The following is a 144,179-nucleotide window of genomic DNA, read 5'->3' on the forward strand; positions in this document are numbered from 1 at the left end:
TTGCCCCTAGCCCCTGATGCTCTGGAAACAAAGAGGGATAGCAAGAGTGAAAAGCACAAGTCCTCATAGCATTAACTAACTGCAGCCACTGAGCAGTGCTTCCTAAATCACACGGATAAGGAGCCCCGCGTCACACACAAACAAGTAAACTCTACCCTCAGTTCATCCATACAGACAGCATTTGACCTCCTGGCCATCTCTGAAATGCCTGCATGCTCATGTTGCTGCAATTGCAGATGGTGAGGTAACACCCTCTTGATGCAGGCTGGCTGGGGGGTTTGTTTGTCTAAGTCTTCTCCAGACACAGTTCCTCTTCTGATGCTCCCATAGAGCACCTGAGGAGGTCAAACTCTTCCCGTTGCACAGAAAGCTCTGCTTCCTCCCGACTGCAGAAGCCTTCTATCTAAAATTATAATGTTTCTGAGACATAAGTGAGAAAATCAGACAAAAAAGTTCCTTATATCTTTGATATTTATTTGGGAATAATTACAGTTTTTCACTAGTAGAGACAGTTTGGGGAAAACAAATGTTTATAAAATAGTGGAAAATACTTATGAAATGAGCTGTGGAATCCTTGGTAAAAATCACAGCCAGTCAGACAAAGACACAGTTACTGAAGAACAACAAATCACTTTGTATACCACAGCACATTTTTTTTTAATGTATCTTTAAACATAGCAGTCCCATAAATACATAACCCCTGCAAAAATTCTTTCCAGGAAACTGGTGTCTCTTTATCTCCCTGACATGTGTGATTGCTTCAGTTCGCAGAAGTTCTTAAATAATCTGTCATCCTAACATAAGTCAATAATCTTTAAGGAGGATATCTTCAGGAAATTTTCCTTTAAGGGAGTAATACAGTAGCTTGTGATTAAATATAGCAAATTATTAATGTGTTTGCTTGTTCCTTTTCCTATTCTGAATTGCCTAAGCACATTTTTTCCCCCCCTGTATCTACTTTGTAGGCATTCTTTCCACTTCAAAATAGCTGTGTTAGTCATAAAGCATAAAAGAGCTATAAAAGCTGACTTTAAGTGGTGTCCTGAAATCCCTCAGGGACCATCCAGCATTCAGCAGATTAAAGTAGTAGTTCTTCAAGACTGAAATGACATCTAAGTGTGGAAACTCATTTTGTGGAAAAAAAACCCAAAACCTGTTGGATACTATAGTAGACAAACAAGTCTTTTAAAAAAGACAGCTCTTGCAGAGCATAGCCACTACCTGGGTATTAATAAATGTCTCAAGTCATTTTTTGTACATTCTAAATGGAAGTGCCTGGGATAAGAAAAGGCTGATCACGCTCCCTCATCGTTTACACTACACACACTGAACTTGGCTACTGCTTAGTCATCTCCCAACTGTACCGGTTGATGTGTAAACGTTGCTCTTACAGAAAACAAGCCGTTCCCACTTAAACTTCATTGCAAAGTTACCAGCTGAGCTTTAAACACAGCATCTTGAAGATGACAGGGTGACTGGGTATTGTGTAGCATCTCTAACATCCTGACAAAACTCTAGCTGTTTACAGACAATGAGCTACAGCAATATTTTGCCAATAAACATAAAATGCTCATGCCAACGAAAACACAATTAAAATGCAAGCAAGTTATGCAGGTAAATTTACTAGTAATAGAAATCCATAACAGAACTGAGGAATGACATTTTGTGAGACGTTACCTCAACAACAACTTTTCTGGGGCTGAAGTGCAAGCAGCAGGGCACTGCCTATGGGCAGAGTCCCAGGAGCTTTATAGTGTTGGAGGGAGGAGCCTCATGGGTTAGCAAAAGCCTCATAAACTTCGGAATCAAATTTAAGAAGAGATACCTGAGAGAACAAGATTTTGAAGATAACCTTTCTTTGCTGTTATTTCTTGAGGAGGAAATGACGGGATCATTTCACTCTTCCTGCCCAGGAAAAAAAAAGGAAGTACAGATGGGTGCTTTGTGCCTGCAGAGTGTGAAGAATTCTTGTGAGGCAAGTTAAAGGGCAAGCAAAATAAAATTAATTTTCATGCAATTCAGACTAACTGAATTGGGAATGGAAACGCTGAAGGAAAGGAAATTGTAAAAGTCTGAGATGTATTTTATCAAAAGCTACAATGTGATCTGCTTTAAGTGAATTCCCTGGAGATCAATCCAAGGCATTCAAGTGCAAGGATTAATATACTTTCTCACTCTATATTTCAGAAATAATTTGAGACACCAGGCAAGTTGGAGAAGGTAGAAAATACCTTAAATAAACTTAAGTTAAATATCCCTTGTCAGAATATTGTGAGTTTTATGAGCCAAGAAGCTCCTTTAGGGCTATTTAATACTTGTTACAATTTCTAATTGTCTCCCACATTATTCCAATACTTAAACAATTACAGTTGCTTCTAAATGAAAAAAATATAGCAAGCTGCTTTGCCAAAATACATCAAGTAAAATGATTGCTAACATCTGATGCACGTAGGGGGAATTTTATTCTCAAAGGCACTTCTAAGGCACCTACTATCTTGCTTTCAGAACAAATGTACTTGATCATTTTTATTATAGAGTACTAACATGGGATTTACTGGAAATTACTAAGGGTTTGAATCATCCTAGGCCTCACTTTCCTTTCTGGGCAAATTTTGATTTCTGTAGAAAAAAAACATCTAATGATATGAATCCTCTAACTGACTAAAATACACGTTCTCTTTTACGTCTTGGTAAGTTGCTAGAGCACTCAGACATACACAAGTCTATGAGGCTGGATGGGATCCACCCAAGGGTACTGAGGGAGCTGGCAGAAGTGCTCACCGAGCCACTTTCCATCATTTATCAGCAGTTCTGGCTAACCAGGGGGGTTCTAGAAGGCTGGCAGCTAGCAAATGTGACCATCGTCCAAAAGAAGGGCTGGAAGGAGGATCCAGGGAGCTACAGGCCTGTCAGTCTGACCTCAGTGCCTGGGAAGGTTATGGAGCAGATCATCCTGAGTGCCATTATGCAGCACATAAAGGCGATCAGGCCCAGTCAGCATGGGTTCATGAAAGGCGGGTCCTGCTTGACAAATCTGATCTCCTCCTATGGCCCGCTTAATGGATGAGGGAAAGGCTGGGGGTGTTGTTTACCTGGACTTCAGTAAAGCCTTCCACACTGTTTCCCACAGCATTCTGTTGGAGAAACTGTCTGCTCATGGCTTGGATGGGTGTATGCTTTGCCGAGTGAAAAACTGTCTGGAGGGCTAGGCTCAAAGAGTTGTGGTGAATGGATTTAAACCAGTTGGCAGCTGGTCACAAGTGTGGGGCCGGATGGAGTGCACCCTCAGTAAGTTCACAGACACCAAGTTGGGTGGGAGTGTCGACCTGCTTGAGGGTAGAAAGGCTTTGCAGAGGGATCTGGACAGGCTGGATTGATGGGCTGAGGCCAATAGTATGAGGTTCAACAAGGCCAAGTGACGGGTCTTGCACTTGGGTCACAACAACCCCACGCAGCGCTACAGGCTTGGGGCAGAGTGGCTGGAGAGCTGCCTCGCAGAAAAGGACCTGGGGGTGGTGGTCAACAGACAGCTGAATATGAGCCAGCAGTGTGCCCAGGTGGCCAAGAAGGCCAGGAGCATCCTGGTCTGTATCAGGAATAGTGTGGTGATGGGGACTTCGGCAGTAATTGTACTCAGCACTGGTGAGGCCCCACCTTGAGTGCGGTGTCCAGTTTGGGGCCCCTCACCACAAGAAAGACACTGAGGTGCTGGAGCGAGTCCAGAGAAGGACAACGAAGCTGGTGAGGGGTCTGGAGCACAAGCCTTATGAGGAGCAGCTGAGGGGGCTGGGGGTGTTCAGCCTGGAGAAAAGGAGGCTGAGGGGAGACCTTATCGCTCTCTACAGCTCCCTGAAAGGAGGGTGTAGCCAGGTGGGGGTCGATCTCTTCTCCCAAGTAACAGGCGATAGGACAAGAGGAAATGGCCTCAGGTTGTGCCAGGAGAGGTTTAGATTGGATATTAGGAAAAATTTCTTCACCAAAATTGTCAAACGTTGGAACAGGCTGCCCAGGGAAGTGGTTGAGTCACCATCCCTGGAGGTATTTAAAAGATGGGTAGACGTGATGCTTAGGGACGTGGTTTAGTGATGGTTTTGGCAGTGTTAGGTTCGTGGTTGGACTCAATGATCTGAAAGGTCCCTTCCATCTAGACCATTCTATGATTCTGTGATTCTATGACGTTCTCCCACTCTCTCTAGGAAACTCACTGTAATTGTCCACCACAGACTTTTGGAATAACCTCATTACTGCAGTTGCATCATACTCAAGCCTGCTCTTCTGCTGCGAAAGGATAGGACACACTAACCTGCAGCCTGTCTTGCACAGTACGAAGTCAGTTTGCAAAACAGATGGGGGGGGCAGCAAACAGCCTGGCTGCTCAGGCATAGCAGAAGTGGTGGCGGTCCCCCGCCTGCCCTTGCTGCCCTGCAGGAGCAGGGGCTCGTCATACCTTTCACACCCACCTCCAGCTCCAAAAGCCCCTGCTTTATCCCCTCCCTGATCCTGCAGCTCAGCCAGTGAAGGGGAACCAGGCAGAATTTCTCAGATGATTCAGAAAAGCGAAGGAAAGGATTATGGCTTTACATATATTATAAATGCTCACGCCTTCATACCTTCAAACTAAGTGCAAAGGATGTTATGTAGTTGAGGTTTGCCTGTTATTGACTTCTCTCTGATGCATGCAGATGTTTCTGAAAATAAAAGTGTTTCTTCCTCAGAGTTCTGTGCCTCAGAAGTAAGTGCATTGAATCTCATCTTCCTTGGGTTTGGGGGGAGATAGGGGATTTGGAAATGCTCTTGTAAGCTCTCACACTTTTACAGAAAGAAATATGATGTTAAGTACTGAAGCCAAGGAAAAAATCATTTCACAAAGCTAAGAAGGAATTCACTAGAATAAAATATGTTGGGAAAACAATCAAAACCCAAGCTAAAAAAAGCCAAATCCGAAACCCCCAAACAAATGGAATTGAAACAAAGCAATTTTGGAAAAACTGGAAGCTGCAAAATACTGGAAAAGAACTAGAAAAGCCTGACACTGAGGAAGAATTCTTTTCACTAATCTAAGGAAAAAATCACTAGGATGAAATGTGCTAGGAAAAAAACAAAACCAAACAAAAAGCCCTTAACCAAATGGAATTTTAACAAACTGATTTGGGAAAAAGCTATTCGCTCTCAATTGCTCAGCAAGTTTTCTTTGAGAAAGTGCAAGTACAATAGTTTTCTGTTTGTCTGACTTTCTGCTATGAAAAAAACCTCACAAACCCAAAATATTTTTCTTTTGATAAAACCCTCCTTGCCTCCTACATGCATTACAAAGAGCTGAAACACAATAACAACTGCCTTTATCCTGCACAAGTCACCTTGAGAGGTACAATCTAACCCTGAATTTATTTATGGTGACTATCAAGTATGACTATGAAAGGGATATATAGTACTGAAGAATGAATATGAAATACATTTTAGTTGAAGCGGTACATTATTACATAACCTCCCCTTTGTTATATAGCCTCTTGTAACCTGATAGAAGGCTGCAAGAACAAAAAGGGAGGCACTTTAAGTAGAGGAAGGTTTTCCAAAAGTCAACTGCAACAAGAGTTCCCTGTTCAAGTATAAAGCCCAATTCAGTGCAGCCCCCTCTTCCAAAATCTCAGTGGCATGGCTTCTGAATAAAAAGCACATCTAAGTATTAATCTTCTGGGGAAGAAAAAGGGGAGAGAAGAAGAAAGAGAAACTCACAAAAATAGAAAAGTTTTTGCATGAATTTTAAAAAAATCTGCATTTCTCTTTCCTCATGTGCGCTCGTATCGGAGGGAAACATGCCTAGGTGAGAACTACACACCTGCACTGTCATGTGCCTGGGGAAGAAATGAAATCAAGGGTCCATTTATTCAGAAATTTCAACACAATGTGAGTTGCCATAAAAGTCAGCAATACATTTTCCTAAACACTTATTTTAAATTATTCACAAATAGTACAGGTACTGATATTCATATTCTGCTGCATTGGGTGTGAGATAAATTCGAGTTACTCCCTAATTATCTAACTAACGACAATTCCCTAGACTGAATTTGTGATTCACAATGAGGGAAATACACCATGAAATGAAAATACAACTCTCATCTCACATTAAATTTACTGAAATCCAGGTGCCTGTTAAATATTTTTATGCTTTAAAGAGTATTATACAGTTGCATGAGCAGGGAGGATGGAAATGTTTTACTTTTTTTTTATTTTTCTAAATATCAATGATGATTACTTTAAAAATAATCCTTAAGGCATCAGTGATCTCTCTCATAGAAGATTTTTCTCACTCACGGTGGTTATAGGTGCTGTTTAACATCTTTGTTGGCAACATGGACAGCAGAATTGAGTGAACCCTCAGCAAATTTGCCGATTACACCAAGCTCTGTGGTGCGGCCAACATGCTGGAGGGAAGGGATGCCATCCAGAGGGACCTGGGCAGGCTCAGGAGTTGAGCCTGTGCAAACCTCATGAAGTTCAAGGCCAAGCACAAGGTCCTGCACATGGATCAGGGCAATCCCAAGCACAAATATAGGCTGGGTGGAGAATGGATTGAGAGCAGCCCTGAGGAGAAGGACTTGGGGGTGTTGGTGGACAAGAAGCTCAATGTGACCTGGCAATGTGCACTCGCAGCCCAGAAAGCCAACCACATCCTCACCTGCCTGGCCAGCAGGGCGAGGGAGGTGATTCTGACCCTCTACTCTACTGTGTCCGGCTCTGGAGTTCCCAACATAAGAAGGACATGGACCTGTTGAAGCAAGTCCATAGGAGGGCCACAAAGATGATCAGAGGGCTGGAGCACCTCTGCCATGAAGACAGGCTGAGAGAGCTGGCGTTGTTCAGCCTGGAGAAGAGAAGAGTCTCTCCAGGGAGATCTTATAATGACCTTCCGGTATTTAAAGGGGGCCTACAGGAAAGATGGGGAGGGACTTTTTATTTGGGAGTGTAGTGATAGGACGAGGGGTAAACTGAAAGAGGGAAGGTTTAGATTAGATATTAGGAAGAAATTCTTTACTGTGAGGGTGGTGAGACACTGGAACAGGTTGCCCAGAGAAGCTGTGGATGCCCCATCCCTGGAGGTGTTCAAGGCCAGGCTGGATGGGGCTTTGAGCAACCTGGTCTAGTGGGAGGTGTCCCTGCCCATGGCAGGGGGTTGGAACTAGATGATCTTTAAGGTCCCTTCCAACCCAAACCATTCTATGATTCTAATTTAACACTTTACTGAAATGGTCATATTCCTGGCTTGGCAAGAAAAATGTCTGTTGTGCTTTTTACTGAACTACTTTGTAAAACAAACATATCAATAAATCATGTTCGTCTATGTAGTCAGATTTTCTGAAGTGCAAAAGAAAATGAAAAGCATCAATTCTTCGTAGGTAGGTCAGACTGTGCGGCAGTCTGGATTAGAAATAAGAATGTTTTCTAAGATTTTCTCTTTAAAGTCCATTCCAAATATTCAAACATACAAATAAAATACCACATTTCTAAGCAATTTTTTTGTAACTTGCTGTAAAAATAGTGTGAGTCATGTTCTGAAATATTCTTCTTGCATGATTCCACCCTTCCAATTATTTCACAATTAAAGTAATTCTTTTCTTAGCTGCTTTGCACATTTTCCTTTTCTTTAATTCCCTGTGGTACTGTACCATACAACAGATGTGATTTCCATAGCTTTTTGCTCTACCTTTTTTTTTTTTTTTTTTTTTAGGGAATTCAGTGAGATATCATTTGAGTGGGGTGCTAAATAGACAACCAGGTTATTTTACAGCCTCAACATTGCATTATGTTTTAAAAGCCTCTATGCAAAATGGCAAAATATGAACAATAACGGTCCCTGAAGGCTAGATAATGCCTTAAGGCTTAACTGTTAGCATCGTTCCTTGACTAGGTAGACTGAAGACAATTCTCAGTACAATTTCTATGAAAAAGGTCATTGTCTTTCTTGCAACAAGACCACACTATGGAGCACTGCAATGGGAGGACAGAGCAATAGCCTTACCTTCAGTGCATACCATCCTGCTTCCTTTGGGACTGCAATTAAGCTTATGAATGGGCAGGGCTGGTAGCAGAGATGCAACCATGGACCCTCCCTTCCTGCTGTACACCTGCAGCATGAGAGGCTGATTGGCAGAGTGATTATCTTCCTCAGCTGGTTATCAGCAGCTCACTTAATTATGTACCAAACCAAATAAATTGTCACAGGTCACCAAGACCCCACAAGATGTAGGATAAAGACCCATTAAGCTTTGTTCTCCTACAGTGGTCTCACAAGGTGCCTGTTGGTTTTGAAGGAAACCTGAGAACCTGGAGGGGAAAATCAAAGTCACATAGACCAGCCCTGCCCTCACAGGCTACCTGAGCATGAAAGTGCTTTGTGAGGAGCTCCATTAATTTAAACAGAATTGTTTGACGAAAGTAACCACCAAATGAACAAGTGAGCAAATCAGACCTGAAATGAGTAACAAAGAATTCAACAGAATCCTGCTTTGTGTTTGGGTCACTACAAGTTTCCCTTAAATGTAGGCCTACCTAGTGCTTTCTTCTGGAGAATATTCTGGTCACTGTTGTCAGAGGCTGAAATAACTCCATGACAGGGAGCCTTTGAAGTTCAGCGAGGTGGGAATGACCAGCTTCTTCAGCTGTGACCTAGGAGGGTCTGCTTTGCAATTGAAGCAGCAGTCTGAGCTGGTGAGGCACAAGGTGAAGGACTGGTACTTTAAATTGCTTGATTTGATATTTTCCTTAAATGAAATTTAACATGTAGACAATTACATAAGAGAATATCACATAGATCCTAAAGTCAAGTGCTCACCAGGTCAAAAATGCCTACTTGCCTGTGCAACTCCAGCCTCCTTGGTTGTTTGCAGTATAATGCTGTACTTAATTCCAAAACCAAATGCTATGATTTTCCTCAAGGAATAGATACAAAGCAGACTTTATTATCTGAATGGTAATTTCTTCTAATACAGGTATGTAATTCTGATATGCAGTGACTTATTACCCCACTGAAGAAATCTTTAGGTGGAGTGAGCCTTTTGCTTCAGATTTTATATCTGGTCTGCATTTTAGAAATTGTAATCAATAAGTGAACTTGCAAATTTAACCATTAATCAATGTGAATAATATATGTATCATGTATTAATTAGAGAGTCAAAACTTATAAGATTCCTTCATCATTGATCAAAATAAATTCTGATGAAGGAGACTTATGAATATTCTGAACAGCCGTATTCAATCTGTAATTGCATCACATACCACAATGAAAAAAAAATATTAATTGTTACTGGAAAATGTAATTGGATGCAAGGATATAATAGTCAATTGGTGCTTGAGCAGGTGTAAGGGATTCAGGTGTAATTACTACCATGACAAATCAAATGCCAAGATCCATAAAAAAATAAATCTCAGAAGTAATTCTCATATGTGGAAAGGGAATAGTTTATCCACCCTTATAAAAAAAAAATCCAGTTAATAAAAACAGGTAGAAACTCTGAACAGAAAAGATCAAGATCTGCGATGGGAGTTAGTGGGGGAAGTAATAGCTGAGACGTACTTGCTGTCATAACCCAAGTACACTGCTAAAATTAACAAAATACCGCTCATAGCAAATTCTCATTTAATTATAATGAATCCTTTAGCATTAATGATCACTATTTCATCAACAGTGAAATAATTAAAACAACACTGATATGTGCATCATATTCACTGGCCTTGAAAGTTAACATGTTGACATTATTATAACTTGGCAAGAAACCAACTAAACTTCAGGCATAAAAGTGTAATGTGTGAGTAGTGGGAAAGGCAATAATTTGAAGTCGTCAGCTCTTTATGACATTGTGATAAGCTCAGAATAAATGGAAGTCGTCTGATTGTCATTAGTGAATGGACAATTTAGAAATTTTCATTGTGAAAATGGAGAATGAACAGCGGGTAAAACATTGATTCAGTTGCAGGATCTTAACATAAAAAGGACAATTTCATGTCAAAGTGTAATAAGAGATCTAGTTGTGCAATAACGAAGAATCTGCTGACAACATGAAACACGTGAAAAGCTTTCTCATACACTGGCTTTTCTGTAGTGGACAAAAGAATTCTCCCTACCACCACCAAAATAAGGTGTAGCTGCAATTCTAGTCTGGGAAACAGACCATATTAGAGGACAAGGATCTATAGCTCCCTAATAAGTTTTTTAGGTACTTTTCAATAAGTTCTTCCTTGCCTTACAGCCTGCAATGCTTATTTCTGTTTGATTCATAATAGTGTAGCACTGCATAAATCTCAGTTTGCTCTTCTTTTATGATTTCCTCATTCCCATCTCCTAAGCACTATAGACAGTTCAAAATATGTATTTGTAGCCTAGCAGAGGAAACAAACCTCTTCCTTGCTCAAATGACTTAAATTATCTTAATTGGAGCACCACTTAAACGATTAACTGATTAGTCCACAACACACTAAAATGACACTTCTCGGAAGCGATCTATTGAGTCAGATTGTCTGCAGATTCAAGGAACGCTGCAACTTTTGATGTTGAGTGTATAACTCAGAGGCTCTCTTTGCAACCACAAGGAATAAAAGCTGTTGTTCTAAGGAAAAATGAGGCATCAGCGTACAAAGTAAGAACCAGGGCAATAGTGATGGGTTGCCTACTGTGTTGACTGTTGGGAGAACACAAGACATCCAGCTAATTTTTCCTAAATCAGCTTAATGTAGGAAAAAAATTTCTGCAAAATTAGCAAAAATCCCAGCGCCCCTAACAGTAATGTCCTACTACAGGCAGCTCACGCTGGAAAGGATACAGCCCTTGGTGCTGCACTTTGAGGTGTAACGTCACGTACACAAATTGTCCCTGGAGTTCAATGGATCTGCTAACGTAAGTGAAGTTATTCCTCTCTCTAGCAGGGTATGGGCCGTGGAGTTTAGACAGCCAATTCTGCTTTTCTGGCTGGCTAACCAAGCAGACGATGGGAGCGTGCCACTGAATATAAAGAGAACTCAGCTGATAAAGAAGCTGCTGTTAGACGGCAAAGCTGCCTCCTATGAAAAATACCATACCAGTTTGACACTTTTTAAAAGGCTAAATTACAAACAAAACTATATGCTAGTAAAAAAGGTGGGGGACAAACCGTGGAGCCAAAAAGAGCTTCAGAACTCCCTGGAATCTGGCCAGGATTTCACCCAAGGATTCAGACTGCAACAGAGCAGGAAAAGCTGAAAGATGTGGGTTCACAGATAAGCCCTTCCCTCACCTCTGGATGCTCATTCCGATTCCTTCCTTTTGGCTAGCACTTGCTCTCTGTTTTAGCCCAATTGGTCAAATTAAGGAGCTAATCTGGAAAGAAAGGAAGATAGAAAATCAGCATTTAGCATCACTTTCAGTAGTAGTGTTCCAACAATTTGCCCTATTATATCAATCCAGATTAGGAAACTTCCTCCTTAAGGTAACAGTTTGGTTCAAGAGACATTAGCTGTTCTGCTCTAGGTGTTTTAAAATGTGATCCAAGCAACAGCTTTTTAGTCATTCACAAATTATAACACAAATATAATTGCCAAAAAGCCATGGCTTAGACCCATAGCTTATGCAGAACATTTCTCTGATAATGCATGGTTCATTAATATCAGGTATAACTCACAGGCCCTGTCCAACGTTCATCAGTTTTTTTTGTTGGAATACATTTTACCATGATATTATACTTTCATAAAAGCACAAAATTGCATAACAACATCCAGGCTGTGCTGTATTTATAAAGTGTGACTGTTGCTTCTAGTAAAACGCACGTGGATCTACACTGAATCACAGCTGTAGCAGAGTATAGTAAATTCTGTTTTCTGCAACAATTGACATTGCCTGTGCTTTGTTTGCAGTGTGATGTGTGATCAAAGAGCAAGTGCTAAGCAAAGGCTATGGAAGGCTAGGAATTTGACCAGGTTTGGCAAATTAGCAAGGTTCATGTGTTAACTAAAGCTGTGCTGAATCCTTTGTCTTCGGTCACACTCAGTGCTCCCCTCATATCAGACTCGTTTTCTAAACGAGGAAGCAAATCACTGGCTGGACTATAATGATCTGTGTTTGTTCCCATACAGAAATGGACTATGTTCTCTCTGTTATGCACAACTTTTCTTTCAGTGTTTTAGAATTCAAAGATTGCATGCATACTTGCATTTATTCATACCCCCGTAAGCCTTCCTACCTTTGTTTTTTTGTTTAGGTTTGTTTGGTTGGTTTTTTGTTTTCTTAAATCAAGAATATTCTTAATTTTACATGTAATTCACCAAGAACCAAATTCTGAACTTTTCAGATTAGCAAAGTCACTTGGACGGCAACAGAAAGCAAGATTAGCCATATACTGCCTCAGGCTCAATTTTAAGGCTGGGTATATCTTCAGGAGTTTGATAAATTAAGTTCTCAATGTATCTATAGTCTCCTTTTAAAAAAGGTAGGTATTTATTTCTTTTTGTAATAGGTTTATATTCAAGTCAATCTATTTCTAGAGTTAAAGGGCTATCATTATGGCTTCTAATTTATTCACACTTTCTTTATACGGCCTGTGTTGGTAGTGTGATCTGAAGAAAACCCTGCTGCTATTCTTACAGATTTGGGGTTTGAAAGTGAAGAGGGGAGGAGCACATTAGTTTGCAGCCATGTGTTATAGGGAATGCCATTGTCGGTATCAGATTGCCCCACAGTTCACCCCAGCAGGGAGTCTTCGGTGCATAATCCAAGAGGCCAAAATGATCTCCTCTGACCACAAGAAGAGACCTTCAGAGCTGGAAGGTCTCCACGCTTGGGATTTAACATGGAACTTGGAGTTGATAAATTCCAATGCAGAATGCCAAGACCACGTTTGCAAAAGAGGAAATAAGACTGAACCTAGAGCTTGTTTAGTTTTGTGCCATGGGAGACAGTGATCTGCTTGGATCCTTAGAAAGCAATTTAATACCTGCAAGTTCATTCTTCCATCCAACACCAGCTTTGTCATCTTTTGCACAGAGTCATAGGATCACTGAGGTTAGAAGGAACCTCTGGAGATCATCTAGTCTAAACTCCTTACTCCAAGCAGGTCACCTATAGCACATTGCTCAGGATCATGTTCAGACAACTTTGAGTACCTCCAAGGATGGAGACTCTACAACATCTTTGGGCAACCTGTTCAGTGGTCAGTTACTCTCACAGTAAGACAGGGGTTTTAGTGTGTTTAAATGGAATATTCTGTGTATCAATTTGTGCCCTTTCCCTTTTGTCCTTTCACTAGCTATCACTGAGAAAAGTCTAGTCGGGTCTTCTTTACTGCCTCAGGTATTGATGCACAGGGATAAGATGCTCCCTGAGCTTTCTCCTCTCCAGGTAGAATAGTCCTAGCTCTCTCAGCCTTTCCTCATATTTCAAAATCTCCAGGCCCTTAGTCATCTTTGTGGCACTTCACAGGACTTGCTCCAGTATGTTCACGTCTCTCTTTTACTACAGGGGAGCCCAGCACTGAACACAGCTCAACCTGCTGGCAATACCCTCCTTATGGCAACCCAGGAGGCTGTTGGCCTTCTTTGCCACAACAGCAGGTTGCTGGCTCAGTTTCTTGTCTACCAGGACCCTAAGGTAATTCTCTGCAGAGCTGCTTTCCAGCTTGTACTGGCACATGGACTTATTCTTCCTCTGATGCAGGAATTTGCATTTCCCTTTGTTGAACTTCACGAGGTTCCTCTCTAGCCATTTCTCCAACCTGTCAAGATTCTTTTGAATGGCGCCACAACCCTGCGGTGTATCAGCCACTCCTCCCAGTTTCGTATTGTTTATGAGCTTGCTGAGGGTGCACTCCATCACATCACCCAGGTCAAGATTTTAAACAGTATTTGACTCAGTATCAACCCCTGGGTAAATAATAAGTGATTGTCTTCTAAGTGAACTTTGAGCTACTGATCACAATCCTCTGAGTCTGTCAGTTCAGCCACTTTTCAGTACACTTCACCTCTTCATCAGTTTTTCTATTAGGATGTTCTAGGAGATAGTGTCAAAAGCCTTACTGAAGCTATATAAACAATACTGAGTGCTGTTCCCTTCTCCACAAAGCTAGCCTTCTAATCACAGAAGAGTATCAGGTTGGTCAATCATGAATTCCCCTTCTTAAGTCAACGCTCACCACTCCCAGTCACGGTCTTGTCCTTAAGATGTTTGAAAATGCCTTCCAGGATTATTTACTCCATTACCTTCCCAAGAATCAAGGTAAAGATGACTGGCCTGTAGTTCACCAGATGCTCCTCCTTGCCCTCTTTGAAGGTGGGATTAATATTTGCTTTCTTCCAGTCCTCAGGAACTACCTCAAATCACTGTGATTTTTTCAAAGGTAATTGAGAGTGGCCTCACAGTGACATCAGACTCCCTCAGCACTTATGGGTGCATCTCATCACAGAATCACAGAGTGATAGGGGTTGGAAGGGACCTCTGGAGATCACCTAGTCCAATCCCCCTGACAAAGCAGGGTCACCTAGAGCAGGTTGAACAGGAACACGTCCAGGCGGGTTTTGAATGCCTCCATGGAGACCTGTGGACTTGTGTATGTCCTGTTTAAATGTCCCTATTCTGATCTTCTTCCATCAAGGCTAAGTCTTCCTTGCTCAACTTTCCCACAGAACTTGAGGGCCTGTGACTCCTGAAGGTAGGTCTTACCAACAAAGACCAATGCAAGGGAGGCTTTGAGTTCCTCAGCCTTCTCCATGTCCTCGGTCACCAGGGTTCCTGTGCCTTTCAACAGCAGGCCCGTGTTTTCCCTAGTCTTCCTTTTGCTGCTGGAATAGCTACAGAAGTCCTTCATTTTACCTTTCATCTCCATCATTAGATTTGACTCCAGGTGGACTTTTGGTTTCTCGTGGCTCTCTGCATACTCAGACAATGTCTCTATATTCCTTCCAGGTCACCTCGCCCTGCTTCCATCTCCTGTATACTTCCTTTTTATATTTCAGTTTAGCCAGCACCAACTTGTTCATCCATATAGGCCTCGTGCCGCCTTGGCTTGACTTGTTGCAAGCTTAGTTGGCTTTTCTTGAGCTTGGAGGGAGAGATCCTTGTAAATCAACAAGATGTCCTGGACCCCTTTTCTCTCCGGGACCATCTATCAAGGGACTCTTTCAAGCATATCTCTCAGCAGTCTGGGGCTGAGTACGAGTTAGCACTGTGCAGAGATCAGAGTCAGGGCCAGTCTGTTTTCTTGAAGTCCAGGGCTGAAATCCTGCTTTTTGCCTTGTTCCCTCTTCTCAGGACACTGAACAGCATCATCTCATGGTCAGGGCACTCAGGGCTTGCACGTCCCCAACCGGTCCACCCTTGTTTTTAAGTATGTGCATCTCCCCTTGTTGGCTCCCCCATCAGGAAGTTGTCCTCAATGCACTTCAGAAGCCTCCTGTATTCGTTTTTCTTTTTTTTTTTAATTTTTTCTTTTGCGCTGTCTCTTACCGTGAGGTGTGAAAGTACTCTCAGCTTTCATAAATAGCAGGGTGACCAGATGGACCTAGTTTTTAAATATTCCCAGTACCACCTGGTCACTGGCTCATTAGTGGACGCTTGTTCTAGTGTATTAATGCTGTCAGACTTTTTTTTTTTTTTTTTAAATAGAAACATTGACCACTATGCACAGCCAACAGCAAAAGCAGTTGAACTCCACCTGTAACGCAGCAGGAAGCATGTTTGAGTCTAAACCCCCATCACCGTCACTTCTGCAGACACTAACCTGTTTAGTGTCGGGTGGCTGTGGTAGAAAGGAAGAACAGAAAGGGATTTTGAAGGATAATGTGTTCCATCAGAAAGGTTTAGCAGCAATAGGCCAAGCCACAACTTAGGAGAATTTTCATGGCCAGTTCTGACTATCTCAAAATATTAACAATTGACTTGCGGGGGAAGAGAGGGGTGCAGCAGTTAAATAAGTCGCTCTGCACAAAACAGTAATCCTCATAAAACTCAGTCAGGTGGCACTTGCCACTCACGCCCAGTATTAGCAAAAAATGATACTGTTCTTTAGAAGGCGGAAGAGACATTGAATTCTTCCGCTTTAATAATTTATACCAGGGTCTCAAAAGATCTCCAAAGAAACTGAAAGCAGAGTTGCTTTTCAATATTTAAAATGTTATGAATATTCATCTTTCGCTTTTACTGTGGCTGCTATCCACCACACATGCAACGGACGACTGTTCAAAATGTTTTCCATGCTGGATCTAGTTAAATGCTTCTCTTCTCCCATATGATTTGTCAACTCTGCAAATATTACTCAGGTCCCCTGTTTACTTCGTATCTGTACATAAAGCATACTGTTGAAAATAAATCCTTACTCTTTACAACCTAATTTTTGGATTAAATTATCCTGGAAAAACATACTATATTATAGACTGTTTTCTGCATGGCTATTAATCCCTCAGCATTCCATAAGAGCATAAAAATGCTCCTTGATACTAGTGAAATGTTCAGAAAAAATATTCTAACGGAAGAAAAAACACTTTCCAATAGAACAATAGCTATCTTTGGACAATTGCTAATAAGAGAGCATTATTTTGCCCTCCAAGCATATTTTGTCTGCATACATTTTTGCATCCATGAAGGAGGAAATATATAAAGAGACAAGCAGAACAGGCTGTTTCTTCACCAATGTCTTCATCCTTATTTTTAGCTTAGGATGTTGCCTTGCTTTATACTACAACATTCTCTCTGAAGGGGAAGTAATGAAAAGGAAGTCAAATCCACCTGGTGGCTCCAGGAGGTGTTATTTGCGGTGTTCTAATAAATCAGTAAATCTCTTAATAAGCAAATACCCTGAATAGGTACATAAGAAATGTAGTGGTCATAGAACTGAGATTGGATTCTGTCAGTACACGCTCAAAAGCTACTGATATACAGCTCTAGAGAAAAGCAGGGAGCAATGCCCAAATAACACAAGCACGTACCTACCAGTGTGTTTGAACAACCATGTCCAGGCTCTCGCCAGAAGCATCCCAGTGTGAATCCCATGTTTCATGGGTTTCAAACTACCAGTGCCACTTCAAGGGAGGGCTGTTTGTTTTGGAGCAGTGGTAAGGAAATCGTAAGCTTTGAAGTGGCAATAAGAGCCAGGCCCACAGATCACCCAATATATTGCTCAATACGCAGTGTGTGTGCTGTTCCTAGGCTTTTCCCTGGGAACAGTGTCCATGACAGTTTTGTCGTAGCACTGGAGTTCACTGAGAGTGTTGTACTTCAATGTGAGTCTCTTGCACCGAAAAGGGAGATCTTCCCTCACCTGATACAATACATATTTTGCATCACCTCAGTACCTAAGAATTTACTGTGGGAGAGCAAGGGCAAAATCACCCAGTTTGATTACATGAAGATATGCAATAGCAAGGCTCTTCTACTGCCTCTTGTTAATTGACAGAAGTCATGGTACACATGCCAGGGATGTTGTGCTGATTCAGAGAGGCAAGTAGAGTTTGTTATCCACTCTTTTCGGGTACAAGCAAGTAGGATTTAAGCAGCCATCTTACACAGAAAATCCTAGGAAAGCCAGTCTTGTGGTGAAGCCTGGGCCCAGATGTTAGTGTTTTCAATCTAAATTGCCAATAAAGCCAAAACACTTAGGGCTATAGCTTGGACTATGGACATAGGGACATTCATCTCAGAAGTCCAAAGTGACAGAGCAAGTAGCAACAGGCATATGGGAAGTTCCAATCAAATACAAAGAAATGTTTTTATGCCATGAGGGTGGTGACAGAGAAACGGTGACCCAGGGAGGCTGGGCGATCTCCATTCTTGCTCAACACTTGACTGGACAAAGCCTTACACAACTTGATGTGATGTGGCTGTGTTTTGAGCAGGGGATTTGACAGGATGACCTCCAGAGACCCTTTCCAATGCAAATTATTACAACTCTACTGTATTTAGCTATTCGCAACACAGATTGCTCACACACTGTCCTGGCCTTCCCAGGTATTCCTGAAGAGCATTACGTAGCTCCACCCTAGATCCACCAGAACGAGGAGCCCCAAATCCCTTCTGATAAGCAAAATTACTTCCATCTTCCATGAAGTACATTTATGTGTTTGTCATGTGAAGCTGCTGCTACACACGACAAGAAAGGGCCATCCCTGAAATACTTATAGCCTTTCCATGGAAAGGCTTGGAACTCAGAACGCTCATTTTAAAACAAACAAAAAACCAAAACCAAACCCACATCCTACTAACAGTATATACATTTGGGGTTGTTTCCGAGTGAGCGTTGTTTCCCCATCTACTCCCACTGATGAAGCAAGCTCTCTGGTAGGAGGTTTCTTATGTTCCACATCAACTGGTGGTTAATGTATACCCTGCAGCAATATGTTTTATAACCTTCTGGAAACATGAAACATTGCCGAATGTAATATGAATACACAAGGACATTCTCATTATATAAGTAGAAAACCCTGTTAAACTCTCACCAAACTAAGGAATATTTTCTTTCCAATATATTGTTTGTTTTCTTCGGGAAACTCTGTCCTTAATAAAAAAGCGCCTTCGTAGAGGCTGTAATGGGTTGCTTAAAAACAAGCAAACAAAAACAAACAAACAAAAACCCCACACACAAATCCTGAGAGAAAAGCCACGAGGGGAATTAAACAATTGCGCTGTCAAAACATTAAAAAAAAAAATACAACGTGTGCTATATTTAAATTAACTTTAATAAGAAGTACAAAAAGATAATGTTAAGCAATATTTTGCATGTGGTTAATAAATATTCTTCAACAGCAAGCAGTGACACATTCAAACATAAATCCAGTTATTTCTTTTACATTTTAGAAAAGTAACAACTTTTTCCAGTTAAAACAAGGTCACAAATTACAGAATATTATCATCCTCTTTAATTATTTATAACTATGAAACCTACTAAATTAGTGAACTGTCACCCAGAAGATTTTATATGACGTTGATGTTCAAGGTTAAGTATACTTACATTTATCATGCAGTTTCTTACTGTGCATATTTGGTTGGTGTTTAATTTTCTTTGAAATTATTGGTTTCGTTCTTCCTGTTTCCTTATTTCTTGTTAATATACTGGAAGCATCTGTTTTCAAACTCCTATACATTTTCACACCTAAGTGACTCACTAAAGTAGATCTGTCATCCAATGCATAAATGCTCTCTGACTCCAGCCCAGCTGAGAAATTGCTAACAATGTCTGAATCAGACTCCATGTTATTTTTATGATTTTTTTTAATCAATTATAACAAGATTTAGTGTAATCACTTCCATTAAAATTAAAATGCCTTCAAGTGTTTCCTAGTAAAGTGAGTATTTGGAGGGGAGAGGGTGAAGGAGTGCTGTTTAGGAACTGATTTTTTAGCAGTTTATAGATACGGTGCGTATTGTACATATGTATTCTAATAGATGTAAAGTACTACATTGCATTCCGTGCTAATGCTAAGCTACAGTAGCCTATAAACTGATAAATTCAGCCAAAATGAACATCTAATAAAGAATATCAAAAGCAGCTGATCAAAGTAATATCTTGTTCCATTCTCTATTTCCATCCATCCTCAACAGCATAGGTAGATGGATGAAGTACTGGTAAACAAATATAACACTTCAACCTGTTGAAGCTCACCTCTTGGAATATTAGATGAATGAAAGCACTTAGTGCAATCATTAAAACCTTGAATGCATAAAGACATGCTCCAGGCCACTTGATCGAGTGAAGTATTCACAACATTATGTAAGGAATTAAAATCTGAAAGCAAAATATAACTTCTAAATCATCCAACGATAAAAATATATTCATATATATTTATGTAGACACCGACACTAGAGGAAGAGTATACATCATCTTGCATATTTTAAAACATCCTCCAAATTCCTTTTTGTGAGTGTTATCACCTACTGCTAACTCATAGCACTTTCACAATATTCTTAAAAGGCATTAATATATACCAGGAATGAAACACACACCAAGTCCTATATTTCAGTATGGTTGGCTCTTCTTTCAAGGGCTTATTTTCATGGGTTAAAGAACTAAGCACCTCTAGCCAAAGGAGAGTCCAGGTATACTCTCAGGTGCGCTCCCCTTCTGTAAAAAAGTCCTTACTGGCTTCAGTGACATAGATGAATATCCTGAGGATCCTAATCAGTTTTATTTTAAATTCGGTGCAAGTTTTGCCCTGACCTCAGTCAGAGAGGTCAAGCCCTCAAAGTTTAGCTTCTTCCAGTAAGATGTAACCACAGACTGCAAAACATGAGCTCAAGGATTCAGCTAGAGAGATCCAAATCTAGAAAATTAAATGGTTTAAAGTAGAGGAAAACAAAATTTTTATGTGATTAACACCTGCCATTCATTGAAATAGACTTGTGAGCCTTTAGCTTCTACTACTAAAGGTCTAAAGTGACAAATCACTCACTGATTCGCAGATGGATGGAATGAATTAACAATTGGATTCAATTAATTAACTGTTAATTGGTTGTTAGGGAGTTTGGGTTATCTACAGAAATGAAGCAGAGGAGGTCTCCTTTACTAAAACAAAAATCAATGAGAAGGTAATGTTAAAGAGATACTTGAAGTTATATTGGAAACTGATAGCATCCTCACAGAAGGTATGTTCTTGTTGGGAAGAGGCGGAAGGAATCCTAAAACTCTGCTTTCTAAAGAACCGCTCCCTTTACTGGAGGCTGAGGTGTGAGCTGACTTTCACATAAATTCACTGAATTACTTCCATGTTTCCAAGTCTATAAGACAAAAACTTTAGATATGACATCAAATTATATCACACTTAAAGATTCTATTTAGACGGTTTTAGACACTTGTACATTTATCATGCTGGTTTTTTAGAATGAGGCTATTTAACTTCCTTGGCTCATTTTAAAATATTTTCTTCCTCTGCTTTAAAACCCATTGCATTGCTTTCTATATTTTAGTGTTATGTGCCTCCACATAATGGGGCATTGACTGATGATAGCTTCATATCCATACTGAAATCATCTTTCATGCAAATTTGTTAGGAATGGAAATGTTCAGAAGCATAGACTTCATCCATTTTGTGAAAGGCCAAGGCAAAAACTTGTGCACCACTACTAAGCTTTCAGAATCGGAATGAGAGGTATGGAGGATGGATGCCGACTGTCTGTGCTTAAGTGAAAGTCACACCTCTTAAGGAAACAAAACCTGGCATTAAGAAAGTTCTACTTAATTCCTGAAGCTTCTTTCCTCCCTCCACCCTAGAAGGCCCATGCGGCAGGAAGCAGAGGACATTGCAAGGTTTTCACAAAGCAGTCAGCAGAAGCCTCTTAGTTTCAAAGGCACAATTCACGTCCCTCAAGTTGAGCAGAACTATACAAGAAGTATTCCAATTCATGTGCTCTAAAAGTTACTTTCCTGCAATTTACATATGGTACTGAAGGCTCAGAACTAAAACTGAAACAAAAATACACATTACCTCCTTTAATGGCTTCTTCCTCGATCATCTCACAATCCACTGACACAGTAACAAAGCCATTTTCTTCTTCTCTTTCCCCTTTTACTCCCCCGTACATCCCTACCTCCTCCCAGCTGCTTCTGGTTGCTTTCACAGAGACAGTTTATGGTCATCCCACTTTTAAAGTGTCACCACCACATATTTAATCTATAATCACCCGGAAGGGAAGGTGATCCAGTAAGGGTCCTGTTTGCTGTCTAGTGAAGCTCTTTCATGCTCTCTCCCATGACTATACAGACAGACTAGCTCCGTAATTTAGCACAATGTTCGGTGGTATGAGTAGTCTCCCAAGCTAAAGCTCCTATCTCAGAACATCTATCACAATAATTTTTTTAAAGATGCTCAACAACGCAGCAGTTACAAATTGAATTAACCCCGGTATGGAAGGTGAAGTTAATTTCATTGGCTACAACATAATTGAGAAGTTTGGAAGCCATTCTTTTAAAAGCAATCTGTTAAGAAGGCTCCAGCAGACAACCCTGGCTGTCAAACCCTGCTGATCTCTATATTCTTCATGCTGATTTATAAATTACTGTTAAATTACTGACCACATGAATCCAGAAGTAAATGCCCCAGTACTACACTGGAAACCTATCTCATAAACCTCCTTCAGAATTATGGTAATTCCAATCCAAGTTTACCACAGTATTATATCATTGTATTTACTGTATTAATTTCTTAAGTCACATAAAATACGATACCCTGACCCAATAATAATGTGGGGAAATTAGCATGTCAACAAAAAATTTCACCAGCAGATCACATGTGCAAGTCTTTGATAGCGAAGTAACTTGCATTTGCTCACTCATGCTCTCTCTCTCTGCTTTAAGACCAGCAAGTTTTACTCAAATTGAATGAAACTTGTAGGTATTTGGCACATAAATTTGTGAGACAAGTTTTAAAATCCCAGACAAAAATCCTATACTGTTAATGAAAAGAAGGCCTAACTCCCTTATTCTGGTGTTCCTTGTATGATGCTTGCGTTCACGTAAATGTTTACATTCAAATTCACTTATCCAGTTGTCAGTCTTACAATCTGCAACGTATGTGTGGTCAGTTTACTCACTATAAATGTTTCAGCAGCAAAACAATAGAGCAGACTTCTCCTTCTCTCGGAAGGAGTTTGCTTTAACACAGACCAAGGCAACTAAATGTAAAAGTGAAACTTTTCTGTAGCGTACACACTCAAAAGCCTTGCTGCTGCCCACAGTAACTGCATGTGAATATTTAAAATGTATTATTTTTCACTGAGTGGATTTATATAGTATGCCTATTTTTCTATATTAGTGTGATAAATGTATCTTTAGCCTGTGATAAACATCTGCTATTTTGTCTGACTGACTCTAAGCATAACACAAGCATAGAGAAAATGGTCACTGAATGAAAAACTAATTGCACCCAATAAAAGCAGTAGCAGCAGAGCTGACTAATGTGAGACAGCATCAGGCTTCTTGTGCAAACTGAAGATATGCTCTTCGCATGCAGCTCTGAATTACACACATGTTATCTTCCACAGAAAAGGTCTTGTTGGAGAAGACTTGTAGCGTTAAAAACATTTGAGGGGTCCCGTTATGGAATGAGGATGCAAAATTCTTCCTTATCAGGTAATCCAACAAGCCTCTGAGCACACTCATGTTTGCAGTGGGGAGAGTTCTGACTACACAATGTTGTGCATGGAGCAACACACAACATTGATGAAACATTGTGAAGGGTTTGGAGCACCTGGGACGTGGCCAAGGGTGAAACACAAACCTCTGCTTCTCATACCCCGCTCCAGTGAGGTTCGGAGAGTCCCTAGATCTTGCTGACGTGAAAGGAAGGTAAGAACTCCCACTAGGTCACAGGAAGGAGACCTCAGCTACAGAAAACATAATCGAGCCGCTCAAGTTCAAGAGCAATTTAGCATGGGCCTCCATTAAATTATACAGTCAGAGCCCTTTGCCAAAAACAGAGTTAAAAGTGAAGGGATATTTCTACAGTTCTAATATTTACAATTATTTGTACATATGTACATATTTATATATTTATTCATACCTGGACAATGTGACGTTAAAGGGATAATTTATAATTTACAAATGAAACATTTTAAAAATGTATAATTATACCATGAAAGAAACTTTTTTTTATTGCTTGCCTTCCAGCCTTATGCTCCTAATCACACTATTGCACACATCTCCATGTTACATGGAAGATCTACATTTATATATAAATATATATGAAAATAAGGATATTTTTATTTTAATGTTCTGAGTAAAGTGCTCATTTTTTAACTCCTGTTGATGAGAAAGGTTTAATCTGACGGTTTAATTAGAGGGACTTCAAGGGATACACACCTTGTGTGTGCTTCTCCCTTTCCTTTATAACTTACGAAATATCTTTTTACTGATGTCAACTCTGTCTTAACTCTTAAATCTATTCATAATATGTATTTGTGACCTTGGCATCTATACTGTCACACAAAGTACGAAACAGAATCACATTAAAAGCAAAGAAAAAGCAAGAAAATAAAACAGCGAATGAAAGCAGTGTTTCTTTTTGTTGTTTTTAGCACATTTCCATGTCTTAAGATACTCTTTTATTTGATTTTAGAAATATTTGTACAACTTTGTTAAACTCTGAACATACCTATTTTATGCACTATACTCAAGTACTGTACAAAACTGCAATAAATGACACTATACGACTACATATGTCTCTACTAGAAGACATCATCATAAAGGTGTATCTTTTTTTAAAGGTCAACTAATAACTGCTAATGTATGTGTGAATCAAAGTATTTTTGATTGGCCGAGTATACTAAATTCTAAATACAGTACACAATTATTACTTATGTCATGATTTACCAGGCCTTTAGGGTCATAAAGAATCTTTGCAAAGGCTCAGATGAAAAACAATTTTACTGATCAGTATTAAATGTTCATATAAAATTGCAAATGGCAGCTCCAATTTTGTTGTATTTGTGTATATGAAATACAGTTGATACCTACTGATGATGCATGACCTTTTATTAAAAAAATAACATTCAAATCTTAGCAAAACCATTTCTAGTATACAAAGTTGTTGTAAAGTTATGTCAGCGAAATGTAAAGTTGCAATTTACAAAAGCAGCAGTAAGTTTTATTATATGGACAATTTCCTGAACTTAAATCATGGTTCGTGTTTCCTTTGAAAACAATGCTTTCTGGGACAAATACAAGTAAATATTTTAATGGCAAGTTTTAGGATAACATTATGCAAGGAAAAAGAGTGTGTTATATTACTAATATACTTAACCCTGAAAAATTTCTGAGTGCTTTTATGAACCTGACAATAATCCAATTAAGAACAAAAGCAAAAAGCAAAAAAAAATCCAACTTTGCTGAACCAGACAACCTGGCTTAGCAACATCAAATAAATAAAACAGTGAAAAGAATAAGAGTTTCACTAGCGGAAGTTGGTTGATATTGGAAATTTGATTAACACTTGCTTTTCCCTGAAATCAATTATAAGAGTTTATTAACAACTTCACACAGGACAGAAGTAAGAAACTCATGGCTTTTGCCATACAGTAGTCTTTACTACCTCTTCAGCCTAACTAGTATCCAGAATGTTTGTGAACAGTAGAACTGTACGACCTCTGTACTCTGTTATGTACATGGGTACTGCTATTGTATGAAACAATTACACCTTTTTAAAAAAATCACTTTTTTAAATGACAGTTTATTTCATTAAAGTAGAATTAGTTACTTTATAGAAAAATATTTTAACTTTAAATTAAAAAAATACTGTTCCTAAATAATTATGTAGGACCGTATCTTCATTTCATTGTACGGAGAGAATATATTTCTGTATATTTGAATGCTAGTTTAACAGAACTCCCCTGGGTATAACTTTTTAAAGAGCTGGCTATATTTGCCATGGGTGCTATCTGTTTACAGACCCATGAATTAACACTGTGTCCCTCCTTTGGAGATACACAGATAAGACATCTATATACACTCTGTACATAATGGTTCACAGATTAGCAGTTATTAGTCGTACTGTACATAGCGAACAACCTATCTGATTAGAATGATGCTTTAAGTCCTCAGTGCAATTCAGCTTTTAGGTTGATGGCGCAAAGCCAAGTAAGACAGGCTCCCTGTTTAAATATGTAGCCCAATACACTAAATTGAACGTACCAAATAAGACTGGAAACACTATTCTAGACATTCTGTCAATTTTGCTAACACTGTTGAATGTCTTCTTTGCTTCCTGTGGCTTCGCTTCTGGTTTTGCCTTGTTGGGTTCTGCAGTTGTAGCACTCTTGGAGATGGTTGGTAGCACTGAGTCCTTGGTAATATTTGGAGCATAGTTGGCAACAGCCACTGCATAGGCATTGTTTTTCTTAATGACAGACGCTTTTTCTTTTTTCTATTGGAAGACAGCACGAAGTTAAATATTTAATGTATATTTGCCAGAATAGACTCAATAAAACATCATTTCAAATGTAAAAGAAACAAATGAATATGTGTGAGTATATTAAAATAAATACCAGGAATACCATACTGATAAATTCAAATATAGAGAGAGACACTTCCAGTCTATACAAAAAGGAGGTACAGGTAACATAAGAATGCTCTAAAAACATGGCCTATTGCACCATCAAATACCCTACTGAAGTTATATACGGAAAGGTCTGTTATGGGGATTGTAAGGATAACTGGAAAAGATTGGTCTTTCTCTAGGTGCTTGGTAGCTGGCTTCTTCTGCTTTGTATCTGGCTCCTTACAGCAGAACTACAAGGTCTTTAAAATGTTCTCTGTTAAAAGAACTAGAAGGAGTGAATGGGTAGACTGGAAAAAAAAAAGATTACCCGGCATTGTAATAAAATGAAAATTAGGCCATCTTTCCCACATAAATCTCACATCACTATTATTTGAACATCTCATAACGTAACGCAAATAAATAAAGGAATTTCAGTAATGGTCTACATTTTTAAAATATTCTAAAGAAATATGTGTGTGTTTACATGTATATATATACATAGACACACGCACAGAGGTCAGAAAGAGATTGCAATTAAGAGAAAGAAGGACTCCCGTCTGGTAGTTGCAGAACTGAGCTGAGAACTAGCACAAGAACTATTTCTGTTTTTCAGAAAATATTGCCTAAAAAATGCATAACAGTGATGGCAATGGGCATTAGAACCTAAAAAATAACAGAAGAAAAGTGGGATGGAATGACAAGAATTTACTGAATTTTCAGCAAAGGGAAATTTAAGTCCTGCACCTGGGGAGGAGTAACCCCATGCACCAGTACAGGTTGGGGCTGATGGGCTGGGAACCAGCTTTGCAGAAAAAGCCTAGGGTGTCCTGATGGACACCAAGTTGAACACAAGCCAGCTGTGTGCCCTCACAGCAAAGGTGGCCAACAGCCTCTTGGGCTGCATTACAAGGATTGTTGGCAGCAGGCCACGCAAGGTGATCATTCCCCTCAACTCAGCCCCGGTGAGACACATCCGGAGTCCTGGGGCCAGTACTGGGCTTCCCAGTTTAAGAGAGACATGGACATAATGGAATGAGTCCAGTGAAGGACCACAAAGATGATTGCCCCAAAGACGTTGATGTGCCCCAAATACCTTGTCTCAGGAGACGGTGTCATGTAAAAAGAAAATCTGAGATTGGGTGGGAATTCAGCATTGCTCCTTATTGACTGGAGTGTGAAAGAGGGCTGATGAAATATGAAGCTTCTCCCTGTACCTGCTTTCCTGAGACAAATTCCACGTTGACAGCACTTAGATGGGAATTTCCATATAACACGAACACAGATAACTGTCACTGAGCAAACATATTTCACTTTATTTGGTGAAGAGTAAGCGTGGGTTTAGATGCACAGATGTATTTGGCAAAAATAAGAGCAAATTACCAAATCGAATTACCAGAGGAACACTCTGATCTATAATTCCTTCCTTTCAGACACACTTAGTGTGTTTTTAAAAGGTATCTGTAACACCATTAATGAGAACTGCATACTAAAGTTGAACCATATTTTTGTATGTGAAATGATGAATATGTTAAAAGTTTAGCTTTTTGTTAAGTCATTTTGAAGAAAATAGAGAACTGGACATGTCAACGCTATGTAAATCTTAAAATGGAATGGCTAATTTTGTCATTCCTAGGGAAGGAATACTACCTAGCTGTTAAACAGCTGCCACTTCTAAGATCATGCGACAACACTGTTATATTAATTTAAAGGAACAGGCAAAGGGCAACCAGAGAGTTTATAAGGGCTCCCTACATTACTACAATGCCAGGGCAATGTGCCAGTCTGAAAAGCTTCACTCATGACACGCTGATAAACTTTCAGTGATTCAGTATCTACTTCCAGCATGCGGGAACACATCCCACAGCTATGGATAGGATAGTTCACGCCCTTCTGGAAGCCACAGGGAATTATAAACAATGTACTCTTTTCCTCTCGTTTTTCTTTACCATTAACTGAACGCTTTCCTTCTTTATGCATTGTGCTTTATGCATTCAAAGTGCTGAGAAACCATCGGTTAATTAAACTTTGCTTCATGTCTACTATTGTCATCTAGGAAGGAAATAATACTCTATCCTATTTTAAAGAGAACCACAGAAATCAGAGTATTCTTTGTTAGAAGAAATCCTTTTCCATTGGTAGAATCAGGGATTGGGATAGGACAGAATTGTACAATAAAGTGAGTCAGTCAAAACAAGAAGTCAGCTTTAACGTTTGTTCTGTGTTATTAAAATTATAAACTCCAAAGCTTCACACAAATTTAGGCATATCACCAGTTCATTTTGTTCACGAAATAAGAAATTCTATCAGGTTGAAATTTCTTCATGTTATCACACCTGTGCTACTATCAATACCAGAAAATTAAGGCACGACTGTGTTTTTGCGCACTCAGAACATCAATACATCATAGGTGAAGAATTACTCAAAATTTTGTACAGCTGCTATTGAAATTAATTCAAAAATGTATGTCTACATATCAGTAGGGATAAATTTCAGAATACTGAAAATGTTCAAAACTTCTAGATTTTGTTATTAATAGTTTTTACATATATGGGCATTCAGTTGTTTTTCTGATCCTTAGACACTAGGAAAATTAATATACATATATTTCTGTAATCTTTTTCTTATTTCCAACTCAATTGGATTAAATAACAATAAAGTGAACAACCAATATAATCTGGATTAAATTTTCTGAATAACCAGATAAATCGTTGTATCTGAGGAGTCAAGAAACAAGTCAGACAGTTCCCAACATAAAAAAACCAATGTGCTTGATAACTAAATCTGGATCATCGAGACTAAGTGAGATTAACTACATCACGGCAGATATATTTTTGTTCAGGACAGAAAATACATCTACATTCTTTTGATTTAAAGCATCATGTGTTATGTTTTTATGTAGCTAATTTTATCAAAACAATGTATTACAGCTGTTTCAGTGCAATTGGCTGGAAATAGGGCTATTTCCTTAGGACTTACCTTATCGTTCACTACACTTTTTCCATCCCAGGCCCATCCTCGTTTTGTGAAATAATTTACAGTCGCAAATTCAATTAATGCAGAGAACACAAACGCATAACAAACAGCAATAAACCAATCCATAGCTGTTGCATATGCTACTTTGGGGAGTGAATTTCGAGCACTGATGCTCAGTGTTGTCATTGTCAACACAGTTGTTACTCCTGCAAGGGGACAAAAGAAAAACAGAACATCAACAATTTTGCTTGGATTTTGAATGTTAACAAAAATACAACCCAAAAATTATTATGGTATATTTATGAAACATAATGGAAAATTTGCTTAACTAAGTTGGTAACAAATTTCCAGTACCATATTAAAGTCTGCATCTGGAGTTTTCTTTGAAATATTCTAGTCTGATTTTGTTGTCTAAACTTCCCCGTTTTAATCAGCTGAAGATTTTACTTACAGAAGATAGATAGCATTTTATAATTTTTTTTTTTTATCTATCAGGACAGGTGAGGGACAAAATTAGCAAGTCCTTAATGGAATCATAATATTTTGCAGCATTACAGTAATAACGATTAATATGTTAATGGTTGGTGTCTGGCTTCACTGCAGTGGCTGCAGGTCTGGCACCCATCTTTACTGACAGTATCACACAAATTGACCTTTGTTATTAGAAATAATGATTTTATTTTTCTTTTTGAGTAGCTGTTTCACTAACTATCCTTTGACATAGTTGAAGACATAAACAATTTAAGTTTTCATTCAGGTAACGAGGATTTTTTCTAGAACAGCATATTGGTTTGAAAAGTCAGATTATTATAACCGTGTATTATGTATCAGAAAACTAGACTTAATGATCCAGGGAGATTGTTCTTTCACTGTGGCAGTTATTAAAAGCACTCTACAGTACTTTGTACATAATGAAGACCCAGTAGGAAGCCAGGAATTATACTAAAAAAAAAAAAAAATCAGAAAAAAGATACATGGGAGGAAAGGAAGAGAAGAACGTTTTTCCGAATCAGTTTTAGCAAGCAGAAACCCACAGCCACAAATGCAGACTCCATTCCTTAAGTAAATCAGTTCTCCCACCTCAGGCTGAATCACACTTAGACAAACTAAACTATTCCCTTTGTGGCAGGCCATTAAATACGTCTCCAGAATGAAAAGCAACGCAAAGTGATACACTTCGCACAGATCTGCAAACCTACACTCCATTATGACAGGCAAAAGAGGCGCCATGGCAGAAATATTAGTAGCAGCACATCACAGCTTCAACAACTACACACTCATAAAATTGTTGTGAGAGGATTCCCAAGGGAAAGTCAAGTCGCTCTCCCTCAGCCGGATCCTCCGCCGTCAGCAACCTGCCACCTGGGTTCTGCAGGATCGACCTCACTCAAATTTTCCTTCTGCTACAAGCGAAGCGTTTTTAACCACCGAGTGAAAGGGAAGAGAGGCAGTAGTTACACCTACGCACACCTCTTCAGGCTTTGCAATTTCCATCCCTCCTGTAAAGAATCTCCATCTCTGGGGGCGCTACAAAGGATGCCCGAGCAAAGCTAAGCAGCCTCAGCCTGAGCGCTACTCTCCCTTGATGCACTTCCAAAGGCCTGGGCGGCAGGGAAAACAAGGCACAGAAACATCCCGCTGAGTCACACACCTTAGGAAACATAATTCTCTCATTGCTGTTTTTCAGCCTCCATAAATGAAAGAAGTGGATTTGGTCGTGACTCTGTTGGGGGCTACTAGCCTATACAATGAAAAGGAAGCAGCTATCATACTATATTGTATGGAAATGTCCAGGCAATGTATTTTGTAAAGAACTTGCTCGCTCTTAACACTTACACAACATATGGCTTAATTATTTTCAGCACCTCAGGGAAAAGGCAGTCTATCTTACCTTTAAAATTATCACATGCAAATTTTAACACCGGTCCTGAGCTGCAGATAAATCATTTTAATTACACAGAAGTATCAGTAAAGTGATTGTTTCTCAGAGATATGGTGACCTTATCCACATGTAAATATATACAGTTGTTAAGGTACTCTTCTGTTTAAATCCTACCTTTTAGAATAAACTAATCTTCTGGAAGCCCCATTGGCTTCTTCAGAAATCTAATTTAAGATTAACTGCTGACCTTTTCTAGTCTCAATTAAAACATCACAAATTTACATCTTGTATCTTGCTACCGGTTGACAATTTCTCTAAAAAGTTCAGCAAGCCATACAACTTCGTGACCCAATTTCTAGTCTCAATTAAAACATCACAAATTTACATCTTGTATCTTGCTACCGGTTGACAATTTCTCTAAAAAGTTCAGCAAGCCACACAACTTCATGACCCAAATGCTAATCAAGCAGCACATCGTCAGACAATTGCCATTGCACTTTCATTTATTCCTTCAATCTTTAAATTCACTGATGTTCCAGCTACCACAGTCATTTCATTTTACCTGAACTGAGTGGGAAAAAATTGGACAGAAAATTTAATCTCTGATACCTGTCAGTTTAGGAATCTCTAGTATTTTTGTACTTGCTATTCTTCTTCAGTCAAAAGACAGACGATTTTGCACATTATAGTTAATTTCAAAAATCAGTATTACCAAGTCCTCTTGATGAAAAAGGACTGAATGGAAATAACCTGCCTCCTTGTCACTGCTAAATTTGAGAGGACTGAAAAATTATTAATGTCGAGGAATATGGTCAACTTGTAAAACAAAACACACTTATTTCACAAAGATTAACTTAAAAACCCAATAAACCCATACATTGACTAGATCAAAAACATTCCTCATTGCATTATCTAATTCATAACACTAGTGAACTAAAATTGGTATAAAAAACAGTGAATAGATTGTCCCCTTACAATGAGGTAGTCAAAATATTAATGGAAAACCCTCTTCTCCTCTAAATCCTGTATTACTCTGAACAGCCTAAATAATTTAACAGGCTATGTAAAGACTGTGTGGTATCTCACTATGATGTAGAAAGACCACAGCTTATACACAGGTCAAGACCTATCTTCTGTAGCCCAGAACCCAGCAGATGCGGCACTGAACGGGTGCCAGAAGGACATGGACAGGTATTATCTTGTAAGAGACCACGAGCAGTCATCAGTTGGTCTTTGAAAGGGATCCAAAAAATAAACCGCTGACATTTCCCTTCTCCGAAGAGAACCAAGCATTTTCTATTTGATAGTAAATACGTCCCAATATCATAACAACTTTTGTTCTTAGCAGTGCATGCCTATAAAACACAAATATCTTCTATCACGACAGGTTTATCCATTCAGATCAAGACGGGAGCTATTTGATTGCCTAAGATTTTTCTTTATGGTGCCACTTTTGAAGAGGCATCTGCTCACTGGAGGGAGGACATCCATCTCCAGGGCTGTAAATTCAACACTTTTCACTGGCGGTAAACTTATATATGTGGAAAATACAAGCTCTGTCATATTTTGGATTCCAGGGCAGATGGATACCATTCACGATGTGTTTAAAGTTAGACAGACACCTTTGGGCAGGCAATTTCTGTTACTCAACAGCATAGGGCACTGCCACACAACAGCGGAAGAGGTAAACTGAAAAACTAGAAATGCCTAACTAAAACATACAGTGGAAATTGGAGAAGCTAGCACATAAGTGTTAAAGTTAAAATCTGTCATGATGACTATTTTATGCTTATATTTGTGTGCAAAATTCAGGCTACTCCTTAACAGGGACAATTTCTTTTGGACCCTAATTTCACCTCCTGTGTATCAACTGATTTTTCTAATTTGAACGGATTTCAGTCAACTAAATCGTGTCCCAGCCATCTTGTGTCAGAATGTGAACATCTCCTTTGAAAATGAAAGTAAAAGGCCTAAATAATGAGTTACCAGAGGACATTTCTGTAATAAAAGAGGTACTTCAGCTTTGCAAATAATTTGTACAAAATGCTTAAAATGTGTTCCATTTCTTAAAATGTCATGCTACTCCTCCCACAATTTTGTCTTTTCATCTCAACACTTTGCAAAGATACACATAATAGCTGAAGAACATACCACAAAAGGATTGATAAATTACTTTTTTTTATATTATTAGGAAGCTAATTGCATTGCTCTATTATTTCACTCTTTCTTTTTTCTTAACTGTAATTGCAAATTTTGTTAGGTAATTGGATCACTCAACCTGGTCCAAAACTTGAATAGATTTATAAATACAAATAACATAGCAGAAAGAAAAAACTGTTGCCCCTTTTACAGAGATACAGCTTAGTACTTCATTTTATCACTCCAAGAGTAAACAGTTAGAGGTCTAAACAAAAGCTTAAAAATTCTGGATATAATGTAATTTTAAAGTATTATACCATAACATTTGGCTTCACACCATACTGTTTCTTTTTTACTTACACAATGTATATGTATTACTTGAGAACACAATAAAAAAGGAGCGTACATTGACTCTGCTTAGACACTGGGAGATAAATCTGAACAACCGTTGAGAGGAAGATTGTAGAAAAATAGCTCGAGTGCTCTGTCTGCACTTCCTACTAAAAGAACAACACAAAAGGCCAGAAACCTTTTTAAACAGCATGGGAGGCCAAGGACCATAACATAACATATTTCCAGAAAAATTGCATTCAGTCGGTTAAGCTACAGATATATATATATATCATGAAGTCTGGGCTCATGTTGCTTCGCTGTACCAATACCGAGCAATGGAACACAGTTCCCCATCACTCAAGAGCCGAGCTACTTCCCAAACCTGAATGGTAAGTGCTATTTATCCCAGTTCCAATAAAATTCTCATGTCATTGTGCCGCTATTGGAACATGAGCTAAGTGTGAGAAGACTTATTAGTTTGTTTGCAGCCAGCTCAGGCTCTAACGAAGGGCTACAGTTTTCCAGGTACCCTTGCCCACCGCCTAGCACTAGAGTGTTACGTCTACACTTAGCAGAAATTCCCAATTAAGAAATTACAGCCTGAAAGTTGTGAGTGGCTGGTGGGATGCCTCTAAAGACACAAAAGATAAACAGCAGCACGTGAAAGGAGAAGTAAATAAAGACAGTTGGGATTTTTTTTCAACAAAATAGGAAAAAGTAATTTGAATATACAGAATTTTTCAAAAGGAGGGGTCTACTGTATTCAGTTCCCATGTAAAAATAACAAGAGAACAAATATGAACTTTTCTTAGGTTCCCCTTTCTGTAGCTGCACAATTAAAAAGCCTGTCTATTTCAGGTCTAAATGGCTTTTTGCTTCAAAATGTACATTAATTAATATGGGTTCAGAAAAGATAAACCAAGAACAAGCAAAACTCAGGGATAGGAAAGCAGCATAAGAGTAAAATGATCACAGACAACAGAGTCCTGACAAAAGAATACAGCTATGTGAATTTAAAATTCTGCATCTTGGTCCGTGTAGTAAAAAGTAGAAAAAAAACGAAAACTAATTTCTGATTTTTCTGTCACCTGCATCTAATGCTGCCATTCAAATATGTGATGTTTCTAAATGTTATGACCCATTAAAAATGAAGCGAGAATTCAATAAGCTGCACAAGATTAGTTTTGCTAATATTGTTGACACTAAATGCGTAACAATAAACACATTACTAAATGAAACAGATTGTAATCTTGCACTAAATGAAGGCATTATGAACCAGGCTTATTCCCTTTCGTTAAAAATGCAATCAAATGCTTTTCAAATTTATCTGCTAGAGAAAACACATTCAAGACTTATTTAATTAACAATGATAAAACTTTCTTCTTCCAACAATTTAAAGCAAAGTTGAAACAATATAACATTAGGCCATAATTAATTTGGGATAGCTTAGGTCAACAATATTAAAATAGATGCCATAAAGGAAAGGGATTAGAGAGCTTCAACTATAAAAGAAGCCTCATTATACCAAGCCCTTAACGTTAACCTAGAACTTGAAACTACGTTGCAAGAGAATAGAAAGGGGAAAGAAAAGTAACTTTTTTCAAACATGAAATAATAAATGCTAAGTGTCACTTTGAATAACTGTGAGTTATGTTTCTTTGAAAGGAACAATACTGCAGCAGTTAGTCCCTTCCAGGAGTCCGTGGCTTTCAAGAGGGTACTTGAAATAAATTTCTTATTGATTCTGAAAAGCACTTTATCAAAACTAATACTTTCTACTTAGTCATATTTTAATATTGATATATTTATTAGACAATGCAAATATGTGTATCTAGTAAGTGACTACTCCATATAAAAACTAAAAATTAAGTATGACCAATAAAAACATAAAGTAAAATCTCCTGCAATTTTTATATTCCCTGCTGGAAGTAGCTTGCTTTACTACCTTAGCTGTAGTATGGGCTTCATGTGTCACTGGGTGAAGTCTACCTGAAAGTACCACCCAAATGAGACCTCGAGTGTACCTGCCCAGATCTAACTGTCAGGATTAATTCGGTATGAGCCAGAAAAGAGTAAGAAGCAACAGATGAGCTTTGTTAGGAAACTGTGGCTAACTTCACATTTTTTTGTAACACATTTAGGCAGGAGACCAGAGAGTATGAGAAATCCCAGTGACAACTGCTGCCAGTGGGTATGGAGAAAGACGGGGAGATTCGCCTGGGGCTACGTGATTCGAGAGGCCATTGGCAGCTTGTGCTGACGATTTCATCTAGAGTGGAAAAGAATGTGAAGAAATAGCTCCTCGGGGCACATCCAACCTGACGCAGAAGGCTAAGCCTGAGGTGCAAATGCCACGTGCAGCTGCTGGGCTGCTCCATCAGGCAGAGCCTGGACACGTCTTGTTCCCCTGGGTTCACGGTGCCGGTCCAAGCTGGCCTGGAGGGGTCGGAGCCCTGACTGTTGCATGAGGTGCACCTCTGTGTGGCAGAAGTAAAATGCGGGCATAGAAATTGCTATCTCCTCGATATACCCATTGTGCTTAGTAAACAGAATTTAGATTTTATGTCACTGGATGGTGTGGGTGGTTCTTGTGCTCACCCTTCCCAGATCCCTCAAGACATCCTGAAACAGGTCACTGCTCATTATCCATATTATGCTAAAGCCCCAGCAGAGTAAAGCAGCAGGCTGCTATGCAGATAGTACTTCTTTAAAAAAAAAAACCAAAAACCAAAACCCTACTTAAAAATAAATCAAGAACAAGAGAGAGGCATGCAGGAAAGGACACAACATTCCAGGAAAACTATCCTAGTGCCTTGCTACCGGTGACACAGTAACAGAAAGTGCCGTTTAGGAAGAGAAGATGAGAGACTTTTTGTGGACAAATGAGTTACTGTGTCCTAAATGTATAGGAGGAAGGTACAGAAAAGGTCAAAGGCAGAGATATAGAAGGATTTGAGTGTACTCCCAGAGCTGGCAAACAGGAAGGTGCATTTTCATAAGCAGAAATGGACAAATTCCCAGAAGATTTTGAAGAAACAACAACAACAAAAAATCTGCCTGATAACTACCTGCGAAAATGTGGTGGAATTCTGGTCCCACTAAAACAACTGACCCATTTCATCTGACTTCAATAGGGCTCATACTCAAACCTGCAATTTTCACAACGCTTTGTGTGGCATTTCTTCTACCAGGAGAGACAGTAAGTGCTTTGCTGTGTATCATACTTAATCTGCATTTGAGTTTGCCCTATTTTTTGAAGAAAGCATGGTGTTTGCTGATGACTAATCATACAGTTTTATGCAGCATTTCTGATGACTGATTCCACATAGACATTACTTTCTTTTTGTTGTGCTAGTCTCTTTTTCTTTAAAAGCAAACAAATTAAAAGAATGTTCAGCTATGCAAATAAGAAACGTATTTGTTCTTTGCTTTAACAAAGAAGAGAGCAAAATCCTAATGTAAGAAAAACACCATTGTTTGGGCTGCTGAAGCTGTTCACGGCCTTATGGTACATTCCAATCAGAATTAGTAAGAAAGATTTGCCCAGACCCCCAGAATAGGGTTTCTTTTAAAGAACTGCAGCTTGCAAAGTTTAACACATTCAAATAATTAAACAAATTCAAATTTAATTTGACTAATTTACAAGTTTATTTAGAAATGTGCTTATCTACCAAGTACCAAAATATTTGTACAATATCAACGTAAGTAAGACATTTCAAAAAATATTCTAAACTTACTTTTTAAATAGAAACATTATCTCCTTTCTCCAGTCTGTGAAAGCTTTTTCCTCTTAAAAGAGTCAAGGATATAGGGAGAGTTCTTTCATATGTGCTAATTTCCAAAAACTTTGGGATTCTCGGGAGATGTGTAAGCTGCAGCTGAAAGCTGTTTGGACTAGAAATAGTATCACATTCTACAAACACACTAACTTGAATGAAAAAGGGCTTTACCAAGCAGACTTCAGAAATGATTCCTAAGAGCTTCAGCTGTTGCAAACAAAGCTAATGCTACTCAGTATACTCACCGAAGACTGTCCTGGCAGGCACAGATTCTCTGTTCAGCCAGAATGACACTTGAGAGAGAATGACAGTCATGATACAGGGGAGGTAAGTCTGAATGACAAAATAACCAATTTTTCTCTTCAAGTGAAAATGAGCCGTCATTACCGTATATTCACCTAAGGTGCCACAAACAAACAAAACACAATGAAACAACAGGTTATGATCTTAAGAAAGCCCATTTCTTCGGTAAAAGAAAGTTTGGTACAATTATGAGAACCAAGTGCGCTAGGGTTAAATTGCACAGACCATATTTTGTAGTAGAAAGCATCCTACAGAATATAAGAAAATTTTTGGGTACAACTACATCTTATTCCCACTGAGCTCCAGGAAAGATGAGTCTTCAGGAACTTACAGGAACTGTTGTATGCCCTGACAAGAACTTCAGTCCTTCAGGCTTCTGCACATAAGCAAGTCCCTGCATTCACGCAAAGGCACCCTAAGAACTTAGTCTACGGTCACAATCACATGTAGGAACACAGTCCAAAGTCAGGTAGAGTAATTCAGTATTTCTGGATAGGCCAATAACATGATGGAAGGAAAAAATGGTTGAAACCAGCATACTTCACCATTTAGTAGACACAAAGTGCCATTTGTCATATGAATTATCTGAGTCTTGGGTTACAAACACTAGGAATCAAGACTGAGCTCCAGACAGCAGTCAAAAAACAGGCACTGGGGAGAAGTTCACCTCTGCTATCACCAGCTATATTAACCTGAAAGAATTGGTACAGTGCTGCTATACATTACTTGTACATTAATAAACTCTGCCCAATATCTCACATTTTGCAACAGTTGTTTTTTTTTCAGTAGCCTTCTACCACCAGCAGCAATGCCTATGTCACTCATAGCTGAGTGAGTGCCTTTTTATTCCAAAATATCTTTTACTAACCTGTACTTGATTTAACTGTCTCTTTTCCAATTGTTTGGCCTAAAAGATCATACTGATTCAATCTTGAACCGTCTGGTGCCACCTGCACTGAATCTGAAGCATTGTAAGTCCAAATGTATGTCACTTCTGAAGTTGTGTATGCATCTGTGGGAAATAAGATAAAATATTTTGTCAGAAATTAAAAGTAAACAGCTTCCATCAAAACTTAGAGAATTAGAAGAGTTACTTATTTGTGTTTCCAAAGAAAAACCCACCCCAGGAATCTAAAGCAATATGGTAAAAAATACGTTTGGCCATTTAAAATAGCTTTACTGTAGGGTAAATGCCTATTGCAGCACGGGAACAAGGCACTCGTTTGTGATCTTATTAACCACAATTTATTGCTACTAAATTACAAACAACAGCTTTTCTATGCTGTTAAAAGCTTGTCAGAGGTTAGATATTTTACGTGTCCTAAAATTCATGGTAAACCAGATAAAAAGAACAACAATTTGCAAGGTTTAGCACACGCAGTATTTTTTGAACATTCATTCCTATATTTTTCTGACTGTCCATTGTCTCCATTTTGGCAGTGTATCACAAGCATTTTATTATTAGCTGAAATTCACACCTAAATATGGGGAGACAGGTCCAGTGCCAATGCCCTTAAGAAACTTGTAGTGGCTCTGTGCCGTGCCCTGCGCAGCCTCTTAAATTTCACTCTTTACCGTGGCGTCTTTTTGTGGGACAGGCTGACATTAAGCAGGCAGCTCTGTCAGTGCATTCATGATCAAACATACATTTAGCCTAGGGTCTGTCAAAATAAACTACAAATGAAAGCAAATCAACCCCGCATTTTAGATAGCATTAATGCCTCTCCAGTAAGTAAGAAAGAAAAAAAAATTAAGTATATCCTGCGAGTTTTTCCAGTCTAGTACCCTACTAACCAAATGGAGTATGAAAGGAAAAGGGGAAACCACTGATGGACGAAATTGTGTGTTCATTTTGATTGATTGAGACAAGCACATTTTAAGACTTACACCATAACTGCAGCAAAGTGAAAAAGAAAAGCAACGTTTCTGTTGGGCTGCAAACATTTTCACTTCAGAAATATCAGGAGGCCCAGAAAGAAGCTTCTTCATGCAACTTTCCATAAATTGCATGACGAACAAAACCTAGCAGGTGGGTAGCATGTAGAGATTTTTTCACACTCCCCTTCTATCTCTCAGGCTCCCACAAGAAGACTTCTGCTTTAATGCAAACCAGCAGTGCTGCAAACTGCTGATTTGTCCCCATCCTCCCCGCTGGTGGCTAGACTTTTTGATGAGGATAAAGAAAGGCGACATTAAGCGACAGCTTCTCCAATACATTCAGTTTGGCTTTTCTCGTGCGTATAACAAAAAAACTGAGAGATTCGTACAGGCCGATGATCCTTCCAGCAACGTGAGATTAGCAGCATATGAAGAGCTGTGACGAATATACACCACTGGCAGACTTGCCTCAGCTAAACCAAAATCCTCAGGATTCCTGCTTATTTTCACCACTACTCATCATTCAAATTCTATCCCAGAATAAAAGCCGAAGAATGCACAGTAGTCTAGAAATAAGCTCTAGGTAAAGAAATAAAATGAGTGCGGAGCCTTTCAAAATGAACAGAAGTAAGAGGATGTGCCAAAAGGCTGGAGAACAAGTGACTACGGGGAAAATGAAGACAGCTTTTCTAAAATCGCATTGCTCATGGTTTGAATTCTCCTGTTTACTAGAAAACCAGAAACGATGGACAGAGAACAAAGAAGAAATCAGAAAGGAAAAAAAAAACACCCACAACCAAGCAAAACAATGAGAAAAAAAAAAGAAAGCAAAAAAGAAACTGTTCACACAAATTTTAATATACCTATTCAGAAGGATTTCCAACTTAGGAATGCAAATGAAGTCATATAAAAAAGTAGCCTGTTGGCCTGAGTAGCAGTTTCATTATTACTTTTTTTTTTCAGTTGTTTTGAGGCTACACCTGAGTCTTTTCCCCTCACGACACCTTATAAATCAAATATGCCTTGCTGTGCACATGTATGTAAATATTATTAGTCAGTAGCTGATTTCACCTAACATCTCCGGTGTTAGTTAAGCTGTATTATGTACTATAAATATAACATCTAGGGGACAAAAAAGGCTCCATGATACAAATACTATTAATTCTAATGATCTTTTATCTCCATAGCTAAGATTTCGCTCCAGTGTAGAAACATCATCAGAAACACAGGCTTGATTTAATTTGCTCTAAACTCCAAGGAAAGGGGATATATGAGGGTTATAGAGAGAGTGTGCGTAGTTCTCTGATCTGGTTAACGATGTCCTTAGTGGCAGCATTTCACCTGTTTTGTAAACTGTGGTGGCTGCAATTAATGTAAAATAAGCCAAAATTTAAAGGTATTAACAGTTTCCTCAAAAAAACATTCCCTTTGATGGGTCCAGCAGGCAATGTAGGCTGCAGCCAAAGAAAAAAAGAAAACCTTTTGTATAAAATCCAGCAAATATATATATTGTGATCCTAATTCATGAACAAGAAGAATAAAGGCTGTAATATAGGTAAATGAAGCTATGCTGTTATTAAAATAATACTAGTGAGATCACCTATCTAACATGGAGATGCCCTAACGAGTGAACTTTTTTATCACAAGAAGCCACTTGTTGGTGCTTTCATTGACTAAGAACGTAAAACCAAATATCATTAACAATAAAGAGGAAATAAATGTTCCAATGAATGAAAATAAACATTCTTTGAAGTCTTTAATCTGCTCTTCATTAATACACCATGTGCATTCTATGCAGGCTACATGGACCCAGGTCTGCATTCATCGGTATGGTTTGTGTGCTGGAATAAAAGTCGATCAAGGCAGTGCTGAATTAGGTGCACCGTGTTTATTGTTAACTGGAGTCAAGAAAAGCTTTAAAATACATTTGAAGACTGAATAAAGAAATGAGATTTCAATGTGTCAGGTCACAAATTTTAATTTTTTAAAAGTACCATCTTGTGTTTTAAACCTCTCATATAACAACTTATTGAAACAAAGCGATGCTGAGCAATGTTAGATATTCACTAACCAAAGGCTATACTTCTTGCTATGTACTTACAGCTGCCAAATTTCAGTGGGCACGAGTGGGCATCCATAGGGAAGTCCTCCAAGTGCATTGGACATTCAGCTTGGACTGTAAGCCTAAAAGGCAAAAGACCGCTATGCGTTTAAGTCAGTTAGCAGGACAAGAAAATCAATTCCACAGAAATGAACAGAGTTCATGCTGATCTGGGAGATGAAACTGAAATGTTATATTAAACTAATTAAAATTTAAATCAGCTCTTGCTTCTTGCCTTTCATGTGTTCCTTTGGAAGGCATTGACTTATCACATCAAAAACCTGAAAGAGCTGACCTCATAACTATGAGGAAAGGCCATTTAAATGAAAATATAAATTATGTAACTGCAGGTTGTTAAGAACAGTCATTTTCTTCTCATAATATTCTGAGGTACATGTGTGATTATATGGCTCTCAAAGGCTCATTACAAAAGCACATAAAATACAGTTAATATGCCAAAGGACTGTGCTCCATAGTTTTTTAAATTATTTCTTTTACAGTTTGGACGGAAGATTTAAAAAAAAATAATTTGTGTCCTTTCAAAAGATTGCTGCTACTCATTCTCCAAGTTAGTTGTGATCATTATTTTTATTTACGTGTAAGCATGACAGTATGTTAACAATGCATGCACTTTTGCTCATTTTGTGAAAAAAAATGAACAAACCAAAACCCTAGCAATATCCCAGTACCAACCATGGGGATTAATACAATAAAAAGTAATTTAAAACAATCTGAAGAAAGTTTTTCACAGACTTCTCTTTCCCATTATTTTTAATTTGTTTCTCTTTCCTATCCTTCAAGTCTCCTCTGGGTGGAGATTTTTTTCTGCATGCTTTCGTTCCTCGTCATCCAGCCTCAAACATCAGCCACGTGCTCCTGTAGTCTCAGTGGTTCATAGTCGTTGTATTCCTCACTACGTTCTCCCACCCTTCCAGCCAAAAACATTCCATATTTATATTCCCCCTCTCCCCAGGAAAGTTTTTCTGAACTCAAGGGGCAGAGAGAGTGAAGAGTCAGCAAACAGCTAAAGGCAAAGGAAAGAACTGCATGAACTCCTGATATAAATCACACTATAATTTTAAACAGACACAGATAAAAAATGGCTGTTTAAAATTGAGACAATGAAAACAGTTTATACATTAATCTCATACCCTCAAAAACAGCGTGCTTACAAGTCATGAAGTTATGAGCAAGTCAAGAAAATGCTTTGTTAATTCTAGCTGAAATGACTCATCTTACATTCAAAAAAAATTTCTTCATAATGGTTTCTAACAGTATTTCTAATTATTTATAGCATACAATTATAATGCTTTCTGGAGGGAGAGAATTTCAGCCAGTTTATACAGATAAAAGTTCAAATACTGATTTGAGATGAAGCAAAAATACTGTAATGGGGGTCTCTATTTCCAGGAAACTTTTCTGAACCTGTCAAAACACCACATCATTCAACGTCATTAGCGGCCTACCCATCAACACTCAAGGGTTTGGGAGTTGTTTAGTTAATCAGACTTAATGGATGCTGGTACGGCTACCTGGAAAAAATTGCACAGTGCATGTTTGCTTTACAGCTCACATTTTACATCTTATTTAGGCCGGGGATTTTAAGTCTACATTCACAACAAATACAATTTATCCAATATTATCAAAGAAAAAGAAAGGAACTAAGTCATCAGTTTCTGGAAATTTGGATAAATTTTCCAAAGAACTCATACAGGTAACATTATTACAAGAAGAGTAATCAAAGAAGAAATCAGTCTTATAAAAATGCTTCTTATGCTGATGCATACACGATATTTTTATTTTTTCATAAATTATTTTCTAAGCAAATTTAATACATTTTAACAGCTAAATGTTTATCTTAGCTGCTAATCATGCACAGGATGCAAAAATTAAAACTGTAAGTAAAATATTGTAATTAGTTATAAAGAAACAGTTATTACAGAGTAAGACGTATTTTTCCTGTAGTTCTTGCTGGAAATAATTTGAGGCTTTATCAACTCTTTCCTCTTCCTCTTTATTTTTTATTGCCACTGATCTTAATAATAAATTTGCTTAAGGGCTCACACGGCTGGTACAATGGGTGCCGCAACAGGCAAAATTCATATACTATTTTACTAGTTCTAAGAGGGAGTTGGTAAACTTTGAGTATTTTTAACAATTCTTACACAGCAATTCCCATCTGAAGGTCTCAAAGCACTTCATGCGGGTGGTCAGTATCTTTCAATACATTATAGAAGTATGAAAACTGAGAACACGTAGGAAATTGAACTAAGTGTTAATCGGCCAACAGACTTGTAACAGAACTGGAAACAAAACGCACATTTTCCTAGCTTTCTCTCTGCTAGGACAGAAATGAAACAAAGGAAAGTCCTCTTGGAACCTTACTTAATTGTTATCTGGAAATATCACATTGAGAAATAGCTTTTGAGCAGGGAACAGATGAAAAGAGTTACCTCATGGTGTACAAGAGAGTCCCATCATCTTGGATTCGTAGAAGCTTGTTTGGCATTGTCATGTTATGAGCCACTGACTTCTTCCCATTGTGAAAAAATGTATCTGGGGTCCAGATTTTGCTGGCCATTAAGTTGTTCAATCGAAGAATGTTCATTGGGCCCTTAAACTTTAATCTCTCATCCTTCCACCTCTGACGGAAGAAAACATCTATTGTGTATTCCTGTAATGGAACAAAGATATGCTTTTTTTTGACACAAAGAAACATTAATCTGCTTTTCGAGGGCCAAAACAGAAAAGTTCTGGCGGGTGGCAAAAATTCCCTTGGTAAAACTGTCAAGGGAGGAGAACAACTGTCACACAAAATTGTGTAATACTGAGAATAATAAACAAGATGTCACTTTATTCAGGGTACGACATTCTCCTTTGTGACTTCTAGCTGTTGTTTGTATCTCAAACCCTTCCAGTACTTAGATGTCTGTACCTGATACACATAGTATGTGTGACAATGGTAATTTCAATAAACACAGCTATTCTGTATTAAGAAGTAAGAAAAAAATACACAGAAGGATATTAAATAGTTCCTGCAGCAGATGCACCTGAAGGAGAGTAATCCAGCATTTCGAGAGCACGGAGAATGGCTGAGACTGGAAGGAAGGAAACAAGGCTACCCAAAAAAGGTACAATATATCCAGGCAAACCGATATAAGAAAGATTTTTCCAAAGGGTAAAGTAAGGCCCTGTAGCGGTATGGATTTTATTAACAGAAGTACATATGTAGGGAACAACAGCTGATGATTAAAGGGTGACACATGCTGTCTGCTGAACTTTATTCTGATGCCTAATCTTGGGAAGGAACTACAGTCTGGAGAAAAGGATGCGAGCGAAAATGGGCTGATGACCTAGACCAGATGCCTGTGTCACCCAGGGCCCGGTATCCCATCTGCTGGGTTTTGTTGCTGTTCTAAACAAACAAAAAAAGAAAGATACTGATTAAACACTGATAATGTAAATTCATCAACTAACTTCAAATTGGATCTGTAATTGGATTTAGTGGTTTGCTACTGTCAGCACAGCATATAAATTGGAAATGGAAGAGCTTGTTGGATGCAAACTGTATTCTGTGCATTGGCAAACGCTACCTTGGTGCAATTTGTTTTGTTGGACAGGTGCAAAATGGACCCATGATCTAAAAATATTAGTATGTTACAACAGTCTATACTATTGCAATTACTTTGCAAATCCTATAGTTTATGTAAACCATTTTCAAGTAAATTATCTTTCAATAGACAAGTCCTAATAAAATTCAATGAATATTCAAGTGATTTCAACATAAAAGTGAGTTCCAGGAATTCATCAGCCCCCGTCACTTCCTGCTGGCTTATTTGCGTGCTGATTAACATGGCCTAAGTTTTTTCTCAGTCATACAGCGGTAGAAAAGGAGTGCTGAGCAGACAGCCAGAAGCAACGGCCCTTCTCAGCTCCTTTGGCCTGTGAGCCGAGAAGCTGTGAGGACCTTTTCCAGGTCAGGGCCAGAGGCTAAATAGGGCATGTGGAATAAAGGAAAGAGAATCCTGTTACCTGAAGGAGCATGGGGCAGGGGCAGGAGAGGAAGCAGTTGTCATTAGGAATGGTGACAGGTGCTTGGGGAGATCTTTTTGGAATGATGTGATGGGATACTTATAAACTAACCTGACAAAAACCACAAGCGCAATTTTTATCTATGTCGAGAGGTCTTACGTTACTACAATACAATTTTGTTATTTAATTAAAATTATAGTTACTCAAACAGATATTAAATAAAACTAACACTACAGTACACTGAAAATTAATATTCTTGTGTTTCTTTAATACCAGTTTCTATAATTTCTAATAATATTTTAGTAAATATATCTGTGAGACAAAAAGTTATGCACCTATAAAACATGTATTTGTTTGACGTTATACCTGATCTTTTACTGTCTCTCATTGCTGCCAGAGACGCTGCCTCATGGCAAGCAATTTGCCCATTTCTCTATGATAGATCACATTCAATTGTCCTGTTTTATTTGCTGATTTACATGTTGTTTTATTTGCTAAATACCATGTGACTTAAAAACCAATTTACAAATTCCAAGTATTCTGTCAGTTCAGTTGTAGACCTGGGAAACTCACAAAACCTAAATCAGGAGCAGCAGGCGCAGTGTGCTTGAAGCAGGGGGAATATATGAAATCTGGCTAGAAGCATTATCAGGTAATTCAAGGAAAACAACTGCCCTAAAAGCCTCCTTGCAATTTCTGTCTGAGGGGCTTTGCCAATAAATCATTACTATGTATGATAAGGTGGATGTTTGAGGTATAAACCTTTGAGGGACCTCGACACGCTTGAGAGGTGGGCCCATGCAAACCTCATGAAATTCAACCAGGCCAAGTGCAAGGTCCTGCAAGTTAGTCGGGGCAATCTCAAGTACAAACACAGGCTGGGTGGAGAATGGATTGACAGCAGCCCTGAGGAGAAGGACTCGGGGTGTTCATGGTAGAGAAGCTCAACATAAACCAGTTACGTGCTCTCACAGCCCAGAAAGCCAACCGCATCCTGGGCTGCATCAAAAGCAGCGTGGCCAGCAGGGCGAGGAAGGGGATTCTGCCCCTCTGCTCTGCTGAGACCCCACCTGGAGTCCTGCGTCCAGCTCTGAGGACCCCAACATAAGAAGGACCTGTTGGAGTGGGTCCAGAGAAGGGCCACGAAGATGATCGCTGGAGCACCTCTGCTATGCGGACTGTCTGAGAGACTTGGGGTTGATCAGCTCTGGGGAGACTGTATAGCCCCTGCCAGTACCTAAAGGCCTACAGGAAAGACGGGGAGAGATTCTTTATCAAGGTTTGTAGTGATAAGATGAGGGGTAATGGTTTTAAACTGAGAGAGGGTAGATTTAGATTAGATATTGGGAAGAAATTCTTTACTGTGAGGGTGGTGAGGCACTTCTCTGGGCAACAGGTTGCCCAGAGAAGCTGTGGATGCCCCATCCCTGGAGGTGTTCAAGGCCAGGCTGGATGGGGCTTTGAGCAACCTGGTCTAGTGGGAGGTGTCCCTGCCCATGGCAGGGGGTTGGAGCTAGATGATCTTTAAGGTCTCTTCCAACCCAAACCATTCTGTGATTGTATGTTTTTATGATAATGAAACGGAAAGAAGAGCCTGAGGGAGCAAGACTTTGAAATCCCACTGAAATTCAACAGGAGTGAGCGATATGTCCTGCAGGTTCCTTTGACAAATATCCCTGCACATAAATGATTAGAATATAAATCATAAGGTTTTGTGATGTTTCAACCAATAAAGAATTTCAAAGGTCCCACTTCTCCACCGTCTTCCAACATATATAAAAAGAATTGCAAGAGATATAAAATAGAAAAAAAGCAAACAGGAAATGCCACTAAATCAAAACAGCAACATTTCAAAAACCACATTTGATGCATTGCAAGTGCTTAGGAAGCGGAATAAGCAGGAGAGAATCTGAGCTCCAGCCTTGAAAGGTCCCACTGATAAATCTCTGACTGACCCACATGTAATTCTACCATCCAATCCATGCTGGAAATCTCCGTTTGCAGAACATCACATTTAGAAGACGGAAACAGGGAATAACCCAAGGTTTGGTGTGAAAGCTCATGAACACCTTCTCCTTCCATTTAACACATTAGCAATAAAATCTCACCATAGTTCTTATATAAGAACTTATTCTTATCTATCTATAGACGTCAGCACATTTTTCAAAGGAAGTATTGGAATTTTAATTTTGTATGCAGGGAAACCAGGGCACAGAGATGAAATTAACTTGTCCTGGTCCATTTACAGAGTGATTACAAAAAACAAAATACAATGCCTTTTGCATCCCCGTGCTATATTCAAAGATCCCATGTTCCCTCCTGAGGCAAATACATTCTACTTATGATCATGAACATCCCTATGATGATTACCATACAAAACTAATGAAAAAACAGGAAACTATTACAGTATTTTGAACATAATCAATGTGATTAAAAGCCAGCATTTATCAAAAGACTATACATAAAGATTTTGTTACTGTTTCCTATTCCATATATGTACCACTTCGTGGTAAACGCTGCGTAATGTTTACTTTCCAAGCAAGACTAATATTCTGTTAGAAATGCAAGTCCGGACTCCAGAAAAAAAGACTCAAATTAATACCTGATACTCTTTTCATACAATCTGCGCATATTCTCTAATATGGAAGAACCTGTGCTGTCTCTAGGCATTACCAAACCACTCTCCAGTATATAGTGCAGTATCTCTACAAAATCACAAGAGCATACTTCCAGGACTACTAAGGACTCCTGTGATCACTTCTAGGCAAGCAAATGCTTCCTACTGATTTGTGTCTGAAACAGTGCTTTCACAGCTGGACTCTAACACAGTACAATTAAACTTTCAAATATGCGTTATACCAGCTTACATGAAATTTTAGGTACAGATGATGAGATTCTTACTACAGTGTTAAGAAGCACTCGAGCCTCTGCCAGTTCGATGGTCAGAAGAATAAAGTGGTGAAGGATTTTCATTCTTCTTTTAATACGCAGTTGTTGTGCATAACAGTATACACAGTAAAAAAAGACATTAGTATCTCTGGGAGAAGCTTTAACTGAGCTGAGTATATGCAATCCCTCCTTGCTACATGGCAGTCCTCTTTTTTGCTAAGGCCAGATTTGTATGGGAAAAAGTTCAAACAACAAAAAAAGTACTCTCATCCTCTCGGCTAATGGTTGGCAGATTTTGGCAGTCTTTGCATCTGGAGTAAAGATGGAAGTATTCCAAATATTTCAAAAATTGTGAGTGTCCATTAGCAAGCAGTATTGTCATGGAGCAGACTGAACATTTTATTAATCACCCTCTGGAACACAGCAGTTTGTTTAGTGAATAGTTCAGGCCAGAGTTCCTCATTCCCTACTTGTAAAGATTTTTCTCAGTCAACTCTCTAAAGAAAATTTGGCTATTTCTTGACTCGACCACTGTTAAAGCCATTAACTGACACACATATATAACCATGAAAGCAAATTTTAAGTACTGTAAAATATAAAACTTTAAAAACACAAATACAAAAAATTAAAAATAAGGAAAGGCAAAATGGCACACGTATCTTTTTATTGATTCCTTAAAGACAATCAGAAATACTGTGGTTAACATATTGACGAGATAAACACGTAAGATTCATAGACCTAAATCTCACCTAGGTAATATAGGGGCTTCATATTAATATTTATTTTTACATTAGTAAAATTTCTTAATTTTAGGTCTTAAAAAGCACATTCTTAGTCTCATATCTACTTTAAGGCAATGTGCAATTTTTCTTTCAGTTTAGCTTAAAAACGTTAACAATATTAGTATGTGACTAGTATTGTTGAATACTAACATGGTTGGTATGCAACTAAGTATCAAAACTACTTCTAAGAAAACCAAGAAGGAGTTTTAAAACAGACTAAAAAAAAATGCAATCATTCAAAGCAAAATAATCAGCCCGGTATATGCATTCTTGCTATAATCTGATATCTGTGGGTTTGACGGGTGCCAGTTTGTGATGGAACTTCTGCAAATTAATTTACCAATGCTTCCTCAATAAGCATTTGGATCTAGCTTTTGAGTGAATGCTGAAATTAGCTTTACAGTGGGAGGATCAGGTCCTTAGTTTGTTGTCTTGGTCATGTCATGCTCTGTAGGGCAGATTTATGCATGGTGCAAATGCCATGCACGAGGGCTAACACACTACAGCAGCCTGCAAAACCCCATAGTTCTTGAAGTACACCTCTGTATGGCTTGGCTTTACCTACCAGATTGGACAAACAATGTTCCTACCATCTCCATCTCACTTTCTACTTGTCTCTTCTCTAAAAAATAAAACAATAAAAAATTGTCTTACAATATCAGGACTGAAAGAGTCCTCTCCCCCAAAATCCCTCTATGCTCCAATCACAAACACTGACTACTCAGGCTCTGTGTATCTAACAGCAAATCTCACTGCACAAGATGTATAAACTGAGTCCATTTGTTCTTTTCCAAAACTTACCTTCTGATGTGTACCAAACACAGAACATAGAAGGAAATAGTAGACAGCCAGAAATTCTTTTCAGGTCTTTGGGAGGTGTGGAGATTATACACCAGTGAATGGAATTCTTGAAAATATTCTGAATAAACTCCCTTATGAAGGAGGGTTGTGGTATGAAACTGCACTGTTGGTTATTTTTTATCAAAATCCTTAACACCCTGTTAAAAATTTAAACACTATCCCATGACTGCATTTCAAAGGAATATGTATTCATTTTTAAATACATAAGTAATGTCTGCCAGATATATATGACCTTTAAAGAATATGTGGTATATTTCTAGGGAATTGTAGCATGATTTTCCTCTATTTGAAGAACTCATTTCAAGCCTTTTATTTCTCCTTCGTCTGCCAACTTCAGTCATTTTTGTCTAAGCATTTAATCTATACATGAAGTATTTGAAAAAAATCTGGAAAGAAATGTGTTTAATCAGTTTGAATGATAACATCTAGGGAAGAGAATGTCTTCCTATTCATATCCGTTTATGAAAAGGACCTTCTCTGAATTATTTTCTCTCTCTCTCTTTCCACAGACCTGATGTAGAATCAACTCTGAGTCTAAAATAAGCACTGAGCCGGGATAAGAGAGGAATGTCAAAGATACGAATAGGGATTACTTAGAATAGAGACTACAAGATATTATCCACACTGCTGTCACTAAAAAGACAAACACTTCTCATCACCCCTTTTTGTCCAGGCATGGAGAAAGAGCAACCCTGAAACACAATGGATGCCTGGTGCCAGGGACAGGAATCCAAGCAAGAGGTACCCCGAGAGCTAATGACAGTGAAAGGCTTGGACACAGCCTGTGACAAATCAGTCTACAATATTGATCCACTTGGCAGGATGCTGAACAGGGGAACAAGCCTTCCCAACAGAATAAAAGGACAGAAAATCTGCAAGCGATCGTGTGAGAGCTCCTCCTCCAAATTTCAGCCTCTGGATTTAACTTGCAAAGGCAATGACCTGAGCCATAGAGGGAACACAGCAACCAATTTATTGACTTTTCAGAAACGTATCAATGAGAAAAAGGCAACCTAGATGGTCCCCAACACCCAAGAAAGCCAAGCGTATTTATCATTTCTGTTTGCCTTTTACTCTTTAGTCTTCTGTTACTGAGTTAAAATAAAAGCTACAGTAAAATAATTGCAGTGTTTATTTTCAATCTTTGTGAAAAAAAACATCTTGGTGCCTTCCCTTATTCTGTCCTGACTTACTTATCGTACAGCTCCTGTAAAGCTTCTCTCCATTTAAGGAACCATAGCTAATAATTAGACTTTGGAACAGCTAAAAAGGAAGTTTCATAGAAAAAAACAGACACAAAAAAAGAAACGCAGTTGCCAGTTCAGCCACTCTCTCTAAAGAACTGTCCTCAGTTGTACTGAGAGTTTCTGTAACTATCCTTTCGGTCATTTCTGGATCTTACCTTCAGCTGTTCTGGCTATATTTGAAAAATTAGAAATGCTTATTGAAAGTTTAATTGAAAACTGACAAGATAGAAGTGATGAACTACCTGGGTATGACCCTCTCTACAGAGAAATGTTCATGTTTCTTGACCCTAGAGTGAAAAAATAGAGGTCTATCATCAGGAAACTAGGAAAAGATGTTGTGTACAAACAAATAGGGAAAAACAAAGACTCCCCAAAGACAATTAAAAGCTAAAGCTGAAAGTTGAAACACAAAACTTGCAGAAAGCAGGAAAGACCGTTCCCAGTGAAAATTAGAAAACTGCTCTTGAGGCAAAAACTTGGCAAAATCTTGGCATAGCTTTCTTTACAGCAGGCCTCATATAAAGGCTCTCAGTGCCTGTATGCTCTGTCTTACATACAGTAACTATTTCTCTTCTTTTTTTTTTTTTTTTCCTATCAAGGACATCAGCACTTATGGTTACCTGGGAAATTTTAGAAGCCAGAGTGTCAGGAGAGCCTGGAAAGAAAGTAAGTCTGAGAAAAAGCTGTAAAAGTACCTTGCTTGCAGGGCTAAAATCAGAGTTAGCAGCATATAGTTATAAAGATACGTCAATCTACCAGACTTCAAATAATTAATTTTAAAAAAAGAGATAAATAACCAGTTTTAATGTTTCAATTAAATGATTGCCATTTTGTTATCCTACAAATCATAATCCAACTAAAATTATCCTTCACGTCATCATTTTCAAATATTAAATATTTTAATTTGATTAAAAATGTTTTGTTTAACCTCTTTAATCATAATTTAGCCTTATAATTCTTTAGAAAATTCAGATAAGTTTTGTTTTTCAATTGTTCTGTTCAATTTTTGGTTGGTTTGTTTTTCTAAACAATGCAGCTTTTCTTCTCTCAGGCTAATGTCAAAATAAATTTATATCACTGATCTGGTTGGAAGCCTATAAGGCATAACATCACAATAACTGAACTTAAACATTTCAGAGAAAAAACAGCTCAAAAAGACAGAACAGTGAAAGTAAAATCTGTTTAATCCCATGTTTTGGTTTGCCTTCTGTGATTCTCATTAGTTTGCAAAATGAAGTTGAAAATTCCTGCTGTATATTGGCATTTCCTTTGACATTAAATACTGTGGCTGACATACAATGACATATATTTTTATGACTAAGCTAATATAGATACACCAGGATTTTAGTCACAGCAGTTCATTTGAAGCACAGTTTGCAACGGAGTTCTGGCCAAGTGTCAACAGATTTGGTGGCTGACTATTTTGGGCAGAAGAGTGAGTAGCATCTTTTTAACTCAGTCAAAATCGTAATCCACAACAAGGATCAAATGTTTTTGACTCTTAACACATTTGGAGAAAAATCTCAGCCTCAGCTGTTACCTTCTAAATTTATCAATGACAACTTCAACAAGCCTAAAATCAGTCAAAGATCAAATTCCCCTGGAATTTTTGGCAAAATTGTGATACTGGAAAAATACAGGGACTATGAATTAAAACCTACATTCTATCAATCATACTGAGTCACAGATTGCACACGATACTGTATTATCATTAATGGGAACTACTAAGTGAGGAAAACAGAAACCAAACCTCACAAATTGCTATCAATTCAACAACAACAAAGGTTAGAATGACATTTTATCAACTTTGCGAATCAACACTGCTATGCAACACCTGTGTCCTTAGCTCCAGTCCACTCATCATTTTGAGCATGCCACCTCCCTCTTCCATGCTATAAACACATACTAATCATCTCCCATGGCAATGAGTCCCCTTCCCATTTTCAACAGGCTTTTCTCCTAAGCACTGTTATGCTTCACATGATGCTAACTAAGAGGAAAAAAACCAAACAAACTGGCAAATAGATAATGCAAAGGGGTGCAGTCATTCATCTGCTGAGTTTCATTGCTATGAAAAATGGCAGGGGAAGAAATCCTACTGCAGCAATGACAACGAGAGTTTTGGGCAACAGCAATGTCCAGCCTAAAAACCTGACATGACTGAGGGCCTCACCACTCGCACTGTGAAAGCAGAGGACCTCAGGGGCTGGGACCCAATCTTCCTGAGAAGACCTGAGATTCATTTTAGGATCCTCCGGAGATTTAGGAAGACATGGGCAAGAGTCAAACTTATTCTTCCCATGAAGCCTTTTAAGGAGGAAGCTTACAAAATTAGAATATTCCAGAGCTTCCAACATTTACAGAAGAAAATATCAGTAAACCCTCTGTATAGCAGTTTACATTATCAATTCAGTAATGTAATACCTAAATGAAAGAGTACTCATGGTTAAAACTCTAATGTCACCTTCATGTTTGACAGAATATGTGATAGTTTGGAAGCTATTATTTCAAAACTCACATATTGAAATTTTCTAATTGACTGCTCGTACGTTTCAAAATGATTTTATAATTATCAACTGAACAAGCTAAATTAACCCTGAAGCTTGTAGTAGTAAGTATTAAACTGCTGTGACTTACCTATCTACTTATCTCCAAATAGACCTACCCATTACAGTACCAGGGGCCGTTCTGATGCACTGCACTTTGTTTTGGTTAATATCTCTGCACAGAGCCGTTAGAGCTGTAGCATCAAAGAACATGACCCCTTCCCGTGCCGTCATATCTGTCTGTGCAAACAGACACGCAGCGTTCTCCACACACCTACACACTGATGTCAAAAGTGTTTCAGGAGCTGGGGATTAGGCTCAGGGAGCTTTTCATTAAATTCCCATTTAAGCACAGATGACTTGCACAGCCTTGGGTAAGTCTCCTTGTGCCTCACTACGACATCTTTAAAATTGGGTTAATATCATCTCACTGTGAAGTCATGAGATACTAGACTAACAAGGTCAAGATGGTCATATCACCTTTGTGTAGAGCTGTGGACACTTGCTTTTTATAATTAGTGATAAAATAGGAATCATTTCAGAAACTTAAGGTCATTAGGAAAAAAAAACCTCTAGAGAATCAGTAACATATACAGTGACAAAAAGAATACAAATGCCTATTTTTCCCATGAAACGACTTTTCGTGTGAAGCCTCAGTAATGTATTCATCACAATTGAAACAAAGCTTGAAAACCAAAACTACCATGCACAAAAAACAAACACAAAAAACCAGAATATATTCTCCAAGCTATGACTATCTGTTAGTCAGCGAGCAAATTACTTTTAAAATGTACAGCATACCATGAAATATTTAGCTTCATTGCAACCTAGCTTGTAACATCAAGATGTTTCATGTTTTGTATAATGCATAAGCTGAAAGTTTTCATAGAAAAAGTAAATATTGCCTGTTTTTACAAATATCCATTTTTTAATACCTATAGGTACACATAGGCAGTATTTTATATGTCTCGTGTATAATGATGAATGTTCAAAACACTTCAAAAAATAATTTCATGGAGGAAATAATTTCTTGCATGAATGGCAAGGGCAGCTAAAGTAACTTTCAGATTGTCCTTCCCTTCTTTCCTTTTAGAGGTGTTATATCCATGAAGATCTTTCTCCCTGGTGCGACACATTCTCCCTAATCTGTGTATGATTTGCAGTGAGCCCACAAAGGACCCCTTGCTTTAGAGCATTTTCCATTGCTGTTTTCATGAAAGCTTCTTTTTAATATCACTGACTCCCTTTAAATTGTTACTAAATATTCCAAATTATGGAGGACAGATCTGTAGAACAACGTAATCATGCTGACGACCCGACTTCCAAGCTACATCTTTCAAAAAGTTTAGTTTAGACTGACTCCAGTCAGGTCCCCCAGACCTTTGCCAACATTAAGTGTGCTCCTACAGTGCACCTTCCACTTTGTTTCATCCAAGAGGAATCCAGTTCACCCATCTCAAGACTGCTCCAGAATATGTACCAAAGTACAGTGAGCGGGGACAATCAGAACATTCACTGGCCCAAACTAAACAGCTAATACAAGCGTACTATTCATGCAAGGCCTATAAACCAATTTCCTTCTTTAGAACTACTGGGATTTGGCATTTCCTGACTTCAGTGAAATTATTCCCAATTCGTCCACAATAAGTAAAAACACAATACAAGTTTAAAGGAAGTTAATACTATATATCTTACACCGTTTACTATATATGCAAAAGATTCAGAAACTCACCATATCAGTATCTGAAACAGGTCCAAAACTGGTCACGTAGATGTTAGTGAAGACTTCAGTAATACTATCTGATATAAAAACAAAAAACAAGCAAACATTTTAAATGTATAGGACTTCTTCAAAATCTCTGTGCAAAATTATGGGACATTTTGAACAAGTTTCTGTCCCTATTTACTTTTCCTAACCAGTATTCTGTTGTAAATACTGAGGGTTTCTACCCCGACTTAACACACAGGTTATCAGACAAGAGTAGTTTGTTTCAGTTAAAGGACTATACAGCCATCAGCAACTACATGCATATTTCCCATTTCTCCACCAGCAAAAATAACCACACTGTCTTGGACTTAACACGGTAGCAGAGTTCTAAACCGAAAATGCCTTTATTGCAGAGGTGGGATCTCTGTTGTTGCAGATCATTCCTATTAAAGCCTTTCTAGTTCAAGGCTCTTCTCTTCATCCTGAATAGCCTTTTTTCAAAGCCAAAGACAAGAAAAAGCTTACAAAGCAATTATCGACTAAACCAAATGTAACACGCAACAGCATCCTACTTTTTAATTGGGTATGTTTTTAAGTGGAACGTATTTTAACGTAATAGTTCCTTCCCTTGATAGACGATGCTCCTGATACATTGTTGTGGCACTGTAAATACTATAAGAAAATGTTCTTCCTAATCATTGTAGTCAGACAGCCATGAAATCAGAATATTAAATATTGTACTGCAGGGAAAAATAATTGCTGAGTTTTCTGTCTTCAGTTTTCAATTAGGCTCAAAATGGAACGATATTCACTAAGAGGGATAGCACACACTTGCAGGAAATTTCTTACAGCAGTTGCCAACTACCATCTGCATTCAAGACTGTCAACACAAGGAATTCTCTGCCTTAAAGCCAGTTGCTGGCTGGAAAAGAAATATTTGAATACAACTAGCTGCAATTTGACTCACCCCAGAATTTCCCGTTCCTAAAAATAATACAGCTGCCCGTTATAAGAGTGATCCTGCTGTTATATTCTGATTTCCATATTTAATATGGATAGTTAATAGCTTCTATAACCCTAAAAGCTACTTTTTGACAAATATGTGGCATAGGCAGATTTTACTTTTAATTGTATTTGAGGCCAACGGTATAATCGCTGCGCTTTATTGGGAGAAATCAGCAGATGCTCCACCAGCCACTAGGCAAAGGCAAGGCTGTGCCATGAGCATGGGGAGCAGTGCATTTTCAAAGGGATGTAGTTGCACCCAAAGCAGAGACGGGGTCACACAGTGCTTTCAGAAAAATTCTGGAGCATGGGGGAGGCACATTCCTGCACTCTCATCTTTAAGAAAACTTGAATTTCCTTCTCCAGCCAAACACTAGACATGTCCTTATTAGAATACGGAACTTTGTAAAGCCTTTCCTACCCAAAAGAATCTTCTTTCCAGGATCGCCTCTGCTTTTTCAGCAAATAAAAAAAGTTTGCCTCTTACTATGTGTCACTCCGAAAGTTCAAAAGCAGTTTCTCTGCATGTCCAGAGAGATGTTTATTTGTGTGATAGAGACTTCTGTAATTCTGTATGCAGTATCCATACACGAGTTGAGTTTATTTCTACTCCAAACATCTTACAAACTAATTTTAAGTCAGTGGACAACAAGAGGTGCTGAGTCTGCACTGTTCTTAGTCTTCAACAAGGATGAAGTATTGGTCTGGCTGAAATACTGTACAGAAACCACAGGTACAGTTCAGAAGCCTAGTGACTGCATGTTGCCTGTGGGAGACTGTCCAGAAAAAAAGATTACTCTCTCCAAATGGTTATCTGGCACAGGCTGAGATGAAATGGAAAAGTGACAAGAGAGCTACTCTTCAGGGGGTTAAACAGTGCTGCAGGGACTAACTGTGAAATTTGGCCTGTACTGTGAAATTTGGCCTGTGCTATAATGACAACACAAGATCTTAATTACAATGCCATGAAAAACACTGGTGTTACGAAAATATGACTGACAATCAAGTATCCTGACAGCAGAGAACCAAGGCTAATTTCATTTATACTGGTATACTCTGAAGGAACCCTACTATAGGCAACAAAGTCACTTGGCAAATCTTAACCTGCAGACACACGTACCCCCCAAATGGTTGGAAGCAGGGTCATCTTGTAACCTCACCCTTTTGCTATCAGTTTTTTGCATCTGGCATATTATTTGACACATGGGAATGTCTATAGGCTTTGCATATAGTAAACTACAGGACATGGAATCTTCAGGCTTGCCTTATATTTTTAGTTTAAAAAAAAAGTACCATACTCTATCGCATTATTTCTGCATACTTCTGGATCCACCCTCCCATCAGAAACGAGCGGAGAAGACAGAGCTGAGAACAAACAAACTGACGGCAACATATCGTTGAATGCTATTACAACAGTCTGTAGATTCCCCTTGTTGGTGTGCGTAACTCACTTCGAATCACTGCAAATCCTTGGGGTGAAGGATCAAGACTTGGGGAGTGAAGGGGGGATAGATGGGAAGAAGAGGAGGCTTGCTATCCCCAGACCCGCAGCTGCAAGAGCTTCATTTCAGGTTGTCATAATTTAGATAAGCACTTCAACGTATATAAAAATTCCTGGGGCAAATTCATCCCTGATAGCCTCGGGAATGGGAAGGGATGCAAATTAATCATGCACCTTTATTTCTTTATTTACCAAAACTGCCTAAAACTAGCATAGCTCCAGGCAATGGTGACAGCAGTGAGTTTCAATGCAACTGGTTGCTCTCCACCGAAGTGAGGGTTCATCCTGACGGCAGACGCTCCACCAGGCTGCTTCTCCTCAGGAGAGACCCACGCCACCGCAGAAAGCGAAGGGAAGAGGCAGAACATCTTGAAACAGGGTCAGAAAGTGACAAGGGAGGCTGAGAAGTTACAAGAGATGAGAAGACTGAGGGGGGAAAGGAAGGATGAGAAAACAGAACGAAGGAAGATGGGAAAAAAAGAAAGAGGAAACTACACAAAGGAGGTACTGGCAGATTTTTATTTCTGCCTCCTATTTTCTCTCAAAATTCTGCATTTTTTATAAATTTCTTTTCATATCCTATATACAAGGAAACTGGTCCTTGAAGACAAAAGAAGCTGAAATGTAATAAATCTTGAATTATTCCTGTTTTACCATCTGTTAGTGTTAGCAGCCTGGGCCTTGTGTCTGTTTCTTCGTTGTTACCTTACACAGTGTTACAATAAAGCTTCCTCTGAATTACAAATTTGAACTCGGGGTTTCAAAATCAGTGTCTCGAAAAAGAAAAAAATGAATCATCCTTTTCTACAACAAATATTGTAGTTATCGCTTCGAAAGAATACACAGTCGTCAAATAAAGTCTGTATTAAAACATACCACTTTGTCCCGCTAGTAACTTACTGAAAACAATTCATAGGCACAAAGCACAGTTTCAGATGGACTCTCTAATCAGAATTCATCCAGCAGGCACCACAGTTACAGGCTTTTTATAACTCACGTTCTGTCAAGAACAGCACAAGCCCACTGGAGATTCAAGAAGTTCTGGATCATCAGTGCTTGTGGGAGAGCCAAGGGAATGTACTCAGCTAAAAAATGTTCAGTGCGACATGTGTTCATGCACAAATCGAGAGTCTGTTTTTTTGAGAAAAATTAAGGACAAGTTTTTTCCACTAGAATTATAAGATCTTTTTCCTCAATTGACATGTAAACACATAACTAAAAGGCCTGATTTTCAAAAGTGCTTAAATCAATGGAGGCCTAGTGCTTTTGAAAAAGTCTGGTTTTTAAAGAAGAACCCTCTGTTGGGAAGAGGGGTGGCTGACTCATTTATACTTGTAAGCTCTTAAGTTATTCTGAATCACTGCCTTTGAACGTTAAACAAAGAAACAGGAACAGGAAAGGGTAACGACATAGTTTCTATTTCTGCTGTTTCTTTTAGGGGAAAAAAAATCTCAGGCAAAGAATATGACATGTAGATGCCATCATCACACTAGTTGCTCTGAAATCCAGTAAATGCTCTTATAGCATCATTTCTAACTTGCCTTGGTCATAAATGTTAAAAGAGAAGCCTTATCTGGCTTAGTATAGGCTAATTTCTCAGAAGGTGGAAACCAAAGGTAAACTGACAAAAAAAGAGTCAAGAAAGTTAAGAATAAAGAGAGGAAGAAAAACACATCCTATGGCAGTAGTAAAAGCATTAACTATAAAGATGGCATTTCACATAGTTCCCAAGCACTGGTTTCTTCTGATTCCCTTTCCTTACTTGAACTGTCATGATATCAATACTGAAAAAAAAAAAAAATCAAAATGTAAGAAAAAGCAATAAACATATCGAATTGCAGAAGATTTATAGATCCTTATCTGTTCTTAGCTGGAAGGTTTACTGCGTGCTTTAATTACATTTAAGATTTTACAAAAAATAATTATAATAACCTCCCTCTAAAGATAATAATTTTATTATCTTCATTTTTCCATTCTTGGGAAGCTGAGGCAGAAGGATTAAATGAAGTGTAAGTAATGTGAAGTACAGGTGTTCACCAATCTGGCTTCAGATGTCCGACATTAAGTATCCACACTGGAAAATGTCAACGTCATTGACTCATCAAAAATTAGAAGAGGAGTTCCAAGCTTAGTTAGAGTTGGTATCAGCGCCTTTGTCTATTCCATTATTCCTAGTCTCCTGCTGCTGGGATACCCTTTCTGATGGTCTGGAGTCCTGCTGACTCGTTCCTCGGTAGAAGCGCTGGCTCAGCTGAAGAAGGCTGCTTGGCAGAGAATTTGCAGCGGCTGAAGTCTAAATCGATCACAGGTTTAGTAATGGAGATGGTCAGAAAAGTCGGATGAAAAGGTTCCTCATCAGCATTTACCAATTTGTTAAAATTGGAAATTTCCACAGAGGCAATTAAATTTTGAATTAGTTCCTTTGGACCGCTGCCTGCCAGGCAGTTTTCAAAACTTCCCTGCTTTCTTTCAGATGTCTCTTGTCAGCTGCCTGCATCTCTGAAGGGTTATACAAGGTTCCAGCAATGTGGAGTAGCTAGACATGAACGGCTGGGCACACCTAAGGGATCTTCCTTTCCTGGAGAACTCTGAGGCAGGATTACCTCTCTTGAAAAAATTTTCTGAATATTTCACAAATTTGAGAATGATCTGTGTTTTGCTCATTCCTTCTCTCCTCTCACCAAAATAATCTACAATCCTTTCTGTGCAGAGAGCAGGAACAAAACATGCATGGATCTTTCTAGGTACGTTTAAAAGAAGAGGAGAAAGGAGTGTGATCATTGTGAAATCTTCAGAGTGGACCATCAGCAAGGTTCCAGCTGTTCGTTTGCATGAAGCTGGCTATATTATCCATTAATGTGCTGGGGCTATGTTCACAAGAAAACCTGATAGTTAGATTGGGTTGGACTTTTTTTATTGTATTATTTAATCTGAATTTTCAGTCAATAAATCTGTAAATCCAGGGTTCAGGCAGCTAAAATAAGTATTCTTGGTGGAACAGAGCTTTTAAAATATACATACGCAGTTCTAATGCATAGCATGAAACAATTTCTTACAAACATTATTTTAAATGTAGAGTAAATAGTACCCAGGAGAACACTGCAAGGCTGTAACTGAAGGGCTGCTACAGCATGCAAAAAAAAAAAAAAAAAAAGTGAAAATAAAATACTGCTCTGTAATCGTGTCAACAAAAAAATAAAAAAGGAGGTCAAGTTGCAGTGCTGTGGGAGCCTCAACTGAGGATTTATGAGTTGTTGTGGAAACGCTGTCAAAAGCTTGATGTTACTTTAATTATTTTGCTATAAAAAATTATTTAACTGGAATTGACATTGTTCTGACATTGTAATATGGTCTCCAAGGGCATTCTTGGCAACATTGCCCAAAGGCTTTGAAATTGTCATTCATAATACAAGTTAGGAATTGCACAGGTGAAACAGCCAGGGTCTTAATCCATCAAACACTGTTCCAACTCAACACGCTGCCCTTATCTGACAAGCTCCTTAGTGTGTCTGTTGACAGCTCGAGACACTCCCTGGCTGGTAGGGAATGGGGGTCAGAGGAGGTCACGAGACGTGGAGCCATAAGAGCAGCAAAATCCATAGGGATGCAGATATTTCAAAATACTGTTCTGCCAATTCTTTTTTATATTTGGGTTTGGTGCTTTATGTGACAGTTTTATCTGTCTTAACTCCTCAGCATCTTCACTCATTATCCACTGTTAAATTGCAAGAGTTTCAAAGCCACATGTGCCTACATAAATACACTTTCAATTTGTAAACTAAAGCCAACTGTGAGAAGAAACTAATTCACTTCCCTCCTTGACAGCAGCACTTCACTTCCAATAGCCTCACTCTATCCTTGATCTATTGGCAAGACAATTTCTTAATACGAGCCGTAAGTAAAGTTCTCTTGCAAATCTCCATCTTTAACAAAGCTTACCAGTAAGACCTAGTAATACCTGTAAGTGTTACTGTTAACAGTTGGTCTCTTGATTCAATTTGGTGTAAATGAGACCTGAGTCAGGTGCTCTACTTGATTTCTCATGGTGTTGACAGAAACAAGAATATATTCTGGAGAAAATATTCTGGAGAAAGAGACAGGAATTGAAAGCCAGTAGGCTAACAGACCCTAACTGATTTCCCTCTGAAGAGCTTGTATCTATTAACAGGCATTGTACCATATTCTAAACAAACAGCTCCAAAGGCCTACCCAGAACTCATGAAGTCGGGCAACCTGTAAAGTAATACCATACTCTTGACATAAATACCATCATGTCATTTCGACTAACTGAATACCTGGTCCTGTGTATAAGCCCATTCTTGAATTGGAATTTTTGTGTCAAAAAAGTTGTATTTATTATTCTGAAAATGAATATAGCTAGTCCAAAATTGCAGGAAAATATAAACATGATGGAGAATTTACTGTAATACAAGACTTCAGTTAAAAGTTGGTGCATCTTTAGAGGTGAGACATTCTGACCACTAAGAAAACACACATTAACCTGGAAAAAATGTTTAGCTTAACTGTCAACATCCTTTTCCTCTGTAGCAAAAGATATGACTTAGGAAAACATTTTCAGATACGTTTTTAGCCGAGCTAACATCTTCTTCAGGTGTAGGTTATCCACAAAATGTGCAAAGAATGAAATGCAGGCATATCTGCAACTCAAATGATGTGATATATCTCCACAGCCATTTAATGACTCAGATTTCTCCTGTATGTAAAAGACACTGTTGCAAACTGTAAGAGCAGTGCTTCCAGCTAGCAAACAGAAAATTAAAAAGTTCTTTCTGTGCTGAGTGATACATAATTTTCACATGCATATGACATATTTGGGGTTTAACTCCCACTCAGAAAGAAGGAAAGAGTGCAGATCGCATACACAGACATCTTTACTACTTTGTCTTCTCTCTCTCTACCAAGAGACCTTTAATTTGCAAACCCTATTACTTCAGGTTACAAAATTAAACACAATTCCAAAGCGTCCAAGAGCCTTGGATACAAGCGACACTTCAGGTGCAGTTTTAACTTTATTATAGGCTTCCTCCACAAGTTTCAGAAAGACACTCAAGGGTAGGGCTAAAGACCGATTTTGGTGCCCAATTATCTCTTTGAGTATATTGGACAAGCTCCACAAAGTTATTTAAGCTCCAGGTTTCCATTTAAATCAATAGAAGTTAATCTGAATGTCTCTGTGGTCCAGATCATAATGACTAAATTTTGCACTTATATTTGTCTGAATCCCCTTTAGTCCCAAATTCCTGTCTAACGTTGTCAGTACCTAAAATTCCCTGGCTGCTTATATTTCCACCTTAAGGCAAAAATATCCTGATGCTGCCAAGCAGCTTAAAGAACTGGCTCTCAACCAAGTCCCCATGAGTTCCTCAAACTATAAATAATTACACATTTACTGGGCCAGAAAAACTTTGAGAGAGAAAGCAAGAAAGCAAGCAAGAGACTGATTCCACAGCCTAGCAGTGCTCATGGGATGTAGCAGACATAAATTGAAGTCCTTGCTCAATATCTAATTATTTACACAAAGCAGAACAATTCCTTCCAAAGACTGAGGAAGCGTGCCCTATCTTAGAAAATTCACCTCTGTGGTCAAGACAAACCCTGACACACAGTAACTGAAGTTCATGTCTCTGCTTTAAATCAGAGCACGCACTTGACATGAGGTGCTCGCTCGCTCTCACACACAAGTTTCCATTGTCCCAGGCTACCAGCTACTCTCACAGCTCTTTTCAGGAAAGGAGGAATGGCACGAGTCCTAGAGTGGGCACATCCCTGTTAACAGGTGAAGTGGAGACCGGTAATGTTTTCCTATGCAAACTTGGGTGTTTCACCTGTGTTGGTAAGAAAAGCTGCATGCCTCTCTTCAGCATTTCTTGATAAGTCAGCTTGACAGACCCACACTCAGTTTACTGGCTTTATGAACCACTTTTGCAGGCTGTCCCCACACCATTTCTGAGGTGTGCCAACATGCCTAGCTTTCCCCATGTTCCACAAAGAAGACCTGGCTGTTTGAAGCAATCAGTTGCACTATACGTGGGGTCCAGGAGATATAGGCACTGCAAAACCTAAGCCCTCAGTCTGTATGGGGCTGATTGGCCAAAGACTGTAAATGGCTCTACAGTCCAGCAGTATAAAACATAGGTCTCAGTCCATGTTCTGACACATACGTATTTTATACAAACTAAAACATCTCCAGTGGAAGAAACCACCCTCCCAGAATGATCAAAACCTCTGTGTCTAGTTAACCGTGTTGGAAAGTGGGAGACATGGATTCAGATCCCTTGTCCAAATCAGGTAGAGAACAATTAAGAAGTTTAAGCTAGAACATACTTAATCCCTAATAAGAAGGCTACTGTACTGACTGGTGCAGTCCATATCACATCGAGCCAACCAATCAACCAGTGTCTAGCTTGAATCTTGATGGTCCTTAAACATGAGAGAGTTTGATGCAACCCAGAAGTGCACAACTTAATTGGTTCTTTGCATGGGGAAAAGAAGACATTTAGATACTCTCAGTCATTACTATTGGACTTCACAGACTCTTGGCACCTCAAGCCAATCTCAGAGGTATCAACTGCCAAGTGATTAAGACAACAATTAACTATCTAGACATCTTTCTAGATTTTTTTCTGCTATCTTTTAAACAGAGTATTCCTCCAATTTACAGGTTCATTGCAAAGACATTGATACAACATGGATGCTTTGGTTGTATAAACATCTGAGACAACTGAGTAATTATAAACAGTAGTCTTGACTATGGTAAAATTAACAAAGGGAGAAACAAAGTGTTGAAAATAGGAACAAGAAGGAGCGAATGTAATCATTGGGAAGGGCAATCTAAACACATGGGTAATATGAAATCTGTTCCCATAAAGCCAGACTACTGTGAAATCCACCAAATCTCAATTTATTCCCTTTTCATTACCTCCTCACACACCAAGAAAAAAAGGAAAAAGAATTAAAAAGCATTCAGTTCTAAAATAAACAACAAATGTGAGTTATTTTTAGTTGGAGTTGCACAAAATGTTCAATAGAAGCATGAAAGTGAAAACATAGTTGAGTTTGGATGGATGAAATGTGATCTTGCCGAGACAGGTTACTTAAAAGGTTGAAGTAAAATGAACTTAGCTAACACACAACACATTTGGCAGCAGACGAAAACTAGACGGCATTCAAATGAAAACTAAAACATCAGCACTAAACCTCATCCCTTTAGACACTACAGCTTCCATCAGGATGCAAAGAGATTGTATATAATAACCAGGCTGAGTCAAATGAGACTACTGCATTGTTTAGATCAACTGGATGAGCACGATAAAGCTAAAATGAACCAGACTGCCCCAACGCTGCCTAAAGAACGAGACAGAGGAAGACAGAGAGAACAAGAGCACTCAAGTCTGGAAATGGAAGGGAGCATACACTGATAAAGTGGAGCAGTAATTATTTGGAGTGACCTGAATCAGTGTCATCAGACAAACGGATGGCAAAGTTATTATTCCCATGCAACCACATTTCCATCTAATCTGCTTAGAAGCTTGTGCTATTAGAAAGGAAACTATAACATGTAGGTGAGGCAGAAAAATTCCCAAATTTATTTCAGACTTTAGAAGCTTATATTCAGGAGTCTTTCTCTTTTTTATTTTTAAATATTTAAATTTTATGACATCGGTACCTAGAGTCACGGAACACCCTGTCAAATTCCGCTGCATTACCCTTCTAGACTAATTTCAGGTTTAACCTCTGTGCTGTATTCCAAGCCACAGCATGTATAAATCTTTCCATTTGATACGCTCACTCTGCCAGCCCCTCCTGTACTCCAAAACACATCTCCCCATAACAGCAGTATCATTTTTAAAGAGCATCAGCTTCAAGTTTCTCTTTACAGTCATGAAGTGGCTGAGTCTGGGCTTCTTAAGGTATGTCTTTATTGCACAGTGGCTCCTGACTCACTCAGTTTTAGTTGCTAGCTTATTTGCTTGTTCGTCTCCTTTTACACAGGCCCCGGTGCTTTTCTAGCCAAGATCACTCAGTCTAGATTTTCTCCAGGTTAGATTTCAGGAGCCCCTTTGGCTTATGTTGGTAAACATGTCAACTTGCCAGTAAAAGTACAAATTATGAGAGGCGGCTCTCCTTCAATACCTTCCCACATCCCAAATGTTGAAAAAATCCAAATTCTCATAATTTCCTGGAAGAAAGAATATCGGAGGTTAAAGTCCTTCTGCATCAAGGACATGTGAAATGGCTGCAGAACTCACACTGGCGTGACCAAGGAACTGTGATAACACATACATAATACATAGAGGATTTCACCCCTTGGCTACACGCTACTTTCACTAAGCCAAAACAGACACTGTCACAGTGCTTATTTCCCTTGTTAATTGTTTAATGAAGATTTGGGTAGCATGCCAGAGCCCACTGAAGTCAGTGAAAAAGGCTTCTCCTGGTGCTGGCCAACTTCAGAGGAAGCCTTTGGAGAATGACCGCCTCTCCCTGTAGTCAGCCGTGGCAAAAAGAGTTGGCACCCTGGAGCTGACAGAAACCAGGATGAAGCTCTAGGGAAGAACAGTCTTGCTTGTTCTGTGCCAAACGCTCACTGTCACCAGAGGTTGGCACCCTCCCAAGGCTTGCTGCTATCAGAGCAAAGTATGACATTCACACGTTCCCAACTCCCAAAGGCTGATGGAGCTCCTCTAGAGATCAACAGACTTAAGAAAGCATTGAAAATGATGGTCCTTTCAGATAGACTAATTTTACTGTCTGTGTATAGTGAGTGCTTGGTTATTAAAGTCCTGGATTGTACAGTCATTAAAAATGGAGCTACAGTTCTATTATCTTTTGCTAGACTTGTACTTTGCAGTCAAGCATGACAGGAACCAATGGTAGGAAAAGGTAGTGCCTTTATTTAATAGAGCTGTGCATGCTCTTAATGCATTTTTTGCAGCAAGAGCCTCAAATATATTTTTAATAGGTAATGCTGTATGAAATTCTGTAATAGCATTTGAGAAGATTGTGACACACTGTCAAAAAAACTAGACAGCATTCTAATCCTTCTATCAACCAGCCAGCAGTTCCTATTTTAAGCCAGGTGAAATAACTATGAAGTACAGGAAATTAATGTTTATCCAGGCTGCTGTAATATTCTCAAAAAAGCTAGCACGGATTATTAAGATCAGCTGGAGGTTGTGTGTATGTTAACACCCTAAGTACCCAGGGTGCAGAAGAACAGGTAGGCACACTTTTTCTTTACACTTCCCCCATCCCCACGGTTGCTGAAATGCAGGGAAAGGAGGAAAGAGAGGTGTGGGTCCGAGACACAGCAGAAATCAGACTGGCTGCCAAGCTGCCTTTTTTCTATTCTTAACATTTTTTTGTTTGGCAGGACAACCCATGGGATGGTCATGGATAATAAACGTCTTGCTAAACAGGAGGCCTGACAAACAACGAGTTCATGCCTTGACCCAACAGAGAATCATATTAATACTGAAATCAAACAGGTAGCCCCCAAAAGAGCAAAAAATAATAACACGGACAGTAATGAGGCAATCTTTTTTAAAATCCCATTTTAACATGCTAGTGAGTTGTCAGTTACTCTTCTGTTATATAGTTAATAATAATAAAAAAGGTCTTCGTTTAAGGCTGTGTAATGTGCCTACAAGAAGTGTACTGTAGCACTGAAAAGTCCCACAGCTGAGTCACTTGAATGTCTCCAAGCTACTTTACAGACAGCAGTGTTTCCCAGAATCTGCTCTAAAACATACTCCCAGGACACTCCCAAAGCCTGGATTAAGCAGCCTCAAATTTGTCTTTTATGGTGCCTGTGACAAGAGAATTCCCCTCTGGCTGTCCACGGGACTTTCAGAACCCATCAAGGCTTGGAAAAGGCTGTGGAAAGGCTACATATTTGTGACAGGAATCTGCTTTTGAATATTAAATTAACAAGGTTGGGTTTTCTTTACAGGCAGAAAATACAAAACGGTATCTTTTTTTTCTTTGAAACAATGCCTAATATGAGTTTAATTAGAATCCAGTTTCTTAAAGTGCATGTTCTTCTAAGTAGATACTATGGCTTCATGAAAATGCAGACATCTACTACAGAATATTATTTTAAAACAATTGGTTGTTTTATAAATAGCATATTATGCAGTAGCAAACAAGATTATCTCTTCATTTTTTTATGGTCAACTAAAGACAAAATGCCTGTACAAAAATAAAGGATTCTCTGACAGCTTTTAGCACCCAGCAGATGGAAAGGGATTATTAAGGATGTGACCATCCCCTTATCTCAAGCAACAGGCATTTATATTTCTCCCTTCTCATCTTTATTTATTTAGCTAGTTTTCCATGAGGAAATATCTTCCCTTTTGTTCAGAAACTGCATGAGGCAATGCAGTACCAAGTTTAAACGTTTAAAGATCTAGTAGAAATAAGTTCACTGTTTGGTACTCAATTAACATTACAGATGCTGATAAGGACAGTCCATGAAAGGCCACGGCATGCTCTCAGGATGGCAGAGGGGTTTTATCAACACAGCACTGAATCTCAGGCTCAAAATCCTGTTGTTCCTCATTTATGTACTCCATACTACAACTGGTCCTCAGCCTCTTTTCATCCAGAGGGACTTCCTTCCTCATTCAGTGAGCCTATAAATTCTGAAAAATATAAATTACCTGAAATAATGAGAATAAAAATGCACCTACAGTAGCCTTTAGATTGTCACTCAGAAGGAAACATCTAGAACATTAGGCTGGTGTATTCAGGGCAGGAATTGTCCCTTCAATCCACCTCTAAATTCTTAGAGATAACTGCAGACTCTCCTTCCCCCCCCCCGCCCATTCCCTTTCTGCTCTCTGGTGGTGTGCTGCAAGGCTCGCACACTTGAGGGAATGGAAAAGGATGGCTCTAATAAATCCCAATCTTCTGACAGAAGTGGTCTGAAGAACCTATTATCTTTGGACAGTTGAGAATGGATACAAGAAAGAAAAAGCAAGGAATGTGCTGGAAGACAACTACCTCTCTTGGATGAGAGAATCAGCACCAAGCAATGGAGACCAACAAAGAAAAGAAGAACTAATGACAGGACAATCTTCCAGTCAGTAGATACATTGCTTTTCTGGCATTCAGGTATTTAAGGGAGTAAGAGGATGCAATTTTTTTTAAATTAAAACAGAAGAAGGTATTAAACGCAGATAGGTAACTCCAGGAAACTACATTCACATGAAAGATCACAAACGCAAGCTATAAACGCTTCAAGAAAAAAAAAATAGGAGTTTCAAAAAACAGCTTATCTATCTTTCCAGGTAGAATATATCTTCTGTATAAACCTCTCCACTGAGATCAAATATGTTAGAAATTATGTGACCTATGAAACAGAGCACTGTACTAGGCTTGGAGACACGGATCTGTTCCATTACCAATGGCGGATCATACCTCCCGGTTACTTCAGGCTGATGTACCTTTTGTACTTACTCAGACATAAAAGTCGTCCCTTTTGCAAAGGACCCTGAGTTCTCTGATACGTTTTCAGTGTCCCTGATGTAAGAAAAGCCATGATGTACATATAATGGACATGTAGGTTTTAGAGCGTACATCAGTTTTTAACTGATTCTTCTTCTATAGGTGTCAGAACATAATGAAGATCAGTGGTCCATAGCACCGAATTTGGATTGCAATCAACTCTATTAGTCATAACACTACAGAGCTACAAGTTAACTTACAGTTTGTAAAAAAGCACCGATTAAGCAGATGGAACATGAGGCATCCATGTTTTCCCCAAACCAATTGCAGATTAGGATGCATGGTCTCTACTGATTCAACAAAAAAAATGCATATGCAGGACCAAATATGTATGTATGGACATAAAAAATAAATGTAATTTGGTCAGATGCAACTAAATCCAATCTCTGACCGCAGCGACACAACTCTACTAAAATGTTCAATGTCCTCTGATGTGCGCCATGATCCCAGGTAAGGGGGAAATTGATTTACACTGCTTTCACAGAGTTAACTGCTCTAATTATTAAATAGCCCTCAACATATGGCAAGGAATTACAGAATGTAAATCAAGAGCCATGTGCTACAAAGTAATCACACAAATGGCTCCCAAACAGCAACACCGCTTCCAGAAGGTTAGCGGAATCGTACCTTCCTGATGTGCAGACAATTTCAGAAAAGTAGTGCTGACACACTTTGCATTATAAAGCAAACTATTATTAGGATGACAGTGGTAAACAAAACTTCCTTTAGCTTGTGATTAATTTAATTTGAACATTAACCTGAAAAAAACAGACATAAAAATGTGTTTAAAGATTAATCTTGGCATATTAAAGTGCTTTGATTCTTATCATTAAAATTTATTAGACTTTTGACAGTATTAATTCAAAAATCTTCTGCCGATGCTTTAATTTAGCAGGCTGGTGAATTGTACAGCAACACAAAACGTTATCCGATATATCCTCTATAGCCGCTTTTTGAGACAGATGACTCATAGTTGAAAAATATTAATGCCATAAATTTAAATGCACGCATATACCATAATGATAAAACTGCTTACGTTATTCTACTTTCAAGTTTCCAAAGGGTATTTTAAAAAACCATCATTCAGCTACCTTAACCTGCCAGTTGTTTAAAAGTGGCCAATGTTTAGCATCACCATTTTATCTCCCTCCTTCACTCGCCATCTCTTTTGTCCTGCCCTTTCCCCGGTTCCCTGCTTATAGTGGTTTTCCACCTTGGCTTGTATTACCCTAACGCTAGGGCAGTGAAAAAGAGTGGGATATTCTACTTGATATCTGTTTCTTGGAGTCTTTAGAAGCTACTGTTAGATACTAATAGTAGTCACTAATAAGAGCTACTAATACCAACAATTAATACAGACTAAAATACTGTAAAAAACAAAGCAGACACAGTTTTAATGTACAGGCAATTACAATGTCCTTCTGCACGATCCTTGTTGATGAAATACCTCTCTCCCTACACACTACTCATTCTAAAAATCGGATGCGCTAGATTGTGCGTTGAAAAGGTTATTGTTAAAAATGGTCAGGAAATGGTGGCACTCCAAGAAAGCAGAAGCAGGAATATGTAGTCAGGAGTACTGCCAGAAGCAACAGATCCATCTCAGACCACTCAACAACACCAACAAAATTGTACTGGCACAAAAGGAAGGACATGCAATCTGTGCGTAGAGAAGGATCTTTGCTTTTCTGCCTACCCAGGAACCTGCCTTCGCATCATTTCAACCTCCCCGATCCAGCTTCATTAGCTATGAAATCTTTTGGGCAGCTGGATGTAAGCAGCTGTGCCTGGGAGGAGGGGAAGGCAGGTCTGGGTTTCATACCACACCAAAACCAAAAAGCGAAAGTAGACAGCTGCATCTACACAGCATGTCTGGCCTGGATTTGGGGAAAGCTACATTTAGACGGAGCGACATAAATTCACGGAATTTTGTTCAAAGAAGGTGGGCATTTTCTAGAAGAATGTATGAAATAGGTATTTAGAAAGGGAAAAGGCAACTATGAAAACAGAAGAAGAAAAAAGGAAGACCTCCCTCAGGACGCTTCAGAAGGGCAGGGTTTGGAGGCTCCCGGGTGCTTGCTGAGGAGGTGTTGAGCTCTAGGATACACAGTGTTGTACAGCTTTCCAGTTCCCTCTACACGGCCCATCTAATGATGACAAAGTAAACTGGGAATGATTCGATGAAATACAGTGCCTCTCCTTCAAAATACTGTCTTTTCCCATATTTAACCCTTTTCAGGACTCCAGTGGGAGTAGAAAAACGTGGCTAGAGTCACTTTCAGTCACAGATTCTGCTGAATGTTAGAAAATCCAAGGCAAAGACCATAAAAAAGGCTGTCCTCTGCATTTTTCCAGACCATGCCCATTTACCCCAAATCTTCTATTCATCACAGTGGATGGTTCCAGTGGAACAATAAGCTCAAGAGTGGTACAATGCTGTGCATTCTGCTGTCCTTAGGCAGTATAAACCTTTCATTTAAACAGGTATTTTTACTAGCGTTATCTTCCAGAACTGACATTCTAAATTTTATTTTTTCACAGTTGCCAATTAAGATGGAAAACTTCAGCCATTACTTCAGTGTCTTGCTGGTTGTAGGTCACAGAATCTTAGAATAATTCTGTTTAAAAAGCACCTGCGGAAGGCCCAAAGCAGAGCCAGCTCTGAAGACAGATCAGGTTGCCCAGGTCACCATCTGTCAAATTTTGAATGTCTCCACAAAGACGGAGACTCCGCCACTTCTCCGAGCAACCATTACCTCTGCAACTGTGTTGAAAATCACCACTATTGGCCTAATAGTTATGAGCTTGCTAGTAAAGGTAAAGGGCGGGGGGAGTATTATTTCGTCGTTTTTTTGTCATTTTAGGTTACGCCTCATAAATAAAAATAATATTGTTCCATTGTTTTCACCACAACCAGGCCTTGAATGGAGTAGAAGCCTGTTGTGCTATGCAGAATATAAATACATAGTAAGAGGTCTGTCTCATGGCGGTTGTTAATTTATGGGGTGCTAAAATACAGAAAATATACTTAAATATATGTTAAATAGATATTTGCCATTAGAGGCTGCAAGAGCTAAGGTTAAAAAAACACAACCTTTTAGTGTAACCTAGAATACTATTAAATTTGTATTACAAAATGTGTCTTTGTTGCTACAGAATGACTAACATTTTTTTTTTCATTGTAAGCAACGCATACATTGATTTCTACATTTTAAATTCACTTTTTGCTTGGTTAAAATCCACTACTAAAAATCCATGAAATCCATTAAAATCCCCCAAAGATATCCTGGATGAATTTCTAATGCGCTTAAATATTTCTGAAAACGTTTCGGAGTTAGATTATTTAAATAATAATTATATTTCCAATTCAGGTGGCATTACACAAATTGTACCATTTCACAAGGGTAATAAAAATTTTGGAACTATAATATCGCAGTCCTTTGGTACGTGGCTATTAAAACTAGTCAGCCTGAGTGAGAAGGAGCTCTATATTTCGGATGGCAAACTCGTCGCAAGATTTATGTAACATGATAAGAGGCCTCAGTGGGAAGCAGTCAACAGCAGAACACCTTGGATATCAGCAAGGCCACTGCTTTTCAACCAGTTTCTAAATAACCCAGAATAAACGTAATGCTGAAAAAGGGCGATGTTTGCCTTAGCCCATCAAATCTGGCTGAAAAATTAAACCATCCCGTCAGCCTGATTTACAATGAGCTCCAATGAGCTCCACAGAAATCGGCAGTATCTGCTTTCATGTCTTCCTTGCAGCTGAGATAAAAGTAAGCAAAGCCTTAATTCAGCCTTGGTGTCATCAGCAGTATTTCTAGCATTAGGAGCGAATGCTGATGCTTTGCCAGGAGAAGAGAAAAAAAAAAAAGAAAAAGAAAAAAAAAAAAAGAGAGGAAAAAAGTACTGAATATACATGTTCGGTGCACTGGGAGATCCTCCCAGACAAGCTCCTTTATAGGCACGTAAACTTTCCTGTAAAGTACCTAGATTTTTGTTAACTGTTTAGAAGCATAGCATTTTGCTACTTTTTACAGTGCAACACATTCCCCGATTGCAATGCTCTGCACAGCTGTAACATTAATTTTATTTTTATATTTTCACTGTTGATTTATCCACACTCTTTCAATAAATAAATAAATAAAATAAATAAGCTTTGTCCAGCTCCTCAGCCACTAGACTACCCTACATCATTTCCGATGGTTCGTGCTTCAGTATCACAACAATTTGTGAGGGTTTTTTATCCTTCCACTTTCCTAATGATTCATTCCCTAGAATGCTTACAGCTACTGATCTAGTTCTGCTCTTGGATTTTAGCACCATCTGCATGCCCTGGATAACTAATTAAATGAGATTTTCATATCCTCCCCTCTATTGCTTTTCCATTTTTCACAAGGAATGCTTTTTTGCCAATATACATTATCGACAGCTCTAACATAAATTAATCTGAGGTTCTCGCTGACTCCTCTGAAAGCACTATTATGGCCAGATTCCATGTGACCCTTCCAGGTAGGCCCAAGAAAGTGCATACAGTGGTTTACTCCTTTGTATCCCGGCATAGCTACATAGATAGTGGGCTTTCAGAAAATGCAAGTGCTGCTCTGAATCACTCCGCACTAGCACCAGCAGGGAGACATTACCATTTCCAAAAGATGAAGCTGGAGCAAAGAAGGGCTAAGGAAGCAACCAGAACTGAGCAGGGCAACTGCACTTCTTTCCTTTGAAAACAGTAGTGAAAGCTTTCCCGTAGTGTTCTGCAGCAGAAAGAGTTGAAGGACCTTCTTTTATGATACCCTGAATGCACATCAAGCATGGTGAGGCTGACAAACACCGCTAAATTTTGAATGCCCAGGTAGGGGACTGCGACAGCTACAAATTCTTCTAAAGCTGATCAAAAACTCTGAATCACTGAGATATATAAATATACTGCCCTAAATTTAACATATTCCAGATTATCAGCATATGATCACAGCCTGGTTTCATGGCAACTGAAGACATACAACTCTCTGATAAACACACGCAGACACACACACACATATATATATCTCTCCTGATCTGAGGGGAAAAAGAAAGGGTTTTCAGTGGGAAAATGTTTTTTTCCCTTTTAGCTCATATTGGTGAGCACATCATACAACTTTTGATCCCAGAGTCTGATACTCTACACTACTGCACCGATTCTGTGCAATGATGCATCCAGTGCTGCAAAGGTGAACGACCATACCTCCAAGCGCCCACTGCTCACCATCTCTCTCACAGCAATAATCCTTCTCCGTGCTCTTCGGTTTTCCTGCTCAATTTATTTACAAAATCTTGGGGGTAAAAAAAGGTTTTGGTATGTCTATAAATGAAACACAATGGAGAGTCTTATTTAAAGTAATCAGAACATCTGAAAGTCATTTTGCAGCAGAGATGGATCATTCAAAATGGAACCATGGTGGCATTTAGTTTTCACCTACCTACTGTCTCATCTTCCTCAGTTTTTTTTAAGAACCAAAATTGACCTCTCTGGCTACAGTGAGAATGCCATTCCGAAGCTGGTGAGATTGACCAGAGTTTGTGGAAAGATCCTCAAAATGGTATAAATTTGCATAGCTCTTTTCGATATCAATATGGCAGTTGAAAATCTGGTCTTCAGGCTATGAAGTCCAGTCCTCCGTCCTCATCACTACCCTTTGTGGGTTTTTTTCAAGATTTGAATTTTGTATTTTCTAAGTCTTGTATTCAATTATATTTTATAAATTTGGGAGAGTAAAACAGACAGAAGTTCTATAGCTGCTGGAAATGAGCAATTTCAAACGTGAGAAAGCAGAGCAGGCTGAATAGCTTATGGAGATGGTAAGACTACTCAATTACCCAACATGATATCAATATCCGAGCACCATCTCCGTTCCTTCTCTCTTCCTTCCTCTTTTTCATCTCTAAAAAGCAGCTACTATTTTAAAAAATATATATGCTTTTGCTGATAGACCTAATACCCAAGAACATCAACATACTAAAAGAGGGGATTGCCTTAATCAGTGTCCCTTTTTCTTTTAATTAGGTCTGTCCATGGGGCAGAGGAAAGCAGACAGAGCAGACAGATAATTCAACCACCTCCAGATTTGAAGGCAGCTGTATCTCAGCTTCAGTATTCTGTTGTCTCATTACTTGAAGATCTAAATTCTCTTTTGGTCCCTTGCTTAGCTTTAGTGTCCATTGTTTTGTGGAGTTCTTTTTCTATATGCTAATAAAAATCAAAGGATTTATGGAAAAGTGGCTACCCTAAGTGTCTTGCAAACATTACAGCAAACAAATAGAAGAAAATACCTTAATGATTTTGAGAAAAACCATAAACAATCAAACTCTTTATGAATTGTCATTTGCATGGCTGTATTTCATGCAAATTGGGAAATGACATACAAATGACAGAAGGAATTTGTTTTGAAACCAAACTTGTAATTTTTTTTGATGTCTAAACAGAAATGGCATGGAATGTTTGTGTGAAATGGTTCATGTCACAACTGCAAATGCAGTCAAGAGTGTTCCAGCTGCAATCCTGTGCTTAGCATAAAATGAATACAGAGGAAAATTCATCTCCCCTTGAATACCCTCATGCCTATCCGTATCAACACCGTAAGTCAGGGTATTATCTAAATCATATGAGATGTCTCTGGCTTCAGGGGATAGTGTGGTGTCTTCTTTACCCTGCCCACACACATTTTGCAGGCTATTTCATCACTATAGTGTTCATACATCCTTCAAGGATCCCAGCTGCCAGGACAGCCAATAATCAACAGCCAAAACCTGTTTATATGACAGATCTGCATCACCAGTAAAAGTTAAAGCTGCCTCAACAGCCTAGAGAAAACAGTACTCAGTTCTGAAATGTATCGATATACCAGTAAAGCACCGAGTCACACCAAGTCGCCCAGTAAAATTAATTCTAAATCTACCCCTAAATTCAAGAATGAATTCCCAAACAGGCAATTACTAAATTGAATTTATATACAGTCTTTGAAGGAGCCTATACGTTTCCATTTTGTTGGTAACTAGCGAAAACGCCAGTGTTAAGCTAACACTTTTTGTCATCAAAAACATTTTTGAGATGGATAGTTCTTTACAATGAGACGAATTTTTGCTATAAGACATCTCTGAAAATGTCTTTCACAACAGGTGAAAGTGAGCTGGTGAACAACTCTTGCTTTCAGAAGACTCTAAAAGAACCCATCTCAGACCCTGGACTATTTCTGTTGTAGCACGTTGGGCCAGATTACGATCTCCGTCATAGTAGCGTAGCAGGACAACACAAGCTGCTGTGCCAAAGTAAATGCTCTACCGGTTTCAATTGAATTGTTTCAGATTCATGTAAATGCAAGTGGAAGAGAACTGAGACCGAGTATATTAAATTAATGACGTGTGGCCTGGTCAAAATGCGGTAGTCTGCGCACAAACGCTTTTAGAAACTATCAGGACTCACTAGGCACATAGTATTTAAAAAAAAAAAAAAAAGAATTATTTCCATTTTTCTTTTCAGAGTACAGATTAATAGAGAAAAAGGAATAAAGTGCTACAAAATTCCTGGAATATGAAACTCCGTAATTACTCAGCATTACGTGCAACAGCATTGTTTGGTATTTTTCATATCATGGATTATCACAACTGGCTTTTACAAGTGTCCTTTTAAACTACAAGAATCCATCCATCCACAACTGAAGGATTCTTGCAGATTAAGATTAATGTATCATGAATCATCACGGTTTAATATGCATGACACAGTTTCATTTCACACATGTTCTGCATGGGTTGATTGCCATGTATGCCAATATCAAACAGATGTTAATTCTTTAATTTTTATGCTCCCAAAGTATATTTTAATTGCCTAGGAGGCCTGGCAAAGAAAAAGAGGGAGGTATTTTGACGTAGATTTAGTAGAAAACCTAAAATAAAAATCCATTAGAAAAAAAAAAAAAATTAAAATTCATGTTTTCAGAAATATAAATGTTAATATTAAAAAGAATACACGATATGCAAAGGAATTGCAGACTGTTCTCATTAACTAGCACATTCCTTTTTGTAAACAAGAAAAGAATTTTTCATTATTTTTGTAATAAACCCCATGATTTTAAACACCCTGCCAATTAAACACAAGCTTTGTGAGATGAAATGTTTCGGCAAGTCACCTGCAAGGCATTGTATGTTTACACTACGTCTAAATTCTTAAATTCGGGTATTTTGCAAAGAAATTGAATCTCCGTGGAAAACATCACTACATAAATTCTCACATCAACAGCGCCCTACGTCTCATTTTATGGATCACCTAAATTAAAAAGTCCTTAAATATAAAATGAGTCGCCACTTGTTCAGAGGCCAGGAATGGAAATGAAAAGATAACCCAGGTTAAGATTAATGCATAACGAGAAAGCTGGTTCCAGCCAGCGCCAGCTCCCACTTTATGCTGTGTCAGGTGCAAGCCAAAGATGCTCCAGAACCGGAGCAGCAGCAGAGCCACAGGTCAGGATGGAAGAGCGTTGGCTAAAAACTGTGAGCTTTGACTAATTCCTCATTTGATCCAATGGAGTGGTTGTTAGCTTAATTTCCATGGAAGTCGGGGCAGGTCCCTAGCTTTGGGCCTGATCGTACTGAAATCAACAGGAAGAGGAACGGCTCCCCGGGATTTTGCACGAGAATTAGTTTTAGCAAGCTGAAACAGTCTCCAGCTTGAAAATTACAATTACCAAAACTGTTACGAATAATAAAAATAGTAACAGTGTTATATTCGATACATAAATATTTATGTTAGATAGTATAAATAGCAGATAGAATATCTACAATAGTAGTAGATAAAATTATATCAAAACCAGGACATTCTGCCCCTCCCCATACCACAGAGCTCTTTTTGCACAGCAATACTTCCAACACCAAACAAATTATTTACATTTCTTGATTACATCCTTACATGAGCTGGCATACAGCTTTAAAATGAAAATGTGAACTGACATTTTGAAAAATAAGTGACAGTCATGGCACAAGAGGGCAGTGACCTCTGTCCTCCAGTATTCCCTTTTTTCTTTTTTTTTTTTTCATGCCCAAATACATGCAAGGTACCCAGAAACAAAAATGCTAATTGCCAGGGAAACCCTAATTCCAAGGAAGTCAAAAATACAACATTCTCATTTAATTTAGTGGGACAAGGAATGAATCTAAAATGTGGATTTTACACACACCACACAAAAGACTTGTGCAGATTTCTGAAAACACACACTCATCGCATTGCAGGCAATCAAGCCTGCAACCCTTGCTCAACCAAAATTCCCTGACTGGAATAACAGCTTCAGATGTTGTTTTTGTTCTCATTCTGGTTTACTATGTTAAATCGTCAGACTTTTTTTTCTTTTTACTTAAGATAAACGTGTGAAAGTGCCTCCTTTCCATTCATAGATGTTATCTTCCTCAAACTTCAAATGATTCAGCTGGGTGAATACAGAGTTATAAATAATTTATCAAGATACATACCAGTTGTTAAAGGAGAAAAAAAAAAAAAAAGCCCCGAAGGAAGAATATCACTGCATAAAATCTGAACATTAAAAATTATTTTTCAAAATCAATCTTTAATTGCTTTTATTACCTCCTAGTCCAGGTCTGAGACGATTATCATAACCATCCAGAAGTCTGTCTAGAATTCTTGTGAAGATGGTGATGTTATTCTTAGCTTCGTCTTCCAGGGAGTCAGCCAGCACTGATCTAAATGGACATTTCACATTTTAGAAAGTGCTAGATATGTTTTAATGTACACTCAACATGCAGTTTTTGCAGGCTGGCCTTGAATATTTAACTGGCTGCCTTCTAACAGGAAAGGTGTAGTTAGGAGTATACGAATACACAATTCACACATCACATGTTCGGAAACATAAGAGTAGACGATACACTATTTAAAATTTCTAGGAATTCATTTTCTGGTAGCTTTTACTTCTAGTCAACATCGCATCACCGCAAGGGCTCCTTCAAGCTCCGCTAACGCATTTGGCTGTGCAGGTACAAAAGCCCAAAAGAGCTTCCCGGCCCCCGGTGGCATGTCACTCCCAGACCCATCACCCCAGTTCCCACACACAAAACTGTCTCCTTCCAGCTCTATCCTATCTGTCCTCACCTAAGGATACTCTATCTCTGGATAAATCCTGTGGATATGCTTCCACCCAATGGTCATGTAACGTACATGACCAGAAGAACTAACATGAGGGAAAACTCCAGCGATCATGCTCAGGGAGTCCTCTGATGTCAGCGTTTGGTGGGTGGGAACAACAATGCTGACGAGCAAGCTGCAGGCTAGCTGTGGATAGCCTTCATCTTCCTAAAATGCTGTCTTGTTATAAAAAAAACCACTATCTGCTGCCCCACTAGATGCAGACAAACCTTATAATAGTTGGATAGAAAAAAAAAAAAAATCATAAACGAAGCATTAAGAAGAATCTATAGATCGACGATTGTTTCAAACTTTCCCAATAAAGAAAGAGATGTTACAGCTTTTATGGGTCATATCTCCGTGGAAAACACCAAGGGCTGGAACATGAATCTGTTGCCCAGCCAGCTGTGGGGGCGAACAGTCCTCCCGGACCTGGACACCCGGACCAAGGGGGAAACACTCCCATGCCGAAAGCCTTGCACAAGTGAATGTTCTTCTGCCAACAATTTTAAGCGCCCTGCATGTGAAATGCATAAGCTCATCACTCTTACCTATTTAATACCAGAATATTAGTACCAAGGAAATAAAGCATCATGTGCTACACGCATTATCATTTAAACCTTTCTCAGCCATTCAGATTATTACCCTGAAGTGTTTATTTGTCACCTGGAAATGAACTACTGATCGAGGCATGCCGAATGCCACAAAAACAAGCATGTTTTCTCCCTCTCCTAACCAAAAGTAGGTTTGGGTGACGTTTTCCCTAGAGCAAGCGATAAAATGATTAAGGACAGGGCTTTATGTCGGTCCCCAGTTCAACAGCACGGAGGAAGTATTTAAATGTAAATCATTGCAGTCTGTGCTTTCCATCACACAAACCACGGAATCGCCCAAAACCAGATAACTTATAAAAGACATAACAAAACGTCATGTGTGATTTTGCCAGTGTGAGTTTTTTCTTAGTTTTAATTACTGGATGGCTCATTTTTAATTTTTAATTTACATTTATGTCTGTACTGTCAGTCCCTGCCATTTTTTAAGCTTCTTTTTGAGATACAACAGTTTTTTTTGAACTCAAGATCCCACTGAAAAAAAATTAGATCATACAATTATATCAAATTAGGGTCAAATTCTGCAAACTTTACTCAGGCATAAACTCCTTAATTACGCATGTAGTCTCTTTGACGTCAGTGAGATTACTCACTTGAGTAGGGTTCGCAGGATCTGGCCCACTGTGACTCAACTAATACTGCACCATAGTTAGGGAGAAAGTGCAATAGGAAACATAGTTGCAGGAAATATTGTGTTCACTGGGAAATTGATAAAAATAAATGCAGACTTTCAAAATCATAGGAAACTTGCATTATTTGGCTTACGATCCTTACCACATTAGGACAAGACCTACTGCAGTCTGAACCAAAGCAGGTAAACCGAAGTTAGAAACTACAATTAATTGCGTGTTTAGGGGCTATAAGCACCACAAAACCATTACGTGATAAAAATTACTTTCTCTTATGTTGTCACTTTAGAAATGGAGAACTTTAAACAACATAAGAAAAGTTGATTAATAAATGAGGCTATTATTATATGGGATTGTGAAGTTGTATGCTATCTCCACCTAGAGGTTTAAAGCTTAAATATCATTTTGAATTCTGTTATGTTGACCAAAAAAAAGACAAAAAAAAAAGGCATGCCCGTATTAAAAAATATGTGAGCGTTACTTTAGAGGCTGTGATTTGCTATTTGACTTCACGATAATCTATTTCTCCATCTTAACTGTTCTGTATGGTACAGGATCACAGCGATACAGTAACTCCAATTAATCTTTAAGATCCCAATAAGGCATTTAAAGGAATTATTTTTTTTAATGGTGAAATAAAGCATCAAACCACAAAACGTTTAAGGGCAAGAGATTAGGCTTATATGGTTCTTAGACCACCTTCTACTGCATTTGCTGTGGAAACTATGTAATACTGCATTCAGACAGCTAAGAAAGATTTTTTTATGACATTACTACATACTATACTTTTATAACCTCTCACGCAAGCTTACCCTTAGCAGATTGTAACATGCATGTTTGCACCGAGCAACAAAATGAAACGTCCTCTCACCTTGTTGGTAGCCACACCAATAAAACCAGCAGAACCAACTGCATCTCGGAGAGTGCCAGCTTCCTCTTCATCGCTGCTCTTCGCAAAACCTAACCGTGCAAGAAAAACACAAACCCGCTCTCAGCTACAGCCAGTCCCGGCCAAGCAGCGCTTTCAACTTAACCCGAGGAAAAAAAAAAAAAATAAAAAATGTCACTTCAGTGGAGAAAGGCAACCACTGGCTTTTCTGCAGCACTTTTCACTCCTAGCAACTTATGGTATCTCCATCTTTCCCAACGATCCTGCTCTGTGCAAAGAGGCAACGTATGATCAAAAGTGGCATGTGAGCAGACGCATCAGATGCTTTCCTTTGCCGTAAGCCGAAAGCCCCGAGACGAAAAGGAACAAAAAATAAATAATTTGTTAAAAAAACACCACCAAAAAAAAAAAAAACCCTATGCATAAAAAGACCGGGTTTTTTAACCATTCCTCGCCTCACTACGGCACACCGCAGCCGGGGGGGGCGGGCGGGGGGGGGGGGGGGACTCACGCCATTCGCAGGGGCTCGGTGCGGGGGGACCGCGGGCGAGCCGCCCCCAGCCGCCGCCACCGCCGGGCGCCCAACACGTTTGACGGCGGCTGAGCACAGCACCGGCGACAGCGGGGGGGAGCGGGGCGACGGGGGGCGGGGGGAAGGTAGCCCCCTCCTCCCCCCCCCCGCGCGCAGGGCGACAAGTTGCCGACCGCAGCGGAGCCCCGGGGACCCCTACCTGGGAGCGGGGAGAGGGGGGGGGAAGGAAGGAAGGGATGGAGGGATGGATGGATGGATGGATGGATGGAGGGCGCCGGCGGCGGGGAGCGCGGGGCGGCGGCGGGGAGCGCGCGCGCGCGCGGCGGGCGGTGCGCGGGGGCGGAGGCTTCCGCGGGGCGCGGTGCCGCTCCGCGGGGGTGGTTGTCGGGGCGTCGTGCCCACCGGCTTCCAACACCCCCCCAACCCCTCCCCGGGCCGGCGCGGCGGGCAGGGAGGATGCAAGTCACCCTGCTAGGGGGTGGGGGGGCTTCCGCGGGCGCGGTAACTTCGCGCCCGTGAAGGATAAATAGAGGCGAACACAACGATAAACCGCATTTTTCCCCGTGCCCCTTCTCAGGCTTTCAGTCACCTCTTGCTAAGTAGGGGTTTGCTAGGGCATAAGCCAAACGACCCCTCCGAACCTCCGGCTCCCACCCTCCGCCGAGCCCGGCTCATTAATATTCCTTTCCCCACTTGCCCATTGGCACAGTCTAATTGAAATGCAGAGAGAAGGAAAGCCTGTCATTTAAAGCGAGCTCAGGATGCAGGCAGCCGAGAAAACAAATCTTGCGCTTTTTTTTCCCTTCAGATAGCATTACTTTCTGTTGTATTGTCTTTTAAAGCACTTTGCCCTCCTTTCCTATGCCCAGTTCTTCTTTGGGAGTAACTGCTAGGATTCATTCCCATTGAGTTTAGGTTTTCCAGCACAAGTAGATCAGGACAGGCTTGACAATTAAAGATAAGGGCTTATATTTAGGGTACCCTCATTTTGCATTGTTAACTTGGAAACAATTAAATAACACCAGCCATAACATCACAGCTTTTTTGTTTTGTTCTGGTTTGGTTTGGTTTTTAAACCAAGCTCCATCCATCTCCTTTCCTTTCAGTCTGTAAATTGCTGAAAACAAGCTCTCAATTATCCTCTTAACATCACTGGCCTACCTGCTTATTGCGTTTTGGTTGAAGTTGTTTTGCTGAAGTTTGCTTCTGAATCATTAGCGGTTCCAAAATGAATATGTGAAGTTGTATGCATAGACAAGGTGGAAAAAAAAAAGGGGCCGGCGGGGCGAGAGAAAAAATGAAAAAATTACTGTTAACTATAGAATCAACTACAAAAATGGGGGGATTCTTTTTCCTACTTTCATTTCTGTTGTTCTTCGTTTCCTGCTTTCTGAGTGTTGCAGCTTGCAACTAGAGGTCCCCTTGTTTTCCTTCTCCTCTAGTGGCTTAATGATTCCACAGCAGAGCATGAGAGACAGAAGAAGGAAGAAAAGTGCTTGGGCTGTCAAGACGAGCTCTTAGTTCCCACTTTGAGATATTTCATAACTTGCAGTAAGACTGGGAAGACAGAGGGAACAAGCTGGATTTCTTTGTTCTTAAGTAACCAGGACAGCCCAGACTGTGGGAAATGACAAAGATAAGGATACGAGTGCAAAAACTTAAATCCATCGACCACTCCTTCAGCTGCCATCTAACCCTGGCCATGTCTAAGGTACAAGGCCCTCATCTTTCCCTGTCCAGATGTGAAAACGTGCTCTGCTCACAAGTCTTCATTGTCTGGTCAGTTAAGCATCTGTGGTCAATCTAAAGTCTTCTTTGGATCTGCCTGTAAGTCCCCATGTATTGGTAATTAACAACTGGCAGAATCAACCCTCACAATAAAGAAAATTAATTTTAACTACTTGGTCTAAGAAAGGGTGACTTCACAAATGTCAACATGCAGAAAAAAAATCGTTAAAAGCGAGGCGCCTTTGTGATTTATTCTTATGTGAAACACATTACATAATAGAAGCAGAATCATTTTTTTTTCCCACAGGTATTTGCAGCATTCCTTCCCAAAAGACACTTCAATTAACCATAATACTGAAACTAGAATCTAATCTCTGTATGTGAGTTGCATCAAAAAACAGAAAAACAGAGCTGTTAAGGAAAGCAGTCAGAGTGGCTCCTTGTTGCTGTGATAGCATATTGTCATTCTTCAAAAGCCACATGGGGTAGGTATGTATTTATAATGAGCTTGTGCTCAAAGCCTTCCCCCAGAAAAACGTGCGGGGTTTTAGGCTCTAATCACAATTATTACCTGTGGTGTTCTTTGAGATTTACCATAGCTTCATGCGTTGAAGTCACACTTCAGATAAACCACATACCTTGAAAGTACCAGAAACTTGAAAATAGCTCCTCATTCCCATTCTCAGACAAGTTGGACAGCCTTCGGCATCCCACATCACAGGGAAGCTGAGCACAGGGGACAGGTTACTGAGGCAGTCTGTGAGAGATCAGAGGTGATATAATTACTGCCAGGGAGAAGGTTCTTTGCGGTATTCCCACACCCTTATAACCCACACTGCAGATGAACTGGAAGACATTTGAGGAGGAAAGTGTGATATTGCTGGGTTTTTATTGTTTTGTTGGATTACAGGCATGCATGGCTAGACGTCTTGGCTCTTGTTGGTTAGAAATAGCTCACTTGAGCCCCCTCAGGTGCATGGTCCACAGGGAACTCTCTCTTCCCTTCTGCGGCATTATTTGCGGAGTGGCATTGAATGATGTCATTCAGTCCAACCCCCACGGCAGGGGGGTTGGAACTAGATGATCTTTAAGGTCCCTCCTAACCTGAATCATTCTATGATTCTATGATTATCGAATTTCAGTTAGCTCTGAGTCACGTGCGGCATCCAAGACATCACCCGCCTTTGTGAGACTCTCCGGAGTCCTCGTGCAAGTGCTTTAGAAAACAGGGAGTTGTGCCATTGGTTTGAATAGGACTTGAAACGGTCCGCTGGCAGGCAGCAGGTCTACAAATTGTTATTTTCAGAGTACAACCAAATTATTCTACTTAAAAGATTTGATTTCTTTTCCGCTATATTTGCTGAAATACATAACTAAAATTCAATCCCTATTTTGATATTTAAAAATATCTTTAAAATAAAAAAAGAAGCCTTACAATCCTATTATTGCCAAGCATCTCAAAGCTCTGCACGCGCTGATAAGTGGCGTTTCACAATACCTTTGTGAGATTGGAAAGACTTCTTCTGTGAGGACAAATCGAATAGCAGGGCAGGGATGTGACATTTCGCAAGCACTTCTTCCAGTTCAGAGGTAACAGAATCACAGGAGGGGTTAAGCCCAGGCAAGTCATTCTCCGCGCTGCAAAATACTGAATCAAATGATTCCTTTACCATTTTGCTTAAAAGAGTCATTTAGATGACAAAACTTACTCCATCCTTCAGGCAGAATAAATTAACTTAAAAATTATACCTCCGTTTTGTAGCCATTAGGGAGGTGTCAGTAAACATTTTCTGTCATGGACATAATGAAGCAAGGCCAAACAGAACTTAACGCAGTGTACTGATCTGGGAAATGTTCTGCAGTGTACTATTCCAGACTAAAAATTTTGGCAGATTGAGGTAATCATCATGTACTTTGTGCTGCTTGAGAATAATCCTCACCTTTATATCTAGGCCAGCATTCTTACTGCTCTTAGCTGTAAGAATAAAAACAATAATCATTTTAGTTCAGTAAAGAGATACATATATGTGAAAATTGAAGTGATGTTTCAGAAATGTTTATATGTGATACAGCAGTGGACTTTATTTTACTATAAAGTATATTTTTTATAAATGCTTTAATCTCTAAAAAGGCCTAAAACACCTCTTTCAATCAATATGGTATTCATTATTGGGAAGACTATTTTATTTATCTTTTTACAATTTATATTTATAAAAAATAAATAGTTAACTATTCATGTATAAATGTGTTTGGGATACATAACCAAGATACAATGCCTATGTAATTTTAAACATGTATTTTCTTTATTTTATTTTCTTTATTTTTTTTTACTTTTTTTATTTATGTGAATAATGACAAAATACAAAGTTGAAGGGGGAATCCGTTTTTGACCAAGTCAGTCCCTAGACTGGTTCATCATGCAGCTACGTGAATGCTAATCTGAGCGAAAAGAACGGACGAGCTGGCTCCTTTCAGGTGCAACTCCACTTTAGGTCCCATTGAACTGGTGATGGAAATAAGATTTCTGTAAGAAAAGAAGACTTAGGTCTTCAGACCCCCTGTAGCCACTGACTTTCTGCAAGATTGCATCCCAGATCCCTCAGGGGGGTGAAATTATTTTGATCCATTTTGAAATTATCCACCGTTCAACAGTGGATGCTAGTATAATAAACAGGGAAGCAAGAAAAATCTTATGATGGCCTTATGTGGTATCCACTGTTGTGAGTACCTGAGCAACTTTTAGTCTTTAGGATATTCCATCTAACTGTGACACTCCAGGATTGGAAGGAGTTTTTGTGCATGTTCAAAAGCTCTACCATACAAACTGCCTGGTTGAAGAGCAGAAGTCAATGGCCAGTGCTAGCTTCATTTCAACGCCCTGGGACGTCCAGCAGAACAGGAAATTGAAACGAGCTTTCCCATCTTACGTATTGATGAGATTCCCAGGATTATCCTTCCCCCAGATTTGAACCTTAAAACCCACATGAGGACTTTTAGTCTTCTTCAGTATACGGAGATCTACAGAAAGAATGAGTGGAGAGTCTTTGCTGTCTATCACTAGAGAGATTTGCGTCATCTTTTTAGAGTAGGTGTTCCTTGACGGGACAAGCGTAAGACAAGCAGCCGAGGGCAACACAACACATGCACGGGCTGGGATGGGAAAGCTCAGATAAATAAAATTGGCTCATAACTCTTGGTTGGAGTGAGTGGAAGGGGAGATCTGCTTTTATAAAAAGCGGTAGTTTTCTTCAGCTACAAATTCCTGCTTTCACATCTATGGCGAGCTCACATATCACAGCAGGCTGAATGTAAGTTTACAGCAAAACAAGACTTTTGCTCTGGGTAGACAAGACAGAATGCAGAAAATGCAAATATATGTTAAATAATTTAATAAATGCCTTTACATTTATGTTACTCATACAAATACAGTCTGTTTTGTCTTTCAGCTGTTCACTCAAGTATTCCTTGGACTTTGAAGATGTTTTTCATGTCAAGCAACACAGATTTGTGATGTTTCATGTTCCAGGTGTCCAGCTTGGGGCAAGTACAGCTTGTTTATTAGAGGGATAGAAATATTCATCATTCCTAAATATCCGCACAACAACATGGAGCTACTTTGAGGTTCATTTTGTTTGAATATATTTTGAAGTCGAAAGGCAAATGCTCTTCTATCGCTGCGATGAGATTGATATTCAGATAAAATTTTACAGGCATAGGGCCAGTTACGATCAACCTTATTTCCAGGAATGCAAAGCAAGGAGAGACACTAGGCTTCAGCCACCTTGTGTTGCCCATGAAATTGCCATGTGGTAATTTAGCAATCTGGGAACACCAGGAACAGGTGTCTTTGCTTTTGCAAAGGCCTCATCTCCCCTCTTCACTGGCTAATATTGGCCATCCTAAATGATGTTCAATGCACAAGAATTTATCAATGAGCAAAGGACTTGCCAAAGCCTTGAGGCCTCAGACGATTTCCGAGAGGATGTGCTTCTGCATACCTTTTTCCCCCACCACAATGCAGACTGTGGGCAGATGACACAGCTGAGCAGCGATACGTCTATGTCTAAAATATTTAATTAATTAATTAAATTCTGTCTTTAGAGAGTCAGTAGCATGAAAGATTAGTAAAAACAAGCAGAAAGTTAAATGGAATGTAGCATGACAAACAAAGGGATTACTGAGGGATGAGTTTTACAGACAAACTGGTTTAAAAGATGCTGTCTTTTGTGAACAAGCACAAGAGACTCTAGAACAAAAAGCACAATACAGACCTTCAACCAGAAAACTGCTGGAATTGGCAGTTCTGGCAGTGACAGATTTTGACCAAAAAACCCCACGTGTTTTGTTTTTTTTTTAATTCCTACTAAGAGGACATTGAAATTTTAAATTAAAAAAAAAAAAAAGTCTACTTTTCTGAAGTCCTGATAAAAATTTTCAGCCCGTGGCCTAATTTCAGTGCTGCTTAAAAGAATGGCCAGAATTCATTTAGCAGTCTGTCCAATAACTGTTCCTAGTCAGGAAAGCTTTTGTTGCTGATCCAAGATTACCTTATCTTGGGTGGCAAAAAAATCTGCATTTTAAAAATGATTCTGCCTCCCGGGACTTCAAAGAGTTTCCTCCTGTCTGTGACTAATGTTAGCTAAAACACAGGCGAAGGTGTTCTTCTATCACTAACAACAAATAATCCAAAGGCAGTTCTAACATGAAATGTCTTGCCTAGATTCAACAAGAACAACAAAGAAAAAAAATCACATTGCTCCCTGCAGAGTCGACGCAAAAGTAGCTTCTTTGTCTATGGAGTCTAGATGGTAAGATTTAGGAGGAAGAGTGTTGTGCTATGTCCCATGTTTGTTAGGAAAAAAAACCTAAACCACATAATTGCTTGTGGATGTAGCTGAAGCCTGTGACAGTTTGCTCACATTTTGCAGAAACATTGAGCTATTTATAAACATATCTGGGTTAAGTAATTGCCATTATAGTATTTTTAAACATTTAAAAGAAGAGTTTAGCTTCTCTGCACAATGCAGATGCCATATCATGCAGGAGGAAAATTAAATTATCGTAAAGCCATTTGCATAAACAAACCACTGTATTTCAGTACTTGCTCTGTGTATTGCTCTTTCCTAAATTACCCCTTGCTGCACCAACAGAGAGAGGGCTCAGGAAGGTCGCTAGCCGAGCAGATGAGAACCACCCCAGCTCCCAAGGAACAGGTTGGATGGATTCTCAGCCAGCCCCGCTGAAGAAGGCTGAAGTACGCAAGGATGCACGAATCCAAAACACTCCTAGCGTGCACCTAATCTGGCAGAATCAATTCTTCCCCCACTCTTCCATGCTTCAGTGCAAGAGATCTTTACGTGAATGAAGGTTCTCCATTTCATCTCTACTCACTTCCATACATGTAGGGGCCAAGCACAGCCCAGCAGGGCCTGAGAAAAAGCATCAGACTACGTCAGCTGTCAGAATACCCTGGGATAAAATAAATAAATAACCAGATAAACAGATGACACTTGGTGTAAACAGCCTTGATTTGCCTTCCTCTCCTTTCAAGCAATGAATCACCAGTGAAATAGAGGTGACTCACTAAGGGAATCCAAAGCATGCTTTCTCTTTCACATGTGAGGCCACAGTAGCTGTCCATGTTCTAAAGGGGGAGAAAACTAGGCTGCATTTTAATATTCCTTTCCATGACACTAAATCAAAACAGCCTGTAAGAGCAAAGGGATTTTTAAGGAAAAACAGAGCTGCCCTCATCTATCACTAGTATAGTGATAATGTACAAATGGCTGCCCATGGTGGATAGTTTGAGGCAACACACTATTGTGCTTGCGAGCATCTGGGTGGCAACTGCTTCACACAAGGGAGCAACTGAACGGCTGCTAGCAAAATATTAAGCTGCTGTCTACAAAGTAAGCGCTGAGTTACCCAAAAGCTCTGTATGGTGCTATTCAAATCTGCCACACAAAAAGGGGTGCCCAGAGCAAGAGGCTGCCTGGAGAATGGCTTGAGAGCAGCCCTGAGGAGAAGGACTTGCAGGTGTTGGTGGATGAGAAGCTCAACGTGAGCTGGCAATGTGCACTCGCAGACCAGCAGGCCAACTGCATCCTGGGCTGCATCAAAAGAAGCCTGGCCAGCAGGGCAAGGGAGGGGATTCTGCCCCTCTACTCCGCTCTGGTGAGACCCCACGTGGAGTCCTGCATCCAGTTCTAGGGCCTCCAACATAAGAAGGACATGGACCTCTTGAACTGAGTCCAGAGGAGGCCCACGAAGATGATCAGAGGGCTGAAGTACCTCTCCTGTGAAGACAGGCTGAGAGAGTCGGGATTGTTCAGCCTGGAGAAAAGAAAGCTCCAGGGAGACCTCATAGCAGCCTTCCAGTACTTAAAGCAGGCCTACAGGAAAGATGGGGAGGGACTCTTTATCAGGGAGAATACTGATAGGATGAGGGGTAATGATTTTAAACTGAAAGGGTGGAGATTTAGATTAGATATTAGGAAGAAATTCTTTACTGTGAGGGTGGTGAGGCACTGGAACAGGTTGCCCAGAGAAGCTCTGGATACCCTATCCATGGAAGTTTTCAAGGCCAGGCTGGATGGGGCTTTGAGCAACCTGGTCTAGTGGGAGGTGTCCCTGCCCATAGCAGGGGGTTGGAGCTAGATGATCTTTAAGGTCCCTTCCAACTCTACAAATTCTATGATTCTATGAAACAACACCAAGATTATTTGAGAAGAAAAGAACTTATGTCCTTTCTAAATTCATTCTGTATCTGGCTTTGCGCTCGGAGCTCTTGCCGGTTGTCCCTACTGTCTAAATAAGAACATGGAGAGGTCCTCACGTCAGCTTGGCCAGTCCCTGGCCTGGATGGACAAAGTTGCCTGACACACTTTGGGAACCTGGCGACAGGCTCTCCCCTCTTCCTTGGTGGCCCTCCACACAATTTTCTCACTGCACCACCTGGCTTCAGAGGCTCGATCAGGTGCACTGCAAGTCCCTTTCTTTCCTGGGAAGCTCTGAGGGATACTGTGGGGGCACAGGGGCAGCTCCTCCCCCCACCTGCCTGAGGAATGCAGTACCACATCTGATGAAGGAAGCTTTTAGCTTACCCCAAATTGCCGCTGTATTGAAAAGCAGGCATGAGCACAGCCAGAAAAAAACCGTCTTTTTTAACCTAATTTGCCAAGTGACGTATCTTCAACTTCCAGCTCCACACTCTTGACAGAATTCCTACTCCTCTCTTTTGCTTCCCATTTATTAGAGGCAATGGTTTAACAGGAACCTCATATCATCATATCCTTGACTATTTATGGGTTTTTTGAATTATGTATTTACCCAGCAGGATTACTTCCACAGAGAAGCGTAGATGGCTGCTATGATTCCCAGGCACAGTTCCTCTTCCAGGAAAAAATTGTAGCTGAATGGAATCTTATTTAATTTTTGAAATTTTAAAGGACTAGCAGGGGGCTCTGTTTGCATAAGGACCTTTCTATTGCTCTGAACCTAAAGACTACATTATAAGAAGTATGCAACTAAGAGATCAGTTTACCAAAAAGCACCGACAGCCTATGTAAAAAAAAAAAAGAATTGAAGAAAACATGCAGAGTAGTCTTTGTGCACTGTTTATACAAATCTGTTAGAGATGTACCTGCAGCCGAATTTGGCACACTTGTAGCTTTCATACCTTTTCACTGGAGTAGTTTGGATTGCAGAGAACAGCATGCTTCCCTGGTTTTGTGTCGCTTAATCCAGGCCCTCACGAGCACATTCAGGAAATGTGGGATATTAAATTCATTTCTTCTGCACAGCAGCAGGTCTATCTTTAATGCAGGTATAAACACAGTGTTTCCTCAAATTCATTCTTATCCTGTAAAAAAAAAAACCAAACAAAACAAAATTAAACCAACAAAAAAAAAAAAAAAACCAAAACAAAAATAAAATGGGTTGAGGTATCCAAAGAGACCATAAAGAATTTTTTTATAAATAACGTCTCTCTTACCCAACTGCCTTCCTTCATCAGGGTGATTTTCTTCTCAGCTTCCTGCATTCTCTACTGGCCATCTTAGGAAAGAAACCACGGGCTTCAGGTTTCTCTTCTGTTACATCATAGATACTTTGGAAAAATTAATATTTCAAAGCTAAATGTTATTCAATACTTTTCATTTAATTTGGTGTGCATTATTTTAAATGGAAAATGAGTCCGTGTTGTTCCATCACTTAAAAGAAACTGAAAAAATATTCTTGCAATGAAGAATTTTTTATTTCACTGATACACCAACAGTGCTGAAAACATATGTCTCAAAAGGCGTGAACAGTACTTTTAAAGCCATGTAACTCTTCTCAAATGACACAACATGGTTTATTTGGCTGAAAATGAAAGAGTAAATGTTAATTGATCCTGGATACTATTCCAACACAAACTCTGCTTGTTTGCAATTTTCATGACTTTATATGTTTTGTACTTCAACTCTCTCATAAAAGCACTTTGTAAAATGTTAATCTGAATCATATGCATCCAATTGCACATTGTTACTACATCTTCTCAAGTTCTTATGTATCTCTGCATTCCAGTCATCCAGCAAACCAAGCTGTAGTGTGAAAATCCCAATCACATTGAAATCAACACTCTTGACTTCCACGGGCCTTTTCACTTCAAAGACTGAGTTGAAGGGGACTCTTTGGATATCTTTCAGAGAAGAATGGCAGGAACTAGCACATTATTCCACCAAAATACTTGTGCCATATTTGAATGAAGTTATGCTTGAGCGAGAGCATCCCTATGCTGCAGTTATTTGGGAGAGATATGTGAGGAAGCTTTGAAGTAGCTCAGATTCTGTTAACAGTGTAGAATTTGGCAGTAGGACTTACAAAAGTTGCTCAATAAAATTGGCACTTTTGAGATGGCAGGTTGAACACAGGATGGGAGATAACTTCAGCTAACCATGGCTGTAGTGCTATTAATTCAGTATGTCTGAAGATTATAATGGCTGTACCAAGATGACTCCCTCTAAAAACTTTATTATACTCATACAGCTTTTATGAAACATATTGCAAATCCAAAGTTTTGCCTGTGCTCCACAATATCTCTCCTATACCTGTTATCTGATGGACTACGTAGAGGAAAATTCATACATTATCAGTTTAAAAAAATGGGATTTTCTACATGTATTGGTTTTGGAATAATCCTTAAGTATTATAAGATCATCGAAGGCCTATTAGCATAATATATTTATACAATGACAATGTATATTTAATGAGTACTTAATGGTGATATAATAATAGGTTTCCCCATAGAGAATGGCAATATGATTTTCAACTTCCTGAATTAATAATCTAGCAGAATACTGAAGACCATTATTTCACTTCACTCACATGCAGAAAGAAGAAATCTTTTTCTGTGCAAGTAAGTAAACCTCTAAAACAAATCAGAGATGTGGGCAGACAGTATGGAGAACTAATTAACTCAAAGCAAGTAACACAGGAAAATTAATATTGAATTGGAGGTAGTTCAAAGACTTCAAGGGTAACAGTTTTAAATGCAGCATTTATGGCCTTGAGTAGTTAAGACCTTGTGAATGACTATATTCTTTTCAGAAGGCATGAAACATCAAAGGCAAGAGAAATAATAATAAATCTGTGTATACAGAGTGATAGGAAAGAGAAAGGAAAAGTATTCATAGAAGGGCAAGATTCCTTAAGATCCTCAAAGTTTATTCAGGAGATAGTGACCACTACTACTGCATTGTGAATAAGGCCATGGATGCAGTGAGATTGTTGAAGGAACATGTGCAGGGGTCCAGGCATGCCTAGTTCCTCTTAGCTGGTGTGCCTGGTGGCTGCTCCACTGTGGCAGGGTCTTCAGTGTACCACGTGTCCCACGTCTGTAAGTAGCTCCTTTTATAGTGTTGCTAAACTCAGTGTTCATTAATCAGAAACAGAGAAGAAAGGTGGTTCTGAATCACTGATGTGAAGTGGCACCATAAAGCAAATGGACACACCAGGAAGTTTTTTGCAGGAGAAATAAAGCTTTTGTACCCCTGTATAAGACGCTTGTGTGACCCTGTCAGGAATAATAAGGATCAGCTTTTAAACTGGTGTTTCAGAAGGACGAATTGGAACTTCGAAAATGTGTCCAAAAGGGCTACTGAAATGACAGGGCTACTTGTATTGCAGAAGAAAGTTAAGACTTGTCTTCTTGTGCCTACTATAGTGAAGGCTGAAGAGGAGGAGCAAAGAAAGAAAGGAAACTCTGATGAGATGTCTCCAAGAAACACCAAAGTAAAAAAGAGATATTGCCACTGAAGGACAAAAGGAGTGGGTATCCACAGGTTCTGAATAGATGTACTCAAGAAATTAGAGGGTTTCTAACAAAGTGGAACAGCTGCAACAGGACACTGTGAGAGGGACAAACACAACAGTTGATAAGCAAAAGGGAGCAAAGCAGCAGTTTGAACAGAGATCTCCCTTTCCCAGTTGTTTGCTATTTTGGGACATGTTTCTCATTCTTTGTTTAAACTTTGGAAGTATTGACTGGAAAAACCTCTTTCATCAACTTGAACACTATGGTCTACTGAAAGAGTGTTGACTGGGAAAGCAGGAGCAGAGTAAAGTGTTTTGCGTCTACACATCCTGGATGTTTCAGTGCTGTTGCTTGGTGGTAGAAGAAAAATAAAAACTAATTAATGATATCACTAACGTTATAATAAACATGGTAGAAAACTGAGGAGAACACTTTATCATAACAGCCTACAGACACTTTCAATGAATGTCAGTCTGCCAACAATGATAATTTCTATTGCACAGGTATTTAAATATCAACAGTGTCCAGTTTTTGGGCAGAGCTGTCTTTGCAGACAATTGTATTTTAGTGGAGCAAATAATGTGTATTGATTCCATCTCAAACATAAACAAGAAACCTGCCCTTTTCCAAGCAAAATTACTGTGTTAGCTAAAAAAAAAGTTTACCGTGTTTATGCTAGAATTTTAAACATAGAGTGACTTTTTTTTTGTTTAAAGACTTCTTAACTGGTTGTGGCAAACTCTACCTTCTTCCAAAAGACACAGGGAACAGACTACAGCTCATTCCTTTGTTTAATAAGTTCAGGATTTTCTCCTTAACGCTCAATATGGGTTCAGTGACATCACTTCTGTGTATTTTCTAAAAATATATATTCTGAATGCCTCAGAAAGGTAAAATAAGTGCTTACGTAAATCAGAAGCAAGGGAAGTTTCTCAAGTTTTATGAAAATGTATGCATGGATGAAGATCAAGTGTAGGGATTTTCTGCCAAAGGGGAGAGTATTTTTATGAAAGTGCCAAAGGATTTTTAAAGAAATATTTTTAATAATTCAGCATCTTACTGTAGTTTTACTGTGTATTAAGAATTACTGGTCCTACAACATCACTGTAATTTGTTTTAAATGCTACTCCCTGAAATTTATTCTTTCTCCATCAGAGAGAGTGAGGCATGTTTTTTTTATATATATACACACACACTACAAAACTGTCATTGATCAGGCCTCATTTTGATTAAGCAGGTATGCATTGTTCATCTCCATCCCAAAAGGTATCAAAAAAGTAAAAAATGAATGAAAAAGATTAGTAAAGTCATTTAAGTATTAATGTGAACAGAATCCATACCGCTCTTACCATGCCCAGATCTTTCAAGAGCAAATGGACAATATATTCCAGCCACTGGCAAGCAAAGAACAGATAATAAATCTCAGAGAAATGAGAAAAGTTAATGGAAGACCATAATAAGGAAGGAAAATTATCTCACGAATTCAATTAGGAACTTTGATATCTAAGGCTAAAAGTAGAAACCGGAGGTTCAGAGATACCTGGACATGGAATTGTATGTCATTGAAACAAGAAAATGTAGAACACAAATACTTTTTAGCAGAAATCAGTTTTACAGAGGTGAAAGAGGGACAGAAGTATTTACTCAATTGAAAAAAGCTTCATTATTAGCTCAACTGAGTACTGTTGCTTTGCTGTACTAAACCTGGATTTAACATTAACAGATTTCCTTCAATGTGATCATCTGACAAAGCCTTTCTCAATGGTCAGGAATCTCCCCTCTATTTCTTTCTTACAAGGGCATATATTCACCAATATTAAATCTAGAGCCTCCTTTTCAACCTTGATGAGTCAAAATAAGATAAAAAGGTAAAACTAAATACAGAGAACAAACCAGTTTGCAATGACTGCGGGCTGTTATCTATATGGGATGCAGTTAACAGAGTAGCTTGCAAGTGATTTGATAGTACTCACTTCCAGTTCCTTATCCAGAATTAAGTACCAGAAATAGGGAAAAGTTTGTGCAAAATGTTATTCTGTGATTTTATAAAACATAATACCCTTCTTTTAAAGCAGAAAATGCAGTGATAGATGTAGTAGGGCCTTCATAAAGCTTGGAGCTAGAATATATGGCTTTCTGCAGCCAAAGAAAAGAAAAAAAAGCAATTATCAGGACTAAATAAAAAAAAAGAAAGAAAGAAAAAAGACCCGAGTGCCTCCTGGAGCTCAAGGAGTAGTTGTTCACACACTCGGCCAGGAGAGGGACTGCTGAAGGCTGAGTCATGCTCTGCCCAGCAGAAGCTGCCTTAGTTAAGCAGAAAAAGGCACCTCCAGGGCAGTGCTGCTGCCAGTCAGAGAGTTTTGCTTTTGACACTAAACTGCAGCACGAAAGCTGCCCACCGGGAGATTCACTGAAGCGCCCAAGCCTTCCAAAAATGCACGCACCCCTCAAGATCCTGCATTTTTCCCCTAATGGGTGAAGGGATTTGTTTGGATTTAAAATGACAAAGGTACTTCTCCAAGGCTTAAATGAATTAATTATACAGCAATTACAATACAATTAAATCTCAGCAGTATTCAAGTTGTTCGTAGGTAGGCTGACACCAGTAGTCAGCCAGTGGCTAGCCTTCCTCTCCCTCCCTTGCCCACCAGAGAAGCCTTTGGCCTTCTCTAGACATTCTCTCTTTCATTTAAGAGGTGCAGGCTGGACCACTAGTTCTTCTGATACCCATGAAAAATACAATGATCATCTTTCTAACTTGTACACTTTTGTTTCAAATAAAGCGTCTGGATTTCCAAATAAAGCTTCGAAATACATATTTTTGTCGTCTTTCCTTTTATGTAATGTCCTAATGCAGCTTGGTTTCAACTTTTTTTCAATTTGCAGGCCTCTAAAAACCTCCCAGTGGAGGCAGACAGGGAAATTAAGCCTACTAACAAAATACTTCCATGATTCCATTTCTCAGACCCTTAGGGGAGGAATCCATAGACTTCACAAATTAAAAACCACCATAGTGCCCAAGCCTTATCTTGATTGCAACCAACCAGTGAATGTGTCCTGTAGCTCTAATTGTACCATTTGATTTTACAGGTCTGCCTGGAGGTAGACGGATATAATTCCCGTTTAAACAACGTTAAATTCATGAGAATTGGCTTACAAGATATCGAACAGAATTGTGTATTTCACCATCAGTGCTTTGCCAATGCTGATTCATTTTAAAGGGATATACCCATTAGAAATTCTTCCTTCAGTCAGCTAGAATCTATATTCCTGTCAGGAAAGGGAAAACATATTGACAAACTTAAGAAGTCAATTTAACTCAATGCACGTTCTTTAGGCCCAGAGGAGTAGTATTCTGGAGAGCAAATTCACCCTCTGCATGTGCAGTTGTCACCTCAGATGTGGCAGCCAGGAGGAAAATGGACCTGTCACGGTCCAGCCTGTCCCTCGTTATTCCTGTTGGTGGTGTGTGCGCAGTCACCAGGTCCTGGGCGCGCTGTGTCGAGGCAGGCAGTTGAGGCTCCACTCAAGCAAGGACTTAAGCAGAATCTAGACCCCATGTTAGATACCTCCATACATAGGGCATGCAGAAGGAGAGAGCTCAAACATGGTCCAGAACAGCCATCTGATAGTTACACACTTACATCTTCTCCTGAGCTTACAACTGCTTTAAAAATCAAGCTGGGATCTATTTTTAGACAACACCAAGGCACTCAGTTCTTACACTCAAGGCAGATATTTATCTGCCAAAGACATTCTGACCTCCCTCTCCCATGATGGCACCCCCGTCATTCTCCTATTTCTGTCTGACACTAGGGAAACTTGTCTGTCACCATACAACAGCAGAACCAGCCCCATTTCAACCATGGGACCCCATACGGGGCCCCCGTAAGCTGTTATGTAGAAACAAAAGGAACGACCAAACAGGGGTGGAGATCATGAGAAGGTTCCTGAGAATTGCAATCAAGACAGGTTCGGAAGTCAGCCTGCAGAATCTTTGTACGGGTTATTTCCAGAAGCTACGTGTTCTGGAGAAGAAAAAGGAAAAAAAAAAAAAGTTTTTATTGTCTGTAATTATCACCCACATTCCTGAAGAAATTGCTTTAAAAAAAAAAAAAAAAAGAGAGAAAAGTTAAGTTGCTGTTTCTTTTTCCCCATATGCTTCAGAATTGTCTAATTTGGATGAAGAGTGGTGGGTGTTTTTTGTTGATTTTCAAGTAGTGTTGCTCCAACTGCACATAAAAGTTCAGCATCTATTCCATTTTTGGCAGAGCAGAAAGTAAGTAGCTAGAAAAGTAGAAACATCAAAATCTGTAAATGCTTACTGGAATTTAACCTCCAAGCTTCTGCCTATAGGTGACAGACCCCATTCCCCATTGATGCAAACCCTTTTAATCAATGCGTTGCCTCAAAGTAATATACACTATAAAATAAAAGCATTTGTATTTTAATTTCCTGTGCTGCAGGGGAAAAAAAATTCTCTTCCTATCACCAATGGTGTCTAACACCCAAGTCACACAAAACATTTTTTGGAGAAAAAGTGCAAAAACCCAATGGCTTATGCAGCATGACACAGGAAAGTGTTGCAAGAAAATGCAAGCTGTGCTATGCAGAGGTGACTGCAAAGTAAGCACTAGGTTTTAAAACTAGTTCACTGGAGTACTTAAAAGAGCCGTTAACCCAACTTCTCATTCCCAAGTAGGAGTTTCATAAAAACTCATTTTAGAATATAAAGCAAATGACTCCCCAGCCATTTCAAACAGATTTAATCCCCTGTTATTTTAATACAGTGAGATGCTATGCATATGATTTTATGTAAAGTTCTAATATGCCTAATAAGGTTGAACTAGTGTGTTAAATAATCAGTCTTTAAAACAAGTGTGGGAAGAGAAAAACTAAGCAATTGCTGCATTCCTCTTGCTCTGACTTTATAAACATAGTTCTGCTGCTAACCTCTAATTTTTTTATGGTGCATTTGGGATACAGAATTTTAAGGCAGGGAAAAAGAAATAAGAACTTTTCTAAATAAGTATTCCAAACCAAATAAAGGCTTAAACAGACAGCTAGAGTTTAAACAACTCTTCAATTTCATCAAGCCAGGGACGCTAATATGTCAGATTTTATTTGAAACCAGCTACATTAGTAAATTGTGTCTATTTATTTGGGGTCTTTCTCAGTATTTAAAGGTAACGTTAGTATTAATTTATTTAAGTAGACTGGAAAGTAATTTAGTAAATTCAGCCATCCCAACAGTAATCTTATCTCTCTTTGATTTCAAGAGAAATTACAGCTATTCCATCTCATGGGTCTCTTTGCCAGTGAACTCTTGTGATACGGACTGCACATTTCAGCCCTGGGACATAATATTTACTTCCATCCTACAGGCACCACTGAACAAATAAATCACTGATTTTTGTGCAGAGATCACACTAGTTATACAGGTTAGAGAAATCCGAGTTACACATAAACCGATTTTAACACTATGCTATGTTATAAAAATGTAGCCTGGGTTATGTTGCCCACTGCTACTCAAGAGATTTAAAAGAACATTTCCAAAAATCTCATTTTAACATTTTTGATTGACACTTCACAATAGCTACAGCTAAGTCAATTAAATGTTTGGGTACCAGGACAGGGGAGGAAGGGGAATTCATTTGAATGAGCAAGAGTTTGTCTTTTTCAGCAATATCAGCTGCTCTATGAAATATATCAATAGCTTGCTCACTGTCCTTGTCCCACTCAAAAGGCACTACCTTTTCTGTAAAATACGGTTTCAGCTTCAACACCAGAAAAGAGACGGGAACATAGGAATGTTGAACTGTTGACATTAGCTACCTTTTTTTTTTTTTTTTTGCCTTGAAACTGGTTTGTCTCAAAAAGAAAGAAACTTCTAATAGAACATTTCATTTCAGTGGATGACAGTGCTTAGAGATCCTACGAGACACTGCAGTTGTTAAAAACTTAAAAAAAAAAAATAAAGGCTTTCTAACTGATAACAATGTTTCTTCAAATATATTTTAGACAGCTGTGACACAGGGAATGCTCTCTTATAGAAAATTGATAAACAAATGACTTTTAAAGAAATGATATCCTATCATATATCTATCAATCAGCTACAATTACTACCCATTCTAAATGTGGTGTGTCTAAGTGAATGGGACAATTAATAAGCATTTCTGACCTCTAGACACATCTCAAGTTTCTTGTTCCCCCAGGAATTAGTATGGCTAGCATGATACTCCTCATGGTGATATGTAGTGGTTGAACATCGCTGCACTGTTTATGTCAGGGAGGAATTGCTCCCCACAAATAATCTATCTGTGGCAGCACCAGGAGGATGTAGGAAGATAATTTCCCATATTATCCACTGGAAAAAGCCATTTTTAAATGAACAGATAGAAGGTGCATCAGAAAATTGCTGGTCTCCCAAATTCGTGCTATTGAAATAGCACTTAGGGACTGATTTGTGATAATCTGGTGATTCAGTGCAAAGGGCTGAAGGAACAATTTCCCCCCGTTTGACAACGATAAGCAAGAATGAGATTTCTTATTACTGCCAATGCACCTGCTGAAATTACTACTCAAGTACTTTCTGCTATTGCTATTTTTCCTTCTGCTGTAATTAAAGTAACATCAGAGGAACACTGCCTTCTGCTATGTCTCAATTAAACTGAAGTCAGCTTCTTCATGTAATCTTATCCAGGAGGTTTACAAAAGGAACAAGAGACAATATACTGACTTTAATACTGTTTCAAAGTTTTCAGCAATTTCATTATTTAGTGGTGCCTTTATCTCGGAGAACTCCCCTTCAAGACTCGTGAGGACACAGATGATTTTAGTTTTCCTGGGGTCATGTCCTCGTTACTAATTTAACTGCAGGAGATTGCTGGACCAGCACAGAGGTACCTACTATGCCGGGGTGCCAGAACATGACCTGAGGGTTTGTTCAGCAATGACCCAGATAAAATTCCTTTTTCTTTCAATAGCTGGTTTGACTGAAGAAAAACAAGCACAGAAACACAGTCCATGATCTGATCCCAAAATTCTGCCAGATTCACAACTACCTGACAGGAGGCTGTAGAGAGGTGGGGGTCCGTCTCTTCTCCCAAGCGATGAGCAATAGCATAAGAGGAAACAGCCTCAAGTTGCGCCAGGGAAAGTTTAGATTGGATATTAGGAAAAATTTTTACACTGAAAGGGTTATTAAGGATTGGAACAGGCTGCCCAGGGAAGCGGTTGAGGCACCATCCCTGGAGGAATTTAAAAGACGGGTAGACATAGTGTTTAGAGATATGGTTTAGTGATGGTTCTTGTCAGTGTTAGGTTATGGTTGGACTAGGTGACCTGAAATGTCCCTTCCAACCTAGGCAATTCTATGATTCTATGATAGTAAATGCAATTTGAATGCCAATATCAGGAGTACTATCTAATTGCTGAGCAACATTCTCTTTCTCTGCATATGTAAATTGGGCTTGGCTGTGACTCGGGTCTTCACCCAAGAACCCAGCCTCTTCGTGGATGGACAAATGAGATCTTGTGCCTGCAGGGGCAGGACCTACTTCACCCTAGTCCTGCACACTAAGTGGCTGACTCATCAGAGGGAGCACGAAGAGTGATTATTGCTTAAAAGGGCTGGGATTAAATTACTGCAGTGGGATATGTAGAACAACTTTTCCTGGAGATTTTTCTCTAAATTACACAAGCTATGTCCATATTGCTAAATAGAAGCCAGACAGGTGTGTGTCCACATGACTCATGACACTTTGACATAGCCTTAGAAAGCAAGATGGGATGGTCCAAAACACAGTCAGCTAGCAAGCTCACTGTTAAGTAGTGCAGACAATCAGGAGATGGATATTTGATATCAGTCTCTGGGCCGCTTTTTTAGCAAAATAGAGGCATGAGAGGACTGCTCTGGTACACACACTGTATGGGACCGTGGCTAAAATCACCATCTTCAAATGCCTGCCTTTCTGCAGTCGCCTCTGCTGTGAATGGCACAGGACTCCCTCTTTTTCCCCCGACTGTTCAGAGATCGGTTGGCTTAGGACGTTGATCTAATGTTTGGGTCATACCGCTGGGAAATGTGCCAGTCACAGGGGAGAAAAGGAAGAAAACACCAAAAGAGAAGTGACAGCGGATGTCAGAAATATAAAGGCAGAGAAGTTATGTCCATCTGATGTCCAGGTCTACTAATACAGCTGTTTCCTTAAAGTCTGTTAGTTTTGTATCTCTATATATGCGTATATGTTTATATGCAATTAGAGATGCAGTTTCATACTGCAGGCAGGGAAAACTAACCCTTAGTTGCAGCCAAGTGCTCCCACCATTTTCCTTATGCTATTTCCTCAACATTCATCTCACTTGCAGTGAACCAGCCGCAAACACCAAACTAGCACAACTGTACCCTAACTTCTGTTGGCTCAGCTCCCTGAACAAATTCACCATTGGATGGGACCCCATCATGATGAGCCTGTGCTGGAACCCAAAAAGGAAAGACCTGAACTGGGAGGCAGAAAGAGGAGCCGGACTGGCCTTTGTATTAGCCGGCAGCTGTTTGACAGGCTCAGCCGTACTTCCAGCAAAGAAGATTTTTATTCAACAGAGTTTTGTTGGACCTAACGATGTCTACTATCACATAAATCACAATACAAACAGGAACCGATAAATTATTATTTTTTTTTCCTGTAAGGTAGAGCAGTATTAATTCCTTAAGACTTGAAAATACAACTAATAAATAGACTCAGACATATGGGTCGATTTGAAACCAGAGTGCTTTCTACTTCCCAGGATCTGACATATATCCGGGCTTACCTTGAATCTCATATCAAAGTAAGATCTCAGCATATACCAGCTCCTCCCTTCCAGTAACGAATCCATAAGTACGTAAGTAGCAAAAAAACCTGTAGTCTGAAGTTTTTGCTTGTCCTTTTAGAACATTGCTTGCTGGGCACATCGAGAGTAAATCACATCTATGGGCTGAATCTCTCAGAAGCTCACTACATTATTAATAACTGATTTAATTTAGCTAGTTAGAGGAAGAATGTTTTCTAAAGTAAGGTTGGATTCCAACCACCTTTCTTGGACTTGTGTTATTGTTATCCTTTAGCACTAATTACTCTCTGCGCATGGTTTGCCACACAGCTATAATTCCTATATCTCTAGCATACCAAAATAGCTGCTAGACAATGCTAATCCTTGCTACCGTCACAGTGGAGATTTTATTGTCACCCTTGTTTGGATCTTTCCTTAAAAAGGCTTTTAAATTCATCTGGAAACTTGGTTGTTGCGTTTCCCTAGTCATGCCTTCCCACTTCCGCTACCTCCCACCATAGATGCTGCTGCTGCTAATTTTCCATTGAGCACTGGCACCTATTGCAGGGTATCCTCACCACCACGATAACACGAGGCACACTCAGCCATTCTCATTTGAGAAAGCTGTCAGCACAAGGGCTGTCCTCTATCACCATCACAGTGGGGTTTTTTTTAAATAATGAAATTTGTTCTAAGGAGGACATTTGCAAAGTAAAAGTAATACCTCAGCAACAAATCCCTTTCGAAAGGCAATGATGGTGGCAAACGTATTTCTCTAAGAGCAGGAATAAGTACAGCACGTCCTTTGGCTACTTCTCTCTAGATACAATATTTATATTCCTTCTCTGTAACTGAACAATATGCGGCAACATTTTGCAATAAAGCCCTAATGTTATTGTGCTATGTTCACTTAAAAAGCACAATGAGTTTTGTGTCACCAGAGGATATACAGTTTCTGCTCTGGGTCTTCTTTTGACTGAATGACGACTTCGTTAGTCATAGCCTTACTTACACACACAAATAATCAAATGCTTTCACAAAGGCTTTAAGTTAAGGTTTACAAATATCTTAGAAATTAAAAACAGCAATGATTTTTCTCCTTGCTACTTTTTCCATTAAGAATTTTAGTGGATGGTGATATGGAGATCAGTGGATATGGGGATTCCAAGAAAAAGTGATAGTAATAGATCCACAGAGACAGAGCATTAGGGAGATTACATTAACAGCCATGTTTTTTCTGGGGGAAGTGGGAAAATGATGGGAATCTTGGGGAAACAAAAATAGTAATGCAATTTGAGTGGTCACAATGTATAAGAATTCAGGTCTGAAAATGTTAAGTCCCTATGTTAAAAAAGAGAGAAATAAAAGGCTTTTAGATGTGCTATGGGAAAAAAAAAAATAAAGCCAAGCATAAAAGGCAGCTTGGACCTTTGGATCCAGCAAGTACTGAGGGCTGTCTTGCATATGTTATGATCAGTCTCCCAAGATAAATAACAACACTCTGAAAGCCTTTGATGCTTTCAGTTTTATTAAATTACAGCAAGTTACTTTCCCATCAATCAATTAAACAGGCAAGGCTGGAACTTGATTATATATCCCTGAGTTGGTCTGCCATAAATCAAGCCCACAGTCAAATAAGTGTTTAATTATGTATTCACAAACTGTTGTGTAAAAGGGAACATACCTAGCAAGTCATATTTTTTACCTTTTATGTGGAGAATTTGTTTCTCATTAACCAATTGCTAGCCAGAGTGAACTTTCTCTTGAGAACAATAAACAAGAACGTGGTGTCAGGACAGAATCTCACCTAGGAAGATCCTACATTTCCACTGACTCATGTAGTTCATGCTGCTTGAGGAAAGGACTCCATACCTTGCAGAAACAGAATTCATTCATAATCTGAATGTGTGCATTGCTGGCTTTGTTTATCCTATGTTTAATTTATTGGGCCCAGGGAGCGCATCTGTGAATGGAGTCCAAGACCAAGGAAAACTGTATATCAAGATACAGGCAGCAAACCCATTCTTACACAACAGCCAGGAAAAAAAAAAACCAAAACCCAAACACGAATACTCAGGGTTTAATTTTTCTATTGACACAAAAAAGGCCATAGCCAAGAGCAAAACCATCCATTTTTCAGAAAGGATTGTGTGCCCCAAGCATACCGTGACATCCACCTTTTGTAGACTTAGTAAGTAGTTGGACCATAGCCTGACCACCACGGTCCACAGTCTGTCTTTATAATTTATTCAAAAGCATCATCCACCTGAATTTTTTTTTGCTTGCTTTTAGGAATTTTTAGCCTGATCACATGTAATATGTCTGCACTTCCTTGTTAATGCCAACAATTGAGTTTGCTGGAATTGTTACAGCTAGTAGGCTGGATCAGATGGAAGTATCTAAGACTCTTAATGCAAGTCATTGCTGCCCCAGAGGGCAGTTCGGAGACTGAGTTTATACTTTGTAAGGACAAAGTTATTTATTTGGGTTGGCAACCCTAAGTTTCACAATCATAATTTCTCTCCTACTGATATCCTAAGAAATATACTGTTAAGAGCCGTTAGCCCATCTTCTCTATTTGGCCTTTTCAGTATATTGTTCTCTTGAGAAGAAACCAGGAAATCCACATTTCCGGAGGGGCTCAGTCCATGCCTGCCTAGACTGGTGATCCTTCTCAGAATTCATTTTCTTAGAAATGGCAGGTCTTGAACAACTTTGGCTGGTCCCAGATGCCATTAGATGTACAGAGAACGGACCGCCCTATTGCAGTGCTTTTCAAAATCAATGGAATGCTCTTTAATAAATTTGCATAAGGGCACAGGCTTAAACTACAAACTCAAAAATAATGTAGCAATTCTAATTCATGATGCTAAAATCTTTATCCAACATCTTTCACCTCTATGAACATGTTTGGAATCCTTGAATGTTCCTACTGGAAAATTAATTTAGCCAGAGATCTCGGAGTTGCCATTAAACCCGTAGTTTAAAATTTTTTTGAAGAACTGTGAATTGCATGTTCTTTTGATCGACCTCCAGCCTGCCACAAGAGAACCACATCCAAACTCAAACAAGGTGATCTGAGAGCAGTAAAATTGTACATAGAGGGCAATTTTAAAGCTTTCATGGAAGAACTACAGATGAATTTGAAAGATTGATTTCAGGCTCTTGTGTGAGTCATTAAGACTGTGGGTCTGGGAGAAGAATGGTCAGATCAAGGCAAAGCATAGGACTTCCAAAAGGCATGAAGGACACACATCTTTCAATCTTGCACATCTATAATTAGTACTTTCTTGGCATAGCCATCTTAGCATGTAGTAAATGAGACACTGTGCCTATTTTCACCCAGGCCAATGCTTGCTGGCCTTGCTAACTTGCTGGCTTCCATCTGCTTTGCATTCTTCACTGCTGGGAGGCAGATGATGACTGCCCTTGCTACAATACAGGATACTCTTGAATGAAAAAAAAAAAAAAAAAAAGAGAGGGAATGCAGGTAAAAAAGTGTTACGCAGCAGATGGAGCGTGGGGGGAAATGCTGAAATCATCTGATTATTGTGTGTGATTTCTTGGAGTGGGGAGGTTCTGCTTCTGGGCACTGGCTGCGCAGTTATGTATCACTGCGTGTACAGAAAAATGTGGGTTGTGATCCCTGGTGTACCAAACACCGGTAATTTCAGCTACTTTCTAAGCAGCTTCATACGCTCAACATTTTGTCAGATCTGGCTCATGAAGGGGTTGATACATGATTATAGGCTAGTTTAAATTCCTAGACAAGATTCTTATTTACAGAAGCCCAGGATAAGTGTTCTCCTACAAAAAGTCCAAGATTTTAATTTCCCTGCTATACGTATCCTTGCCAAGGACATATGAGAAGCCAGATAAGAGCATTCAACATTTTATTACAGCTCCAAGGCTTTGAACTAAGATAAATCAAAGGTAGATTTTAAATTTGAAAGTAATAAGTCCTTAATATCACTTTGGTACTTGGTAAGTGTAATATGCTGGGGTTTTTCAGCGGAGTGGGAGAGGAATGCATATATTTTCTGAAATCAAAATGTGCATTGTATATTCTTTCATTTAGAGCAAATAAACCTTTTTTCCCCATTTACCATCTTTGTAATTTGTTCTGATTCAGCAAGGTACTCAAATTTAAGCCTACAAATAAGAACATGGAGTCAGTAGAACTGCTTGTGTCCCCAGCTAAGGAACATGCTTAAGCATAACGATGAATTCAGCCTTAATTAGTTTCTACTACTGCTAATCACTTTTTAAGATAAGGAAGATATAGAGTACACTTTGGTTGGAAAGTTTCAAACTCAGCAGGAACCAGGGTTATCTTGGCCTAGCCACAAATGTCCTAAGTAGTTAACCAGCTTCATGGTGACACTTATTTACGTATTTATTAATTTTAAATAAGGAGCGGGACAAGACTCCTAAATTTGGAGTTACCCTGACATTGCTATTGCTGCAAAATAAATTATTAAGGAAAATGAAACAAAGAAAACCCCTAAGATAAGAATGCAACCACATCAGCAGAAAGAATGAAGCAACTTCCCTGTCGGTGAAGAATTCATATAGGTCATCACAGTAGGTCTCTCCACCTATTTGTTCTAACAAATTAAACTGAAGGAGTAGTTTAAGTTCTATTTACCTAATGGAGGGACTCATTACGTTTGTTTAGTGAAAAGGTATCGGAGAGAAGAGGAGTCAACTTACTTCTGTCAACTTTATTAATAATGTTTAGACACCTTTGTAAATACACTAGGGATGCTAGCAGGAAATCAGAAAAATGCAGGAAACGGAGGGACTCCAGGACAGAGAACTTCTATGTCTGCCTATGTAAGACTACACATGGCGAGAGGAGGCAGCTTCCGTGAATGGAAGGAGCAGAAAAATGGCAGATAAGGAACATGAGTTTTGAGAACAGCCTTCTGAGCAGTTTTTTGACCCGTTACCTAGCTAATTAGAAATTAACGGAATCAGTTTTAAAAACATACCTATTTTTGCATGCCAGCTCCAGTCATAGCTTTACGAAATCTTCATTGCTGTCTCCTCCTTTCTCATGCTTCTGACTGTTGCAGAAATCGTGAGACCTCTGCAAGTTGCAAGGATGCATGATGCTTCTTCATTCTCTTCTACTTTATTTCTCTGCATTTCTTGGGTTGAGCATTTTTTTACTTCCAATATTCTTAAGTATTTCCCCTAATAAGGAAAATAGAGTGAGAAAACCACCAGAGTAAAAGATCCATTGGCAAAGATGAATGTAAGTGAATAAAGTAATGGAAAGAGAAAGTACTATGTATACTTTAAATACAGAATACAGCAGCTGTCTGGTGAATTTTCTTTCCCACAGCCGAAGCCATTCAGCTTGTGTTTGAGAGTGGCAAATAGTAAAAATAATTAATAGAAACAGATGTCACTGGGGCTACTTAAGTAGGAAAACTAATGTGACTAAGTACTTGAGGGGATATAGTATTTAATAATGGATACTTATAGGGAACTTTATGTGTTCCAGGAACGGCACTTACAGCAATTAATCCTTAGGACACCCCAGGGAGATGACTTGGTAAGAAAGAGTTTCCTGCTTAGTTTACAGAAGGGGTTACAAGTGTGGAAACGAGCTGTCATTGTAATGTGCCCAAGACTAAATAGCACTTTGATAGGAAGGGCAGGGCAAGAACTCCTGAGGTTCTGGATTTAGATTCTGGGTTCACATTGTCAAAAGCGGCAGAACCAGAGCAACACGGGAGATAAGCACACACACTTATTCTGTCTGTGTGTCTGGGCATTCTGTTGCCTAACAGAGTCAATCTCATTTTTCAATGCTATGCCTAATGGACATTTAGGCTGATTTCACCAATTAAAAAAAAAAAAAAAGTAACAAATTATTTTCTTTTCAGAAATAGTAGGATAGAAGAGTATTTCTTTAGTTCTGTTTTGAGGATGAGACAAGAGTTGACATGAGTGGAAAATGTCTCGTATTTTCCCTTGAGATTTTAAGTATCAGTGGTTGATTTGAGCAACAGAGAATGGAAAACAAAACAGAGAATGTGCAAAAGGACAAAACAGTATATAATCAGAAAGAGAAGAAAACAAACATACCTTGTAATTTAAAATTTCTGTATCACATATATTCAAAATACTCTCCTTTTTTTCCCCAAAAGACTCATATAAGCAAGCATTCATCTACCTTACCAAGGATATTGCCTTGACACAATAATTTTATGTGCTCCCATTTAAAAGCATTTTATTGGACATCCCAATTATAGACTATTATTTTTATTACTACCATTGGGTAGGAGTAATAGACCAACATACCATTATGAAGACAACAACAAAATCATTCCTCCTTCAAACAACTTACATGTTCTTTTTAATGGGATGTGTAAAATGTTATAATGAGAACTATTCTGAATTGCAGTTATTTTTCTGATTGAATGGTGGCACACACAGAACCTTCAGAGAGAATTTTTTTTCTTCTAATTCTTACATCTAAAATAGCTGGAATTTTAAAGCAAGCACAGTAGAGAATTAATATGGACATAGTAATTTTTATTCAGCGACACTTAGTAACATTTTTGTAAACATGAGAGTTCTAGGACAAATAAAAAGGAAAAATCTGATTTTGATACAGCTGAGTGTCCTGAATATTAAATATTAATATTAATTATCTTGCCAGGAGTGCCAGTGGTATAAGTCTATGGACTTCAACTTGCATGCTCAGGATGTTTACAGTGATGCTTTCACTGGTCCTGTGCACAGAAGTGATGGCTAACAGGTTTTCTTGGGTAATATTCTCTATCAGATATGCTCAGACATTGCTTTTTGTTGATAGTCCATTCCTGCAAGAAGGGCAGAACAAAGACAACCATACTGTGAAGGAAAAAAATGATTCTTGAAATCCAATCCCGATTTGAAATATGGCCACTCACTTGCTACACTTTTCTACTAAAAAAGAAAAAAAAAAAAGATTATTACAGTTCCTGTGAGGCTATAGGCTATACGTAATTTGAGTCTATTCTGTAATTTTATGGATGGCAGCTCCCCTGGTTTTTGTTTTTATTATTGTATTCTACAATGCTTCTCATATGGAGAAAACAGTCAGGGTTTGTCCACACTAACTCACAATTTACAATGCCACATATTGCAATGACAAAACCTTTCCCAGACAGACAAAAGCATGAGAGAGTAACTTTGGAAAAACAAGACTCTGAATGTCAGATTTTTTATTTCTACTATTTTGTCACACGTGGTCTCTGAGAAAGAAGCTAATGGTAAGCTGGAAGTCGTAAGCCCTCTGCTTTGCATGAGCAATAAATCCTGCTCCTAATCTAGGAAGATAAAAGTCTGTTATAGCCTTTAAACAATTTGCAGAAAAAGCCAGAAGCCAGAAAGACTAGTTAAAGAACACAGTGGAAATATCTGTGTGAGGTTGCTTCAAGTCTAATTAATTAGAGGCGAATTTGAAGGCATGAGAAAGAATCTTGCTTACTACAAGTGTCCAAGTAGCCTCACAAGGGAAAAGTAACTTCACAACCATATTTAAGAAAACCAAGAAGGAAAGTCTACTGAGAGCAAAGAGAAAAATTCACTCTAGGGACACTATAGTTTTAACAAAGACCGAAAAAGGTCTTATAGAAAGAGCTGCTAAAAACAAAAAAAACCAAAACAAAATAAAAAAAAAAAAACACCAAAAGAAAACAAAACCACCACACCAATGAATAAAAAACAGTACTTTGGGGAAGAATGAGGTAATCTCCCCGCACCCATGCTAGCTGAGATGCTGAAGAAGCAAAAGAGGGAGCTTCAGTAGAATCCGTCCTTAACAGAGGAACAAGGATGATCTCTAAGAGAGGAAGACCTCAGAGCAAGTGCTATAACAACAGCTGAGCTAGCTGCTGCGTCCCCACACTGGGTAACCTGGAGCAACTAGGAAATCCTTGCAGTGCCAAGACTGACACAGAACTGCATTTTTTGGTTTTGGTTGGTTGTTTTGTTTGTTTCCATCTTTTCTGACTGTTTTAAAATTTGTATTCAAGAAACTTATCTCATTTTCAGCCTGAACTGAACATGGTGATGAGCACTCTCAGGTTGCACATCAGAAATGCCCAGGGCTCATCACTATGAAATTACCCTAGGTGCTTTCTTCCTTATGGAGCAACATATCAAAATGCAGCAAGGACCGAGGGGAGAAAGCACGGCCAAGAGAAGGATTCCTGCAAGTGGGTATTCTCAGGAACCACTGGGATTTGCGGTTCACATCAAAAATATCCTGAAGAAGCATGCAAGATGTAAGAGCTGCCTTTGTCAAAGAGAAACTAAGGAAAACTTTAAAGCCTCTCTTCTTTTTTCCCCCTTCCCCACCCCCCAAACCCCCCCCCTTTTTTGCTTTTTTTGAGAGGGGTTCTTTGGATCCTAACACTAATTCCTCTTGGAGGAGGCAACAGATTTTACTGGTGAGTGTCAGAGCTATGACTCACTCTCTCTTTGCAAATCTCTTTCCTCCAAACTTCTTGTACCTCCAAGAGAAATGAAATTCCTAAATTTCATGTGCCTAAGGCTGGTGGTTAGCTGTAGAAGTCCTGACGCTCCACTCACGTAAGGCATGAGTAAAAATAAGCTCAGCAGGAGCAGGCTTAGGGGAGGGCTTCTGGTCCTCCTGCATAACATCTAGGCCCAGCGCTTCACATTTGCTGCCATTTATTTCTGCAGCACTTCATCGACATGTAATTCCTTATCCTGCAGGTGACAGATATCTTCCCTGTTATTGCTGCTCTGTGGGCAATAAATCTCTACTCACATATAAGCCTGGGTCATGCCATATGACAACTTCTTTACTTATTTGCATCACTGTAAGGCAGCCTGGCAATTATACAGAAAGTATGTTACCATGGCAACACAGGGAAACTGCAGCATCTAAAAAAAAAAAAAATTAAGACCGCAGAATTACTTAACATTTTATTCCCCAAAGACTTCAGTATTCTGAGTTTAAACTTTGAACAAAAAAATCATAACAAACCGTGCCTATTTCATAAATAGTGCTTCCTACGCCTTTTAAAAGTAATTGCTTCTTTTCATCAAAGCATTTTATTTTTTCCTCTTTGTGGAATTATTGAGCACAGAGTTTAATGAGTAAAATACTCCTCTATCCCCTGTCCAGAATTATATTTTTTTTTGGCAACAAATATCACTTGATTATTAGTCAAGTCAAATACAGTAATTACTTCAGCACAGTTAATGCATAAGTCCCCTCACACACCTCCCACACAAATGACTGCAGACAGCTCTGACAGCTCCTGTGTCCTGGTAAAGCGCTGGAACAGCACAAAAGAGTAGCTGAGATTTTAATTTTCATAGGATGGGAAGAGCCAAGCAGTCTGCAGCATGAGAAGAGACACAAAAAGGTGAGAGGGACACAACAATCCAATGCCCAAATCACAGGCTGGTACCCACCAACTCAAGATAAAAACCACTCTGGCTTCTAGCATAAGTCACAAGACTCCTTCCAGCTTAGTGGCCAAGTCAAAACTGAGACTCAGCCATTCAAAGGTGGCTTTGTCACCCAGGTCCCACCAGCTGCACCGGTTATGGGTGTTCTGTGTCACACAATTTATGCTCTTTGACCTTTTAGTCATGCACACGGTGACCGGGAAAGCGACGGGCAGTGGAGACTGCACTGACTTCCACATCAGCCTGCTACCGCAGACCATCTTGTAAACCTGGGTTTTGTAATCATTTCGTACAAGCCATTCCTGACACACTATTACTATAAATAGTGGCAATACAATGAAGTACACATACAATATTAATGAAATTCAAACAAATAAATAATAAATTTTTAAAAAGAATCGCTATATCCCAGAGCATTCTCTCTTATGCTACTGTTTGTAAATTATTTCTTCTCACAAACATGGTCAAAGCACATAAAGGCAAAAACTGTTTAGTGCACAAAGAATGTTCATTATGTGCCTCTTTAAACAGAAATAATTATAAGCAAATACAAAGCAGTCATAGTTTTGTGACACCTTTCTCACAGAGGGTAGGCAGAATTCTCAGTCTGAGCCCTTTTGACAAAAATGGAACCGTGTGACACAGACAAAAAATTGTAGAGAAGTCCATTAATGCGTAACTAATGCTCTACACCGAGGTAAATACTCTGAGTTCAATTTTTTTCTAAGCGGTTCAACACTGCTAGCAGGCTACTTTAAAGTCTGATTTTGAAAAACACCTCACCCATCCATCCATTGGCACAGTCAATAGAAAAGCACACACTGACTTCTGAAGATCAGATTTTGAAAAACAAAAGCCTTGCTGTTCAGTGTCTCCAATCCACATTCCACGCCAATTAACCTATATCTTTCAGTTAAAAACAGATCCTTGGTTCCTTAACAAGAAGCTTAATTATGTTACCTATATTGCATTTCTGAAATAGGTGATAAAGTCCAGTCTCAAATTCAAGTCTCTGTTAAACACCACTCACCATTATAATTCACACAGAGCTAGTTAGGAACAGAAACTCTAAAAACGTCCAAAGCATTTGCACAAATAAGACATGCAGAAGTTAATCACCGTGGCCTGTCCAGAATTATCTGTTGCCTTAGTATGTACAATAAATATGCAATACAAGAATTAAAAATAGCCCAGTTGTCTTGAACAAAATTCTAGAGCTTGAGGCCAACAATACAATAGGGAATAAAGCAATAGATAAGTAAAAGCTCAGAAATAAAATCAGCAAGGAAATGCTGATTTTTAATCCAAACAATAGTCTCCATGAACAAGAACCAGAATGCCAAGCATAGCAAAAAGCAGAAGCAGCAGGAGGAAGAGAGGTAACAGAAGGAGATACTTGATGTTGTCAGGGAGTCTACTGACACGTCAACCGAAGCAACAAGCTGAGAGCTGTGAAAAGAAAATGGTAAACAAGAAGCAGCAGCTCAATCATTAAGAGGCAAGAGCCAGCTAATGGGGAAAGACATCCAGCTATCAGGAAGCCAACTGCTTGGAATAAAACTACCGCAAAGGAGAGATGACAGAGATGACCACCTGGCACCGCTGAAAAGGAAACAACAGCCAGTTGTGCATACCAGCAAAATTACTAGAATTATTGAGTGGAAAAAGCAGCAAGAGAGGAAGCCTGAAGGTAGAGCTGCAGGAGGGTCTTGGCCACACTGCAGACATTATTTGAAACTAATTCAATTTTGACTACAGCCTCACGTAGTTGCAATGCGGCTTTCACAGTGAAATGGACTGATTTCCAGGTGCTGAAAAAAAAATCTGTGTTCCTACTGGAAAAAATGAAGTATTGTCATAGGAGCAGGATTACGTGCCACCTCCAACTAGCCGTTTACCCATTTCTGTTTTACAGGTGCTTAGCTGAGTGATATTTCTGGTCATAGGGTAGGGTTCTTTCCACACCACAGTATTTCCCATCATGCCAAGACCTACATTCAACCACAGGTCAAACTAAAGAGGAGGAAGGAAGGATGACACAGTATCATTGGCATGGGGCATGAGAAGCCAAGCAGGTTTAGTTCCCCGCCCTGCCACACGCTTCTGGAGTAAACTTTTATAAGCCGCTTTAGGCAAGTCTGCTCCTTCCAGGAGTCTGTGGTTCAGAGAGCTTTGGCACGGCTTTCCACAGGGCGCTGCAGGTGACACACGAGCCTGCACTGGGATACATACATGCTCCTGCAGTCACACTGGAAGCCTTCCTATCTGTGAAATCAAGATAACGATCTTCCCTGTCCGATAAACGTGTGATCTAGACAGAGATAGGGATGGCAAAGAGCTAGTGAAATATTAGGTCTGTACATCCTCTTTATTCACAGAGCTCAAGCTGCCTGGTTAAAAATCTAGTGGATATAGGCTGAAAGGGATGTACAGCCACCTCTACAGAAAACATATGGCTGTATTCAATCTTGATGTAAACAAAAATACTCTAAGTATCACACAATTTCTTTTCCTCCTTTTTATTTCACACTTTTTCAATAGCTGCATACTATCGTCAAAGCCCATCACAGCCGAAGTCATTTCTGAAGCCAAGCTAGGCATTTTTTAACGCCATTTTATCTTTTTCCATATGTCACTCCTTCTATTTCTGTTGCTCTTCTTCACCTGTAAGCCAATTATATATCTGGTAATTTGCTCTCCAGTAAAGTCTGATTCATCTGTAACTGCGTAAGGACAGATTCCATGGTGGAATCTTTAGGCGAGATGGTTTGGAAGAGGAAAACTTCACAGTTACCCCTAGAGATATTTTTCCAAAGCATTCCACTTCTAGGAAAAAGCTCTCTAAATCCTGTGGAATTAACATAATAAATATACAATCCCTAAGGCCCAAATTGCATGTGTAGAGAAGTCTGTTTCTGCACAGGTTTTCTTCCATGCAATATTCCCCTGTGCACTTTATTGCTTTTTAAAGACACTCTTGAGAGGGGCAAATTGTATTTTGCTGTGTCTACTGTAACTACAGAATTATTTCACCTGTTTTCAGACATCTTTCCACATAGGCACTCTCATATTTTTTTGCCTGTATATCCAGTCTTTTGACTCTAAATTAATGTTTTCTCTACCATTTACTTTGCCCGCTTGAAACTCATGGATATGCTTTACCTTTTCCATAAGAAATATGTTACCTTAGCTGCCAAATTATTAGTCCCTAAGGCAGCTCATTAAACATCTCCTACCTTGTTTGACATATTGTTATTTTTACTACACCTGGTAGTCTTTCAGCCCTTTTTTTTGGAACAAACAGTTTTGTTCAAGTAAATAAGAATTAATTTTTGTCAGCTGATTTCACAGGATGAGACAGAACTCTGAAATGAAATCCAAAGACATTTCATCTGGTGCAGCGTGTACAGCCACTGATTTTCTATTGTACATTCAGTGTAAAAGAACAATCAAAAACGTGCTTGGTGAAAAATAACTTTTATAAGAATCACGATACTTCATGCTCAAAGTGTTTGTATATGAGAGATATCTGTATAGAGAGATATTTTTCCCTACTATTCTATTATGCTTCTAGAAGCAGAAATTAAATGTAAGAAAGTCCCATGACTATCTTTATTTCCCCCTCAGCCCTTTCCTCCCTACTCCCAAGTGACGAATCAGTACAGATAGAGGTATTTTTCTCCCAATTTTAACTGGGTGACAGGGGCTGCTGCTGCTCCTTCTCCTGGCTGCAGAGCTACTTCCACTCCTGTACTCAGGGATCCCAGTGCCATGTGCAGGCAACGCCTGGTGTGCACGATCCTACAGCTTCTCAAAAATAGCTCATAATACATATATTTAGTTGTGTTCTCCCCAAAACTGCATGCCATAAATTCTCCAGAGCAGCAACTCCTCCAGGTTCCGCCACTGCAGGTGTTTCCTCACTTGCTCCCTCATCCTCCTCTGAAATTACTTCTGTATGACCTTACCTTCTTTCTAATTTGTGTGCACATATGGCAAAGAAATTTTGCAGGGCATCTCAATCTTTGCCATTTTCAATTCATAATTAATTCACTCCTCCTCTTCATTTATTAATGTGCTAATTTCTTGCTAAGGTTAAAGTTACTCAAAAAGGAAAAAGGCAGAACTTTCTCAGTGCATGAAAGTCTCCCACCCATCAGTACAGAAGCACGTTTTGGTGGCCTGCTGCCTAGAAAAGTCCACAAACCATAGCAATGAGTAACAGAAGCTCCACATTTAGGAAAGTGGGGAGTTGGCATTAGTTTTGGATTTTATGTTTACCTCTTATTTCTAAGCACTGTCCTGATTATTGGACACTTTAGAAGAGGAAAACAAAAACAAAACCCTCAACCGTTCCTCTATAATCATCCTCAGATAAAATCTTTTTCACAGCTCTGAAGATGTGCCTCCTACCTTCACTTCTGGGGATAGTAATCGTTTCCTGAGGACCAGGAAAGCAATCATTTGCATTTGAATACAAAATATCTTTTATGATCTTTAGCATCCTGGAATAGGAAGGTCAGTATTTCAGGATCTAATTCAGGAATTCTAAAGTGGCAGAGCAGACTCTTTGTCCTGCTGCTCCTTTTCCCACGTGGGAGCAGGACAGTTGTGCAGGTTTGGCTCACCCTTTCCCCCGGCCATAGAGCATCCTTTCAAGAGCCCTCTGCTTGGAGGCACGGGGTTCCTTGCTTTCCCTGTGCTCAAGCGTGAGGGCCTTGCTTATCACCGCACACTCACATCACTTTACATATCTGAATTCTCCCCTGTACAGTCCCGTCATTGCGCTGGAGCTACACGTCGCTCCCTATGGGCAATATATTGCGAGGTGAGGGGAAACGTGGGTAAGGGAAGATAATCTATCCATACCACCTGCAGAGAAGTTTTTGAATACAGCATGTCACTAGGCACACCTGCTGCACTACACATGCCTCCTGTTCTCCCAGCCTTCCTCTGTGACTGCACGTTACGCACCGATTCCAAATTACACTCGCTCTCCTTTCGCTAACGGTACGTTCTCATTTCTGTGTTCTCTTAGAAAATAGGTCTTTAGCTCACTCAACCATCCGGCATGCACATTTCTAAAACAAAAAATAAGGTCAGCCAAGGTCACCAATACTAACGGAGCCTATTCTAAAATTATGTAGCCCAGATGTTTCTCTTTTTTTTTTTCTTTTTTAGTCAAATGTAGGACAAGAGTAAAGAGTACTTGAATCGACACGTTAATATAGGAGGGAGACCATGTGAAGATGGAATCAGAGTTATAATAAAAGCCTGCTGCGTAAGAGCAGGCTGCTGCAGCTATGGTCAGAGCAGAGTACTGGTATGGAAACAAGCACATAACATTGCAATACCTTGTTTCCCACAACTTTCAGTGATTTTTGAGGAATTGAGACACCAAAACCCAGCATTTTTTGCTGATTTCCATTAAATCACTGCTATAGGACTGCACTTGAATTATCCCATGATAATCCCATGGGGATTATCCCATTCCCACATTTGTTGTCCAGAAAGAAAACAATTCCCACATTTGTTATCCAGAAAGAAAACAATTCCCCTCCTCCTGTTCTTCTTCATGTTATACTCACATGCAGCCTCCCTTGTAGCCTTCTGTGGAGGTCCCTCAAGTTTTGTGCAGTCATTGCAGCGAATGCAGCACCTCTCTTTCATCTCATATTTTAGGACAAGCCAAAAAAAAAAAGGCATGGAAATATCTACTGGCCCGAGGTTGTATAGACCTAGCAGCAAAACCAAAAGGAAAAGTTGCTACTTACGGCTCTTCTGAGGGCTTCAAAAAGCAGCCAAGGAGGGACAGCATTTGTGTACCACACATTGCGAGGGTAATGGCAGCATTTTCCTGCCAAGCACTGTTTGCTACCAGAACAAAGTCCAATTACGTGGTCATTAAACAAATTTCATTGTTACTAGATGGTAAGTTTCAAACCCGCACCGAAGAGTATTGCCTTATCAGTTCTTTCTGAAGTAACATTTTTATTTTTCTTCCATATAGTGATTAAAGAGATTCAGTAGGGATTACTGAAAATGTTACTAGTTTATGTGAAAACATTAAATGCGAAAATACAAAGTGTTGGCAGTTCAAGTGATAAGTGGAACAAGGCAACACTTTAAGTTTTCGACATATAAATGAGTTCATCATGTATATCTAACTAAGACTGAAGTGGAGCTGAAGTAACTATAATTTATTCCCCATCTTGTGCTCGTGGTAAGGCTGGTATAGGTTGGGAATGTATCATCTCTGCTTGAGCCACTTCTTCTGGGAGTTACACGCGTGCTGTATAATGAGACTAAAACTTCATGTCATATTTTGAAAATGACATTTATGCTCTATTTATGGCTTCACAATTCAAGGTCATTTACAGGGATCATTACCTCCACTTATTCTGCCAATTCTTTCAATAGTTTGACATAGTCAACTAATAAGGTTTCTGGAAGTATTAAAGCACAAATTGCCTTATTTTAAAATAGATGCCCACTTAGATACATTGAGGAATTTCAAACTAGAAAAGCACGTATGTATTTTAGTTAGGTTTATATTATAAAATTTAAGCATATATAATTTACTAAGGATCTTAAGCATTTGTTTGTGAAGAGATTCTCATATTCCGGGTGCAATTATTAAATTCTGTAAGAAAAATGGTTCTTCTAATATTATGTCTTTATGTAAAACAAATACTCCTTATCATTTTAAGCTCAAATATCATTTTAATTTTTTTGTTGAAAAGAGTATTTTTATGAAATAATGAACTAGAAAAAGATACTTCAAAACAAGGTATTAAATCATACTACATACAGGAAGATAGGTCTAAATCGCTTGGACACTTTTCAGCCAGTGATGTGTCAAGCATTTATTTTGTTATGAGCTTTATCTCATCTGAATAGCAGGAAAATTCTTACTGATTTAACTTCATTTGCTTTGCACAGTCATTGGCAAATTTAAAGAATGGATTTATTAGGGAGTTTTCCATCTCTAGGGACAGATTTGCCCTCTCTTTCCAGCAAGATGTGCAGAGCTGCACTACTTCAAGTATTAACCTCTCAGCACCTGCAGTAATGATACATTTTCCTCTCCTAATAAAACTAATTCAGGCTTTGAGTACTTTAATTATTACTTCTTAGCCCTAATGACTTTTTATGCTGGTAGAGCTAATAGCAGTGAATTATCAGTACTAATATACCTATATAACTCCAACGGTGGAACTATCTTATATCAGGTACTGTTCAATGCTGTGAATTTTATTATTTAATCTGCCTATGTCTACAAAAAGACTTATTTGTCTACAGATGATCAACAGAAACAAATTATGGACCAGGTTTATTAAATATATACATCTTTTTTAGTAAGTACTAGCACTTAAGACATAAGAAGGGAAAATATTTGTAGTTGAATATAAATACAGGCATTGGCTAGACTTTGGTTACTCTCTCCTGCAAAGTCAGGCAGACAGGTGCTGTACAGTGTCATTCCACCTTCTGATATGTTCACCATGCGAGCTTAGAAAAATCTTAATTACATTTAGGGTGGTTCTTTGCCACACTTGTCAAAGGTGCCTCACACCCTAACAATGCCGATGTTCTTCCCAGTCGTGTTCTTAAATGACTTCAAAATGCTGGACACCATCCATTGCAAATGGAAATACTTGGGTCTTTCAGAAATGCCTTTAATGTTTATCTGGCTACCTTCATCCCAGGATTCCAGTGCTTTATAACACTACAGACCATAGCACAGTGTTTCGTTAGGGCATGAAGGTATGGACAAATGAACCAAATCCATCAATATCTCACACAGTAGTTCTCTTACGGAAAAACAAGAGCTTTCTTCTGCTCTAGCTGGAAGACCAGAGTTTTGGCAACTATTACAGTTAATTTTTATAATTACAATAGCTAATAATACATGACCACTCCTTCATACCTTCTGCACTGCCAGTTAGGAAAACAAGACTCCCATCTCTTGCTTCTAATTTCTCTTTGAGCAGGTTTCAAAAGCAGGATCGTGTTTGGCACCCCCATGGGAAGAGGAGCATTTCCAAGCCTGCTGCGCTCAGGAGCCACGGGCAGAAGGACGGGTGACTGAACAGGCTGAGGAAAAGACGTTCTTGCTGAGTCTCCAGTCTTCAACAGAAGCGTGGGATTTTGTGTTATTGGTGAGAAATCAAGCAGCCAGAAGCCAAATGTTTAACTGAATAGCTAAAATGTATTCCAGCCCTGGAGATACCCTTTATTTTCTCCTCACTTTGAGCCCCTTTCCTCTTTCCTGACTCTCCTGAAACTTCCCTTTCTCCTCTGCTGTCTGGCTTACTCTGCTCTCACTACACCGCTCATAGTAGCCAGTTGCTCTATTTGTGAAAGACAATTTAATTTTACATTGGTACAGCAAGGAGAGACGATGCCCCAGCTGGAAAGCTGCGAGGTATTTGCTGAGTATGGTTTTGTGGAGGCCTTTGACCCCAGATTGATATGCATACAGTGTTTTTCCTCTCAAACAACCCCAAATCAAAAGAAGGGAATACTTCTGGAAAAAAAAAATTGCAAAACTCTTTAAATGAATTTTAAGCCAAATCCCTTTCATGTCCCCAAAGTGTAGGCAACACCACTGGCAATTGCTGTAATTGGGTCTGCAGTGAGTAGTTCAAGGGAGTCGAGCTGACTGACAGCTCTCTCCAGGCTAATAACTACAGAGGCTGAGCCATTTATTTCCTACAGCTAAAGTACTCCTACGGAAGCTTAAAAGTGCAACACAAACTTTTGCGTCTTCTTCACTTTAAAAATATTTATTTTATTACCTGTTTAGAGCCCTCCAGGGCACTTTTCTGCATTCTAACCAGATTTCGGCGGCATGCCGTCCTCAGCACCATGAGGCGTATGTCATCTGCATAACAGACCTCCTTCCATTTCTAGTCCTTTTAGGTCATCTACAACACAATAAAAAAAAATTCCAAATAGGATATGAGACTGAAAAAAAAGTGACAAGACTTTGTATAGACTCATGAACACTTCCCAAGATATGAAGGATGTTTCTGAAATTACAGTGGGAGCTTCAGTCTGTTCCAAAAATCTGGGTATATTTTCACACATTCCCTGACTGATTCATAGGATAGTCACTAAGTTGATGGAATAGCCCTGAGGGATTTAAAAAGATTATACCAATTTAGTTAGCTAAAATGCTGGGAAAACGTTAGAATCATCAAAACTATTACATACTTTGGAAAATATAAAGTTATTTAAGCCTAAGGCAGATTGTATATTCTATTACAAAATAGTACATTAAGAAACAGTTGACTTTTTTTTTCCCCCCTTTACAAAAAGCCCTGGGCTGAAAATCTATTCTTGCCCCATCCAATTTGTCCACACTGTTTCCTCACAACAACAATAATCCTTCTCTCAGCAGTGTGTGTTAAGCTTAATGCAAAGCACCTCACCAAGAAGCAACGCACTGATGTCTTTGGTGGAATTTGGTACTCAGCACGTGCAGTACTTGGATGCACTATGGATACAAGACACCTCTAAATTTGCTCGTTTCAGTAGTGTAAATCAACAACATTCAGAACAGATTGTTTGAAAGCATTCATCACAGAAAATTTTTGTAGATCTTCCATGAACTCTAGTACTGTTGTACTATCGCAGCAGTATAAATCTCTGTCTTCCTAAACTTATGGGAACGTGTTCTTCATTCTGTCACAAACCAGACTAACCTTAAAAGTCAGTATTTTTGCGTGATTTACTCCACCAACTACGTTACTGCTCAAAGCACAGCCAGGCAGCCAGCTGTGCAATTGCTCTGTCAGCAACATGGTCTTTTAAACCCAACACGCTAAAACGGCTGTTTAAAGATGCGTCGAACTATTCGGCAGTGATTAGAATACTGAACGGCTGTTTGCTGGTTAATGATGGGCGAGAGATATAATTTCCTACCCATGAAAATAGATGAATTTTTTAGGACTCGCATTGTTGTATTACTGCATCCTAATTTACAGCACGCAGCACTGCACGAAAAAAAAAACAACACATAACTGGGCTGAATTCCATAGGCCTTTGTCAGGCAAAAGCCATCACTCAGTTAAGGAGCACAGAATTTGGCACACAGACCTTGAGCATTTGTCTCATATAGAACGACGTATGGTTTTCTAAAAAAAGAAAATTTGAAACTAACCAATTTTTATTTCATCTTCCCATCTTGCAAACAAGTGGAAGTATGAATGTTCATTTACAGTTACATTAGAAGTGGGAATTATGGAAGGGATATATTGTGGAGAGACATACAAAAGTTTAAGACTTTTTGGACTTCTGTTTGCTATCTGTCTGCAATGATCAATGATATCTTGGGGCGATGCATGGTAGAGCTTAATTATGTACAAAAAAAAAAAATTTCATTTTTTACCCAGCTTCATGTTCAACTGATTAAATGTTCTCTTGCTGTCAGCATCTAAGCACTGCGAACATGAAAGAGTAAAAGAGACCCCATGAAATCACCTCGATTAGTCTACCTCCCAGTGGTCCATGCAGCATAAATACCACTTATCTACAACTAGAATGATTCCACAGTCTGTGACTTTTCAGTTTTAAGTCATATGCAGTGAACAAACACCACTCGCTGAAAATTTCTTCCTGAAAAAATTAAAATCTTTTCTTTAATTCAGTAATCGTTGAATATTGCTTATTGAGCTTATTGGAGAAGTGGACCATTACAGTAAATAGCCAATTTCACTTATCTTTACATCATCAACAGTACCATTCCATGATTCCTGACTGTCAAAAGCATAATTTCAGCTCCTGCTTTTGGTATCTTCAAAGCCATTACTACAACTCTTCCTAAGGGACAAATTCCTGTTATTTGCAGAGACACCCAGAAAATTTGTGCTGGCTTCTCTACAAAAGAATGCCAGAAGGACAGGGCTGTCTTCAAGAAGAGTGAAAAAAAACCTTTCCAGAAAAATATCAGATGAGGAAGCAGATAAGACAAAAATAACAGATTCTGAACATAAGCATAGCCCCATTCCAATGCTCAAATGGCTTCTGGATCAAAGCTGACTTGCCTGGTCAAAGCCCATCCAACACCAGGGAGGTTCTAACTTTTCTTACTCATCTGACAAGATGAACAAGCCCTGAGCTATCAGGAAAGGTTGAGCCAATTTCCCAATATATTTGTACTGAAGCAAAATGAAATCTGTGACAAATCACAGCCCCTGCAGGAGCAAGTTTCATAGTCTGGCACCATTTATTAAGTCAGACCAAGACACATACCCAGAACTTTATCCTCATGATGGATAGCTTTGTCACTCAGAGCATTTCCAGCCTTTCACTATCAAACCTGATCTGCCCTCCAACAGCCTCTCAGAGGAATGCACGAAGTATTGTGCACAGCAGTCACTTCCAATGAAATTCATTGCTACCTAATTTCTGATGGTGTATGTATATCCTTACATTTCATTCCTTACATTTCATTCCTAAGTTTTCCAGTGAATCTATGAATTCAGTTTGTCGGTGATGGCCACAACCCAAATGTTGGATTATACACGTGGATGAAGAGAGTATAAAAATCCAAATATTTTGGTCAAAGGTTGGAAACACTGCTGTAGCTTATCCAGGAAAATTTGGTGCCTTATTCTTTAGCTGTCCTTTGTAGGCCAGTCTCTCCTCCTGGGGAAAGCATCTATTTTCATACAAAATTTCTGTTTAGTTAAAAACCACTTTTGCAGTGAGAGTGCTCAAGTGTAACTTTCCATCAACCATAATGCTAGCAAAACAGTTGAGGCTGAAATTTAAAGTCCTGTTAGTATGTACATTTTATAGTTTGTTCTTTTTCATTCTACTCTCTAAACCTCTTTTACATGAAAGGATGCATCTCAAGGATATAGCTGATGCAGGGGAGCATAAAGTAAGAATCATTTACAGTCAAGGCTAAAACAGACCTTACCTCATTAAGAGGTTTGCTATTGCAGCTGTTACGGTCTATCAGGGAAGGAAATCTTGCACACTAGATGAGGTACAGTACTTGAGCACAAAAATGAGAATTGTTTCTTTGAGTCTTACCTTTGCATTTCTCAAGGTTAATCAGACCCTTAGTGTTGTTGTGGCATATTTTTCCTCTGGATTCCTTTTTTGGTGCCTAAAGGATAAATAAACATTTGTAACAGATATTTTCTTTAAAATTAAATCTGCTGGTGAAGAGTAAAAAAGCAAATTTCTGAAGGAGCTCAGTACAGCAAAGCTCCAATTTTTCCCCCAAGTTCAGCAGAGTTTCACAGAAGCAACTATTTTGCCAAAGGTGAGGTCTCCTCACGAAGACGACGGCTTTGCAGAATGGGCTCCACTCATCTATGAGTCCCAAAACCAAGTTCATACCACTAACATCATTGCATCGAACTATAAACATATAGGCTCCAGAGTTAAATATTACCAAAATGGTTCTTGTACTATGATGCCACAATGGTATTCTTCCTATCAGCCTCACAGGCACTGTAGTATTGGTGTCACAAGAAAAGGCCTTTATCTACTATTACCAAAAAAAAAAAAAAAAATATTTACTACCCAAGCCACTGGAGACCAAGTATGCGGTATATTTCACAGGCAAAAAACTGCTTCACACAAGTCCTAGTTTCCCTCCTTTGTTAGGTTTCTTCCGAAATGACTGAAAAATTTCTTTCTCTTCTGGTTAGAGGGTCTTGATTGAGGGTCTCCAACCCCCTGCGCACCAGCTGTAAACCTGCAGCTCCAGCCACACACTGAGGTACAGCAAAGGGCAGGACTTTGCTGTCACGCCATGCTTTACTCTCAGACTCAAATTAGGCAGGACCTTGGGTTTAGTAATTAACTGCCCTTGATCAGTGATCCAGGAATATAAATGCACGCATCAGTCAATTAGAGTTGATGCAGTCAAGCAGTTACCCTTAGCTGTACCCAAATTAAAATATATCTGAATCAAGCATGCAAGGTAAAGTAGCTCGTAAACAGTTGGCAGACTTATTTTTAGAAAACACTCAATCACGCCAGCTAAAGATCAGTTACATAATTTAGTATGTCAAATACCACCTTCAACAGGAAAAAAAAAAAAAAGTCATAACTTTAACATACTTAGAATCATAGATTGGTTAGAGTTGGAAGGGACCTTAAAGATCATCTAGTGCCAACCCCCCTGCCATGGGCAGGGACACCTCCCACTACAGGTTACTCAGAGCCCCATCCAGCCTGGCCTTGAACACCTCCAGGGATGGGGCAGCCACAGCTTCTCTGGGCAACCTGTGCCAGTGCCTCACCACCCTCACAGTAGAGTTTCTTCTTAATATCTAATCTAAATCTCCCCTCTTGCAGTTTAAAACTATTACCCCTCGTCCTATCACTGCACTCCCAAATAAAAAGTCCCTCCCCAGCTTTCCTTAAGGCCCCCTTTAAGCACTGTAAGGCCATTATAAGGTCTTTCCAGAGCCTTCTCCTCTCCAGGTTGAACAACCACAACTCTCGCAGCCTGTCTTCATAGCAGAGGTGCTCCAGCTCTCTGACTATTTTCATGGCCCTCCTCTGGACCCACTCCAACAGGTCTATGTCCTTCATATGTTGGGAACTCCAGAGTTGGACACAGTACTCCGCATGGGGTCTCACCAGAGCAGAGTAGAGGGTCAGAATCACCTCCCTCGCCCTGCTGGCCAGGCTTCTTTTGATGCAGGTGAGGATGTGGTTGGCCTTCTGGTCTGTGAGTGCACATTGCCGGCTCACGTTGAGCTTCTCATCAACGAACACACCTAAGTCCTTCTCCTCAGGGCTGTTCTCAATCCATTCTTTGCCCAGCCTGTATCTGTGCTTGGGATTGCCCCGACCCAAGTGTGGGACCTTGCACTTGGCCTTGTTGAACTTCATGATGTTTGTACAGGCCCACTTCTCAAGCCTGTCCAGGTCCCTCTAGATGGCATCCCTTCCTTCCAGTGTGTCGACTATGCCACACAGCTTGGTGTAATCGGCAAACTTGCTGAGGGTGCACTCAATCCCACTGTCCAGGTTGCCAACACAGATGTTGAACAACACCGGTCCTGGTACTGGCCCCTGAGGAACACCACTCGTCATTGGTGTGGAATAATTACTAAATTGGCCAAACAATACAAAAGTATAGCATTGTTCACACATTAAGGAAAGTCATAAAATCAAGAGGCTTCTGAGGTAGAATACAGCCACAGCTGGCATGCAAAGAATGCAACATCTGCGATCCCCTGTACATGGAGGAACTACACAAGGGATGGAACGGAACGCGCTTGTTCTGTGGCCTTCCCTTGTGACGTACAGCAGGTATGGGAACGAGATGGTACTACGGAACAGATAAGCGGCCTATACACTACTCGGAGCCAACATTTTGTCAAATTTTGATGAAATGCTGTCCTTTGTGCGAACTTTGCTCATTATAAAGTCATTATAATACCAAAACACACCTCCATCCCAAAGGCTACCCGCCTCCAAGGTGTGACCACTCCTCCTTGAGCCTGCGCCCTGAAGTTCTCATGAACTATACCTTTAATTGTGAAGCGAGGAAAATTTACACCAATCATGATAAAAGTATGTATGACTAAAGTCACTCAAACTCCACCTTGAAAATATCAAATAGCATAAAAATAGCCCGAGAGAGGGGGGATACCCAGGGAAGACACCATCGCAAAGAATTACATCACTGACTTCTGGGATCGGTCGACGGGCTGAGCCTCTCTTCCCCCCCATAGGGACACCTTTGGGTAAGACTTAGATTATACCGAGTGCTTCCTTGGGAAACTCAGAAATTTCTCTAGGGACTCTCTTTTCTACATTTATAGCCAGGCTGTATCGTTTATAACTTTGTTACACGTTTTGTATAAGTAACAATACTTTCATTTGCACGTGCTTTACAGACAGCATATTTATCACCGGCAATCCTAAAGAACCTGTATATCTGTTGTTTAAATAAACTGCACTGTCTAAGTAGCTAGTCGTTTCGGTTTCTCACTGAACGCAACCAAAGACTCGAGAGTGGCCGTGCTAGTTCAGGAGCACGACTAGACTGAAGGTGCAGTCCACTATTAGTGTATCCAAATCGTAATAGTTTAATAAATATTAAACGCGGTTGGACTGATAGTGCTGGATTGGGCATCACTCAGAATTTAAACCTAGCCGCACCTAGCCTCCCCACCTCGGTAAGGAGTGTTAGAACACAAGGAGGTTTATTTTCTGCCAAAACCGCTTGGCCCCTTTTCACGGAACAACTGGTCTCCACTTGGGCATTGAGCCATTGACCTCAACTCTTTGAGTGAAACTATCAAGCCAATTCCTTACCCACCGAGTGGTCCATCTGTCAAATCTATGTGTCTCCAATTTAGAGAGAAGGATGTCATGCAGGACAGTGTAAAATGCTTTGCACAGTTTCAGGTAGTTGCTGATTTTGCCATCAGTTGCTCATCTCTTATCCACCAACATTGTAAACCCCTTGTAGAAGGCCACCAAATTTGTCAGGCATGATTTGCCTTTAGTGAAGCCATGTTTCCTGTCACCTTCTTATTTTCCGTGTGCCCTAGCATAGTTTCCAGGAGGATCTGCTCCATGCTCTTGCCGGGCACAGAGGTGAAACTGACTGTCCTGTAGTTCCCCAGGTCTTCCTTTTTTCCCTTTTTAAAAATAGGGGATACGTTTCCCCTTTTTCAGTTCGTGGGAACTTCACCGGACTACCACAGCTTCTCAAATATGATTAAGCTGGTGAAGGCTGAGGCAAAAAAGTCACTGAGTATCTCAGTCTTCTCCATATCCTGGGTAACTAGGTCTCCCATTTTCTTCTGGAGAGTGCCCACATTTTTCCTGATCTTCCTTTTATCACTGATGTACCTGTAGAAGCTTTTCTTGTTGCCCTTGACATCCCTGGTGAGATTTAACTCTATCTGGGCTTTAGCTTGCCTAACCTGATCCCTGGCTGATCAGAAAATTTCTCTGCATTCCTCCCCCATCCTTGCTTCCACCTTCTGTAGGCTTCCTTTTTCTGTTTGAGTTTGTCCAGGAGCTCCTCGTTCACCCATTCAGGCCTCCTGAAGTTTTTGCCTGACTTCCTCTTTGTCAGGATGCATCGCTCCTGACCTTGGAGGAGGAGATCCTTGAGTATTAGCATCCTTTCTTGGGCCCCTCTTCCCTTCAGGGCTTTATCCCATGGCATTCTGTGGGTCCACTGTAGACTGTAGCGGTTTTGGTTTTTCAGCCGTAGGCTGTGGTTCCACTGCAGACTGCACTTGGAAGCAGCTATCTAACTCCTCCTCAGCCTCTCTGATGCTACGCAGCCTCCTCACCGCATCCTACTTCAGTGAACAGTGAAAGTAATAAGAAAGGGCAATATTTTGTTATAGTGACAAGCTCATTTTTTGTATGCACCCTTTTTAACTGGAACATCTCAATAAACAGTAATTGATGGGAAGTCATTCTGGGGTAGCTTTCTGTTCTGTGTCAAATGAGATACATAAATACTCATGGAGTGTTTCCACTCATTCTTCAAGCCATAGTAATTCTTACAGAACTACCCAGCAGCCTTGCACTCGGAAGAAGTTTACCTGAAGACTCCAACAATAAGACTGTCTCGTTTCTCTTATTTCATACTAGACTCCGGGGGAAAACAACAAACCACCACGATTCATGTTCTCTACTCTTGCACTAGATCACAGCTTTTCCTATATTTTCTTGTCTCTCAGGCAATAAGTATTTCTCAATGCCTTCCTCCACCCACGCTACAGCTAAGTTAAAAACTAAGCACTTAGAATCAAAGGTGGTTCAGTGCTGTTTTTTCTACAAAGTGTCAAGACGTTAAATGAATTTTTTTCAGGAAGTCACTTTCCTTTGCTGTCTAAGAATATTAACAGGAGTATTTGAAAGAATGTCCTTGAGCAGCAAATTTTCTTACCAATAGCAATTAGTTATCGATACGGAAATCTCTTGCAATGGCAGGGAGGGTAATAAAGAAGACTGACATAGGAGTAGGAAGCAGCCAACTAATAAAAATGGAAATGACTAAACAAAAGACAGAAAGAAAACTCCATTTTCTTACCATGTTCACAGAGCTTAAACAAAGAGGAAGCCGTTGCATTATATAAATCTAGAGTCTGGCCTTCAGATCACTGATGATCTACAGCTTACTAAACAACAACATGTACAAATTCTTCATTTCTTTATGACTTTCATGATAGAGTACAAGTAAATTCAAAACTTCACAGTGATGCGCGTTTGTTCAAAACTTGGGTAACCATTGTCATGGGTCATCATAGTTTCCTGCAGACACACCTATACTGCGCCCTGTCACTTGACTTATGCAGAAGTTTTTCACTGCTTACGTGAATAAACAAACAAATTTTTTCAGCCAACAAACAAGACAAACCAATGCCTAAGGCAAGAAAATAACAAGAAAGCCAAAAGTCATCTACAAAAGCCCCGCTACCTTCAGATTCAAGACAAAACCCCTGCCAGCCAAGCCTAGGGATGTCAGCTTCCCAGATGCTTGTGGTGGTTGCTGTGACCCTGAGCATATAAGGACACCAAGAGGAGGTTTCTCAATATTACTTAACTACATGAATACTACCTCCCTAACTCACCCTGTCATCTGACCAAGTTTTGAAGGCTCAGATGAATAAATAAATAAAATGCGTAAATTACTCCAGACCCTTCTAGGCATGAGCCGACATTGGAGATTCAAATGAAGCAGGAGATTCAGGTCTACTTACTGTTTTGTTATGTAGCTGCAAATGTTAAAAACATGCTGAGTGCAATACACATTTTATCTGTGGATCACAGTAATAAAAAAAAAAAAATAGAATTCATAAAGCCCCAGATTTTAAAGTAAAAAAAGTGCTATAATGATCTAGGCCAGTTCAAACACAATGCTTTAATGATTTTAGGAAATATTTTGCTTTCTTTTTAAGGTTTCAGAAAGTGGAGCAGTATCATACCTCCACTGCTACTCTTTTGAAACACTGAATTATCCTCATATGAAGGAGCCTGCCTGTTTGAAATTGGAGGTTTCTAATTTCAGCCTACATCTCCTGAATTTTGATGAAGATGGGAATGCTTTCAGGCTTGGAGGCCCATTGGTGAAGATTGGGATAATATTCTCAGCAATTGTGTTTTCCTTTCTTCTTGGTCAGGTCACAAGCATTATTGAATGTTGGGTTTGGGGCAGTTTTTTGTTTGTTTGGTGGAGGCCTTTTTAATATTGCCCAGCTGCATTGTTTTAACATCCTCATGGGTTTGTGGCTGAAGACATGTTGTTTGGAATAAAAAAAAATATCCACTTACTAAGTCCCTTTAAAAGGTTTAAGTATATGCTGTAAAATCCTGCAGATTTGAAAATGCTTAATTTTTGTAGATAACGTCTCACAGCTCCCTTTGCTACAAGTGGTAATCTACCTACCATACAAGATGGAGCTGTCACCCTGCTTCAGAACAGGGTTGCCTCTCTGCGTTATTATTAATAATATTATTTATAATTGGCATTTAATAATACCTATGTCTCTGACTGAAGCTTTTTTATTCCTCAGATGCATTAGAGAATCTTTGTGTGGTTTTTAACCAAAGTAACCATTGATTATTCCTTTACACAGTCTCATCAGCCATCTTTACAGTTAACATTTACTATATATTTTATTGCATTTATCATTTGCTTTCCATTATCTATGCCATATAAATAACTAGATCTCCTTTAAGGAGAATGGATTGTTACCCAGTGTAACTTCCCATTCCCCAACTCTTTCTAAGGAGTGTCTCAGGGTGATGTGTTTCACCACAGATGTGCTCACAGATCTCTGGGCTGCTTTGGACTGGTCTCTACGAGGAAGCTGCACACAGTTTCATAACTTGGGTTTTCCCTATTTTTCCCAGGGGAAAAAAAAAAAAAAAAAAAAGCAGTGGTGTTACCTGGCACAAAGCAGCAGCCTCTCCCAGCATTGGGCAATCAGAGGGCACTTGGGTGCTTCGTTTCACCTCAATACAAATGAGAGGAAGGACACCAACAGGAAAGACCACACTACGTGATTCACCCAAAACTTAGCAGCAAAGCACAGTTGCTCTGAGACTCTGCTGTTTTGCTAATCCATACAACACACATCAAGGCAGCATGACTGTAGGAGATAAAGGGATCCAGTTAATCCTTATAATCAGAAAGGATATAAAGAACATTTCTCTTAGTTTGCTCTCAGACTTCTGGAGTGCTTAATGTCTCCTGTCTGGCAGACATACTAACTTTGAAATTACTGAGACAGATCTGACATTCATGTATAAAAGGATGATATTCTACCAAGGCAACTCTATCAGCATAAATAGCTGTAACAGAAGAAAAACTGCGTATTAACTTCAGTAATGGATTATTTGACTGTCTAAAATTGCTGTATTCAGTCTTTGTACATCACCTTGCTTCTATTTTCTCCAGTAAAGCAACAATGAAAAGTAGTATTATCACGTAGAAAAACATCTCAGCTTAAGGCACATTAGGAAGTACTTCATTTTGTCACATAAGTGTGTTGCAAAGCCATAGCACGTGAAAGGGAGGTAAGTTGTTTTGCACTGCTGCCTGGCTAAAATTGCATCAGGTAACCATGACTGCACGTGCCAGACGTGCCTGGGGCTGATGGGCATAACTCCCTCAGAGCCCCAGTACATCTGTATCTTCCCAGCATCGCCGTTCCATAACGGGCATCTGGTTTTGAGGGGATGCTTCCATGGCATATAAAGCTATCAGTCTTCACAGTAAGCATTGGCTTTTGGAGAAGGCAAAAACACATTCAAATTCTAAGCTGAATAGAAAGCAGTTCAGAGAAACTTTTAAAAACTTAAAAAAAAAAGTTAAAAAGTATTAATTTTGTGAACAACGAAATCCAGTGGGCAAGTCTCTTGATTAATAAATCACATTTAATAGTTCTGTTAAATTATGTCAAAGTGACATTATAATAATTCAGGAAATATTTCAGAGCCTTTACATCAATTTTTAAGCTAGCCACAAGCAATGGAACCAGAAATCCAGAAGTATATCCATTTTTATGGTGAGGGACGTCATTTGACAACCATGCACATGAATAGCTTCGGCAGTGCCTATGGACTGTGACCAGCTGTTAATAATCCTAAAATAAGTCAAATAGTATCTCTGAGACACATCACCCTCTTATCTCGTGTATTTTGATTTGCTGCAGGAGTCCCACACACACACACAGATACGCACAGACTAAGCAAAAAATGTGAGGAAAAAGCCTAAATTAATCAGATTTTCCTGCTTAAATAAGGGCATTGTGTTTTCCTGAGCTAAACTTTTACCTTTAGTTTGTCATAAGTGACAATATTTATTCTGTCTTTCATATGCTATATAGGTGATAAGGAGTCAATAGTAATACAAAATGTGTTCTTTTCTGGAAGCGTACAATCGGCAGACTTCAATATTGAGAATAAAAGTGATCATTTTGTTCATATAATTCCCATTATTTTGACCCCGATTTTGCCTTTACATTAGGTTGTGAGAAACCTTCCAGTGAATTTCATGGCCATAACACTTGCAGAGCAGTTGCTCATGTGGTTACTTTCTTAGTGACATGAAATATTTAAACTAATTAAGGAAATTAATATATAATCTGTTTTCTACCAATGGCAGCAAAAGGAAACCCAACCTCTTAGCTCTGAATCCAAGTGTACTCCATCTAAAGAAATACAAATGATTCTGGAAGGAAGTTTTGTAAATTTTGTATTGCTTCACATCCTGTACTTTTTTAAACAACTTTTTTCTTTTATAAACACAAGGATGTAGACAAAGCGGTACTCTGAATCATACCAAGTATGGAACATTTGGTAGGAGTTCCGTTATAACCATTCTAAAAGCTATCTGGTCAAAACACAAACAAAACACCTATAGAGTGTCTTCTCAATATACAGGACACATCACTCTGGTAAAGGTAGCAGCGAGTTACAGAGATAACTTGTCAAAAAGATAGACTCAGGCTTACACTTCAGAAGACGATCTGCCTGTTTAAAAGAAGGATCCTGAACAGATAGCGACCACAGAAACCGAGGTGATGCTTACCGTATATTGCATGAGCTGAAAGCTATGTCACCTGGCTTTCTCATATCCATCCTTTTGGCTAAAAAAAGCCAAAAACAAATATCGAGTATTAACTGTAGAAATATACTTGTGATACATTCAAAGAACAGGATAACTCATGTTTCAGCTTAAATAGGAAATTTTTTGTTGTTGCTGAAACATCAAATGTTCTCACTTATTTTACAAGTTTACCTGCAGATACTTTGACTCTAAAAAGCAAGCCTTCATACAATTGCATGGAACCTTGGCTATATAAGTGGTAGAATGTTGTATATACCAGTGTAATAAGTCATAACTTATTGACAGGTTGTTCTTAGTTGTAGTTAAAGACTGCTTAAGAATCATCTACTTTTTTAAAAATAGGCAGCCTGACAAATAGATAATTTTTTAAAAGTAAAGCATGAGTAAAATCAGAATTGCATTACAGTGAATTAAGGTCATCTGTAAATGTGGGATAAATTCACACTTGACAATTTTTTTTTTTGAAAGTTCATGTATTTGAGAACGATAAAGACAAAATAAAAATGCTGAATAACCAAAATGGAATATTTCTGGTTAGGTTTCAAGACTTCGTCTTGAAGCATATGTATGTTTTTCCTCTCATTTTGTACCAAATTCTGTTCCAAGCGAAACTGAATTATATTTGCCTGCTCCATGTTGTGGCCACTGCAGAGAGGAAAAAAAGAAACCTCTTCACTCTACTAAATAGATGAAATAGAACCCTAAGAAAAAGATGGTTTAAGGATTGAGTTAACATTCAAAAGATGTTCCAAGAGCTTTCCTACTCCAGAGGTGAAAGCAATTACACCTTCACTGCATTAGCTACACTGAATATGCATTTTCATGACCTGTCCTCTGCTCTCTGCATTGACTGCAGATAAAATTCATAGGGCACAATGCCGTTCTCATCTGGAATAATCTGGTACCCCACATCTATCACCCCCTTCATATCTCATGAATTTATGGAAGGTGAAATCATCAGTATGTATGCGTGAGCTATTTAGAAATTGTAACGATAAATGAGGATCAAATTAAAAACATGAACACACAGAGTGTCAAATAGTACTTCTCTGATCTAAAACACCTCCAGTTAGTTTATCGGTAAAATTTCTAGTACTGTAGTTCTCAGAGATCCCAGTGTTGTGAACCTATGATGCTTGTACGGTCAGGCAATATAGTGCCTAGTCTAAAAGCGTTTAAACGAAGAACACCAAAAGCCATCAGAAGTTTCTGCAAATCCAGCAGAGAGCACAAAGCAGTCAGACAGTTCTGCCTTGTTTTTTGATCCTGCGTGCTGAAAAAGAAAGATTTTGTTTCCTAGCACTGATATCTTGAAATAACAAGTATCCATCTAATTAAAATTTGGTTAACACTTAGGACAGACATTACAATGCTAACCAATAGGTAATGTTCATAGTAAAAAAAAAAAAATAAAAAAAAGGCAAAAAAATCCAAACCACACAAACACAAAGTGCACGCACACACTCAAACTAATTAGAGAAGTGTCCAAACATCACTAGAGACCTTCCAGAGCTGAGGAATCTACTCCACTCGGACAAGCCATTGCAATGGAAAGTCACTTTTTAATAAGAAACTTCACTTATTTTAAGTTTGAATATTTCTTCTTTCACAAGTCAGATACTGAACATGTCTTATCAAAGTTTGTTCTCACTTTTATAAATAGACTCTTCAGCTCTTAAATTTCTCTTTGATAAGGTAAATAGAGTGAGAACTTCAGGAACTCGTTAAAGGCCTATTTTCTAGTCATTCTCTCACTCTGTTTCTTTTCTGAACCTTCTCCAATACCTCCTTTTTTTTTTTTTTTGTAAATTATGGACTTCAGAACTGAACACAGCGTTCTTTCAGTAATCTCATCAACACCAAATACAAAGGGAATACATATATTAGCAAGAATATATAGAGCCAACATCAAACGTCATAGTCGTGACGATGTTTCTCAAGCTTATGTATAGTTTGTCAGTGGAAGATGTACCCTGAAAAAAATAATTTGACATTTTTCCAATGATATTTGTTTTTCAAAACTTCTCCCTAGGTCTCAGTTCTCTCAGCATAACCTTCCCATTCTGTTGTGCTCCCCAATGTAGTTTCCAGCCATTCAAGTTTTCACTGACATCCCCTAAAGCCCATTTTAAAAAACACATTCTCTTTTTTCCCTTCTTTCAGTCTTTCTCCCTGCTTTACAGGAAAAGTTCATCTTCTGGAGGAGTTTAAGTGAAAAGACTGATGAAAAAGCAATCTTAAAAATTTAATCTCTCTTAATTATTATATAGCAGCTGCTTGGTCTCCCTGATTTGAATCAAATGGACCCAAGTGAAACGCTCTGTGGATTGACTCATTCGAACCAGGAGCTATGAAAATTGGTGAGGCAGATGGTGAACGGACGGCGAGAGTCAGACCATCAAGAGCAATTTAGTACTGCCAGCCTCAGGATGCCAGCAAGAAAGGAGATACCTCAGCAGCACCTTGCTCATTCTGCCTGGTCAGATGCAGCCTAGGTGTTCCCCGGTAAGGAGGACACGTCATGCCTACACGTTTGGTGCAGGAGAGCGGGCCGAGCCACCAGCGCCATGAGTTTGCAGGTGAAGTATGGGAGTGTGAGGACAGACAGCAAATGATCACCAGAGGTGTCCGCTGAAGTGGCCACAAGGCCTGGCTGTCTTCTCACCCCATCAAGACTGTGTCCTTCCAAATTCACCAAAGAACACTCACTTGTGTTGATGAGAGCAGCACAACCGATTCAAAAGCTGTGCTTCTCCTGGTGGCCAGCATTTCTGACGCTGGGACTCTGTGAGTCCCAGACACACAGACTGGGCTACTCATCATGAGCAGCAGCAGCTATGTTTTGGCCAAGAGTATTCTTCGGCTTGGAACAATGGAGCAGTTATGGGACCCCTGCCTTTGAGGAACCGTACGATCCTAACAAGCAGACACTCTTACTCTTCTGTTATTAACTATATCTTGCTAGAAATAAACCCCAGGTTATTTTTGAGAGCGTGCTTTTTTCCTACACGCATTCTCTATTGATAATAAACACAACAGGAAGACAACCTGCACAATACCTATTCTTGCTCTACCCCAACGACTTGTGCAAGAATTAAAATGGCATTAATATTCTCCTTTTCCAAATGTGGACTGCAGTTGCTGAGGATCTTTTAATTACGTTAAATATATATATATATATATATATATATATAAAAGCTCTGTAAGAGAGAAAACCACACTTGGCTCAAGTACTCAGTGTGTTGGTTTTAAATTTTAATTTTTTTAAAGCTAGAATTTTTCCTTTCAGCAACTCCATGTTATCTTTCTAATTTTATCATTTTCACGTGAATGTTATGTTAATAACAAGAAATTCACATATACTGCTTATGTAACATCCGTGAACTTAGTTTGGAGGCACTTTAATCCTTAATGGCTGTTTGCAAGCAAAGATAGTAAGGATCAAATATCTATTGATCCTTCTACATGTAGCCACTGCCTGAAATGGAAGGAAAAAAATGTGAAAAATCTCCTGCAGGCAGTACCTTCCTGTGTGTGAAAGTCACTGTGTGAAACAAAAGCTATATGGGAAAGAAAAATAAATTTGACACCAATTCAGGGAATCAAATACCAATAAATCACAGAGGTGTTTGCACGAAACCCAAAGCACACAGTCCCGCAACATAAACATTCTGAGTCTTTTGACTCAGTTTCCCCATCTATTGATGTGAATATCCAACATTAAAGGCCTCTGGTCCCATAGTTTCCTCCCACTTTCCAGACACCCCCCCTGCACACTATCCACGGTCAGTGAAGCTACAAACCCTGGGACATCCTTACACAGCCCCCATGAACTCCCAGGAGGTGTGCTGTCACAAAGAAGTGCCTGTTACTTACTGTATCACCGCTCCCACACATTGTCCTCTCCACTTGTTCTAGATGAGCCTTTGCAGTCCTCTGCCTTTAATACAGCCCTGGAAAGGGATTTTTCATGCTCTCAAACTGTCTAATAATCATTGCTTTACAATGATCTCTGCATCACCTCTCTTAACTCTTACTGCAATTTGCTATGAATTTCATTCTGGCTAAAGCCCCAGAGCCCTTTCTCCCTTCTCTCCGCATCTCTGGGGGCATCCGAACTCCCACACCCAGCAGCCCGCGGCTGAGATTCCGTTATGCAGAAGCCTCACCCGTCTTGCATCAAATTCAAGTCATTTGTTGCTTATTCAGTCAGTAAGCCTAACACCACCTCATTACCTCTATAAACAGAGATTAAAAAGTAGTATTGACAAGACCAGCCAAGGCGTTTGCGCAGGTGCAGAGGCTGCGAGCTGCGCCCAGGCGGTGAATCGGGATGTCCCTTCCGCCGCTTTATCAATAGATGGCAGCAAGAAGCTCCTTCTCTTCTGAGCGTCGGAGAGGAAAGATGCATCCCGGTAGGAACACAGGACGAGCTTTCCAATAGAGTTCAGATACTAGATGTTAACAGCCGCGTGTCCTGGCTCATTCAGGAACGGCTTGGTGCGCTCTGCAGCAACGCAGAAGGTGGGAGATGACCCAAAGTGTCCCGACACATCTGCAGTACATTGAGAACGTGTCAACAATGGGAATTAAAATACTTTTTCCACTTGCATTTACTTGTATCTTAACTGGTGTGGGTTAAAATCCTAAAATGAAGCATAGCAATCAGTGAAAGCAACAGCTAAATCAGGTCACCTGCACTGAAAGAAAGGCTGCAGAGGTTGTAACTCATGGGCAGTGACACTTTGCTATCAGCCCGCTACACAATTTGGCCAGTTTGCGTGTTTAGAAGCAAGATGCAATTTAGATTACATGAAAATTGGGGTGTGTATTATTTGGGCTTGTTTTTTTTTTTTTTTAGCAAAAACGATTCCTTCAGGAGTCTCTCAAAACTGTTGCATCCTTCCTTCTTGCACTCAATTTGACTCCTTTCTCTGGACCAAGCTTTCAAGTCTCTGTTTTGCCAGTTCCTCTACTCAGAATAATACTTTTTCTGTTTCCAGAATATCTCTTTACTTCCAAATAACCTTTCCTCTCACACACACATCCCTTGTGCACCATTCCCTTTTTCTTTCTGTTTCTCCCTTTCTGCATTTCTCATGCCCTTTGAGCAAAAAAATCCTCACAAAAAAATCACCTCTATCCGGTCCCACATGTTGTAAATTCTCTGGGTTGGACAGGTTATCAAAACTGGGGAAGCAAACTAGTGACCTCTGAAGGATGTGCAAACTGGGAATGAAGATGCCCAAGCCCTGCTACTGCCACACAAAAAAGTGATGCCGTGTTAGGGTTGCTTGGGACACAGTTTTTACTGTGATATTTAGATATATCTGCTTGTACATATAAATATTTAAGCTACAAAACTATTTAAGCAGACCATTAATATTTTTTCCCACACAAAGGATGTTTCAACGTAATTTCCTGAGCAGATAATATCCAGTAAAAGAGAAAAGTATACCTTCTTTGAAGCATTCAGACAAAACCTCTAAGAATCCTGAATTTCATTGTTCAGTTTCAATATTAAAAGGATTCAGAACATTGACCTCAAGACCTTCCATTTCCTGCATCATGCTATATACTTTAAAAAAGTCATTTTGAAAAAAGTTAATATTTTGCTATTCTTTTCTGTAGCAGACCTCCTACTTCTGCTTAAGGTCTGCCAAGTTCTGTAGCAATCAGCAATTTCTCACACAGATATTGACTGTGATTTCAAATGCAAAGTCTTCCTTATAATAGAATGGTTCGGGTTGGAAGGGACCTTAAAGATCATCTAGTTCCAACCCCCTGCCATGGGCAGGGACACCTCCCACTAGACCAGGCTGCTCAAAGCCCCATCCAGCCTGGCCTTGAACACCTCCTGGGATGGGGCATCCACAGCTTCTCTGGGCAACCTGTTCCAGTGTCTCACCACCCTCACAGTAAAGAATTTCTTCCTAATATCTAATCTAAATCTCCCCTCTTTCAGTTTAAAACCATTACCCCTCATCCTATCACTACACTCCCTGATAGAGAGTCCCTCCCCATCTTTCCTGTAGCCCCCTTTAGGTACTGGAAGGGGCTATAAGGTCTCCCCGGAGCCTTCTCCTCTCCAGGCTGAACAACCCCAACTCCCTCAGCCTGTCCTCATAGCAGAGGTGCTCCAGCCCTCTGATCATCTTTGTGGCCCTCTGCTGGACACGTTCCAACAGGTCCACATCCTTCTTGTGCTGAGAAGTGCATCACTTCTGAATTCCCAAAATCAATCCTAATGTCAGCAACAACAGGGGTAGTGCCTTGAACTCAGGAGCATCTGTGTACCCAATAAAGTTCTCTCGGTTTCCTCCATGTCTAAGCAGAAAGGTCTGTGAGTACCAATGGCAGCTAAAACTATGTTAAATTCTGGCTTCTTATCAACACTATTCATGTTGAATGGTCTGATAAGCTGAGCTGGAGACAGATGTCTGGATTTGTGGAGGGATCTAACATTTTGAGGTGAAGGTTGGGTAGCACATGTACAGGACAGGCTAAGAGTGCCTCAGTACATCACCTAGTTTTCTCAGCAGGTTTAAGAACTTTTTTCTTTCTTTTTCTTTTCTGACACACCCCCCCCCCCTTCCCTCAGAAAGTTCTGTTGCTGGAAATACAGAAAGACAAACTATCTCTGAGAAAAATCTACCTTCACCACAGACTGTGGCCTTTTTCATCCACCAGCTTTATGGGCTCTTCTGATTTCACTGACCACCATCTCTCCCTCAGAAGTCCTTTTGGGAATTTTAAGCAAATTCATGTAGTTATGTCACCTTCTCTTTATATTTAAGCTAGATGACGTCAGGCTCATTTTACCTACAGCCGTTTGTTTCCAGTGTTTTAAACAAAAGCCAAATTTTCAGGCTTATCACAGAAGTCTTCCCTTGTATTTACTATTGGCAGAACCAAACTCAACAAGTATTTTTACAGGCATCTCGGAGCGTGTTTAGCAAAGCTTGAGGTTGGGGAGCATTTTCTGCCAAGCTAAAAACAGGCAAAGCCGAGTCATGAGCTTAGGTGGGAAAGATTTCCCCGGAAGGAGGAAAACCAACATTTTTCCTGCAAAGTTCTGATAACAGAGAGAGAGCCCAGGGCTCCAAGCAGAGGTAAAAAAAACCTCATGCTTGTTAGTTTATTCTCCTTTTCTAAGCAAAGGAGATCACTGCAGAAAGGTATGGCTGAGGAGATACGGATTTTTGAAGTTAATTTATGGTATGCAATTTTATTCCAACTTATCAAAAATGTGCAGAGGAGGGAAGTGACACCTACACTTTCAGCCAGAGGGTGGCCGTAGATCTATTTCTGCTGCACTGGAAGATCCATCCCTCTCTCCTGTCACGATTATTTGCGCATCCACTACCCCGCCAAAGTACAGTCACATCCTAGCTGTGTGGCGGCATCAGTCATGGGACTGTAGCGTGGGGGAGCAGGCAGAGCAGCTAACTGCTGCATTCCTCCTTGCAGGTCACGGGTGTCACAGGATCCACATCTGGCATGTGTTAAAAAGAGTTGCGGCTTTTCACATGACGCGTGACAGGTCACAGCAGGGGAAATGCTGCAGAGCACTGGAGAGCTGCCTGGCAGAAAAGGACCTGGGGGTGGTGGTCGACTGCCAGCTGAATATGAGCCAGCAGTGTGTCCGGGTGGCCAAGAAGGCCAACAGCATCCTGGTCTGTATCAGGAATAGTGTGGTGATGGGGACTAGGGCAGTGATCGCCCCCCTGTACTCAGCACTGGTGAGGCCCCACCACGAGGGCTGTGTCCAGTTTTGGGCCCCTCACCACAAAAAAATACACTGAGGTGCTGGAGCGAGTCCAGAGGAGGGCAACGAAGCTGGTGAGGGGTCTGGAGCACAAGCCTTATGAGGAGCGGCTGAGGGGGCTGGGGGTGTTCAGCCTGGAGAAAAGGAGGCTGAGGGGAGACCTTATCGCTCTCTACAGCTCCCTGAAAGGAGGGTGTAGCCAGGTGGGGGTCGGTCTCTTCTCCCAAGTAACAGGTGATAGACAAGAGAAAATGACCTCAAGATGTGCCAGGGGAGGTTTAGATTGGATATTAGGAAAAATTTCTTCGCCAAAAGGGTTATTAAGCATTGGAACAGGCTGCCCAGGGAAATGGGCATTGAGTCATCATTCCTGGAGGTGTTTAAAAGACATACAGATCTGGTGCTTAGGGACATGGTTTAGTGATGGACTAGTTAGGACAGTGTTAGGTTTTCAGTTGGACTCAATGATGTTAAAAGTCTTTTTCAACCTAAATGATTCTATCATTCCAGGGAACGAGAGCAGCTTCTGACTGACACTGCAGCATTTTGGCTCTGTGACCCCTCCCCAGATGCAAGGGTGGGAGACAGTCCCAAGATGCACCCAGAAAATGGCAACAGGAACATGCTGTAAAGGGGAGAAATGTCACTGTGAAGGGCATCTGACACACGGACCGTATCTCAACTAATGCTGGTTTGATGAACAAAAACTAGGAAAACGGCCTATCGTTCTTAACAGGCAGTGTAACTAAAGGAAAGCAGAGTAACGGCAATGATGAACACAACACACAAGTCTTTTAAGAAAGCTAATTCACTAAACAGCACGGAGTCTATACCCTCCAGGAAAATATTTTCCATCAGGGAGAGTCTTTTCTACATGAGTTAAGACACCACTCTGCAAGCCACTAACAAGTTCTGCTCTAATATACCACACATAATTAAAAATCATTACGTAGGTGAAAACTCTGTTTTGTCATAATTTACAAGTGGTCATCAGTGAACTATCTTCATCATTACTTAATCAAGGTCAATATTAAATTCCATTCCTTAAAAGATTTCATTCATACAGTGATCTTGAAGTAAAGGATGAATTAATATTTTAAATGCTGCTATTAATCAGATCTCATACCCACACAGACCAATTTCAATATGATTCCCCTGGTAATGCTTCTGCAAACTGCATCTCACCTGAGGGTATCCGAGAGCAGCGTTACACCAGATTCCCACTGCTTCTTTTACCTTCTTGCTGCTGTTTGCACTCTCGCAGAGTGATACACAGGACAATTTAAGGAGAGACTGCCATAAGTGGAAGGGATGGCCCTTCCCTGTACAGTTCTTACAAAGCTTATTCCCATCTTTTCATCTCGTTTCACCAGCAGAAGAACAAAAACTGTGCTCAGGAATCAATTGGCTTGTAAGCAGCGGTACCTGTCACCTTCCATTGCCCCACACACGTTTAAGGTATTGTAGCCCTCCCTCACTAAATTCCTGTGGTCAGGCCGGTGACACCTCATGGACACGTTCTCTGTTGTTCTGCTAGCACAAACCATCTGTTTTCTGCAGAGATACCAAATACTTTTCAAATGCTTTTGGAAATAAGGTATTTTATGACAAAATGTATTCATATTCTGTGGTCTTATTTTCATAGAATCATAGAACTGTCTAGATTGGAAGGGACCTTTCAGATCATCGAGTCCAACCATCAACCCAACTCTGACAAAAAACATCACTAAACAATGTCACTAAGCACTATGTTTACCTGTCTTTTACATACCTCCAGGGATGACGATTCCACCACTTCCCTGGGCAGCCTGTTCCAGAGGGATTTTCATTACATATTAACTTTCTCGTGTCCTGTGCTTGATATCAAGACTTTTCTTTTTTTTTTTTAATTTAGAACCAAGAAGTTTGACCATCGCCAGCTTCTTCAGTTCTTTAACCATGCATTCCAATGGGAAGTGGGTAGCTTGGATTGTTAAACTAGGTATTACTTTTTTCTCTTTTTCTCTTTTTTTTTTTTTTAAAAAGAAAATTTTTAGGCATCACAGCGAGTTGTGTGATATACATAGCTTCCTTTTTCATCATTTTATTGCCTGGAGACAGCATGAGCAATTAACTTTGCAGGGTCATACATACAGGGCAGATATAGGAGGCTTCACAGGTCTTCAAGCTTCACTTGATCTTCACTTCAGCTAGTTTCACATAGCAATACCATCACATCTTGTTTACTCTATTCTGAGTTATGACTCTTTCTACAATACCATAAATCTGCCTCTGCAAGGAAGCCAGCCAAAGAAGGATGCAATCAGTGGCAAGAGACAGAAGTTAGCTTCTCAGAAACAAGACAGAGATGCTAGGGGAGAATGGAATTAGCCCTGAAAAACTTGGAGATGTGGAAATAAGTTTCTATCTGATGTATTTACCAAAAAAAAAAAAATTATTATTAAAACCCCATTGTTCTTGAGGAAAAAAGAAGCAGTGAGGCAGGATGGAGAGGAATCTCTGAAGAAGGAATGCGGTCTGTGCAACATTCGGTGAAGTAGCACAAAAAGGATGTATTTACCAGTTCCAAACAACCACGTGACACACTTCAAGAAAAATGACTTTAAGGTGATGGGTGAGAGGAAATTTAGATGTCAAGATGAGTTTTATTTTACATTATGGAGTTCTATTGACCCTGTACAGAAATCCATGAGCTGCCCTGCTCGCTACTGTAATACCTAAAATTTTCCATCCAGTTTAGCATTATTAGCAA

General features: G+C 39.5%; 1 protein-coding gene across 2 annotated transcripts; it reads right to left on the minus strand.

The window, feature by feature from the left end:
* Positions 1 to 24,011: 24,011 nt before the first annotated feature.
* On the minus strand, positions 24,012 to 82,633 carry GABRA2 (gamma-aminobutyric acid type A receptor subunit alpha2). 2 transcript variants are annotated; one of them, XM_074587962.1, is made up of 10 exons: positions 82,485 to 82,633; positions 81,736 to 81,824; positions 79,070 to 79,185; positions 55,449 to 55,516; positions 43,813 to 44,033; positions 41,360 to 41,442; positions 38,249 to 38,392; positions 37,323 to 37,475; positions 28,948 to 29,150; positions 24,012 to 25,857 (listed from the first exon to the last, which is right to left on the minus strand). In XM_074587962.1, the coding sequence occupies exons 2-10, from the start codon at positions 81,804 to 81,806 to the stop codon at positions 25,549 to 25,551; spliced, it is 1,368 nt and encodes a 455-aa protein (XP_074444063.1). In that variant the 5' UTR covers positions 81,807 to 81,824; positions 82,485 to 82,633; the 3' UTR covers positions 24,012 to 25,548. The 2 variants fall into 2 exon arrangements, with proteins under 2 accessions (XP_074444063.1, XP_074444062.1); XM_074587961.1 differs by having other exon boundaries at positions 82,265 to 82,561.
* Between the last annotated feature and the right edge of the window lie 61,546 nt (positions 82,634 to 144,179).

Source organism: Larus michahellis, chromosome 5 (genome assembly GCF_964199755.1).
Source record: "Larus michahellis chromosome 5, bLarMic1.1, whole genome shotgun sequence".
Classification (NCBI taxonomy): domain Eukaryota; kingdom Metazoa; phylum Chordata; class Aves; order Charadriiformes; family Laridae; genus Larus; species Larus michahellis.

What these genes read in the sequence shown, in the direction of transcription:
- GABRA2 (XM_074587962.1), bottom strand. Translation starts at nt 81,806, where the DNA reads ATGAAGAGGAAGCTGGCACTCTCCGAGATGCAGTTGGTTCTGCTGGTT. An exon ending in CTGTTTCAGATACTGATATG is followed by an intron (nt 44,034 to 55,448) that starts GTGAGTTTCTGA and finishes GTTCCATTACAG; the next exon opens with GAATACACAATAGATGTTTT. An exon ending in CCCACTGAAATTTGGCAGCT is followed by an intron (nt 38,393 to 41,359) that starts GTAAGTACATAG and finishes TATTTCCCACAG; the next exon opens with ATGCATACACAACTTCAGAA.